Genomic DNA, 144179 nt, shown 5'->3' with positions numbered 1-144179 from the left:
ACAAACCCGGAGAGTCGGGCACAAAACTCCTAGACAGAGCATCCGCCTTCACATTTTTAGAGCCCGCAAGGTACGAAATCACAAAGTCAAAACGGGCAAAAAACAGCGACCAACGAGCCTGTCTAGGATTCAACCGCTTGGCAGACTCGAGATAAGTCAAGTTCTTATGATCAGTCAAGACCACCACGCGATGCTTAGCTCCTTCAAGCCAATGACGCCACTCCTCGAATGCCCACTTCATGGCCAGCAACTCTCGATTGCCCACATCATAATTTCGCTCAGCAGGCGAAAACTTCCTGGAAAAGAAGGCGCATGGTTTCATCACCGAGCAATCAGAACTTCTCTGCGACAAAACAGCCCCTGCTCCAATCTCAGAAGCATCAACCTCGACCTGGAACGGAAGCGAAACATCTGGTTGACAAAACACAGGGGCAGAAGAAAAACGACGCTTCAACTCTTGAAAAGCTTCCACAGCAGCAGAAGACCAATTGACCACATCAGCACCCTTCTTGGTCAAATCGGTCAATGGTTTAGCAATACTAGAAAAATTGCAGATGAAGCGACGATAAAAATTAGCAAAGCCCAGGAACTTTTGCAGACTTTTCAGAGATGTCGGCTGAGTCCAATCATGGATGGCTTGGACCTTAACAGGGTCCATCTCGATAGTAGAAGGGGAAAAGATGAACCCCAAAAATGAAACCTTCTGAACACCAAAGAGACACTTTGATCCCTTCACAAACAAAGAATTAGCACGCAGGACCTGAAACACCGTTCTGACCTGCTTCACATGAGACTCCCAATCATCCGAGAAGATCAAAATGTCATCCAAGTACACAATCAGGAATTTATCTAGGTACTCTCGGATGATGTCATGCATAAAGGACTGAAACACTGATGGAGCATTGGCAAGTCCGAATGGCATTACTAGGTACTCAAAATGGCCCTCGGGCGTATTAAATGCAGTTTTCCATTCATCGCCTCGCTTAATACGCACAAGATTATACGCACCACGAAGATCTATCTTGGTGAACCAACTAGCCCCCTTAATCCGAGCAAACAAATCAGATAACAATGGCAAGGGGTACTGAAATTTAACCGTGATCTTATTTAGAAGGCGGTAATCTATACAAGGTCTCAGTGAACCATCCTTCTTGGCTACAAAAAAGAACCCTGCTCCTACTGGCGACGATGACGGGCGAATATGCCCCTTCTCCAAGGACTCCTTCACATAACTCCGCATAGCGGCGTGCTCAGGCACAGATAAATTAAACAGTCGACCTTTTGGGAATTTACTACCAGGAATCAAATTGATAGCACAATCACAATCCCTATGCGGAGGTAGGGTATCGGACTTGGGCTCATCAAATACATCCCGGTAATCAGACAAGAACTCTGGAACCTCAGAAGGGGTGGATGACGAAATAGTCAGAAATGGAACATCACCATGTACCCCCTGACAACCCCAGCTGGACACAGACATGGATTTCCAATTTAATACTGGATTATGGACTTGTAGCCATGGCAACCCAAACACGACCACATCATGCAGATTATGCAACACCAGAAAGCGAATAACCTCCTGATGTGCAGGAGCCATGCACATGGTCAGCTGGGTCCAGTACTGAGGCTTATTCTTGGCCAAAGGCGTAGCATCAATTCCTCTCAATGGAATAGGACACTGTAAGGGCTCCAAGAAAAACCCACAACGCCTAGCATACTCCAAGTCCATCAAATTCAGGGCAGCGCCTGAATCCACAAATGCCATGACAGAATATGATGACAAAGAGCAGATCAAGGTAACGGACAGAAGAAATTTTGACTGTACCGTACCAATGGTGGCAGACCTAGCGAACCGCTTAGTGCGCTTAGGACAATCAGATATAGCATGAGTGGAATCACCACAGTAGAAACACAGCCCATTCAGACGTCTGTGTTCTTGCCGTTCAACTCTGGTCAAAGTCCTATCGCACTGCATAGGCTCAGGTTTAAGCTCAGGTAATACCGCCAAATGGTGCACAGATTTACGCTCACGCAAACGTCGACCGATCTGAATGGCCAAAGACAGACTCATTCAGACCAGCAGGCATAGGAAATCCCACCATGACATCCTTAAGGGCTTCAGAGAGACCTTTTCTGAAAATAGCTGCAAGCGCACCTTCATTCCATTGAGTGAGTACGGACCACTTTCTAAATTTCTGACAATATACCTCTATCTCATCCTGACCCTGACACAGAGCCAGCAAATTTTTCTCTGCCTGATCCACTGAATTAGGTTCATCGTACAGCAATCCGAGCGCCAGGAAAAACGCATCGATATTACTTAATGCAGGATCTCCTGACGCAAGAGAAAATGCCCAGTCCTGAGGGTCGCCACGTAAAAAAGAAATAATGATCCTAACTTGTTGAACTGGGTCATCAGAGGAGCGAGGTTTCAAAGCCAGAAATAGTTTACAATTATTTTTGAAACTCAGAAATTTAGTTCTATCTCCAAAAAACAAATCAGGAATAGGAATTCTCGGTTCTAACATAGAATTCTGAACCACAAAGTCTTGAATACTTTGTACTCTTGCCGTGAGCTGATCCACACATGAAGACAGACCTTTAATGTCCATCGCTACACCTGTGTCCTGAACCACCCAAATGTCTAGGGGAAAAAAAAAGGCAAAACACAGTGCAGAGAAAAAAAAAATGGTCTCAGAACTTCTTTTTTCCCTCTATTGAGAATCATTAGTACTTTTGGCCTCCAGTACTGTTATGATAAGATAATTCAGTACCACAATGGACATAGAGGTCAGAGCACATACAGTGACCTGACAATAACCCAAAAACATAGAACGAGCTCTGAGACGTGGGAACTCTGCTGACCGCAATCCCTAATCCTCTCCAACCACACTAGAGGCAGCCGTGGATTGCGCCTAAAGCTCCCTATGCAACTCGGCACAGCCTGAGAAACTAGCTAGCCTGAAGATAGAAAATAAGCCTACCTTGCCTCAGAGAAATACCCCAATGGAAAAGGCAGCCCCCACATATAATGACTGTGAGTTAAGATGAAAAGACAAACGTAGAGATGAAAGATTTAGCAAAGTGAGGCCCAACTTTCTGAACAGAGCGAGGATAGGAAAGGTAACTTTGCGGTCAGCACAAAACCCTACAAAAACCACGCAAAGGGGGCAAAAAGACCCTCCGTACCGAACTAACGGCACGGAGGTACACCCTCTGCGTCCCCGAGCTTCCAGCAAGCAGGAAAAAACAAATAGACAAGCTGGACAGAAAAAACAGCAAACAAAATAGCAAAGCAGAACTTAGCTATGCAGAGCAGCAGGCCACAGGAACGATCCAGGAGGAAACAGGTCCAATACTAGAACATTGACTGGAGGCCAGGATCAAAGCACCAAGTGGAGTTAAATAGAGCAGCACCCAACGACTTCACCACATAACCTGAGGAAGGAAACTCAGAAGCCGCAGTACCACTTTCCTCCACCAACGGAAGCTCACAGAGAGAATCAGCCGAAGTACCACTTGTGACCACAGGAGGGAGCTCTGCCACAGAATTCACAACATCACCCTGTGTGAAAGAAGCGAACCCTGTTGCGTCACAGGGCCACAGTACCGCACGTAACAAAACTAACAATTAAATAGCACTAGAGTGCAAACTGTGCCGTACTGGCGGACGCCACTAACCACCCAGACTTGGGCTAAAGAAGCGCTCTATTGGCGCGTGATGCCATACTGGCGGTCACAGCAGTAGACGCTGTTTCGTGTGTTAACGCTGTGAGTTCAGCCGGGCGCTAGATTGCTACACCTTACGCGAAGTCATACACAAGGGAACGACTTGCACTCATCAACACACGATTACAATTTTATACTAGCGCATGGCCGTGCGGCCATGCAAACCTTTTATAGCTGCAGTATGTACAAGACCTTCCTAGAAGGACCAATGAGAGGCTGCCACAGAAGTTGAGCACCTTCAGGACCTTCCTGGAGGACCAACGGGATCTGCTGCAGTATCTGAGCATGTGACCCTCGATCTCCAACGGGAGATCTTGCCCTGGGCATGCTCAGAAGGGGAAAAGCAGGACTTAGTCCCAAAAGTGTCTGCTCACCGCTGCCCAGCACTGGCTTCAATGGCAGAAGCAAGAAAAGCAGCAGTAACCCTCTGCACAGAGTGAGAATGAGCAAGACGCTGGGACCGACGTCTCCGCTGAGCAGACTCCACTGCGGCTGGAGAAGAATGGGAGACCGCAGCAGACATGGGTCGAGATTCCACCTGTGCAGCGGCGAGAACTCGACTCCTAATATATATATATATATATATATATATATATATATATATACACATATATATACACACACACACACACACTGTGTGTATATATATATATATATATATACACACAAACACACAGTTATGCTCAAAAGTTTACATACCCAGCTGAATTTTTGCTTTCCTGGCCTTTTTCAGAGAATATGAATGATAAAACCAAAACTTTCTCCACTCATGGTTAGTGGTTGGGTGACAGCATTTATTGTCAAACTACTGTGCTTTCTATTTTTTAAAACATAACGAAAACTCAAAACATCCAAATGACCCTGATCAAAAGTTCACATGCCCCATTTCTTAATCTCTTAACCTCCAAGGGTGGTTTGCATGTTATTGACCAGGACGATTTTTACAATTCTGACCACTGTCCCTTTATGCGGTTATAACTCTGGAACGCTTGCATGGATCCCGGTGATTCTGACATTGCTTTCTTGTGAAATATTGTACTTCATTATAGTGGTAAAATTTCCTCGATATTAACAACAATAAAAAGAAACTGCGGCAGCACTCACCGATCTTTGTGTGGTCCAAGTCCTTTATTTGAGACAATTAAAACGACAGCATTTTCACAGCTCAGGGGAGTAGAAACAAAAGGGAGGTGAGCAGGGATTGACGATGGCCGTTTCGCGCCAACAACAGCACTTCCGTGGTTTTGTGTATTGCACGTGAGATACTTTGTGGCATTTGCACAGTAATGGCTTTCTTCTGGCGACTCGACCATGACGCTTTCCCCTATGTCAGGTGTTGTGAATTCTGTGGCTGAATTCACTCCTGTGGTCACAAGTGGTACTGCAGCTTCTGAGCTTCCTCCCTCAGGTGTTCTGGTGAGCTCGTTAACTGCTTCATTACTTAACTCCGCCTGATGCTGCTATCCTTGCTCCTTGTCAATGTTTCAGTGTTGGATCTGAGCTTCTCCTGATTGTTCCTGTGACCTGCTGCTCTGTATAGCTAAGTGCTTTTTGCTTTTTTGTTGCTTTTTTTCTGTCCAGCTTGTCTTTTGTTTTGCTGGAAGCTCTGAGACGCAAAGGGTGTACCGCCGTGCCGTTAGTTCGGCACGGTGGGTTTTTTTTGCCCCCTTTGCGTGGTTTTGCTTTAGGGTTTTTTGTAGACTGCAAAGTTCGCTTTACTGTCCTCGCTCTGTCCTAGAATATCGGGCCCCACTTTGCTGAATCTATTTCATCCCTACGTTTTGTCTTTTCATCTTACTCACAGTCATTATATGTGGGGGGCTGCCTTTTCCTTTGGGGAATTTCTCTGGGGCAAGTCAGGCCTATTTTTCTATCTTCAGGCTAGCTAGTTTCTTAGGCTGTGCCGAGTTGCCTAGGTAGTTGTTAGGCGCAATCCACAGCCGCTTTTAGTTGTGTTTAGGATAGGATCAGGTGTGCAGTCTACAGAGTTTCCACGTCTCAGAGCTCGTTCTTGTATTTTTGGGTATTTGTCAGATCACTGTGTGCGCTCTGATCGCTAAGCACACTGTGTTTCTGGATTGCCTTCATAACACCTGTCATTAGCAAACATAACAGTCAGGTCCTTTTTTGGGATCAGTTCCTTGCATCTGGCCTAATTCTTCTTTGCAGTGATTATGTTACTTACCTGTCCTGGCTTTAGTGCCGGCTTTGTTCGCTTTCCTATGGCCGACACCCTCCGTACTAAACTGCTTTAGGTGTAACTATGGTGACCCTAAAAAAAAGACCTTGATGATATCATAGGTGCTAGGGCCGGCTCAGGCAGCTGTTTGCCTCTTCAGTATTCAGATAGTAGAGCTCTTTGCTATTGTGCTTTTCTGGAGTTCAGCCACACTTCCCACTTAATTTTGCTCAGTCCAAGAGGCTAAATATAATTTCCATTGCCCCAGAATGCAATTATACATCCTACTATTATTACTAAGTTCAGTTCTGCTAACCTGACGCAGTTCGCACTCTCAACTTTGCTATTAAAGTACTTGATAACGATCGTCTCTGCTATTCTCGGTGTTGTTCACAACTAACCACAACCCCCGCTTGCCAGGAAATACTCACCGACACCCAGCTCCAGCGATGTCTCCTCTCAGCGCCGGCAGCAGGCCCTGTGTGAGCGGTCACATGGTCCCACTCATTACAGTGAGGAATATGCGCATATTCCTCACTGTAATGAGCGGGACCACGTGACCGCTCACACAGCACAGGCTGCAGCTGCTCAGAGGAGACATTGCTGGAGCTGGGTGTCGGTGAGTATTTCCTGGCAAGCGGGGAGGGCGCACAGGGGAAGGGAGGCGGGGGGAGACGCACAAACTTTATTTTTAAGGGAAAAGAAAAAAAAAGACGTTTCATTCCTTCTCTCCAGCGAACGCTGCTGGGAAGAAGGGATGAATACCGGCTTCAGCACCACACGCGGGGGGGACAGCGCTTACTGTAGCGCTGTCTCTCCTGCGGGCGGTACGTGCACACGGAGGAGAGTGCACACTGTTCTCCGTGTGCACGTGTGCGGGACGCTTTGCGGACCGTGCTGCCGGAGAAAAACGGACATGTCTCCGTGTTTTTAACACGGACACACGGTCCGTGAAAACACGGAGACATGTGCATAGACCCATTCATTTGAATGGGTCTACGTGTGTCAGTGTCTCCGGTACGTGAGAAAACTGTCACCTCACGTACCGGAGCCACTGACGTGTGAAACCGGCCTTAGTGGTATTTCTTAACTTCAGTCATATCTGTGTTCTCAGATGCAGTTGCATTAACCAGTGAAGCAGGGAACCATCAGATCCCTACTCCACCTATCAGTGTATGTTAGGCCTCTTTTCCACTTGAGAGAAAAAAAAAAACGGTCCGTAATCTGGACCGAAAAAAAGGGATGAAAAGTATGCGTTTGTCATGCGAGTTCAATGCGATTTTTTAATCGCACCATCCGTTTTACATCCGTATGCAATCCGTTTTTTTTCTCTGCAACTATTTTTATACAGTCATTTACAGTGTTATATGCCACAGAATGGTAAGGTATCCATAAAAAACGGATGGAATACGGATGGTCCGTATTCCATGCGTTTTTTTCTCGCACCCATTGACTTGCATTGGCGAGTCTCGTCCGAGACCCGCAGCAGTCCGATTTCAGCTGAGAAAAAAAAAAAAAAAAAAATATCGCAAATGGAACGTCACCTATTGAATAACATTGGTCAGAGTGCAATCCGATTTATCATCGGATTGCACTCGTCCGTTTTTCTCGCAAGTGGAAAAGAGGCCTTAGACTGAAGACACTGCCAGGGCCTTTATGTCATGTGACATTCACAGTTCACTTAACTAGTAGTGGAGGCAATGAGTACAATACACAGGAAGGCCGGAGTTACACTAGCGTAGAATATGGACAAGTGCTATGCCAGAAAACATTGCATAGCACTCGGACCAGTGTTAATCTATGGGGAAGTTCACATCACATTTTTTTTCTCGGGCGTATTATACTTGCAAATGAAATCGCAGCATGCTGCAATTGTATGTGTATATCGGCCGAGTCTTGCTAATACAAGTCTATGGGTGTGAGAAAAAAAAAAACGGACACGACACGGACCATCCGTGTGACTTGAATGAAATACGCACACATTTTCCTCATTTCAGCCTATTGAGCCATTAAATTAATTGGGCAAAGTCAGTGAGAAATGTAAAGCCTTATGGATGTCATACAGATACATAGATGCGAGGAAATCCCATCATCGTATTGCAAACGGATTACACACTGATGTCCATATGGAGAACACTTGTGCGACTCTCTGCTGAGAGAATAGGACCGATTTTTCATACGTTAAGTGTGACACCGGCTGAAAGGTGTGTATACATACTGTGGGGGCATTGAACTATGTATGTGTGACAGAAGGGCAGGATACATAAAACGGTGCATGTGGGAGACACATTGGGGACATCATACTGTGTGGTGGGAATCATACAGTGTATAGGTGGTCTACAGGGGCATCATTCTGTGTGTGGTGGGGATCATAAAATGTATGGGTGGTCTGTAGGGGCATCATACTGTGTGGTGGGGATAAACAGTGTATGGGTGGTCTGTAGGGGCATCATACTGTCTGTGGTGGGGATCATACAGTGTATGGATGGTCTGTAGGGGCATCATACTGTGTAGCAGGGATCATACAGTGTATAGCATAGCTCCCAACCGTCCCTCATACTGCGGGACTGTCCCAATTACCCTATACCCTGCAGTCCCTCACGGGACTCTACTTCTCCCGCACAGCCAGCAGGAGAAGTGTGTATATATATATATATATATATATATATATATATATATATATATATATATATATACATATACATACCTTTATATACTACAGCAGTTGTGGAGTGGAGCCAGTAGATAGTGGTGTTGTCTGAGTGCATGCAGAGCTCGCAGAGCTGGGCTACATTGCAATGTGCAGGATCTGTGAGGCAGCAGTGTGGGCAGCGACAGGTGGTGAAATCTTTCCCTGCATTGTAAGCAGAGCTGCTGGGACACATCTACAGCCCCGACTGTACACTGGCATCGTCATGTGGGGTCATTATACTGTAAGCAGCATCATGTGTGGCCATTATACTGTACACAGCATGATGTAGGGCCATTATACAGTATGGAGCACTGTGTGGCCACTATACAGTATTGAGCATCATGTGTGGCCATTATACAGTATGGAGCATAATGTGTGGCCATTATACAGTATGGAGCATCATGTGTGGCCATTATACAGTATGGAGCATCATGTGTGGCCATTATGTAGTATGGAGCACTGTGTGGCCATTATACAGTATGGAGCATCATGTGTGGCCATTATACAGTATGGAGCACTGTGTGGCCATTATATAGCATGGAGCACTGTGAGGCCATTATAAAGTATTGAGCATCATGTGTGGCCCTTATACAGTATGGAGCACTGTGTGGCCATTATACAGTATTGAGCATCATGTGGGGCCATTATACGGTATGGAGCACTGTCTGGCCATTATACAGTATGGAGCATCATGTGTGGCCTTTATACAATATGGAGCATCATGTAGAGCCATTATACTGTACGCAGCATCATGGGGGCCATTATACAGTATGGAGCATCATGTGTGGCCATTATACAATACGGAGCATCATGTAGGGCCATTATACTGTATGCACATCATGTGAAGCCATTATACAGTATAGAGCCCTGTGTGGCCATTATACAGTATGAAGCATCATGTGTGGCCATTATACAATACGGAGCATCATGTAGGGCCATTATACTGTATGCAGTATTATGGGGGCCATTATACAGTATGGAACATCATGTGTGGCCATTATACAGTATGGAGCATCATGTGTGGCCATTATACAGTATGGAGCACTGTGTGGCCATTATACAGCATGAAGTACTATGTGTGGCCATTATATAGTATGGAGCATCATGTGTGGCCATTATACGGTATGGAACATCATGTGTGGCAATTATACAGTATGGAGCACTGTGTGGCCATTATATAGTATGGAGCATCATGTGTGGCCATTATATAGTATGGAGCACTGTGTGGCCATTATACAGTATTAAGCATCCTGTGGGGCCATTATACGGTATGGAGCACTGTCTGGACATTATACAGTACTAGATTGTGGCCCGATTCTAACGCATCGGGTATTCTAGAATATGCATGTCCCCGTAGTATATGGACAATGATGATTCCAGAATTCGCGGCAGACTGTGTCCGTCGCTGATTGGCCGAGGCAACCTTTATGACATCATCGTCGCCATGGCAACCATTATGACATCTACGTCGATACTGTGCCCGTCGCTGAATCAGAAACGTGAGAAGTCTACGTCCTTTATGACATCATCGTCGCTGCGCCCGTTGCTGATTGGTCGAGGCCTGGCGGCCTCGACCAATCAGAGAGCCGGGATTTCCAGGACAGACAGACAGACAGACAGACAGACGGAAAAACCATTAGACAATTATATATATAGATGGAGCATCATGTGTGGCCATTATACAATATGGAGCATCATGTAGAGCCATTATACTGTACGCAGCATCATGGGGGCCATTACACAGTATGGAGCACTGTGTGGCCATTATACAGTATGGAGCATCATGTGTGGCCATTATACAGTATAGAGCACTGTCTGGCCATTATACAGCATGGAGCATCATGTGTGGCCATTATACAATATGGAGCATCATGTAGAGCCATTATACTGTACGCAGCATCATGGGGGCCATTATACAATATGGAGCACTGTGTGGCCATTATACAGTATAGAGCACTATGTGTGGCCATTATACAGTATGGAGCATCATGTGTGGCTAAATGTCACGGGGCGCCTAGGTAGGCAAAGCTAATAACCCGGGCCCCTGCGATATCCCTCAGACTAGGAAAACCCTGTCTGTCCTTCTCCCAGAGATTACACTGATGGTGTGCTTGTCTGGGCCGCCAGGCCTGACCCCAACTCCTGTTTCAGTACTAATCTGAAACCTCCACCCAGTGATAATTCCTCACACCAACCCCTACAGAAAGAACAGACAGGGAAAACCAAAAAACGCACCACGCCGCAAACACACTCAGGAAAACACTATAATGTGCACAGGGCAAAACAAAACACAACTAGGAAGGAGAAATATGACAAAGAATCATACACCACCAGATATGATATTTGCACTCCAAGACCACCACTCCGAACCGAGATCACCAGGTACAAGACACAAGCTTTAATCGGCGACGCCCAAAGTTCAGAAGAACTATTTAAAGGCCGTGGGTGTGACCCAGCCTCCAATCCGAGTACCAGCTAGATTAACCCCGGACAACCTAGATAAAATTTAGCCGGCGCCACTGAGTGCATAATGGACGAATGCAGAATTACCGCTGTCTGTCGGACGCCCTAGTGTGAATAGCGTCCGACATGACAGTACCCCACCTTCTACGAGGGACCCCAGGGCCCTCACGACTTATAGGACCAGGCTTGTCCGGATGGCGACGGTGAAACATACTGACCAGCCAGTCCGCATGAATGTCCGAGGCTGGTACCCAAGAACTCTCCTCAGGCCCATAACCCCGCCAGTGCATCAGGTATTGTTAAGTGCGGCGCACTACTCGAGAATCAACCACCTTGGAAACTTCAAATTCTAAATTGCCATCCACCAAAACTGAAGGTGGCATCGGCGCCGCGTCCACGGAACCCACCACCTTTTTTAATAAAGACCTGTGGAACACATTGTGAATCTTATATACCGTAGGGAGCTCCAAACGGTAGGCTACCGGGTTAATGATGGCAGTGACCCTGAACGGACCAATAAACCTTGGACCCAATTTAAGGGATGGTATTTTGAGTCTTATGTTTTTTTGTGGACAACCACACCCAGTCGCCCACACTCAGGTCCAGACCTGGCACACGTCTACTGTCAGCCACACGTTTGTACCTTGCCCCCACGCTCAACAGGCGCGGTTTCTCTCCTCCAGACTGTTGACAGTTGTGCTCCTAACTGGTCCTCCTCCGGGACGTCGGAAGAGCCCCCCTGACTCAAAGTACAAAATTGAGGATGGTGCCCGTAAACACAAAAAAACGGAGACTCCCCAGAAGATTCCTGTTGGTGATTATTTATGGCAAACTCAGCCAAAGGTAGGAACGTCGACAACTCCTCCTGGTTGTCAGAAACAAAGCAGCGTAAGTACTGCTCCAAATTTTGGTTCATCCACTCGGTCTGGCCATTTGACTGAGGATGAAACGCCGAAGAATGTGACAACTTGATCCCCAGCCATGAGCAAAATGCTTTCCAAAATTTTGCCACAAACTGAGAACCCCTATCAGACGCGATGTCAGACGGGACCCCATGAAGTCTGACCACCTCCTGCACAAATACCTGAGCCAGAGTCTTAGCGTTAGGCAACGAAGGTAAGGACACAAAGTGCGACATCTTTGAGAACCGATCAACAATCACCAAGATGACCGTGTTCCCAGCTGAGGAGGGCAAGTCTGTGATAAAATCCATGGAGATCTCCGTCCACGGCCTACTGGGTACCTCGAGAGGAAGTAGTGTGCCAGCAGGACGGGAGCGGGGCGTCTTAGCCCTAGCGCACGTGGTGCATGCTGACACGTACGAGACCACGTCCTGTCGGATTTTGGGCCACCAAAACTGACGTGACACCAACTCCAAAGTACCCCTAACCCCTGGGTGGCCAGCCAGGACAGCATCATGATGCTCCGCCAATACCTTTAGGCGAAGATGGAGTGGTACAAACGATTTGTTAATGGGAAGCTCAGGTGGTACTTCCTCCTGAGCCTCGGCAATCTCAGCCTCAACCTCGGCTGTGAGAGCCGAGACCACTACACCCTTTTGGAGGATGGGTACGGGTTCTTCCCGAGGTTCTCCCCCCGGAAAACACCTGGACAAAGCATCTGCTTTAGTGTTCTTAGACCCAGGTCGGTAAGTAACAAATAAGTTGAACCGCGAGAAAAACAATGCCCAGCGAGCCTGCCTGGAGGACAGACGCTTGGCAGACTCCAAATATACCGGATTACTCACCGGTAATGCTCTTTTATAGAGCCCACGACAGCACCCACGAGAGAGGGGATCCGCCCCTAGGAACAGGAAACCTACAGAGAAACAAAAGGGGCGGCCCCCCCTCGCTCCTCAGTTGTTTTACAGAGAATAGGAGGAACCGCCGCTAGGTTTTAGTTAATAGGTTCAGATATATATATATATATATATATAGATATATACATACATACATATACATACATACATACATACAGGTCCTTCTCAAAAAATTAGCATATAGTGTTAAATTTCATTATTTACCATAATGTAATGATTACAATTAAACTTTCATATATTATAGATTCATTATCCACCAACTGAAATTTGTCAGGTCTTTTATTCTTTTAATACTGATGATTTTGGCATACAACTCCTGATAACCCAAAAAACCTGTCTCAATAAATTAGCATATCAAGAAAAGGTTCTCTAAACGACCTATTACCCTAATCTTCTGAATCAACTAATTAACTCTAAACACATGCAAAAGATACCTGAGGCTTTTATAAACTCCCTGCCTGGTTCATTACTCAAAACCCCCATCATGGGTAAGTCTAGCGACCTGACAGATGTCAAGAAGGCCATCATTGACACCCTCAAGCAAGAGGGTAAGACCCAGAAAGAAATTTCTCAACAAATAGGCTGTTCCCAGAGTGCTGTATCAAGGCACCTCAATGGTAAGCCTGTTGGAAGGAAACAATGCGGCAGAAAACGCTGTACAACGAGAAGAGGAGACCGGACCCTGAGGAAGATTGTGGAGAAGGACCGATTCCAGACCTTGGGGAACCTGAGGAAGCAGTGGACTGAGTCTGGTGTGGAAACATCCAGAGCCACCGTGCACAGGCGTGTGCAGGAAATGGGCTACAGGTGCCGCATTCCCCAGGTAAAGCCACTTTTGAGCTACAGAGAAGCAGCACTGGACTGTTGCTAAGTGGTCCCAAGTACTTTTTTCTGATGAAAGCAAATTTTGCATGTCATTCGGAAATCAAGGTGCCAGAGTCTGGAGGAAGACTGGGGAGAAGGAAATGCCAAAATGCCTGAAGTCCAGTGTCAAGTACCCACAGTCAGTGATGGTGTGGGGTGCCATGTCAGCTGCTGGTGTTGGTCCACTGTGTTTCATCAAGGGCAGGGTCAATGCAGCTAGCTATCAGGAGATTTTGGAGCACTTCATGCTTCCATCGGCTGAAATGCTTTATGGAGATGAAGATTTCATTTTTCAGCACGACCTGGCACCTGCTCACAGTGCCAAAACCACTGGTAAATGGTTTACTGACCATGGTATTACTGTGCTCAATTGGCCTGCCAACTCTCCTGACCTGAACCCCATAGAGAATCTGTGGGATATTGTGAAGAGAAAGTTGAGAGACGCAAGACCCAACACTCTGGATGAGCTTAAGGCCGCTATTGAAGCATCCTGGGCCTCTATAACATCTCAGCAGTGTCACAGGCTGATTGCCTCCATGCCACGCCGCATTGAAGCAGTCATTTCTGCCAAAGGATTCCCGACCAAGTATTGAGTGCATAACTGAACATTATTATTTGATGGTTTTTTTGTTTGCTATTAAAAAACACTTTTATTTGATTGGATGGGTGAAATATGCTAATTTATTGAGACAGATTTTTTGGGTTATCAGGAGTTGTATGCCAAAATCATCAGTATTAAAACAATAAAAGACCTGACAAATTTCAGTTGGTGGATAATGAATCTATAATATATGAAAGTTTAATTGTAATCATTACATTATGGTAAATAATGAAATTTAACACTATATGCTAATTTTTTGAGAAGGACCTGTATATATATATATATATATATATATATATATTATATATACATACATACACACACACACACATATTTACAACCTTACACTATATTTTTCTAATATTTACACCTCACCAAAAAGCACCACGTGCAACTATATAAAGCAAAGGGAGGGATGTGAATGGGTGCTGTCGTGGGCTCTATAAAAGAGCATTACCGGTGAGTAATCCGGTATTTTCTATTCGCCACGACAGCACCCACGAGAGATTTACAGAGACTATAGATTGGGGTTTCGGTTCTTGACTCAGTTAACCCACCCAAAGGTTAGATCGGAAGCAGCAGATAGGCACTATAGATTAGACCTATAAAAGGTACCAGGCGAAGCCCAAGTTGCGGCCTTACATATAAAGTCTATTGGCACGTTTGCCCTTTCTGCCCAGGAAGTCGATAAGGCCCTTGTAGAATGCGCCCCCACATGCATTGGAGGATCTCTTCCTTTGGCTCTATATGCCAAGATTATGGCTTCTCTGATCCAGCGAGATAACGTGCTTTTCGTGACTCTGCATCCCTTGGTTTTACCCTGGAAAGACACAAAGAGAGCCCTACTCTTCCTCCAGTCCCTAGGTCTCTCTAAATAGGCCAGAATAGTCCTCTTTACATCTAGGGTATGAAGTCTTACTTCCTCTGGAGTTGAATGGTCTTTATAAAAAGTAGGCAACAGGATCTCCTGGGATCTATGAAAACTAGTGGCTACCTTAGGCAGATAACATGGGTCTGTTTTCAAAACTATTCTATCAGGTGTTACCGATAGGAATGGAGGATCTATTGACAAGGCCTGTAGGTCGCTCACTCTTCTAGCCGATACCAATGCTACTAATAATATTGCTTTTAACGAGATGTTCTTTAAAGGGACACTGTCACCTGAATTTGGAGGGAACAATCTTCAGCCATGGAGGCGGGGTTTGGGGGTTTTTGATTCACCCTTTCCTTACCCGCTGGCTGCATGCTGGCTGCAATATTGGATTGAAGTTCATTCTCTGTCCTCCATAGTACACGCCTGCGCTGTGCAAGATTGCCTTGTGCAGGCATGTACTACGGAGGACAGAGAATGAACTTCAATCCAATATTGCAGCCAGCATGCAGCCAGCGGGTAAGGAAAGGGTGAATCAAACACCCCAAAACCCCGCTTCCATGGCTGAAGATTGTTCCCTCCAAATTCAGGTGACAGTGTCCCTTTAATGAGGCTGCATGAATAGGCTCAAACGGGCTTTGTGTCAATGCATCCAGGACCAAAGCTAGATCCCACTGGGGCACCTGTGGTATATTTATTGGTTTCAACCGTTCACATGCAGATATAAACCGGGATATCCATCTATCATCTGCGACATCATAACTGAAGAGGGCCCCTAACGCCGAAACTTGAACTTTCAACGTATTAACCGAAAGTCCCAATTCTAGTCCTATTTGCAAAAACTCTAGTATTGAAAATATAGGCCACTTCTGAAAAAATTTGTGTAGTATGAAACTCAAGAAATTTTTTCCAGACTCTAACATAAATTTTGGTAGTAGAAGGCTTTCTACTCTTCATGAGGGTTTCTATCAACCCACTAGAAAACCCCCTCCTACTTAGTAACTGCCTCTCAAATTCCAGACAGTTAAGTTCATGCCTTTCACCTGAGGATGGAAAAACGGACCCTGAGACAGCAGGTCCTTGGTCTGAGGCAGAATCCAAGGGTCTGTAATTGACATGGCTCTGAGCCATGAAAACCATGGCCTTTTGGGCCAAAAGGGGGCTATCAATAGAACTTTCGCCCCTTCCTCTCTTATATTTCTTATCACCATGGGCAATAGATTCCATGGAGGAAATGCGTATGCCAGGTCGAATGTCCATGGTACTTGAAGGGAATCAAATATGTCTGGATTGTCTAGTCTGCATAGGGAGGCAAACATTCTGACCTGACGGTTGGACCTTGTTGAAAACAAGTCTATTTGAGGCATGCCCCATCGGGCTGTTATCAACTTGAAAATCCTCCTGTTGAGCATCCATTCTCCCTGATGAAGAGTGTGATGGCTGAGGAAATCGGCCTGAAAGTTGTCTATGCCTCTTATGTGTACCACTGACAGGGACAACAGATGATTTTCGGCTAACACTCTGATGTGTGATGCCACCTCCATGAGAGTGTCCGACCGTGTACCTCCTTGACGGTTTAGATAGGCGACCGCAGAGGTGTTGTCGGAGAGGACCCTTGTGTGAGAGCCTCGCAGCTGAGGAAGAAAGTGGAGCAGGGAATAATATATAGCTCTTAATTCTTTAACATTAGAAGAATTATTATACTCTGATCTGGACCAGAGACCCTGAACCATCTGATCCCGAAAATGGGCTCCCCAACCTTCAGGACTAGCATCCGTGGTAACTATATTTGAAGGAGTGATAACCCATAGGACTCCTTTTGACAGATTTTCCCAATCCAACCACCATGTAAGGGAGTGTACCACTTCTGACGGTAAAAAAAAAAAAAAAAAAAACAACTATCTGATCTAAACGTCCCTGATTTTTAGCGCTCTCTTGTAATACAAATCTTTGCAGCTGCCTGGTATGGAACTGTGCCCACTCAACTGCAGGAATACAAGAAGCCAAAGACCCTAGCAGTGACATGGCACTTCTTAAAGACATACTACGCCTATTAATTGCTAAGCTCACTTTATCAATTATGGAGGTTTTTTTTTTATTATCTATAAAAGGCACAGATGATTGGCCTCGGGAAGACCAAAACATCCAACACCGCGGAGACACCATCACGTGTTTCTCAACGCAGTGATTCCAGAACACTGCCCCCATCCCTTATGGGAAATATGCAGATGCATGTAAAGAAGCTGCGGAGACACCATCACGTGTTTCTCGACGCAAGCAGTGAATAGCCAGGCCTTTCCCCGGGAAGGAACAACCACGGGAAGGGCAGCATCCTATGAAGGAAAGCCACCTATGCCAAGCATGGTATCCATCCACAGACAGCTGTTTCAGGGTTTTTGCCCCTCATCAGTGTGGAGTAGGAATCTGGCTATTAGGAGCAGTGCCTAGTAAAAAGGCTATAAAGGCACAGATGATTGGCCTCGGGGAGACCAAAACATCCAACACCGCGGAGACACCATCACGTGTTTCTCAACGCAGTGATTCCAGAACACTGCCCCCATCTCTTATGGGAAATATGCAGATGCATGTAAAGAAGCTGCGGAGACACCATCACGTGTTTCTCGACGCAAGCAGTGAATAGCCAGGCCTTTCCCCGGGAAGGAACAACCACGGGAAGGGCAGCATCCTATGAAGGAAAGCCACCTATGCCAAGCATGGTATCCATCCACAGACAGCTGTTTCGGGGTTTTTGCCCCTCATCAGTGTGGAGTAGGAATCTGGCTATTAGGAGCAGTGCCTCAGCTGTCTGTGGATACCATGCTTGGCATAGGTGGCTTTCCTTCATGCTGCCCTTCCCGTGGTTGTTCCTTCCCGGGGAAAGGCCTGGCTATTCACTGCTTGCGTCGAGAAACACGTGATGGTGTCTCTGCAGCTTCTTTACATGCATTTTTTTATTATCTGGCAGCCAACATACTTGATTAACCGAATCTAAAAGGAGACCAAGGAACTTCTGACATGTAACAGGACGAAGTCTGGATTTTTCCCAATTAATAATCCATCCCAGTGATTGTAAAGAAAATACTACTTCCTCTAATCTTTGCTCACACTGTAATAATAATAATAATAATAATAATTTTTATTTATATCGCGCCAACATATTCCGCAGCGCTTTACAAATTATAGAGGGGACTTGTACAGACAATAGACATTACAGCATAACAGAAATACAGTTCAAAACAGATACCAGGAGGAATGAGGGCCCTGCTCGCAAGCTTACAAACTATGAGGAAAAGGGGAGACACGAGAGGTGGATGGTAACAATTGCTTTAGTTATTCGGACCGGCCATAGTGTAAGGCTCGGGTGTTCATGTAAAGCTGCATGAACCAGTTAACTGCCTAAGTATGTAGCAGTACAGACACAGAGGGCTAATAACTGCATAAAGTGAATGAGAACATGATGCGAGGAACCGGATTGTTTTTTTTGTTTGTTTTTTTTTATAGATAGGCCACACAGGGATCGTTAGGTTAATGCATTGAGGCGGTAGGCCAGTCTGAACAAATGAATTTTTAGGGTATGCTTAAAACTGTGGGGATTGGTGATTAATCGTATTAACCTAGGTAGTGCATTCCAAAGAATCGGCGCAGCACGTGTAAAGTCTTGGAGACGGAAGTGGGAGGTTCTGATTATTGAGGATGCTAACCTGAGGTCATTAGCGGAGGGCACGGGTAGGGTGGTAGACTGAGACCAGAGAGGAGATGTAGGGTGGTGCAGAGCCATGGAGTGCTTTGTGGATGAGGGTAGTAGTTTTGTACTGGATTCTGGAGTGGATGGGTAGCCAGTGTAATGACTGGCACAAGGTAGAGGCATCGGTGTAACGGTTGGTGAGGAATATGATCCTGGCAGCAGCATTCAGGACAGATTGGAGCGGGGAAAGTTTGGTAAGAGGGAGGCCGATTAGTAGAGAGTTACAATAGTCCAGACGAGAATGAATAAGTGAAACAGTAAGAGTTTTTGCAGAGTCGAAAGTAAGAAAAGGGCGAATTCTAGAAATGTTTTTGAGATGCAGGTAAGAAGAGCGAGCCAGTGATCGGATGTAGGGGGTGAATGAAAGGTCAGAATCAAGGATGACCCCAAGGCAGCGGGCATGTTGCTTTGGAGTAATGGTGGAACCGCACACGCAGATGGCAATGTCAGGCAAAGGTAGGTTAGTAGAGGGAGAGAACACGAGGAGTTCAGTTTTTGACAGGTTTAGTTTCAGATAGAGGGAGGACATGATGTTAGAGACAGCGGTAAGACAATCACTGGTGTTTTCTAAAAAGGTCGGCGTGACAACAGGAGAAGAGGTGTATAATTGGGTGCCGTCAGCATAGAGATGGTACTGGAAACCAAATCTACTGATTGTTTGTCCAATAGGGGCAGTATACAACGAGAAGAGGAGGGGGCCTAGGACTGATCCTTGAGGAACCCCAACAGTAAGGGGAAGGTGAGAGGAGGAGGAACCAGCAAAACATACAGTGAAGGATCGGTCAGAGAGATAGGAGGAGAACCAGGAGAGAACGGTGTCCTTGAGGCCGATGGAGCGGAGCATAGTGAGGAGGAGCTGATGATCCACAGTATCGAATGCTGCAGAGAGATCCAAGAGAAGTAGCATGGAGTAGTGACCATTAGATTTAGCTGTTAGTAGGTCATTAGAGACTTTAGTGAGGGCAGTTTCAGTAGAGTGTAAAGAGCGGAAGCCAGATTGAAGAGGGTCGAGAAGAGAGTTATCTGAGAGATAGCGGGTAAGACGGGAGTGGACCAGGCGTTCGAGGAGTTTAGAGATGAAGGGAAGATTAGAGACAGGTCTATAATTAGCAGCACAGTTTTGATCACTGTAGGGAGTCTTTCCCCACTATTAGAAGATCATCTAGATATGGGATGACTAGTGTGTCTTTAAATCGCAAAAATGACATTACCTCCAACAATAATTTAGTGAACACCCTTGGAGCCATTGATAGGCCAAAGGACATTGCCCTGTATTGTAGATGACAAACTTGACCATCCATTACAACTGCTACCCTAAGAAACTGCTGGTGTAACTGGAGTATAGGCAGATGGTAGTAAGCATCCTTAAGATCCAGTACCACCATGAAACAGTTGGGAAATAAATTTTTAATGGCTGACCGAATGGACTCCATTTTAAAGGCTTTAGGTCTTATGAAGGTGTTCAACTTCCTCAAATTTAATATAGTCCTAAAGGACCCATCAGGCTTTGTGATTAGAAATAAGGGAGAATAAAAGCCCTTTCCCATTTCAGATGATGGAACTTTTATTAGAACTCGTTTGGACAAAAGAGATTTGATTTCAGTCTCCAGTGCCTGTTGCTGTAGCCTGGATTTTAGGGAGGTGAGAAGAAAAGAATCCGGAGGTGTCCGGATGAAGTCTAAGGTGAGACCTGACGAAATTAAATTTAAGGCCCATGTATTAGCCGTTATTTCCTTCCACTGTTCAACAAACTGTAGTAGTCTACCACCCACCGGTGGAATAGGGTTCTCGGAACTTATCCGATGGTCTGAAGGGACGATTATTGAACAAATTGCCCTTCTGCCTGAATTCCCTGTTACTCCAGCGGTCTTTAAAGCCTCCTTTCCTTCCAAATGGCGGCTTCCTGAACGCCCTTCTGTAGGAAGGAATAAAGGGATTAGGAAACCCCTTTTTCCTTTCGCCCGCCTTAGTATGTCATCCAGGACAGCTCCAAAGAGGTATTCACCCTGGCAGGGTATGGCACACAACTTAGACCTGGATTGGGCATCTCCCTTCCAGTTCTTTAGCCATAATGCCCGACGAGCCGTATTAGAGAAGTTAGCTGATCTAGCCGCTAGGCGGAGAGTCTATTGAGGCATCGGATATATACGCTGCAGCCCCCTTAATCAATGGAATAGAGGCTCTTAACTTCTCTCTGGAAACGCCACTTCTGATGTTTTGATCTAGTTGTTCCAGCCAGACCAACATGGATCTACTAGTACATGTGGCTGAGATTGCTGGTTTAAATGCCGTAACACAGGCTTCCCATGATTTTTTGAGAAGCGCATCAGATTTTCTGTCCATTGGGTCGGACAAAGAACCCGCATCCTCTACTGGCAAAGAGGAACGGCGAGCGGTAGATGCTACAGCTGCATCAACTTTCGGTACTTTAGCCCAGGTGGCCAAATCCTCGTCATCAAAGGGGTAGCGTCTTTTACAGGACACTGGCACAAACCCCTTCTGACCTTTTCCCCATTCTTTCTTGACAAGGTCTTTTATAGCCTGGTTTACTGGAAACACATGGCCTTTCCATTGAGAAAGGCCCGCGAACATCACCTCCTGCTGAGTCTGAGGTTCTTTTGATTCTGAAACCCCCATAGTACTCCTTACTGCTTTAACCAGGTTATTTATGCCATCAGTAGGAAAGCAGACATAGTCCTCTTCATCTGATGAACCCGATAAATGAGAGACATCTGACTCGACCTCCCCACTCTCTGCCGATGTGTCAGCTTTAGGCAAGGATACTCTGTTAACTCTCCTCTCAATATTTACGGATGGACCGCTTCCTAATTTCTGAAGCTCCTCCCGAATCATAAGACGTATTTCATTCATTTTAACTGACTCTTCCTGCCGCAGGGTGTCCTCTATACAAGCCTGACACAGTTTTTTACTATATGAGTCAGGCAAGGGCTCGGTACAAACTGCACACTGCTTGTGCTTGGTCTTCCCAGTCCTCTTCGCCTATGAAACATAAGGAGGGGAGACCCATAAGCGACCATGAGGCTAAATAAACACTCACCCTGAAGCATCCTTATATACCGGGCCTCGGCTCTTTTGCTCGGCCTGGGGTGTGCCACGGGACGACCTCCTTCCTGACTTGTCAGTGGAGTCGCTCACTTTTGATAGTCCACTGCTTCTCTTTCTAACATTGTCACTGGGTGCCAGTAACTCCTCCACAGGGCGCTCACAGACTTCCTCATAAGGCGACATGCTGACGCACCTTGTGCACAGCTGAGCTGTAATTTATAGCGCCGGAGGCACACACCCTTTCCCCCTTTTTTTTTTTTACCTGCGCAAAGACCTTGCTTCAGCAGCGTAAGGGGAAGACAGAACCGCCTAGAGGAAACCAATATCGCGGTTCCCCCGGAAATGGAACGCCGACCTCAGAGGTTCAGGGAACTACATCCGGGAACCGCCTGTACTGCGCATGCGCCGGCGTCCCTGCGGCCTGCCGGCAGAAGCGCTACACCGCACCATGCGCCATCATACCTGAGGGACTGGGGAAAGCTCCACATCAACCGGAGGCCACCGCTACCTGACCTAGGTCCGGGTCGGACCAGGTACATGCCGCTCCTTCGGCCGTCCCATACAACGATGTCCCAGCAGGGAGATCGTTGCTAAACTTCAGGCCTCACAGCAGAAGAGGAGGGGAGCCAGCAGGAACCCCCGACTGTCTACCCGCTCTGGAGCCCCTGCCGCTCAACAGAGACGCACAGGCGGCATCCAGGCGAGTTCTCCTCTTCTTTAGCAACTCCATGGAGCCTTCTCTGTGGGTTCCCATCCAGGAACAGGAAACCAACTGAGGAGCGAGGGAGGGCCGCCCCTTTTATTTCTCTGTAGGTTTCCTGTTCCTAGGGGCGGATCCCCTCTCTCGTGGGTGCTGTCGTGGCGAATAGAAAAAAGCAAATTCTTATGGTCGGTAATAACAGTAACCTGGTGAACCGACCCCTCCAAAAAGTGTCGCCATTCCTCAAAGGCCAACTTGATAGCCAACAATTCCCTGTTGCCGATATCGTAGTTACGTTCGGCGGGCGACAGTTTCTTGGAGAAATAGGCGCAAGGACGCAACTCGCTCAAGGATGAGCACCGCCCCCACACCAACCTCAGACGCATCGACTTCCACGGTAAATGGTCTCGATACGTCCGGCTGCACCAGAATGGGGGCCGAAGCAAAACTGTTCTTAAGAAATTCAAATGCGCACAGCAGCCTTAGGCCAGACGGAGAAATTGGTACCCTTTTTCGTCATGTCAGTAAGCGGTTTAGCAATGGTAGAAAAATCTTTGATAAATTTACTATAGTAGTTAGAAAACCCAAGGAACCGCTGAAGCGCTTTTAGGTTATCAGGCCGTTCCCAACGCAGCACCGCTTGCGGCGTCCATTTTAAACCCAGAAGCGGACACAATATAACCCAAGAAAGGCAACTCCTGAACCGAAAATACACATTTCTCAAGTTTTGCATAAAGCTTATTCTCTCTGAGAAGCTGTAACACCTGCCTGACATGCTCTAAATGAGTATCACGGTCGCAAGCATATGAGAATGTCATCAAGGTAAATAACGAATTTCCCCAAAACATGCGAGAACACATCATTTATGAAATGTTGAAATACTGCAGGCGCGTTTGTCAACCCAAATGGTGTTAGGGCTAGCGGAACGCACCAAATAATAAGACAGAGAGTATGGTGCGTTCGCAGCCCGGGGTCCACCGTGCAGAGATGTAACCTGCTGCCAAGTAATGACGGACTATATGGCGGTACTCATAAGTATACACACGTGGGTTAAACTTCACCCAGCGTGAAGGAAGCGATCCTGTTGCGTCACAGGACCGCGGTACCGCACAGAGCGCGAGCAAGTAGTCAGCGAACTCAACCCCAACTAGGATTGAAGTCCGATTAGACCCTTGCTGGCACAACACCGCAACTGGGTGTGTAAGGAAACTCAATAACAATTTTAAGGCACAAGAGTGCATGCGGTGCCGCACAGACGAACGCCACTAACCACCCAGGCTTGGGTAAGGAAAGCACAGAGAAAGTGCACGGCGCCGTACTGGCGGTCACAGCAACTGGACGCTGTAATGTGTGATTAGTGCTGTAGGCTAAGTCGGGCGCTAGATAGCAACCATACACCTTCCGCGAGCAGACATTCAATAGGGTAGGGGTATCCAAGGACGACTTGCACTCACAACATACACACATTAACAATTGTACACTAGCGCATGGCCGTGCGGTCATGTGCAGTTTATATAGTTGCAGCACAGGAAGTGGCCACAGAAACTTTGCCCTTCCAAGACCTGCCAAGAGGACCAATGGAATGTGCTGCAGAGCCTGAGCACATGACCCTCGATCTCCAACGGGAGATCTTGCCCTGGGCATGCTCAGTGTGTGCAGACAAGGACTTAGTCCCAGAGAAGTCCGCTCGCTGCTGACCAGCACTGGCTTTAGTGGCAGAAGCTGAAAAAGCAGCAGTAACTCTCTGTACAGAGTGAGACTGAGCAAGACGCTGGGACCGACGTCCTTGCTGAGCAGACTCCACTGCGGCTGGATGAGAATGGGAGACTGCAGCGGAGATGGCTCGAGATTCCCCCTGTGCAGAAGCGGGAACTCGAGACCTAACAAATGGCATCACCAAATTTTCAAAATGACCCTCTGGAGTATTAAAAGCCGTCTTCCACTCATCACCTTGACGGACTCTTATGAGGTTGTACGCCCCCCCTGAGGTCAAGCTTGATAAACCACTTAGCACCTACCACCTGGTTGAACAAATCAGGTATCAGTGGCATAGGGTATGGATCACGAACCGTAATCTGGTTGAAATCCAGACACGGGCGTAGTCCGCCATCTTTCTTCTTAACGAAGAAGAACCCCGCTGCCACCGGCGAGGACGAAGGCCTGATGTGCCCTTTGCTCAAACTTTCAGCAATGTAGTCCTTTAACGCTTGCCTCTCAGGACCAAATATTAAACATCCTTGCTTTTGGCAATTTGCCCCCTGGTTTAAACCTGATAGTATAGTCATAGGGGCAATGTGGTGGCAATTCAGAGCAACCCTTCTCTGAAAACACATCCGCGAAATCCAGCAGTGACTCAGGAATGCTAGGAGTCACAGCAGACACACATGTGGCCAGGCAATTCTCCTGGCAGAATTCGCTCCACTGAATTATGTCCTGAGTTTTCCAGTCAATCACCGGGTTGTGCATAGATAACCATGGAAATCCCAAAACCATTTGTGCAGGAAGATTCCTGAGTACCTTACATGTAACCTGCTCGAAATGTAGAACCCCAATGTGGAGTTTCACCTCAGCCACAAACTCAGTAATCTCCCCCTGTGGGAGAGGAGCAGCATTGATGGTAACCACCCGGATAGGATGAGGCAGTTTTTCGATCCTGAAACCGGCCGTGCACGCAAACTCCTCATCAATGAGATTTAGTGGCAGAACCACTATCCACAAAAACAGTGATTGGCAACTCTCTGCCAGCGATCATAACTTTGACAGGGAGCATACATTGAGAAACCACCATGGAGGATATGCATAAGCTCAAACTGGCCTCCTCCACACCCTCTGAGCTTAGTAGTTTTCCGCTGTTGCGCTTTTCTTAGATAGCAGACGACAAGTATTTACATAATGACCAGTTTTACCACAGCAAAAACAGGCTCCCTGCTTCCCGATGGAAGTCTCGTACATCAGAAAGGCTTTTTAACCCTTCCTGAAACCCCATGAATAAACTGACTCCGCAGCGCGGGATAATTCCATTGTGTGTCAACCGCCCAGCGGCGAAATTCAGAACAGTAATACTCCGCCATACGCTCCCCCTGGCGGATAGTGCGAATTTTAGATTCTGCTAGAGCCATTCTGTCAGGATCATCATAAATGAGTCCAAGAGCAGAAAAAAAACTCTCCACTGAGTTAAATGCAGCTGAATCAGATGGTAACGAAAACGCTCATGCTTGGGGGTCTCCGTTGAGTAATGACAACACCAGGCCCACACGCTGAGCCTCATTACATGATGAGATCGGGCGCATACAAAAATAAAGTTTGCAAGTTTCACGAAAAGTAACAAATTTACTGCGTTCCCCAGCAAACCTTTCAGGTAAAGGAAACTTAGGCTCAGCAACTCTCCCTGCAGATTCAGCTTGCACATTAGCTACTGCTAGACCCTGTTGTTGAACTGCCCCCTTCAACTCAGTGACCTGTAGGGACAGCGCCTCCAACTGGCGGGTTATGGAAGTCATGGGATCCATGGCATCCAAAATTTATTTTGGGCTGATTATAATGTCACGGGGCGCCTAGGTAGGCAAAGCTAATAACCCGGGCCCCTGCGATATCCCTCAGACTAGGGAAACCCTGTCTGTCCCTCTCCCAGAGATTACACTGATGGTGTGCTTGTCTGGGCCAGCAGGCCTGACCCTAACTCCTGTTTCAGTACTAATCTGAAACCTCCACCCTCCACCCAGTGATAATTCCTCACACCAACCAAAAACGCACCACGCCGCAAACACACTCAGGAAAACACTATAATGTGCACAAGGCAAAACAAAACACAACTAGGAAGGAGAAAAATTACAAAGGATCATACACCACCAGATATGATATTTGCACTCAAAGACCACCATTCCGAACCGAGTTCACCAGGTACAAGACACAAGCTATAATCAGCGACGCCCAAAGTTCAGAAGAACTATTTAAAGGCCGTGGGCGTGACCCAGCCTCCAATCCAAGTACCAGCTAGATTAACCCCGGACAACCTAGATAAAATCTAGCCGGCGCCACTGAGCGCATAGTGGATGAATGCAGAATTACCGCTGTCTGTCGGACGCCCTAGTGTGAATAGCGTCCGACATGACACTATTATACAGTATGGAGCATCATGTAGGGCTATTATACTGTACACAGCATCATATACAGTATGGAGCACTGTGTGGCCATTATACAGTATTGAGCATCATGTGTGGCCATACACAGTATGATGCCCCTACAGACCACCCATACACTGTATGATCCCCACCACACACAGTATGATGCCCCTACAGACCACCCATGCACTGTATGATCCCCACCACACACAGTATGATGCCCCTACAGACCACCTATGCACTGTATGGTCCCCCCACACACAGTATGATGCCCCTACAGACCACCCATGCACTGTATGATCCCCACCACACACAGGATGATGCCTCTACAGACCACCCATACACTGTATGATCCCACCACACACAGTATGATGCCCCTACAGACCACCCATACACTGTATGATCCCCCCCATACACAGTACGATGCCCCTACAGACCACCCATACACTGTATGATCCCCCACACACAGTACGATGCCCCTACAAACCACCCATACACTGTATTATCCCCCCACACACAGTATGATGCCCCTACAGACCACCCATACACTGTATGATCTCCCACACACACAGTATGATGCCCCTACAGACCATCCATACACTGTATGATCCCCCACACACACAGTATGATGCCCCTACAGACCACCCATGCACTGTATGATCCCCCCACACACAGTATGATGCCCCTACAGACCATCCATACACTCTATGATCCCCCCACACACAGTATAATGCCCCTACAGACCACCCATACACTGTATGATCCCCCCACACACAGTATGATGCCCCTACAGACCACCCATACACTGTATGATCTCCCACACACACAGTATGATGCCCCTACAGACCACCCATACACTGATCCCCATCACACACAGTATGATGCCCCTACAGACCATCCATACACTCTATGATCCCCCCACACACAGTATAATGCCCCTACAGACCACCCATACACTGTATTATCCCCCCACACACAGTATGATGCCCCTACAGACCACCCATACACTGTATGATCTCCCACACACACAGTATGATGCCCCTACAGACCACCCATACACTGTATGATCCCCCCCACATACAGTATGATGCCCCTACAGACCAACCATACACTGTATGATCCCCCCACACACAGTATGATGCCCCTACAGACCACCCATACACTGTATGATCCCCCCCACATACAGTATGATGCCCCTACAGACCAACCATACACTGTATGATCCCCCCACATACAGTATGATGCCCCTACAGACCACCCATACACTGTATGATCCCCCCCACATACAGTATGATGCCCCTACAGACCAACCATACACTGTATGATCCCCCCACATACAGTATGATGCCCCTACAGACCATCCATACACTGTATGATCCCCCCACACACAGTATGATGCCCCTACAGACCAACCATACACTGTATGATCCCCCCACACACAGTATGATGCCCCTACAGACCACCCATACACTGTATGATCCCCCCCACATACAGTATGATGCCCCTACAGACCAACCATACACTGTATGATCCCCCCACATACAGTATGATGCCCCTACAGACCACCCATACACTGTATGATCCCCCCCACATACAGTATGATGCCCCTACAGACCAACCATACACTGTATGATCCCCCCACATACAGTATGATGCCTCTACAGACCACCCATACACTGTATTATCCCCCCACACACAGTATGATGCCCCTACAGACCACCCATACACTGTATGATCCCCCCACACACAGTATGATGCCCCTACAGACCACCCATACACTGTATTATCCCCCCACACACAGTATGATGCCTCTACAGACCACCCATACACTGTATTATCCCCCCACACACAGTATGATGCCTCTACAGACCACCCATACACTGTATTATCCCCCCACACACAGTATGATGCCCCTACAGACCACCCATACACTGTATGATCCCCCCACACAGTATGATGCCCCTACAGACCACCCATACACTGTATTATCCCCCCACACACAGTATGATGCCTCTACAGACCACCCATACACTGTATTATCCCCCCACACACAGTATGATGCCCCTACAGACCACCCATACACTGTATTATCCCCCCACACACAGTATGATGCCTCTACAGACCACCCATACACTGTATTATCCCCCCACACACAGTATGATGCCCCTACAGACCACCCATACACTGTATGATCTCCCACACACAATAATAAAACATATGACAGAGCTGACAGGTGAAATCACCCTGAACGTTCTGCCTATGAAGAAGACATTGCTTTGGTCTTCAGGAAAATGGCCACCAGCTACCAGTCGCGCCGTCTATCAGATATACCGCGGTAAAGCTCTAGCGCTGGGAACTAAACATGCGTGTGACGTCATCAGAAAGTGCGGGAACAGTTACCAAGGAGACGACGGTTGAATGATGGAGACGGAAGAAGCCGCTGCGAGAGCCTTGCAGGTGAGCTACAAGGAATTCTCCATAATGGGAAGTCTAGAAGGCGTAGGATTACCGTCTGTAGGGCATGTGGGGCAGATCTGAGCACCACACACTGCTCCGTGAGGTTACGTAGGGGAATCGCCCACAACACTGGGGGTCAGAAGGATGAGGCCATTATAGAGCAGAACGTGAACTGAAGAAGGAATGAATATTATTTCTCACCAGTCAGTGAAAACGCCAGAGATATGGGACACAGGATGAGAAGTCTGATTATACTGCCTCCTTGTGGCTGTGTGGGGAATGGGACAGTGCTAGGGAAAGCAGTGCTGGGACTCCGTGCTGGTCACCTTCATTATCAGGCTCAGTGAGGTAACAAATGCCAGGCCTGGATTCATAATGCCCGCTGGGCTGGCGGCTCTGAGCTACAAAATGGGCCGCCGGCCCTTTAAATCTTCTGCACAGGCCCTGGTGCGCGCACCCTCGCGACTGCGACCCTTGTCAGTGTGGGCAAGCAGAGAGCGCACGCACCAGAGCCTGTGCTGCAGTTTGAAAAGCCCGCCCCTGCGGTGCGCACAGAACGCCTGCCTGAGCCTAACTCTGACTCTGGCCAGTACCAGCGTTGGAGAACAGGGCTCTCCTCACCGGCGCTGTGCAGGTAAGTAGGCGCAGCCTGGTGTGTCCGGTGCCTGATGTCAGCACTGTGCATCTAAACTTGTACAATGCCGGCGGCCGTGTCCCTGTATGACAGTGTGTGGCTGTGCGCATTTGTAGGACTCGCCTCACCAGTGCCCCCGGCCAGCAGGAGAGAGAGGATGAGTACAGGGAGGCAGAGGCAGGAGCTCCCTGATAATCCCCTAGTGAGGAGCAGGACCAGGCTCACCTCTTGGTATGTTCATGCGGGGTCCCCACTGTCTGCAGCCGCTCTGAGGCACAGTCTGATTTATAGCAGCTTCACGCAGATCAGGTCACTGGTGTCAGTGGGATAAACAAAAAGAACCTAGCACTCAACTTGATGCTCAAAGTGAAGGATTTATTGTAGTACCAAATAAACGTTTCGGTCCACCACACGGACCTTCATCAGTAACTACATGTGAAAATAATAATACAAATAAATAACAAAACCAAAATATAAATAAATAAAGTATTTACATAACATAATGAGATTTAGAACAACGGCATCGATATCATATGTACAGGTCTATAGATACAGCGAAAAAAATCGCCAGAGAGAACCATGTTGAATATCGAGGCACTATCATGTTCCATATACCGGAGTAGGAAGTACAAAGGAAAGTTAAAGAAAACCGTGTGACACGTACCGTACTGAACTCTAAGTAGGGTCAAAGAGACCAAGGTGACTAGGCACACGTGTAAAGCAGCGTCTAAAGGGTACAATAGATAGTATAAAAATAGTGCCCTATCGGTGGAGTGTAAAGAAAACATAACTTGCGTCATACCTAATACCAGAGCTCCGTAGGGAAATCTATGTGGGACCAAATACTGGGGGCAAAAAGAGGGATAAGAAAGGTGAGCCTCCTTTAGGTCTATGAGAAAGGTGCCATGCTCCGCTGTAGAAAGGGGTTACCTGTTCCGGGTGAATAGAGCTGTGCCATGAGCTAGACGCGGTGTCCACCGCTGGTCTAGTCGGATGAAGGAAAGACCGCTCTATAAAGGCAAGAGGAGGGGCTAATGGACCAATAAGAACGCGTGCGGCGAAACCGGAAGTGCGTCACGTTGCCATGACAAGGCGGTAGCGCTGAGAGGCAGCGGTGTTGGTGAGCCGCATTATAGGTCCGGCGGAAATGACGGTCTAGTGTTACAGTCCAGCAGAAACACAGTCATAGAGAAGGAGGTTCCGCCTGACGTAAGAGGATGAAGAAGTTCCCACAGACAGGGGGAGGCGGTGCCTAAAGGAGAGCCAGTGTCGGGTGGAGGATCTCCTTAGTGTCTGTCTGCGCTGAGTAGAGCCGAGGATGGAGGAACAGGGTAAAGAACGTAAACATATTCCAATGTGCTAGATGGGTGACATGAGCGGACCTCAATACAGCCGATTCTAATAATAAAGGAAAAAGAGAGATAATTAGTAACCAGGCATACAAATACATACCGATAAATATGCATATATCTATGCGCATTATAACCATGTTTGGCGCAAACTTAGAACCAGGGAGTCAAACACTTAGGATGGTGGTATGGCAGAAAATAGTATAGAGGGGGAGACCCAACACTGGTATCTGCCCAGTTAAACATATATTACACATAGGTATACTAAAAGTAAAAGGGAAAACCACATAGTCTTACAGAAATGACACTAAATCATACTCTCTATTGAGGCCCAATGGATGAAGGGTCTCCAATGTATGGATCCAAAAGGCCTCCCTACGTTTTAGACGGCCCACTCGGTCCCCACCCTGTCTGTTGGGGGGGATGTGCTCAATGACTTGGAACTGTAGTTGTGAAACACTATGGCCTTGATTGCTGAAATGTGACGGGATGGGTAATAGAAGATTCTTACACCGTATCGTGGATTTGTGTTTTGAGATGCGATCACGTATGGAATGCGTGGTTTCTCCCACGTAGAGGAGTCCACATGGGCATTTGATCAGATATATAACCCATGATGAGGCACACGTGAAGTACCCTGGGATACGGAATGTTTTGCCTGAACGAGGATGGTGAAAGGAAGAACCCTTAAGGATATTGTGGCACTGCGCGCAGTTGAGGCATGGGAAAGTACCCGTACGGGGATTTTGTAGAAATTGTTGGCGAGGTGATGCTTTACAAGAACCCACGTCTGCCCTCACGAGAGAATCTTTGAGGTTCAGCGGGCGTTTAAAACTAGGGAGAAACGGATTTTGGAACTCGGGTACCTGAGGATAAGTTTTAGATAGTAGATGCCAATTCTGACGGATAGACCTGTGCAAGATGTACGCGAATGGATGGTAAGTGTGTATAAATGGCATTCTATAGGTGGCTCTGTACGGTCGTGGGGGAGAAGGTAAGGCAGCCTGTTGTAGTACCGATGTTGGGTAGCCCCGTTCGGAAAACTTAGTAGACATTTCCTGAAGACGAAGAGGCCTAAGGTCTCCGTCTGTTACAATTTTGGACACCCGCTGAAACTGAGACTTGGGTACCGATTTCTTTGTAGCGGGAGGGTGGAAGCTTGTAAAATGTAACAGGCTATTCCGATCCGTGCTTTTAGTATACAAATCGGTGGAGATGGAGCCGTCTGACTGGAGAATAACCATTGTGTCCAGGAAGTTTATCCGTGTGCCATCATGGGACATTGTAAAAGAAATGCCCGGCCAGGCTGTATTGAGCCAGCCGAAGAAAGAGGCGAGGGACTCCAACGTGCCCCCCCATATGCAAAAAACATCATCAATATAACGTTTCCATAGTCATTGAGCACATCCCCCCCCAACAGACGGGGTGGGGACCGAGTGGGCTGTCTAAAACGTAGGGAGGCCTTTTGGATCCATACATTGGAGACCCTTCATCCATTGGGCCTCAATAGAGAGTATGATTTAGTGTCATTTCTGTAAGACTATGTGGTTTTCCCTTTTACTTTTAGTATACCTATGTGTAATACATGTTTAACTGGGCAGATACCAGTGTTGGGTCTCCCCCTCTATACTATTTTCTGCCATACCACCATCCTAAGTGTTTGACTCCCTGGTTCTAAGTTTGCGCCAAACATGGTTATAATGCGCATAGATATATGCATATTTATCGGTATGTATTTGTATGCCTGGTTACTAATTATCTCTCTTTTTCCTTTATTATTAGAATCGGCTGTATTGAGGTCCGCTCATGTCACCCATCTAGCACATTGGAATATGTTTACGTTCTTTACCCTGTTCCTCCATCCTCGGCTCTACTCAGCGCAGACACTAAGGAGATCCTCCACCCGACACTGGCTCTCCTTTAGGCACCGCCTCCCCCTGTCTGTGGGAACTTCTTCATCCTCTTACGTCAGGCGGAACCTCCTTCTCTATGACTGTGTTTCTGCTGGACTGTAACACTAGACCGTCATTTCCGCCGGACCTATAATGCGGCTCACCAACACCGCTGCCTCTCAGCGCTACCGCGTTGTCATGGCAACGTGACGCACTTCCGGTTTCGCCGCACGCGTTCTTATTGGTCCATTAGCCCCTCCTCTTGCCTTTATAGAGCGGTCTTTCCTTCATCCGACTAGACCAGCGGTGGACACCGCGTCTAGCTCATGGCACAGCTCTATTCACCCGGAACAGGTAACCCCTTTCTACAGCGGAGCATGGCACCTTTCTCATAGACCTAAAGGAGGCTCACCTTTCTTATCCCTCTTTTTGCCCCCAGTATTTGGTCCCACATAGATTTCCCTACGGAGCTCTGGTATTAGGTATGACGCAAGTTATGTTTTCTTTACACTCCACCGATAGGGCACTATTTTTATACTATCTATTGTACCCTTTAGACGCTGCTTTACACGTGTGCCTAGTCACCTTGGTCTCTTTGACCCTACTTAGAGTTCAGTACGGTACGTGTCACACGGTTTTCTTTAACTTTCCTTTGTACTTCCTACTCCGGTATATGGAACATGATAGTGCCTCGATATTCAACATGGTTCTCTCTGGCGATTTTTTTTCGCTGTATCTATAGACCTGTACATATGATATCGATGCCGTTGTTCTAAATCTCATTATGTTATGTAAATACTTTATTTATTTATATTTTTATTTTGGTTTTGTTATTTATTTGTATTATTATTTTCACATGTAGTTACTGATGAAGGTCCGTGTGGTGGACCGAAACGTTTATTTGGTACTACAATAAATCCTTCACTTTGAGCATCAAGTTGAGTGCTAGGTTCTTTTTGTTTATTACACTAAGGTGTGGGAACCTACCTTAGCACCATCCTCTCAGTAGTGCACACGGTTTTTTCTACTACGTGTTTTTTCTACCTGGTGTCAGTGGGGTCATTGGCTCCAGCGTCAGCCGATCTTTATGTAAGGTCCGTCTGTAGCAATAACTCAGTGAGGGTCACTTAGAGACTGTCATGAGCCGCCCCTGCACCCCAGAGGAGAGTGTGTGTGTGAGCGCTGCGTGTGTGTGTGTGTGAGCTGCGTGTGTATGAGCTGCATGCTTGTGTGATGTTGTGTGAGCTGCGTGTGTGTGTGTGTGAGCTGCATGCTTGTGTGATGTTGTGTGAGCTGCGTGTGTGTGTGAGCTGCATGCTTGTGTGATGTTGTGTGAGCTGTGTGTGTGAGCTGCGCGTGTGCTGCGCGTGACCTGCGCGTGTGCTGCGCGTGACCTGCGCGTGTGCGTGTGAGCTGCATGCTTGTGTGGTGTGAGAGCTGTGTGCGTGTGAGAGCTGTGTGCGTGTGAGAGCTGTGTGCGTGATGCTGCTGCACGTGTGCGGGATGCTGCGTGTGTGTTTATGATGCTACACGTGCGTCTCATCAAACCCTGAATGAACAGCACCAGTATTGGATCTTGATGAATTACGGCAACAGTAGCTGCTGTCTGGCCTTAAAGAGGTTGTCCACTATTCGAACAACTCCATCTGAATTCCTAGATTCCCCCAGAACAATAATGTCATCTATAGTCCCCTACATTGCTGGTGCCATTCCACCAGTGTCGGCACTGGATCTCCCGGGTATCATGTGACATTGTTATGTCACGTAATCCCTGTAGACAATCATCGCTGGCTGTGCTTTCCTCTCCTATGGACATAATTGATAATTGATTTGAGGAAGTGAAAGGGCAGCTACAGCTCTTCCTCTTCCTATGTCTGACTTGTCCTCTGGAGAGGAGAGCACAGCCAACGCTGATTGTCCACAGGAATTACGTAACAATATCCCGTGATACCCGGGAGATCCATTGCTGACACTGCTGGAGCTGCGCAGCATTGGAGGTGACTATAGGTGATATTATTTATTATTATACTGGGGGAAACATAGGGATTCGGAAGGGGTTACACCTGTAAAGGGAATTTGTCGTGTCAAAAATGCTATTAACCTGCAGATATGGGTGTAATCTACAGGTTAATAGCATTGTAAAGGTGCCCTGCTGCATGGAGGAAATTAACTTTATTTCTCCCATTTTCAGTTATAGAGGCGTGCCTTTAGTCACCGCTCAGTACATAGTGAGCAGTGGCTGTAACCGTGCACCATCACTGACTGAAACCCTGCTCAGTACATATTGAGCAGCGGCTTTAACCGTGCACCATCTCTGACTGACAGCCGGCTCAGTACATAGTGAGCGGTGGCTGTAACCGTGCACCATCTCTGACTGACAGCCTGCTCAGTGCATAGTGAGTGGTGGCGGTAACCGTGCACCATCTCTGACTGACAGCCGGCTCAGTACATAGTGAGCGACGGCTGTAACCGTGCACCATCACTGACTGACAGCCGACTCTCTACTGATGCACTGCTGAGCCGGTTGTCAGTCCGTTCCGGCGGTTATATATTGAATGGGGGCTATGTATTGAGTGGTGACTGAAGGCGCAGCGGCTGCTCCTGTATAGCTGAAAACTGAAGGCCTCTGGGATGAATATAGTTCAAATTAACCCTATCCATATCTGTAGGGTTAATAGCATGTGACCAGTTCGCTTTAAAATGGTTGTGCCCCCAATGTGTCGACTAAAATACAAGTGTACTTGCTTCAGGACCAGCGCAGATGTCTTGACATTGTTTATGGCACAAGAGCCGCCCTTTATCAACGTCCTTTGATCGTCTGCAGCCAGGGCCGGACTGGGACTAAAACTCTGCCCTGGCATTTGAAGTTACACAGGCCCACTTGTCACATGGTGACTGTATAATATCTTTGTACACTTGCAGGTTACAAGTGAGGAGAGTGTAACACGACTATATAACATATCACAGCTGTATCCAGCATTACAGCTCGGTCCTATTTATGGCTTTTAGTTGCAGTACCAAGAAAAGCCGCTACTTTACCTACATAACTGGATCTCGTAGATAATGAAGGGATGAGACGACCAAAGGCTAAGGAACCTCATTCTGATGCTCCATAAACTTTGCCTACAGCCACTATTGGTTCTGCTGCGCAGCACGAGACCCGGTGACTTTGAAGAGCGGAGACATCAGTATCTCAGTAACGTCACCGCTCTTCAGGTATTCCGGGTTTTGCGCTGAGCTCGGCGACTGTGAAGAGCGGTATTGTTACTACGGTCACTTCTCTTCAGAGTCGCTGGATCTCGCCAGGTCTGGGCTAGTACTGGGGGTGTCTGATGGACACCTCTCCATTACTTACACCAGGGATTGAGAGCAGCTGACATTACACAGCTAAGGCTACTTTCACACTAGCGTTATCTGCAATCCGTCACAATGCGTCGTTTTGCAGAAAAAACGCATCCTGCAAAAGTGCTTGCAGGATGCGTTTTTTCCCCATAGACTTGTATTAACGACGCATTGCGACAGATTGCCACACGTCGCATCCGTCGTGCGACGGATGCGTCGTGCTTTGGCGGACCGTCGGGAGCAAAAAACGCTACATGTAACGTTTTTTGCTCCTGATGGACCGCTTTTTCCGACCGCGCATGCGCGGCCGGAACTCCGCCCCCACCTCCCCGCACCTCACAATGGGGCAGCGGATGCGCCGGAGAAATACATCCACTGCACCCATTGTGCAGTGCGTCAAACGCTAGCGTCGGAATCTCTGCCCGACACATTGCGACGGGGAGATTCTGACGCTAGTGTGAAAGTAGCCTAACATCAACCTTAAAAATCATTACACATACCAGAATTAAATGCTCTGGCGGCTGGGAAAAGCAGTAGAGTTAGCACCTGGGAATAGCGCTAACTACAACTGTCATCATCCTTGCCTCATCTCCTAGTGAAACATTTCTTCTGTATTTACATGCGCTGATCTCAGGCCACTAAACGAGTGTGATCGACAATACTGAAGTCGTTCGCTTGGTTCCCGGCCTCTTTACACCAACTGAGAAAGAATGAAGTGAACAGAACAATCACAATTAGATCAATCTGTCCCCATACAGTATGATGTTATCAGCAGCACCTCTACAGTTTACATCGGCGATGTGCTGTTGAGAACAAGGATTTCTGTTCCCACATAAACAATCCAATCACTCGATGAATAGGTCGCATTGTGCTTGTATAGTATAATACACCCCATAGTCCTCCATATATTATAATGTGCACCTCAGTCCTCCATATAGTATAATACACTCCATAGTCCTCCATAAAGTATAATACACTCCTCATAGTCCTCCATATATTAAAATACACTGCAATTCCTCCATATAGTATAATACACTCCTCAGTCCTCCTAGTAGTATAATACATTCCTCATAGTGCTCCATATAGTATAATGCCCCGCCATTGTCATCCATGTAGTACAATTCACTTCCCATAGTATAATGCACTCCATAGTTCTTCATATAGTATAATGTATTCCCCATAGTCCTCGATACAGTATAATACAGCCCACATATAGTATAATGCAGCCACCCCACAGAATATATTGTAGCCCCCTGAGTATAATGTAACCCCCCCCAGAGAATATAATGCAGCGCCCTCATATAGTATAGTGCAGCCCCTGCATATATTATATATGGTAGCCCCCTCAAAGAGAATAATGCAGCCCCTCCATAGAATGTAATGCAGCCAGCCCCCATAGAATGTAATGCAGCCAGCCCCCATAGAATGTAATGCAGCCAGCCCCCATAGAATGTAATGCAGCCAGCCCCCATAGAATGTAATGCAGCCAGCCCCCATAGAATGTAATGCAGCCAGCCCCCATAGAATGTAATGCTGCCAGCCCCCCATAGCATGTAATGCAGCACAGCCCCCATAATCTTTATTTTTATATAGCGCTGACATATTCCGCAGCGCTTTACAGTCTGCACACATTATCATCACTGTCCCCGATGGGGCTCACAATCTAAATTCCCTGTCAGTATGTCTTTGGAATGTGGGAGGAAACAGGAGTGCCCGGAGGAAATCCACGCAAACACGGAGAGAACATACAAACTCTTTGCAGATGTTGTCCTTGGTGGGGTTTGAACCCAGGACTCCAGCGCTGCAAGGCTGTAGTGCTATCCACTGCGCCACCGTGCCGCCCACCATAGCATGTAATGCAGCACAGCCCCCATAGCATGTAATGCAGCACAGCCCCCATAGCATGTAATGCAGCACAACCCCCATAGCATGTAATGCAGCACAGCCCCCATAGCATGTAATGCAGCACAGCCCCCATAGCATGTAATGCAGCACAGCCCCCATAGCATGTAATGCAGCGCAGCCCCCATAGCATGTAATGGAGCGCAGCCCCCATAGCATGTAATGCAGCGCAGCCCCCATAGCATGTAATGCAGCGCAGCCCCCATAGCATGTAATGCAGCGCAGCCCCCATAGCATGTACTGCAGCGCAGCCCCCATAGCATGTAATGCAGCGCAGCCCCCATAGCATGTAATGCAGCGCAGCCCCCATAGCATGTAATGCAGCGCAGCCCCCATAGCATGTAATGCAGCGCAGCCCCCATAGCATGTAATGCAGCGCAGCCCCCATAGCATGTAATGCAGCGCAGCCCCCATAGCATGTAATGCAGCGCAGCCCCCATAGCATGTAATGCAGCGCAGCCCCCATAGCATGTAATGCAGCGCAGCCCCCATAGCATGTAATGCAGCGCAGCCCCCATAGCATGTAATGCAGCGCAGCCCCCATAGCATGTAATGCAGCGCAGCCCCCATAGCATGTAATGCAGCACCCCCAATAGCCCCACAATCCAGTTATCACTCAGTGATATATTTAAAAAACAAAACAAAAAAACATTCACCTCACCTCGTGCCCCGCGCTGCTCCCGGCTCTGGTCTCAGCATCTGCAGTCTGCCCGCCCGACATACATCAGGTGCGCGATGATTTGACGTCATCGCGCACCCACAGTGTCAGCGCGAGGCAGAGCGGTGAATGATGAGAGAGACGCTCTCTCCTCCATCATTGCATTCAACTGTACCGGCCTCATAGACGCCGGTATAGTTGAATGCGGCGGCGCTGGCAGGGTGGGGGGAGGGTCGGCGCTGGCGAGCAGCCCGCGAATGTCACCGGCTCTTCTGACATTTGCCAGAACTGCCCGTTGGCCAGTCCAGCCCTGTCTGCAGCACTTATGTCACAAAAACAATTTCATGAGATTGCTGGGGGCCACAGCGCTCGTAGCGGAGGAGTCATCAGACTAGGAGCATTCAAAAGGGGCTGTCTTCTAGTGGACAATCCCTATAATGTGGATACAAAACGTTTTGTCTGATCAGTGTTGTATTTTTAGTATGGTCTACAGTGTTGTAATAGTCTGTAGCCGTCTGTATTGAACTGTTGTCTATTCACACTATGGCCACTGCAGGTTTACATGTTTCAAGGTGATTGGTGTAACAAGTAAAGCAAAAGTTGGCACAACCTGCCAGTGTTCTACGATTTGGGTGAGAACATTCATTGTATGTGGGCTGGTGAATTTTTTTGTGCCCGGGCTGCTTTTTGTCCCGGTCCAGCCCTGCTTTAAAAGTCTGGTGATCAATATCAGACTGATGGGGGTCCGACACCCCCACTGATCATGTGGTGTAAACTTTGTCACTATTGAACAGAGTTGCTCTGCACGTACAGACTAGCAGCTGCTCTGCGGTACTCGGCAGCGGCCACCACACTTTGACGCTCCATGCTTACGTTCTGTTTGGATCGCCTCATACTGCAGGCTTTGTAGTAGTGGTGAGAGGGACCTAAGATGCCGCAAGTTTCCTTCAGCAGGAGGCCGGTGACAATCTAGTTACACCTGACACAGATCATAGGTGGTGGTGCCTATTTCTCAGTGCCAACAACGCCCTTTCTGGTCTCTTAAAGGCATACATCCGGGGTTTTCTGGTCCGCCGGAAGCTGCAGTGGGTGCATCAGGAATATTTAGAGGTGGTGCGAGAGATAGAAGGAGAAGACATTGCCCTCAACCCAGGAAATTGCCTCCTATCCATCCCACAGTTTATTACATTGGTGAGTATTAATATTTTTATCTGAATTTATTCCTGCTTTATTTGGTTTCATTTTTAATTCTCAATTTTTAACCCCAGGATAGAACAAGCAAACCAAGTCGTGGTGAGCAGAAAAGGAAGGATGACCCTATTGAAACTCTAGACACAACAGACGACATCTCTTTTATTATTCAGAAAACTAAATCAGAAAGGAAAGACAGCTTTCCAGATACTGTTAGCCCAAAAATTCACAACTATGTTACCCAGACTGATGCTCCAGTACGAGAGTCCTGCTATATAGAGACTGATGCTCCAGTACAAGAGGCCAGCCATACAGGGACTGATGCTCCAGTACGAGAGGCCAGCCATACAGAGACTGATGCTCCAGTACAAGAGGCCAGCCATACAGGGACTGATGCTCCAGTACGAGAGGCCAGCCATACAGAGACTGATACTCCAGTACGAGAAAGCAGCCATACAGGGACTAATGCTCCAGTACGAGAGGCCAGCCATACAGAGACTGATGCTCCAGTACGAGAGGCCAGCCATACAGGGACTGATGCTCCAGTACGAGAGGCCAGCCATACAGGGACTGATGCTCCAGTACGAGAGGCCAGACATACAGATCACATAGAAAGGGAGGACTCTGCTCAGCTGGAAATGTGGCATGAAAATGAGGTCTTGCTAAGGACATCTAAATGTGATATGGGGCGCTCTTTACCTTATTCTGACACTATAATGAGCTCCTTTCAATGTCCGGAGCAGAGAACAGACTGTTCATCATGGAGTGAAGAAAATGTGAATCTAGGTAAGAAGGAATAGCTCAAGATTTGTTTTTGTCTGAAAGATAAAACTGATCATCATTTGCAATCCATCCATATGTATGGACACAAATGAAGGTGTTTTCGGACTATAAGACGCACTGGACCATAAGACGCACCCCAAATTTTCAGAAGGAAAATAGGGGGAAAAAAATGTGTCAAATGGGGGTCTGTCTTACACTCCGAATTCAGCTTACCGGGGAGGGGTTTCGGCACAGGTGGAGGAGTGGTCACAGGGGTTGTTCGGTGGTCCAGGCTGGTGCGGTGGCCTCCGGGAAATCCCATCCCAGGCTGGTGTGGTGGTGCTGCTCTGTGGTGTGGCGGGGCTCCGCCTACATTTTGCAACAGGAGCTCTGGGGCGGCGGTGGCCTGTTGGGTGGCGTTGGTGGTGGTCTGTGGGGAGACAGTGGTCTATGGGATGAGGGTGGCGGTGGTCGGTGGGGCGGCGGGCTTCTCCAGCATTTCATGAATGCCCGGAGACCTGTGCAAATCCATTCCTGCAATGCGGTAGCCTCTGTGGGCAGCGCATGCTCAGATTCATGCAAATGCATACATAAACACTTATACTTATACACAACAAATCTGAGAAACGCACAGGAGCAACCTCCAATCTAGAGCACAAAAAAGTTCTTTCTTTCTTCAGGGTTGAGAAAACCACTCAAGGTAAAAGGGGGGGATGGTAGCTGTGTCTTCCTCTAAGGGCTGTACATCAGATACATAAGTTGGGCATTACTGGTAGAAACTATATGTGACAATGTCTGAATATATTGTATTATTATTTAGCCGGGTGTGTTGTTTTAACTCAGCATATCTTTTACATTTTTTTGTACTTTATTCTAGAGATTACCACTAAGACTGCAAATGAACTAAGAAAGCTCAGAAGTCATTTAGCGATGGAGATGTTATGGGTGCAACAAGCAATCGCCAGTAGAAAGAATGTAAGTAGCTAATTTGTTCTGCAGAGTGCTTCCAGTAAGGCCATGTTCACACAGTGCGTTTTTTACTGCGGAACCGCAGCGGTTTTGCCGCTGTTTTCCATGCAGGGTACATAACAATGTAACCCTATGGAAAACAGTCACTGCTGTGCACATGATCCGTAATTTCGTTTAAAAAGCCGCGCAGAATAGCTGCGGCAAAAAAGAAGGAGCATGTCACTTCTTTTTCCTGAACCGCAGCGGTTCTGCACCCATAGACCTCCATTGTGAGGTCAAAATCGCAGTAAAACCCGCAGATCAAAAATATATCTGCGGGTTTTACTGCGATTTGATGTGCAGAACCGCTGCAGCAGGAAGTGCGGGGGAGCGGGCGGAAGTGCGTGGGCGGAGTGTGGCTGCCCCCCCGTGCTCCGATGCCCCCCCCCCCGTGCTCCGATGCCCCCCCCCCCCCGTGCCCTAATCTCCCCCCCTTATACTTACCCGGCGTCCCGGTGTCCGTCCGGCCGTCTTCTCCCTGGGCGCCGCCATCTTGCAAAATGGCGGGCGCATGCGCAGTGCGCCCGCCGAATCTGCCGGCCGGCAGATTCGCTCCAAAGTGCATTTTGATCACTGAGATATAACCTATCTCAGTGATCAAAATAAAAAAATAGTAAATGACACCCCCCCCACTTTGTCACCCCCATTGGTAGGGACAATAAAAAAATTAAGAATTTTTTTTTTTTTTTTTTCACTAAGGTTAGAATAGGGGTAGGGTTAGGGGTAGGGTTAGGGTATTTTCAGCCATTTTAGCCCTAAAAAGCTTCCTAGGAAACACACAGTCTCTGCATAGAAAACTGCATAAAAAAAGGATCAAAAAACGCATCAAAAAACGCATCAAAAAACGCATCAAAAAAGGACAAAAAAAGGACCAAAAAAAGGACCTGCGTTTTCTGCCAAGAGCTGCAGTTTTTTAAAAAAACTGTCCTGAAAAAAAAAAGGATGGAAATCCTGAACGTGTGAACATACCCTTATACTGTTGTCCTGTATCTACTTAGTTTTCTATTAAGCTCTATTATGTAAACTTGGGTCATATGTCGTGTCTCTGCCAATGATGTGGACCGCATGCCTGTCATTATGATCCTACTGTGAAAGCAAGCGTTGAGCTGCCCAGCTATGTATAGCACAAACCATCAGACAGTCGCACCCCTGGACAAAATTACTGTTATTGTGAACAGTTAAACAAGTTGAAGATTAAATGATCTCTTAAAAGGCCTAAAGTTAAGGATGGCACATTTCCTTTGTATTTTAGGCAATATATATATATGTATATATATATATATATATATATATATATATATATATATATATATATATATATATATATATATATATATACATATATACATATATACATATATATATACATATATATATACATATATATATATATATATATATATATATATATATATATACAGTGGGGGAAAAAAGTATTTAGTCAGTCAGCAATAGTGCAAGTTCCACCACTTAAGATGAGAGGCGTCTGTAATTTACATCATAGATAGACCTCAACTATGGGAGACAAACTGAGAAAAAAAAATGTTAAAAAAAACAGACAATGTGATTTTCTGGATTTTTTTTTCTCAGTTTGTCTCCCATAGTTGAGGTCTATCTATGATGTAAATTACAGACGCCTCTCATCTTTTTAAGTGGTGGAACTTGCACTATTGCTGACTGACTAAATACTTTTTTGCCCAACAGTATATATATATATACTAGATTGTGGCCCGATTCTAACGCATCGGGTATTCTAGATTATGCATGTCCCCGTAGTATATGGACAATGATGATTCCAGAATTCGCGGCAGACTGTGCCCGTCGCTGATTGGTCGAGGCAACCTTTATGACATCATCGTCGCCATGGCAACCATTATGACATCTACGTCGATACTGTGCCCATCGCTGAATCAGAAACGTGGGATTTTTACGTCCTTTATGACATCATCGTTGCTGTGCCCGTTGCTGATTGGTCGAGGCCTGGCGGCCTCGACCAATCAGAGATGCGGGATGTCTACGTCCTTTATGACATCATCGTCGCTGTGCCCGTCTCTGATTGGTCGAGGCCAATCAGAGACGCGGGATTTCTACGTCGATACTGTGCCCGTCGCTGATTGGTCGAGGCCTTTATGACATCATCGTCGCTGTGCCCGTCTCTGATTGGTCGAGACCAATCAGAGACGCGGGATTTCTACGTCGATACTGTGCCCGTCGCTGATTGGTCGAGGCCTTTATGACATCATCGTCGCTGTGCCCGTCTCTGATTGGTCGAGACCAATCAGAGACGCGGGATTTCTACGTCGATACTGTGCCCGTCGCTGATTGGTCGAGGCCTGGCGACCTCGACCAATCAGAGACGCGGGATTTCCTGGACAGACAGACAGACAGACAGACGGAAAAACCCTTAGACAATTATGTATATAGATGTGCCATCATTAACCTTAGGCCTTTTAGAGATCATTCTATCTTCTACTTGCTTAACTGTTCACGATAAGACAGTAATTTTGACCAGGGGTGTCCAAACTTTTACATGGCACTGTATGTGTGTGTACCAGTCTGTCACTGTATACCTGCTTACTGTAATCGATATCTATAACCCTGTATGTAGCCCCTTTCTCATGTACAGCACCATGGAATTAATGGTGCTATATAAATTAATAATAATAATAATAATATACCCGTATATACTCGAGTATAAGCCGACCCCCCTAATTTTGCCACAAAAAACTGGGAAAACTTATTGACTCGAGTATAAGCCTAGGGTGGAAAATGCAGCAGCTACCGGTGAATTTCAAAAATAAAAATAGATCATTCTTGCCCCATAGCTGTGCCATATAGTGCTCTGCACCGTTCATTATTGCCCCATAGCTGTGCCATATAGTGCTCTGCACCGTTCATATTTCCCCATAGCTGTGCCATATAGTGCTCTGCACCGTTCATATTTCCCCATAGCTGTGCCATATAGTGCTCTGCACCGTTCATTATTGCCCCATAGCTGTGCCATATAGTGCTCTGCACCGTTCATTATTGCCCCATAGTTCTGCCATATAGTGCTCTGCACCGTTCATATTGCCCCATAGCTCTGCCATATAGTGCTCTGCACTGTTCATATTGCTCCATAGCTCTGCCATTTAGTGCTCTGCACCGTTCATATTTCCCCATAGCTGTGCCATATAGTGCTCTGCACCGTTCATATTTCCCCATAGCTGTGCCATATAGTGCTCTGCACCGTTCATATTGCCCCATAGCTCTGCCATATAGTGCTCTGCACCGTTCATATTTCCCCATAGCTGTGCCATATAGTGCCCTGCACCGTTCATATTTCCCCATAGCTGCCATATAGTGCTCTGCACCGTTCATATTTCCCCATAGCTGTGCCATATAGTGCTCTGCACCGTTCATATTTCCCCATAGCTGTGCCATATAGTGCTCTGCACCGTTCATATTGCCCCATAGCTGTGCCATATAGTGCTCTGCACCGTTCGTATTTCCCCATAGCTGTGCCATATAGTGCTCTGCACCGTTCGTATTTCCCCATAGCTGTGCCACATAGTGCTCTGCACCGTTCATATTGCCCCATAGCTCTGCCATATAGTGCTCTGCACCGTTCATATTTCCCCATAGCTGTGCCATATAGTGCCCTGCACCGTTCATATTTCCCCATAGCTGCCATATAGTGCTCTGCACCATTCATATTTCCCCATAGCTGTGCCATATAGTGCCCTGCACCGTTCATATTTCCCCATAGCTGTGCCATATAGTGCTCTGCACCGTTCATATTGCCCCATAGCTGTGCCATATAGTGCTCTGCACCGTTCATTATTGCCCCATAGCTGTGCCATATAGTGCTCTGCACCGTTCATATTTCCCCATAGCTGTGCCCCATATAGTGCCCTGCACCGTTCATATTGCCCCATAGCTCTGCCATGTAGTGCTCTGCACCGTTCATATTTCCCCATAGCTGTGCCATATAGTGCTCTGCACCGTTCATATTTCCCCATAGCTGTGCCCCATATAGTGCTCTGCACCGTTCATATTTCCCCATAGATGCTCCACATATATCTGTGCCATTGCTGCTGCTGCTGCAATAAAAAAAAAAAAAAAGCCATACTCACCTCTCTTGCTTGCAGCTCCCAGCGTCCGGTCTCGGCGTCTCTCTCCGCTCTGACTGATCAGGCAGAGGGCGCCGCGCACACTATATGCGTCATCGCGCCCTCTGACTTGAACAGTCAGTGCAGATAGACGCCGGGAAGATGGAGCGGCGCCCGGCGGGTGGAACGTGGACAGGTGAATATGCGATACTTACCTGCTCCCGGCGTCCGGCTCCTTCTCCCGCACAGCTGGTCTTCGGTGCCGCAGCTTCTTCCTCTATCAGCGGTCACCGGCACCGCTGATTAGAGAAATGAATAGGCGGCTCCACCCCTATGGGAGGTGGAGCCGCCTATTCATTTCTCTAATGAGCGGTCCCACGTGACCGCTGAACAGTGGAAGAACTGCAGCACCGAAGACCATGGGACAGGCGGGGAGCGCCAGGATCGCTGGAAGCAGGTAAGTATGCCTCAGCGCCCTCACCCACTCACCCGCCGACCCTGCCACCCACCTTGACTCGAGTATAAGCCGAGAGGGGCACTTTCAGCCCAAAAATTATATATATATATATATTTTTTTTTTCATAATGCCTACTCTTTTACAGTAAGTACCTTTTTCTGTAGGTGATGCAATGACCTTTTTTTGTTTTTTCTCCACAGTATCTTATGGTAAGACAGAAGTTGGGAGCCTGTGATTGATTTTGTGTGATTTCAGAAATTAGTTTGATGCCAGATATGTACCAGGAATTTGACGCTTCAAGACCTTTGTTATAATATTTTGATGGATCATCCTCTATCGTGTCCTTGACTATATTTTTGAGGATGGTCACTGCTGCCTTTTTTGTTGTTGAAATAACAATGGACATTTGACATATTTAATAATGGTTGTTGCCAAATATAAGTAATAAACCTAATTTATTGTTCATGTCTGTTTCTAAAGCCTTTTCAGTATTTAAAAAAGCATCACACGGAATAAGTTCAGTTTATTTTGTGTATAAGAGACTTTAACCCCTTCCTGACATGCGCCGTATATATACGGCACCACGGCAGATGCGTTCCCTCAAACTGCCGTGTATATACGGCCTCACACTGAGCATCGCTTTGATCGAGTGCAAGTGTCAGCTCTACATGAGAGCGGACACCCTGCAGAGACACCCACAGTCCTTGCTAGCACCGAGTGCGGGCTTTTAACCCTTGTGATGCTGCTGTGAGAGCGACATCGTGGGGCATTGCAGAGGGAGGGAGCTCCCTCTGTGCTCCCATCAGCACAACGTGATGCAATCATGTTATGCTGATAGTCTCTATGGGGACCCTGGGCCGAAAGATGGCCACAGGGTCACCCAGGGACGGTGGCCTATCAGCTCATGCTCAAAGCATGAGCTGACAAGCCTCCTCCCTGCATTTTAGACGCTTCTCTAATGCTCTGCAGTGCTGAACCATTGCAGACTACAATGCAAAAAAGTAAATAAAAATGTTACAAATATTTTAAAAAAATCACAAAATAAAGAAAACATATTTAATCCAATAAATACATTTATTTTTGTAAAAAAAAAAATAGTACACATATTTGGTATCACCAAGTCCGGAACGACCCGACCTATAAAACTGTCTCACTAGTTAACACCTTTAGTGAACAACATTAAAAAAAAGAGGCAAAAAACTATGCTTTGTCATCATACTGCTGAACAGAAAGTGGAATAAAACGCAATAAAAAAGACCAATATAAATAAAAATAAGCGCCAAAACATAAAAAAACAATATAAATGTGGTATCACTATAATTGTACTGACCCGAAGAATAAAGCTGCCTTATCAATTTTACAACATGCTGAATGTCATTAAAAAAATAATAATTCCCGGATTGCTGGTGTTTGTTCATTCTAGTTCTGAAAAATTTGTATAGAAAGTGATCAAAAAATGTTATGTGCCCCAAAAATGGTACCGATAATATGGAAAAATTATCGCTATCAAAAAACCGCAATCCAAAAACTAGCTTTTGCAATAAAAAGCGTCTTTTAGTCTGACAGCAAATAAGGGAGAGAAGAGACCAAACAAATGATGGTGTGCACACCTAACACAAAGTAATCATAAAATCAGGTAAATTTTATTAAAGATTCTCAACACACACCAAAATTGGGTTAAAATCACTTAAAAACACATGACAACATAAGACAAATCACACCCCTGCTCAAAAAATAACCATATGGGACAACAAGTAAATTAATAGAGCTCCACAAATCAATAGGTCGGGCAAAAACATAAATAAACCCTAGTGCACAGGAATAGTATGTACGGATCAGAGACACTAGATAATAATATAGTTACATAGTTATTAAGGTTGAAGGAAGACTATAAGTCCATCTAGTTCAACCCATAGCCTAACCTAACATGCCCTAACATGTTGATCCAGAGGAAGGCAAAAAAAAACCCATGTGGCAAATAGTAAGCTCCACTTTGGGGAAAAAATTCCTTCCCGACTCCACATACGGCAATCAGACGCCCTATCAAGGAATCTAGTATATATACCCTGTAACATTATACTTTTCCAGAAATGTATCCAGTCCCCTCTTAAATTTAAGTAATGAATCACTCATTACAACATCATATGGCAGAGAGTTCCATAGTCTCACTGCTCTTACAGTAAAGAATCCGCGTCTGTTATTATGCTTAAACCTTCTTTCCTCCAGACGTAGAGGATGCCCCCTTGTCCCTGTCTCAGGTCTATGATTAAAAAGATCATCAGAAAGGTCTTTGTACTCTCCCCACATATATTTATACATTAAAATAAGATCACCCCTTAGTCTTCGTTTTTCCAAACTAAATAGCCCCAAGTGTAATAATCTATCTTGGTATTGCAGACCCCCAGTCCTCTAATAACCTTGGTCGCTCTTCTCTGCACCCGCTCTAGTTCAGCTATGTCTTTCTTATACACCGGAGACCAGAACTGTGCACAGTATTCTAAGTGTGGTCAAACTAGTGACTTGTATAGAGGTAAATTATGTTCTCCTCATGAGCATCTATGTCTCTTTTAATGCACTAATACTCCTAAAAACATATGAACCATGTAAAGAGTGGCAATTCTGATCAGCCAGAAAATGAGATTCTCCCCCTAGCCATGTATGTAAAATGTTGTATAGTGCATATGCAAGATAATCAGCATGGCTAAAGAGTAACCGATAAATAGACCAGGAACCTGATATGAGATCAGCTGCATAAAGTGACCAGTGGACATTTAGCGGCAAGACATGAATACAAGGAATCAAGATAAAAAGCAAAGATCAGGTGCTGGCTTGCACAGAAATGTGAGGCAAGAGCGAGGGATAAAGCCCTTCTAAAGGTAACCACCTGACCGGTTTAGAGGGAGCTCATGTGAGTAGCTGATAAGGGGCATGCAGTCCTCATGGCGAGAGGTGTGGGAAGACCCCACGCATATCGCTGCTCAGAAGCAGCTTCGTCAGGGGAAGTGTGTTGATAGAATCAGGAGAGGGCATATACAGCTCTGGCAAAAATTAAGAGACCACCAAATCAAAACCCTGTCATGGGCAACCCAATCTCCAGACCTGAGCCCCATTGAAAACCTCTGAAATGTAATCAAGAGGATGATGGATAGTCACTAGCCATCAAACAAAGAAGAACTGATGAATTCCACGCCTCAACATGTCTGATTATCCACCACCTTCGGATCCTTCAGACGGAACCTGAAAACTCATCTCTTCAGGAAGACCTACAGCCTGCAATAACCATTCTGCTGCCTCACCACCACCCGAGCTGCCGCCTCTCCACCACCCGAGCTGCCGCCTCACCACCACCCGAGCTGCCGCCTCACCACCACCAGAATATCCAAAAGGAAGAACATGGCCTATCTACATGACACTTCCAAAAAACCATGAAAATCCAACATATGCGAACAAGGAAGCAATGGTCATGAATCTCACACAAAAACTCTTTATTATATATAATAATTCTCTTTAACCACAATAGTATAAAAAAGTAGTATAAAAAATGGAGATGCACATGCAAAACCACAGTAAGTGCAGGTACGATAACACATCTAGTTACAACTCTTAAACTTGCATACATGGGAAAAATGCATATATTGGACTATTGCACATACTTTTTGAGGACAACTGTACCAGATTCATGGCTAATAATGAAATATATAAGCCACCTTAGTGATTACTAGTAGGGACCAGAACAGTGCTTTACGCTCTATTTTCAAATGCCAGTGCATACTAGTATAGTTCTGACTACGCCCTATCAAACAGTCCTCACAATAGTAGCCATACAATCTCACTAAAAAGTGCTGCTGCATCTATATATATAATTGTCTAAGGGTTTTTCCGTCTGTCTTTCTGTCTGTCTGTCTGTCTTTCTGTCTGTCTGTCTGTCCTGGAAATCCCGGCTCTCTGATTGGTCGAGGCCGCCAGGCCTCGACCAATCAGAGACCGGCACAGCATCGACGTAGAAATCCCACGTCTCTGATTGGTCGAGGCCGCCAGGCGTCGACCAATCAGCGATGGGCACAGCGACGATGATGTCATAAAGGACGTAGACATCCCGCGTCTCTGATTGGTCGAGGCCGCCAGGCCTCGACCAATCAGCAACGGGCACAGCGACGATGATGTCATAAAGGACGTAAAAATCCCACGTTTCTGATTCAGCGATGGGCACAGTATCGACGTAGATGTCATAATGGTTGCCATGGCGACGATGATGTCATAAAGGTCGCCTCGACTAATCAGCGACGGGCACAGTCTGCCGCGAATTCTGGAATCATCATTGTCCATATACTACGGGGACATGCATATTCTAGAATACCCGATGCGTTAGAATCGGGCCACAATCTAGTATACAATACATGTCTAAGCCTGACTCCATGTTGCATCCAAATAGTAATGAATAAAGGTGATACGTGACCTGTACGTGCTGTGATGAGCCCCAACGCGCGTTTCGCATTAGCTTCGTCCGGGGGTTGCTAGTGTTAATGTCAAAATGTGGGGTTTTTATAGTCCTACCTTCATTGGTGGGTGCGGCGTGGTGATGGTGCTCTCCTCGCTGAGCCGAGTTCCGGCGCATGCGCAGGTCGGCGTCTCCGTCCCTGTTCCACTTCCCCGTCTGACGCGTCAAGACGGGGGGCGGAGCCAGCAACGTAACAGACGCGTTGCAAAGGGCAGCGCGGGGACTCAGACAGCGGTGGAGCGCACTCACCGCAATGTGATCTGCGGATGGTAACCGTTATGGAGAACTACTAAAAGGGGAGAATTCCAAGAGGTAAGTATAGGAAGACTAGGGGAATCTTTAACAAATAAAGAACGCTGAAGTGCACTGTGTTGTTATGTATAACGTTACTAGGGAATGGATGGAAAGGCAGTGCGCCATCTACAGGTCACATATCACCCCACCCTAAGCCACACAAACCATGGTTTGCTTGGTCATAAGGAGGCAGCTTTAGACATATAGATATATACATGAATGACCTAGCATACGGCGGTGAATATTAATTACTAATACTAAAAAATATTAATTATTTAAAAACCTTGTGCATACTGGTGCAAATGTGAACAGGGTCCTATATGTGAAACCCCATATTATGAATAAATAGAATAATGTAAAAAACATTTTAAACATATATAACATACCGTATATAAATATATAGTGACAAAGATGCTAAATAGCATCAGACTTATACGTCCCCATAGTCCTCTTTTTCTTCATTATTTTAGATCTTCACTTCTCTGTTTCTCCCTCAATGGAGGAATTTTTCGTGCATAACACATAGGGTGTAGACGAGTAGTCCCTCTCCGGTTCGATAGTACCTCTTTCACAGATATCACTAATCAAACCACCAACCAGGCAATCATCCATCGAAAAAAAACTAAATATAAACTGAAACAAATACATGTTAAAACAAAGCATAAAATACAAAGAATATACCACCACCAGAGCTGCAGCACCCTTGACCTTCTGTCTCTTCCCCATTATCTCGTACAATGTAAATCTGCAAGGACAGGGTTCTCTCCCCTCTGTACCAGTCTGTCATTGTAAATTTGTTTACTGTAAACTATATAACTCTGTATGTAACCCCTTTCTCATGTACAGCACCATGGAATTAATGGTGCTATATAAATAAATAATAACTGCTTACATTTTTGCGCCAGAAGCAGTGTGAAAGACTGGTGGAAAGCATGCCAAGACGCAAGAAAGCTGTGATTAAAAATCATGGTTATTCCACAAAATATTGATTTCTGAACTCTTCCTGAGTTAAAACATTAGTATTGTTTGTTTCTAAATGATTATGAACTTGTTTTATTTGCATTATTTGAGGTCTGAAACCACTGGGTTATTTTTTTTTATTCTGACCATTTTTCTTTGTGAGAAAAAAATATAAAATTTATTGGTTGGAAATTCAGACATGTTGTCAGAAGTTTATAGAATAAGAGAACAATTTATATTTTACTCCGAAAGAGAATAAAGAGAAAAATCAGACAAACTGAACATTTTGCAACGGTCTCTTGATTTTTGCCAGAGCTTTATATATATATATACTAGATGGTGGCCCGATTCTAACGCATCGGGTATTCTAGAATATGCATGTCCACGTAGTATATTGCCCAGCGACGTAGTATATTGCCCAGCCACGTAGTATATTGCCCAGCCACGTAGTATATTGCCCAGCCATGTAGTATATTGCCCAGCCACGTAGTATATTGCCCAGCCACGTAGTATATTGCCCAGTCACGTAGTATATTGCCCAGCCACGTAGTATATTGCCCAGCGACGTAGTATATTGCCCAGCCACGTAGTATATTGCCCAGCCATGTAGTATATTGCCCAGTCACGTAGTATATTGCCCAGCCACGTAGTATATTGCCCAGCCACGTAGTATATTGCCCAGCGTCGTAGTATATTGCCCAGCCACATAGTATATAGCAGAGCCACGTAGTATATTGCCCAGCACAGAGGCACGTAGTATAGAGACTTAAAAAAAAAACAAAAAAAAACATATACTCACCTATAGCCCGTTGAAGTCCTGCTATACTTACCCTTCCACCGCCTTTCTCGCTCCTCTCCACGCTCCTGGGATCGCTCCATTGCAAGCAGCAGCTTGTGGTCCCGTCCCAGGGCTGGTGTGAGCAGGACCTATGATGACCGACCGTGACGTCACGGCAGGTCCTTGTCCCACACCAGCCCTGGGACAGGAGCGGAACGTGCCGCTTGCAATGGAGCGGTGCTGGGAGCGTGGAGAGGAGCAAGAAAGGCGGCGGAGGGTGAGTATAGCAGGTTTTTTTTTTAAATTTTTAACATGACATATTTTTACTATTGATGCCGCATAGGCAGCATCAATAGTAAAAGGTTGGGGACACAGGGTTAATAGCGGCGGTAACGGAATGCGTTACCGCCGGCATTAACCCTGTGTTAGCGGTGACCGGAGGGGAGTATGGAGCGTGCGGGGAGCGGAGCGCCGGGGACACAGTGCGGGGAGTGGAGCGGCGGGGACAGTGACTGCGGGGAGCAAGCGCCGGCCACTGACTGCGGGGAGTATGGAGCGCCCATTTTCTTCCGGACTGTGCCCATCGCTGATTGGTCGTGGCTGTTTTGCGGCGACCAATCAGCGACTTGGATTCCCATGATAAACAAAGGCCAGGACCAATGAATATCCATGACAGAAGGACAGACAGACAGACGGAAGTACCCCTTAGACAATTATGTATATAGATACCAGTCAATCACATATAGATCATTTACTGGTGTGGGATCAGGGGCGGACACAGACAGCTTGGGGCCCCTGTGCAGGAAATGTGTTTGGGCCCCCCCTTCTTTAAAGGCGACAAAGCTAATATATATATATATATATACACTGTAGAATATGCCCATGTATAATAAACACCTGTGTCTACTGCATATGTGACATAGTATACATTAATGTATAAGGGTATGGTTCCACGGTCAGGAATCGGCAGCGCTTTGGATGCAGCACATGTCCGCTCGGTCCAAAGCGCTGCCGGCTTTTGTACGAGTGATGCTTCCGCATGTGTTCATTGAACACATGCGGAATCACCGCATCCTATACATTGGAATTTGATATTTATCTTGTGGAGACTGAGCGTCTCCGCAAGATAAATAGACATGCTACGGTCTAGAAAGATGTGCCGCATGTCCGTCTCTGCAGGGAAGCTGCGGGTGCCGCTGCATACATAGTGGACATTGGATTCCTTGAAATCTCATGCACTATGCTGTAACATCAGGAGCTGCGGACTGGATGCTGCGGATGTACACAGCGTCCAATCCGCAGAGTTTACTGACAGTGGAAACATACCCTTATATGTGTGTTTAATGCAACAGATACAGTATATGTGAAAAGTCTTCACTGGGGGATGGGCTCAGGGGTCAGTCCCAGCCTGGATCTGATACTGCAGTGATGACTGGAGTCCCGTCAGAGAATAGACCCAGTGATTTAGTGACTGTGTTCCTGAGCTCTGAACTCTCTGGTCCCTGCTGTGTGTGGATGAAAATCCTGCACTGACCAGAGAACACAAAGCTCCGGGGGTCACAGTCAGTAAATCACTGCTTCTAGTCTCTGACTGCTGCCCCTGTCTCCCCTCTTTACTCTGCAAACAATCCGTCACATTCACATTCAGACCGTTCTTTACCTCCTGTTCAGGGGGTGATTGAGGTCCTGCACAGCTGCAGCTTCATTCCAGGCATGAGTGTGCAGAAGCCAGTGTGCGGCAGCTTCCTGTCTCGCACAGCCGCAGCGCGGAATGATGATGTCATTCAGCTGAGCCGCTGCTGTCTGTGTGAGAAAGGAAGCAGGAAGCATCCATTCCCTGCAGATCCGTTGCCATTTTCTCTTGCAGGCAGCGGAGCTGCAGGGATTGACTTGACCCCGGAGTTTTAGAAAAAAAAAAAAAAACTAGCAGCGCAAATTCACTTACTATAGAGTCTGCCGTCCTCTCTTCTGCCGCCTGATAGTCAAATCGCCTAATGGTAGCAGCGTCCCTGGCCGCCCTGCAGGGGCCCCCCAGAGCCTCCGGGCCCCGGTGCAGCTGCACCGGTTGAACCGGCGGTATGTCCGCCCATGTGTGGGATGCGAGGCTCCATTTACTAAAGTGGTAGATTAAGCTAATGTTGCAAAGGATGTGGTCCGGAATTAAATAAAGATGTGCCCCCTAGTGTATATGAACATCGGAGTGTCCGGCGGTAGACACCAGAAGTAAGTGTCGGGTTGGTGTAAAGTGCGCGCACGCACATCCAAAACCCCGGACTAGAAATGGGGAAGTAGAATTGCGCATGCGTGAATAAATGCTCGCTATGAGCAAAAAATATGTGGCGCACACACGTGCAAAATGAAACCAAAATAGAATCTAATGAATATGCACTGAGGGAAGGGGGATAAAGCTCCAGGACAATATGACAATATCCCCATTGCATAGGATCAAAGGAGAGGCCGGCCACAAACATAAGCAGGTATCAGAATGGACATAGAGTGAGCAAATAAGCCACAGTGTGTCCAGCAGATAATACTGCAAAATAAAAGAAGTACAAGCACTTGACACATAATGATATCTCTGTTATGTATACACTCAGTTATGACTGGGCAAACATGAGAGACAGGAGTGACAAAAAAAAACCCTATAAAAAAAATGTCCTTTCCCTTTTTCCTTCCCCTTCTCTCTATAAAGGATAAATAATAATAATAAGGAAATGTATAATAAATGAAAAATTGTATTGGTGAAAAAGTAATAATGACAATGAAGAAAAGTAATAAATAAAATAAAAAAATAATGAAAGATTGAAACCCATGTACACAGCCTGCATGGGCTCCAAAGTGACCTCCAAGTTGCTCACAGGATATGATTGCTGAAAAGAAAAGTTATATAAATTTGTTTTATTCAGTTGTTGTTATCATAGTGAGACATCAGATTATGAAAGGTAATAAATATTAATCAGAACCCAGCAAAGGGAAAGGCCCTTAGGGGGTAAAACAGAACCAGGCGTCCAGTACATATTTACTATATAATTGTCTAAGGGTCACTTCCGTCTTTCTGTCTGTCGGTAACGGAAATCCCAAGTCGCTGATTAGTCTCGGCAAAACAGCCACGACCAATCAGAGACGGGCATAGTCCTGCGGCAAAATGGCCGCTCCTTACTCCCCGCAGTCAGTGCCGCTCCATACTCCCCTCCAGTCAGCGCTCACACAGGGTTAATGGCAGCGTTAACGGACCGCGTTATGCCGCGGTGTAACACACTCCGTTAACGCTGCTATTAACCCTGTGTGACCAACTTTTTACTATTGATGCTGCCTATGCAGCATCAATAGTAAAAAGATCTAATGTTAAAAATAATAATAAAAAATAGTTATATATACTCACCAACCGTCGGCCCCTCGGATCCAGAAAAGGCCTTTCCTGCTCCTCGCGACGCTCCGTTGACCGCTCCATGCATTGCGATCTCGCGAGATGATGACGTAGCTGTCTCGCGAGACCGCTACGTCATCATCTCGTGGGACCGCAATGCACTCTTGGGACCGGAGCACGCGAAGAGCATCGGTAAACGCTTCGCCTGGATCCGGGGGCCAACGGAAGGTGAGTATATAACTATTTTTTATTTTAATTCTTTTTTAAACAGGGATATGATGCCCACATTGCTATATACTACGTGGGCAGTGCAATATACTACGTGGGCAGTGCAATATACTATGTGGCTGTGCTATATACTATGTGGCTGTGCTATATACTACGTGACTGTGCTATATACTATGTGGGCTGTGCTATATACTATGTGGGCTGTGCTATATACTACGTGGCTGTGCAAAATACTACGTGGGCTATGATATATACTACATGGGCTGTGATATATACTACGTGGCTGTGTTATACACTACATGGGCTGTTATATACTACGTGGGCTGGGTTATATACTACGTGGGCTGTGCTATATACTACGTGGGCTGTGCTATATACTACGTGGGCTGTGTTATACACTACGTGGGCTGTTATATACTACGTGGGCTGTGTTATACACTACGTGGGCTGTGTTATACACTACGTGGGCTGTGTTATACACTACGTGGGCTGTGTTATATACTGCGTTTGTGGGCTGTTATATACTACGTGAGCTGTGTTATATGCTGCGTGGGCTGTTATAAACTACGTGGTTGTGTTATATGCTATGTGGGCTGTGTTATATACTACGTGGCTGTGCAATAAACTACGTGGCTGTGCTATGTACTACATGGCTGTGCTATGTACTACGTGGGCTGTGCTATTTACTACGTGGGTTGTTATATACAACGTGGTTGTGCTATATACTACGCGGCCGGCTGCGAACAATCAGCGACAGGTGCAGTCCGGCCGCGAATTGGCGCGAGATTTGAACCACGCTTCGCTAATTGGTCGCGGTTGGCCGAATCCTGTGTATTCAATGCATTATTCTAAAATCTTCATAAATAAACTACATACATATTCTAGAATACCCGATGCGTTAGAATCGGGCTACCATCTAGAGAAGTAGAATTTTTTCATGACTCTGGATGGGCTGGTTCTGGCTCCATCCTGGTCAGGTCTGGGTTAAATTAGTCCGCCTCTCTTTGGTTCTGGAGCGGCTATTTAATGCTGGTAGTTCCTGGGTTCTGAGTCAGTTATACTTCCGTCTACTCGGTTTGAGATAGCTGACCCAGGTTATTCATCTGTAATTGTTGTGCCTCTGCCTTGCTGTGTATGACCCAGTTTGTTCCCTGACTACTGCCCCTGTTTTCTGCTTGGTACTTCTCTGTCTGTCCTGGCTTTCTGACCCCTTGGCTTGTCTCTGACTAATCTGCTAGTTCAGGTCCTGTGTGCACTGCGTGCCTCATTCCTCTCCCTGCGCTCCCGCCAGCACCCCTTAGGCTGCCTCTCTACGACACCAAGCAGCGTCATTACAATAATATCTTGGTGTAGAAAGAGAAACACATTGTCCAACCAAAATAGGAACATGGAATTGTATGTCATAAGAACTACTGGATCCATAGTGCCCAGGGAAATAAATAAGGGAAATCGGATGTCCAGATAATACGTAAAAGAATAATAATAATAACAACGGTCTCATGAAGGGCTTCAGATCACGGTTTCAAGTGCAATCCCCAAGAGCTAGGCTACGCATCCCATGTATTTGCAAATGTGAAGTCCAAATGGAGGGAAAGGTATACTGCCCGAGCTAGTAACCAGCTGAGGCCATTTTGGTCACTGCATACATGGTACCCGGGTAAATATAAATGCTTGGATATGCAGAGGATGGAAGATGGCAATGTTGAAAGTGTTGCTCGATGTGAATATCCATATCACAGCCAAGCAGAAAAAAAAGCTATAAATCTAGTATCGCTGTAATTGCACGATCTGAAGAATTAAGTAGTCTAATCACTTATACCGCACGAGGAACGGTGTGAAAAATACAACAAATTATTCACATGCTGTTGATTTTTTTCACTCTGCCTCCCAAAGATCGCAGTTAGGCTCGGCTCACATTTATCCTGTGCTTTATATTGAGCGCTTACGCCGAGGTTTCCATGTATATCTCTGAAATACGTGATTCAGACGGAACCTCGGGCGTAAGATTCCCTTTAATGAGGCAGATCGAGGCACTGTGGACGCTGTCCGGCCTATGATCGGACCATGTGTGTCCGTCTTTTAAGCATGCATAAAAGCGCAGTCGACCACAGTTTTGTGCACCTCTCAAAAAAAGGACATCGCTGAGACTGAGTACATAGTAACTCTGCTGCTCCACTATGGTGAATGGATCCCTCGGGGGTCTTATCTGAACCTCATCACTCAGAGATTTAGATGTAAACCCTGATGTTAGTGCTCAGTTTAGAGTGCCCGATAAAGGTGATCCTAAATGTTATGTAAAATGTTAACTACAAAAGATTCAAATCAAGCCACAAAAAAGCAAGTACCCACTCAGATCCGTCATCTGTCAATGGAAATATAGGGGCTTCCACGTTACTAGTAGCACACAGCTCTGGAAAAGCACTATGGCTCCATGCCCCCAAAAGAAATTCAACAAATTTTACACTCCCAAATGCCCCTTCCCTTCTGAGTCCCACAGTGTACCTAAACCATATTTAGCGTCCAAATGTTTGGCATTTCTGTAGCAATGACAGCCCTCCTAATTTACAGGTGCATGTCTCCAGAAGCATGAGCTGGGCACTACCACATACTGGTGACTGCAACGTACTGGTGACTGCAACGTACGGGCAACACTATGGCAGTTTGCAATTTTTACTCAGCAACATCCACTGCTGCTTGTTTTTGGAAAACACCCATGGAGTCAAAATTATCACTACACCTGTAGATAAATTCCCAAAGAGGTATAATTTCCAAAATAGGGAGGGGAGATTCTGCTCTTCTTGCAATTAGCGGCTCTGTATATGGAGTCTGCAAACTATTCTAGCAAAATCTGCGCTCCAGTAGGAAAATAGCGCTCCATCCCTCTTGAGTCTCCGTGTATAGCTAAGCAATACTGTACATGCACATTTGGGATATTTCCACATTCAGCAGAAATTGTGGGACAAATTTTGGTTCCATTTTTACCCATCTCCTGGTGTGAAAATATAAAATCTGGGGCTAAAACAAAATTTTGGTGGTAAAAATGTAATTTTTTCCTCAGTGCCCAATGGTATAAAATTCTATGACACACCTGCGGTGTCAATATGATCACTGCAGAACCATAGATGAAATCACTGAGTGGTGTAGTTTATAATATGGGGTCACTTATGGGGGGTTCTGCTATTCTGGAACCTCAGGGGCTTTACCAATATCACATGGCACACTCAAACCAGTCCAGCAAAATCTGAACTTCAATATGGCACTCCTTCCATTCTGTGCTTTGCACTGTGCCACAAAAGTAGTTTTCAGCCACATATGGGCAGTGTTCTCAGGAGAAATTGCAAACAAATTGTTGGGTTAATTTTTTCCTGTTTATTTGTGAAAATAAAAAATGTGAAGCTAATAAACCTTTTTGTGGGGAAAAAGTGATTTTTTTCATTTTCACGGCTCAACATAATAACCGTCTGTGAAGCACCTGGGGGTTCAAGGTGCTCACCACACATTTAGATACGTTTCCTGAGGTGTCTACTTTCCAAAACGTGGTCACTTGTGGTGGGTTTCCACGTTAGGCACATCAGGCACTCTCCAAGTTCGGCATGGCGTCCGCTAATGATTCCAGCAAATTTTGCATTCAAAAAGTCAAATGGCGCTCTTTTGAGCCCTGCAGTGCGCCAAAACAGTAGTTTTCCCACACATGGGGTATCGGCATACTCAGGAGGAATTGCACAACAACCAAATTTTGGGGTCCTTTTTTCCTGTAACCCTTGTGAAATAAGTAAATTTTTTATAAAAAATAAGTTAAATGTTCATTTTGTTTCCTTCCACATTCCATTAATTCCTGTAAAGCGCCTGAAGGAATAGTAATCTTGAATGTGGTTTTGAACACATTGAGGGGTCCAGTTTTTAGAATGGTGTCACTTTTGTGTATTTTTTGTCATATAGACCCCTCAAATTCACTTCAAATGTGATGTGGTCCCTAAAAAAATGGTTTTGTAAATTGTTTTTGAAAAATGAGAAATTGCTGGTCAACTTTTAACCCTGATAACTTCCTAACAAAAAAAATAATGTTTCAAAAATTGTGCTGATGTAAAGTAGACATGTGGAAGTGTTATTTATTAACTATTTTGTGTCACATAACTCTCTGATTTAAGGGCATAAAAATTAAAAGATTGAAAATTGCCACATTTTTAACATTTTGCCAAATTTCCGATATTATCTCAAATAAACACAAGTCATATCAAACAAATTTTAACACTATCATGAAGTACAATATGTCACATGAAAACAATCTCAGAATCAGTGGGATGCGTTGCAGCGTTATAACCTCATAAAGACACTTATCAGAATAGTAAAATTTGGCCTGGTCAGGGAAGTGAAAACAGGCTTCGGGGTGTAGTTCTTAACACCACACGTTTAGCAACGTGTATTTTGTACAATACCCATAGGTTTGAGTATGAAAAATAATAAAAAGCATGTGTTTTAGGTATATGCAAGACCGGTTTCTGTTTGGTTTTAATGAGAATCTTATGAATTAAGGAACAAAGGTAGTGCTCAAAGTCAGTCTTGGCGGCAATCAGTGGCCCTCCATGTATTGGCTCTGCATTCTTTACAAGCCCAGTCGCTGCCACACTTGCCCAGTCCATACCTTGGGCATTCTCCTATTAAACCTATTTGGGCATTAGGCACCTTGCCAGCCTGGTATTATAATACTTTTTTTGTTAAATCAGGCTTTGCCACTATGCTCCCTTAATGTCAAAGATGCAGAGTAGCCAGATGTCACAAACAATTATTCATCTTAAAATATACTTTTTACCTCCGGTACCCAGGTCCCGCTTGAATGCATAGGACAGGAGCCATCACCATGGCTGCACTGCCAGCTTGAGGTCCAACCATCGGAGGTGACAAGTCATCCATAGAGGGCGGGCAGATGACATAGTGCGCCACATAATTCTTCCAGCAATCCTGGACTGCGCACGTCGTGACAGGGAGTCCACAGATCATCGGCACATCTTTTCTTTAAAGGTCCGGTGTCCCTCCTCCCTGACATGACACCCGAGGAAGTGTGGATGCAACGTGCGTCGGGGATGAGGGACGGAGGACAGATCCTTTACTACTGTAAGTTTGCACAGCATGAACAGCTTTGTCAGTACCTACCCTGTTTTCATTTTCATGTTGATTTGCACTACATTTATTACTGCATCTGCCAGACATACAACACTTGGGGCTCCATGCTCCTAGCTGTCTGTCTCTATTAGTGATGAGCAAGTATACTTGTTACTTGGGTTTCCCCGAGCATGCTCGGGTGATCTCCGAGTATTTGTTAGTGCTTGGAGATTTAGTTTTCGTTGCCGCCACAGCTGCATGATTTGCGTCTGCTAGATATGCTGCAAACATGTGGGAATTCTCTAACAAACTGGCAACCCCACATGTATTCAAGCTGTCTAGCAGTCGTAAATCATGCAGCTGCGCGGACGACGAAAACTAAATCTCCGAGCACATCCAAATACTCGGACACCACCTGAGCATGCTTGGGGAAACCCGAGTAACTAGTATACTTGCTCATCACTAGTCTCTATACAAATAGGTACCTTAAATTGGTTTACAGATTCACTATATGATGACATAAATAAAACTTGTTTTTAGAATATGCCCTGATACCTATATTCAGCTAGATTTGTTTGTACTTGTGATGCAGTGACCACTGTGGCAGCTAGGGGGCGCTGTGTGTGCTCTTTGGGATGTGCATGGAGGCATATCTATTGTGATAATGGTGGTGAAACAGTGACTGGCAGAATTGTGAGTGACCGATATGTGTCGCAGAGGGAGTCTGCGTGGTAAGTCTGATGCAATGTTGTTGTTCTGGGACCTGTTGTGAGTTCTGTTGTCGGGCTCCCTCCTGTGGTCATGAATGGTACTTCGGCTGGTTCTGTCCATGGACTTTCTCTGGTGGCTGTGGGTGTTTATGAGTTTCCTTCCTCAGGTGACGAGGTTAATTCGTTAGCTGGCTGCTCTATTTAACTCCACTTAGATCTTTGCTCCAGGCCACCTGTCAATGTTCCAGTATTGGTCTAGTTCACTCCTGGATCGTTCTTGTGACCTGTCTTCCCAGCAGAAGCTAAGTGACTGCTTGTTTTTCTCTGGTTTGCTATTTTTCTGTCCAGCTTGCTATTTCGATTGTTCTTGCTTGCTGGAAGCTCTGGGACGCAGAGGGAGCGCCTCCGCACCGTGAGTCGGTGCGGAGGGTCTTTTTGCGCCCTCTGCGTGGTCTTTTTGTAGGTTTTTGTGCTGACCGCAAAGTAACCTTTCCTATCCTCGGTCTGTTCAGTAAGTCGTTCCTCACTTTGCTAAATCTATTTAATCTCTGTGTTTGTATTTTCATCTTTACTCACAGTCATTATATGTGGGGGGCTGCCTTTTCCTTTGGGGAATTTCTCTGAGGCAAGGTAGGCTTTATTTTTCTATCTTCAGGGCTAGCTAGTTTCTTAGGCTGTGCCGAGTTGCATAGGGAGCGTTAGGCGCAATCCACGGCTATTTCTAGTGTGGTTGATAGGATTAGGGATTGCGGTCAGCAGAGTTCCCACGTCCCAGAGCTCGTCCTATATTATCAGTAACTATCAGGTCATTCCGTGTGCTCTTATCCACCAGGTCCATTATTGTCCTGACCACCAGGTCATAACAGTACAGGTGGCCCAAAGTACTAATGCATCTCAATAGAGGGATAAGAGAAGTTCTGAGACCATTTTTTTTTCTTTGTACTGTGTTTTGTCTCTCTTTTCCCCTTTACATCTGGGTGGTTCAGAACACAGGTGTAGACATGGACATTCAAGGTCTGTCCTCTTTGATGGATAATCTCACTATAAGTGTACAAAACATTCAAGATTTTGTGGTTCAGAATCCGATGTCAGAGCCTAGGATTCCAATTCCTGATTTGTTTTTTGGTGATAGATCTAAGTTCTTGAATTTCAAAAATAATTGTAAATTGTTTCTTGCCTTGAAACCTCGCTCCTCAGGTGACCCTGTTCAACAAGTAAAGATCATTATTTCTTTGTTACGCGGTGACCCTCAAGACTGGGCATTTTCCCTTGCGCCAGAAGATCCGGCATTGTGTGATGTTGATGCGTTTTTCCTGGCGCTTGGATTGCTTTATGACGAACCTAATTCAGTGGATCAGGCAGAGAAAATCTTGCTGGCTCTGTGTCAGGGTCAGGATGAAGCGGAGATATATTGTCAGAAGTTTAGAAAGTGGTCTGTGCTCACTCAGTGGAATGAATGTGCCCTGGCAGCAATCTTCAAAAAGGGTCTCTCTGAAGCCCTTAAGGATGTCATGGTGTGATTTCCCATGCCTGCTGGTCTGAATGAGTCTATGTCTTTGGCCATTCAGATCGATCGACGCTTGCGTGAGCGTAAAGCTGTGCACCATTTGGCGGTACTATCTGAGCATGGACCTGAGCCTATGCAGTGTGATGGGACTTTGACCAGAGCTGAACGGCAAGAGCACAGACGTCGGAATGGGCTATGTTTTTACTGTGGTGATGCCACTCATGCTATCTCCAATTGTCCTAAGCGCACTAAGCGGTTCGCTAGGTCTGACACCATTGGTACTGTACAGTCTAAATTTCTATTGTCCGTTACTCTGATTTGTTCTTTGTCATCCTATTCTGTTATGGCATTTGTGGATTCAGGCGCTGCCCTGAATTTGATGGACTTGGAGTATGCTAGGCGCTGTGGTTTTTTCTTGGAGCCCTTGCAGTATCCTATTCCATTGAGAGGAATTGATGCTACGCCTTTGGCCAAGAATAAGCCTCAGTACTGGACCCAATTGACCATGTGCATGGCTCCTGCACATCAGGAGGATATCCGCTTTCTGGTGTTGCATAATCTGCATGATGTGGTCGTTTTGGGGTTGCCATGGCTACAGGTTCATAATCCAGTATTGGACTGGAAATCTATGTCTGTGTCCAGCTGGGGTTGCCAGGGGGTACATGGTGATGTTCCATTTTTGTCTATTTCGTATTCCACGCCTTCTGAAGTTCCAGAGTTTTTGTTGGATTATCGGGATCTATTTGATGAGCCCAAAGCCAGTGCCCTACCTCCTCATAGGGATTGCGATTGTGCAATTAATTTGATTCCTGGTAGTAAGTTTCCTAAGGGCCGATTGTTCAATTTATCTGTGCCAGAACACGCCGCTATGCGGAGTTATATAAAGGAATCCTTGGAGAAGGGTCATATTCGCCCGTCGTCATCACCATTGGGAGCAGGGTTCTTTTTTGTGGCCAAGAAGGATGGTTCTTTGAGACCTTGTATTGATTACTGCCTTCTCAATAAAATTACAGTCAAATTTCAGTATCCTTTGCCGTTGCTGTCTGATTTGTTTGCTCGCATTAAAGGGGCTAGTTGGTTCACCAAGATAGATCTTCGAGGGGCGTATAATCTTGTGCGTATTAAACAAGGCGATGAATGGAAAACAGCATTTAATACGCCCGAGGGCCATTTTGAGTACCTGGTTATGCCATTCGGGCTTTCCAATGCTCCATCAGTATTTCAGTCCTTTATGCATGACATCTTCCGAGAGTACCTGGATAAACTCCTGATTGTATATTTGGATGACATTTTGGTCTTTTCGGATGATTGGGAGTCTCATGTGAAGCAGGTCAGAATGGTGTTCCAGGTCCTTCGTGCGAATTCCTTGTTTGTGAAGGGGTCAAAGTGTCTCTTTGGAGTTCAGAAGGTTTCATTTTTGGGGTTCATTTTTTCCCCTTCTACTATCGAGATGGACCCTGTTAAAGTCCAAGCCATTTACGATTGGACTCAGCCGACATCTGTGAAGAGCCTGCAAAAGTTCCTGGGCTTTGCTAATTTTTATCGGCGCTTCATTGCTAATTTTTCTAGTGTTGCTAAACCGTTGACTGATTTGACCAAGAAGGGTGCTGATGTGGTCAATTGGTCTTCTGCAGCTGTAGAGGCTTTTCAGGAGTTGAAGCGTCGTTTTTCTTCTGCCCCTGTGCTGTGCCAGCCAGATGTTTCGCTCCCGTTTCAGGTTGAGGTTGATGCTTCTGAGATTGGAGCAGGGGCTGTTTTGTCGCAAAGAAGTTCTGATGGCTCGGTGATGAAGCCATGTGCTTTCTTTTCTAGAAAGTTTTCACCTGCTGAGCGCAATTATGATGTTGGTAATCGAGAGTGGTTGGCCATGAAGTGGGCATTCGAGGAGTGGCGTCATTGGCTTCAAGCAGCCAAGCATCGCGTGGTGGTCTTGACAGATCACAAGAATTTGACTTATCTTGAATCTGCCAAACGGTTGAATCCGAGACAGGCTCGATGGTCGTTATTTTTCTCCCGTTTTGATTTTGTGGTTTCGTACCTTCCGGGCTCGAAAAATGTGAAGGCTGATGCCCTGTCAAGGAGTTTTGTGCCTGACTCTCCGGGTGTTCCTGAGCCGGCGGGTATTCTCAAAGAGGGGGTAATTTTGTCTGCCATCTCCCCTGATTTGCGGCGGGTGCTGCAAAAATTTCAGGCTGATAGACCTGACCGTTGCCCAGCAGAGAAACTGTTTGTCCCTAATAGATGGACTAGTAGAGTTATCTCTGAGATTCATTGTTCAGTGTTGGTTGGGCATCCTGGAATCTTTGGTACCAGAGATTTGGTGGCTAGATCCTTTTGGTGGCCGTCTTTGTCACGGGATGTGCGTTCTTTTGTGCAGTCCTGTGGGACTTGTGCTCGGGCTAAGCCCTGCTGTTCTCGTGCCAGTGGGTTGCTTTTGCCCTTGCCGGTCCCGAAGAGGCCCTGGACGCATATTTCTATGGATTTTATTTCGGATCTCCCCGTCTCTCAAAAGATGTCAGTCATTTGGGTGGTTTGTGATCGCTTTTCTAAGATGGTCCATTTGGTACCTGTTGTGAATTCTGTGGCTGAATTCACTCCTGTGGTCACAAGTGGTACTGCAGCTTCTGAGCTTCCTCCCTCAGGTGTTCTGGTGAGCTCGTTAACTGCTTCATTACTTAACTCCGCCTGATTCTGCTATCCTTGCTCCTTGTCAATGTTTCAGTGTTGGATCTGAGCTTCTCCTGATTGTTCCTGTGACCTGCTGCTCTGTATAGCTAAGTGCTTTTTGCTTTTTTGTTGCTTTTTTTCTGTCCAGCTTGTCTTTTGTTTTGCTGGAAGCTCTGAGACGCAACGGGTGTACCGCCGTGCCGTTAGTTCGGCACGGTGGGTTTTTATTGCCCCCTTTGCGTGGTTTTGCTTTAGGGTTTTTTGTAGACTGCAAAGTTCGCTTTACTGTCCTCTCTCTGTCCTAGAATATCGGGCCCCACTTTGCTGAATCTATTTCATCCCTACGTTTTGTCTTTTCATCTTACTCACAGTCATTATATGTGGGGGGCTGCCTTTTCCTTTGGGGAATTTCTCTGGGGCAAGTCAGGCCTATTTTTCTATCTTCAGGCTAGCTAGTTTCTTAGGCTGTGCCGAGTTGCCTAGGTAGTTGTTAGGCGCAATCCACAGCCGCTTTTAGTTGTGTTTAGGATAGGATCAGGTGTGCAGTCTACAGAGTTTCCACGTCTCAGAGCTCGTTCTTGTATTTTTGGGTATTTGTCAGATCACTGTGTGCGCTCAAATCGCTAAGCACACTGTGTTTCTGGATTGCCTTCATAACACCTGTCATTAGCAAACATAACAGGTACCCTTGTCTAAATTGCCTTCCTCCTCTGATTTGGTGCCACTATTTTTCCAGCATGTGGTTCGTTTACATGGTATCCCAGAGAACATCGTTTCTGACAGAGGTTCCCAGTTTGTTTCGAGGTTTTGGCGATCTTTTTGTGCTAGGATGGGCATTGATTTGTCTTTTTCCTCGGCTTTCCATCCTCAGACAAATGGCCAAACCGAACGAACTAATCAGACTTTGGAAACATATCTGAGATGCTTTGTTTCTGCTGATCAGGATGATTGGGTGTCCTTTTTGCCGTTGGCTGAGTTCGCCCTTAATAATCGGGCCAGCTCGGCTACTTTGGTTTCGCCGTTTTTCTGCAATTCTGGTTTCCATCTGCGTTTCTCTTCAGGGCAGGTTGAGTCTTCGGACTGTCATGGTGTAGATACTGTGGTGGATAGGTTGCAGCAGATTTACTCATGTGGTGGACAATTTGACATTGTCCCAGGAGAAGGCTCAACGTTTCGCTAACCGCCGGCGTTGTGTGGGTCCCCGACTTCGTGTTGGGGATTTGGTTTGGTTGTCGTCTCGTTATGTTCCTATGAAGGTTTCCTCTCCTAAGTTTAAGCCTCATTTCATTGGTCCGTATAAGATTTCTGAGGTTATCAATCCTGTGTCATTTCGTTTGGCCCTTCCTGCTTCTTTTGCCATCCATAATGTGTTCCATAGGTCATTGTTGCGGAGATACGTGGCACCTGTGGTTCCATTCATTGATCCTCCTGCCCCGGTGTTGGTTGAGGGGGAGTTGGAGTATGTGGTGGAGAAGATTTTGGATTCTCGTATTTCGAGACGGAAACTCCAGTACCTGGTCAAGTGGAAGGGTTATGGTCAGGAAGATAATTCCTGGGTTTTTGCCTCTGATGTTCATGCTGCCGATCTGGTTCGTGCCTTTCATTTGGCTCGTCCTGGTCGGCCTGGGGGCTCTGGTGAGGGTTCGGTGACCCCTCCTCAAGGGGGGGGGGTACTGTTGTGAGTTCTGTTGTCGGGTTCCCTCCTGTGGTCATGAATGGTACTTCGGCTGGTTCTGTCCATGGACTTTCTCCGGTGGCTGTACGTGTTTATGAGTTTCCTTCCTCAGGTGACGAGGTTAATTCGTTAGCTGGCTGCTCTATTTAACTCCACTTAGATCTTTGCTCCAGGCCACCTGTCAATGTTCCAGTATTGGTCTAGTTCACTCCTGGATCATTCTTGTGACCTGTCTTCCCAGCAGAAGCTAAGTGACTGCTTGTTTTTCTCTGGTTTGCTATTTTTCTGTCCAGCTTGCTATTTCGATTGTTCTTGCTTGCTGGAAGCTCTGGGACGCAGAGGGAGCGCCTCCGCACCGTGAGTCAGTGCGGAGGGTCTTTTTGCGCCCTCTGCGTGGTCTTTTTGTAGGTTTTTGTGCTGACCGCAAAGTAACCTTTCCTATCCTCGGTCTGTTCAGTAAGTCGGGCCTCACTTTGCTAAATCTATTTAATCTCTGTGTTTGTATTTTCATCTTTACTCACAGTCATTATATGTGGGGGCTGCCTTTTCCTTTGGGGAATTTCTCTGAGGCAAGGTAGGCTTTATTTTTCTATCTTCAGGGCTAGCTAGTTTCTTAGGCTGTGCCGAGTTGCATAGGGAGCGTTAGGCGCAATCCACGGCTATTTCTAGTGTGGTTGATAGGATTAGGGATTGCGGTCAGCAGAGTTCCCACGTCCCAGAGCTCGTCCTATATTATCAGTAACTATCAGGTCATTCCGTGTGCTCTTATCCACCAGGTCCATTATTGTCCTGACCACCAGGTCATAACAGGGACCTGTAGTCCCTCAAGAGTGTGTATATGTATGGTGTAGTTGTAAGGGAGACTTTCTAGGCTAGTTGTGTGAGATGGGCGGGACAAACTAGCCACACATCCACACTCCCATCCAGGGGAGTGGTTAAGGGTATATAATGTGACCAGGGTGTGGGTCACATGTTCCTGTGTGGTTCCAGTGGAAGGTCCTGGAGAGCCTATGTGCTGGATCTCCTGGGAGTAGGAATCCTGAAGAGCACATGGTGGGGCTTTGGACCTGGTGGCCTGGGGAGTTGGACAGAGGTCCTGAATAGCACCTGGACAGGTCACATACTTGTGTGTTGGGAGGCCCTGGGAGTAGGACCGGATCCCTGAATAGCACACTGAACAACCTGTGTTGGATTTCCTGGGAGTAGGAGTCCTGAAGAGCACATGGTGGGGCTTTGGACATGCTAGTGACCTGGGGTGTTGGACTACATCCTGAATAGCACCTTGACAGGTCATATGCCTGGGGTATTGGACTGATGTCCTGAATAGCACCTGGACAGGTTATATGCCTGGGGTGTTGGACAAGGTCCTGAATAGTACCTGGACAGGTCATATGCCTGGGGTGTTGGACGAGGTCCTGAATAGCACCTGGACAGGTCACATGTGCGGTTCATGTGAGGAGGAGATGCCAGTGTGTTGGATTTCCTGGGAGTAGGAATCCTGAATAGCACACTGGGCAACCTGTGTTGGATGACCTGGGAGTAGGTTTCCTGAAGAGCTCATGCTGGTGTGTTGGGAGGTCCTGGGAGTAGGACCGGATCCCTGAATAGCGCACAGAAAGACTATGATTCTGGATGGTCTATGTGGAGGAAGCTACCGTCCTTCGGTGGGTCTGGACTGACTAAAATATGCCGCCCAGGCAAGTTGGTGATCCCTGTGAGGCAGCTTTCCCGGAGGAGTGGACTGACAAGGAGTCAGCAGGTGGAGCAGGAGCTTCCGTCAGGTACCTATACAGACTGTTGGTGCTTGTGATGTTCCATGAACTGTGTGGTCTTCCACGGTGACTGAATGGAGTGAGGTTCGGCGTGTTTAGAGACCACGACCCAGTGTCATACGCGCTGTATGTGACTTGGGACATGGGGGAAGAGTACGGCGTACAGACACCCATGGTAACTGGGCGAAGTGTGAGGTCCAGCATGTTTATTGTACGTGAAACAAAGCCGTAAATGAAGTGTTTAAGACAAAGCTGCAAGTTAATATCACCAGTTGGTGCCTATTGTGTTTGATGAAATGTATAATGTGAACTGTGCACAACCCGGTTTATGACACTTTAATAAACCGTATAGACTGTGTTTAAGCGAAAAATCGTGCCTGACTACGTTAATCCCGTGTCAATCTGGCTGACAACATAAATTGCATATTTTGAACAAACTCTACAGGACTAAAAGGGTATTTTGGTACATTGCAATTTACTGGACTGTATGCACAATTACAATCTTACATAACTTTACATAATAGGATCTGTACCAGAAAGCGTTCCTCACACGAGGCATGTATTTTTAGTTATTGTTAAGTGTCTCATTTGCTTATTCTGATAAAATAAAGTCTATTTTTTGATGAATAATTGTTTGCGTTCATATCTGGCTACTCTGCATCTTTGATATTAAGGGAGCATAGTGGCACAGCCTGAATTAAAATTGTCTTAGAGACACAATTCCGTGACATGGATCACAGCCTTTGATTTAATAATTTTTATTTGGTGATGCATATTAGTAATGTCATTGTACAAAAATACCTGCAGGAGCGATCAGTTCTCATCTCAAACCACACACTTGTCTAAACCTTAACTTTTCATGGTGATTTGTAAAAGCTTGGTAAGCTTGTGTAGCTCTTGTATAAGAGGCGTGGCGGCTGTAACCCAGCACCCTCCTCTCCAACACTTGTAACCAGTAATTGTCACCTGGCAACAGCAAAGAGTCACAGCAACCAAATGATCGACAGGGGCGTGCAGATCAGCGTGCGAACTGTGCGTCCTTTGTGTGCGATTACTTCTGTCAGATATCCCTTGTAACCTGGCAATGTAAAGACCTACCGGAGAACATTTTTTGTTTTTGGTTTTTATGTTGTCCAATTCTGTCTTTATTTTTGTTTCAAAATGAGCTCCCCTTTGGGGGTACAGCTGGTTCCGCATGGCAAAAATGTGCTTGTATTTCGAAATGGTGACCCTTTTCACCATGGGCGCCGTATGGTTGTGAACGAGAAGCAGTTTATTACATTTGAAGCTTTCTTAAATGAGGTGACAACCTGTATTCAAGCCCCGACTGCCGTACGTAGCATATACACTCCTCGCAATGGCCACCGCGTGACAGAACTCAGCGACCTACTTAATAGGGGTCAATATGTTGCCGCAGGAACGGAAAAGTTCAGAAAACTCGAGTGAGTATGAAAATTTATATTAAATTTTGTGTGTACCTTAGGTTTTTATGCCTATGAAGGGGTTTTTAATTTTATAGAACCTAAACGTTACAACATATAGGTGAACATCCTTATGTATCAATAATTATTTCTCATAAACTTATTAGCCCTTTATTCCAGGGCTCAGTACATGTGAAAACGGTGCAAATAATAGATTTTACAATGCATAACATATGCAGCTATATATATAGCAATATAAGTATATAATATGTAGAAAACAAGTACATTAAGCATGACTAAAAAATGACAGACTGTATTCGGTAAGTGTTCCCTTCATGCCTTTAAAGTGTATTCTGGGGTATGGGGAGGACTTAGATAAGTGGTCCCCAACCTGTGGCTCATGGTGCCATGAATTGTGGCATGCGGCTGTATGCAAACTTGTTGCATTTGCTTCAGGTCTTGCAAACAGGTATGGAGCACCATCAAAATGGTGAATACTGGTCTTAGGGGTTCAGAGATAATTTAAGTATGATAAGCTGGAGACAGGTTTACCTTTTGTCTTATTACTCTCTCTCATTTCCATTTGTTTCTTCCCTTCCCAGAACCATAGTTTTTTTTATTTTCCTGTCCACATATACGTTTGAGAGCTTGTTTTTTTGCGGGATGAGTTATACTTTTGAATAACACAATTCATTTTACCATATAGTGTACTCGAATACGGAAATAAAATTCTCAAGTTGAAATTGCATTGAAATTGCAAAAAACAAAAATAGTTTTTCTTGAGTTTCTGCAATAATGCAAAAAATGCTGTAAGCAGTGTAGTACAACGGGGTTGGTGGGCTTTTATTTGGGTTTGTGGCTTGCCACCGGGCCTCTGGCACTCGGTATGGTTTCATCCGTAGCCTTACCCGGGTCTCGGTGACAATGTCATGTTGTATCAGAGAGGTCCGCCCTGGCAGTTCTGAGAATACGTCCGTATTCCACTGCACCAGAGCCTGAGCCTCCCGCCGCTGCTGTTTGGGGAGAGAATAATTTATTTTAACCTGACCCCTGCTGTGTCCTTGGCCGATGCCAGAGGAATCCCCGTTGGTACACCTTCCAGGCTTGTAGCAGGTTGACATGGTATAGTTGCTGGGGTTTCATTTTTTCAGGTTGATACACTCTATAATTCACTTCTCCTACCTTCCCCCGTATCTCATATGGCCCTTGCCATTTGGCCATGGGCACTAGTACCAACACCCGGTCCCGTCCCCTTCTTTAAAGGTCCTGACCGTGGCTCTCTTATTGTACGTGTGGCTCTGCACGGCCTGAGCATCCATTAGATGCTCTTTTACTATGGGCTGTACTGCCGCAATCCGGTCCTGCATGGTCGCCACGTGCTCGATTACACTCCGATGCTGGGTTAGCTCCTGTTCCCATGTTTCCTTAGCTACATTGAGCAGTCTCCTCGGATGTCTGTCATACAACAGCTCAAACGGGGAAAAACCTGTGGACGCCTGTGGTACCTCACGGCAGCGAACGTCAGGGCAATAACATGTCCCAATCCCTCCCATCCTTGGTGACCACCTTTTTGAGCATGGCTTTGAGGGTCTTATTAAACCTCTCCACCAACTCGTCGATTTGTGGGAGGTACTCCGACGTACGTAGCTGTTTCATCTGGAGCAGCTAACATAGCTCCCTGGTCACCTTGGACATAAAAGGAGTCCCCTGATCTGTAAGGGTCTCCTTTGGTAGCCAAGGAGACAAAACGTGGCAAATAGCTCGCGGGATATTAGTTTGGCTGATGTGTGGCGGAGAGGTATCACCTCTGGGTACTGGGTGGCATAGTCAACTATGACCAAAATATGTTGATGGCCACTGGCGGATTTGACTATGGGACCTACCAGATCCATTGCGATCAGCTCAAATGGCACCTCTATGATGGGCAGAGGTATCAATGGTAGTTCACGGTGGGTGAGAATAGTTGGCACTCCGGACAGGTGTCACAGTACATCTGGACCTCCAGGCCAAAAAAAAAGCTCGCTGCAGAATGTGCTCCTGCGTCTTTTTGGGCCCCAATTGCCCTCCTAGCTTGTGGGTGTGAGCCATATCGAGCACCACCCAATGGCAGGATTGGGGCACCACCAGCTGTTCCACCACCTCATCACGGACTTTATCCACCCGGTACAACAACTCCTAGTGGATAGCCATGCGAGGAAAAACTGTCTCAGCACCTGGTTGCTGAGCTATTACATTAATTTCCATCACCCTTTCTCGTGCCCGGGCCAGAGTGGGATCCTGGAGCTGAGCTGTCCTGAACTTACCAGGGGACACCTTCAGCTCTGGGACCTCTACTGCCAATACCTCTAGGGAAGCCTATCGGGGTTACACTCTGTCCCTATGTTGGTGACCCCTACGGCAGGTATCCCTGACTCGGGATCTTCGGGTTCCGTGCCCATAATAACATTTACCTTGGGAGGGGGTCTAATAAATATAATGAATATCTTTTTCCCCATTAAAGATAATAAAAAGATAAAAACAAAAATACACATGTGGTATTTCAGCATCCAGAAAAGTCCATTCTAACAAAATATAAAAATATTTAAACAGAGAAAATTAAAAACGGCAAAATATTGCAATCCAGAAATAGTTTTTTGGGAATTGTTTTTACAACATACATTGTGTGGTAAAAATGACCAAACAATATGATTCTCCTCATCAGTACAATTATGATGACACCAAAGTTGTACAGTTTTTTTTTTTTTTCATTAATATTATTATTATTATTTTAGTATTGAAAAAAATCAGAAACGTATTTTTTTTTTGTTATTGTGTTGACATTTTCCGAGATCAGTAACGTTTTCATTTTTTAGTCGATAGAGCTCTGTGAGAGCTTTTTTTTGTTGTTGGACAATACAATATTTTTATTAATACCATTTGGGATAGAAAAGTCATTCTGGTCGCTGTTGTGAGGCAGTGTCCGGTGTTATATGCGAGGGTTGTTATGTGTCCCCCAGAATGTGCAAAGAAGCATATGGAGGCCGTGGGAGTGCATTGCAGTCACAGGCATAGCTGTGATTGCAATGCAGAGTAGAAGTAAGTGTTGATCTTGGGCAAGCTATTTGTCCAAGGCAGATTTAAGAAAACCTGCCCTAGGTTTTTATTTTTGAAACACACTACAGCATGGTAGTGGGGCAGTCCGTTACCTCCCCGGCTGTGGGTTTCCATGTGGCCGAGGGCCACAGGTTCTTTTGTAAGACCCCCTGCAGCAGAGGGATGGGTGTGTCAGTTTTGTTCTTGCAATCAAGAAGAGCAGAAGGCTCTGCAGAGCTCAACCTGTGTGAGGCAACACAGGACCAAGCAGAGCCAAAAGGCCTGGCACCCTCAGTGTACACGACAGTGCAGTCACCCGTGGCAACAAGTCACGGACTGTCCTTGTTTTCCCGTCTGCGATCCGGAGGATACAGCGTGCTGTGCACTGTGTGAGTTTAGACATTAAACACATTTTGCTGTGAACTTTCCCTGTGGTCACTGTCTGTAACACTGCACCAACCCCACTGCACTACATATGGTTGGAGAATGCGGGCAGTGTGAACTGAGGCATACCCCAAAGTGTGCTGCATGTTAGTAATTAAGCCAGCAATGCTACAGCTTAAGCCTGCTGACAGTATGGAGGAGCTTTTGAAGCTGTTGGTCCTTGCTCAGTACGGCAACATGAGCAGCAACAGCAGCAGGAGATACATAATCAGCAACAGCAGCAGATAAATAACCTGTTGATGCAGCAGACCGCGGCTATGCGAGAGGCGGCCCCACCAGCAACCTCAAGCCATTCGGAGGCTCGGAAAAAAGTTCAGTCAGCCTTAAGGAAGATGAGTCCTGAGGACAATATGGAGGCCTTTCTCACCTTGTTTGAACGCACAGCAGAGTGGGAGATCTTGTCAATGACCCAGTGGGCTGAAGTTGTGGCCCCCTTCCTGACAGGAGATGCCCAGAAGGCCTACCTGGACCTCAGTCGGGACAATGCCCTGGACTATGGGAACATGAAAGGTGAGATCCTTGCCCGAGTGGGGGTTAATAAATATGTTCGGGTACACTCGCCGAGTATCTCCATATACGCTCAGCTCGTCTGCACCACAACTACAGGTACCACCAGCAGCGAGCCTCAACTGTGCCAGAGGTTACTTTTTGCACACCGTGTGGAGAAATCAAACATGTGGGAGTGGTGGAGACCCTTCCATATGGGACTGTCTTGGGAAGAGACTTGCCACTATTCTAGTCCCTGTGGGAGACCAGGGTTAACCCATGCTGACTCACTGTTAATGCCGCTATCAGAGTTTCAAAGAGAAAAAAAAAAAAAAAAACTCCAAGTAAATGTGGCGCTAAGCACCTACGGATTTTTTGAATTCATCCACTTCAAGTGAAAAATGTTAAAAAATTCATTTATTTTCTCAAAATAAAATATATTTGTAAATTTTTTTAAAAAACAGTACAACGCGTTTCGGCTGCTATTTTTACAGTGCAGCCTTCATCAGGTAGTAAAAAAACAAAAAGAACAAACAATACAATAAGCACTATAAAAAAATTTTTATTTTTATAGTGCTTATTGTATTGTTTGTTCTTTTTGTTTTTTTACTACCTGATGAAGGCTGCACTGTAAAAATAGCAGCCGAAACGCGTTGTACTGTTTTTTAAAAAAAATGTACAAATATATTTTATTTTGAGAAAATAAATGAATTTTTTAACATTTTTCACTTGAAGTGGATGAATTCAAAAAATCCGTAGGTGCTTAGCGCCACATTTACTTGGAGTTTTTTTTTTTTCTCTTTGAAATTGCCACCTATGTGGATCTGAAGCAGGATCAACACATAGTTCTCCAAAGTGAGCTGCACACCTTATTGGATTATACAACATACGAAGAAGAGTTGCCTAAAGAATTGATTCCTTGAGAATCTCAACGTGCATTTCTTACCGATAGAAGGTGAGCATAACTACAAATAAAAGAAATGTTTTTAACTTGTTGGTAAAAACGTATTACGCTCAGAGGAAGCGCCGCACTTGTCTCTTTTTTTTTTTTTTCCACTCTTTCCCTAAACCAGGGTATTTCTAAAGGCTATCAGAGTTTGACAGTTGTTTGACAGAGGTTAACAGTCATGGGTCGTGGCTGTTAGAGGCAGGTACTGGCTGTAGCATGCAGACCCATGAGTCCGCTCCATACACCTGCTACTGACTTGGCTGTGCATGTATGGCAGATGTCAGTATGGGATTAAGAAATATTTTCAGTATGCAGGGACTTTTTTTGCATACAGGGCAGCGAGGGGGCTTGTGTTGTCTGTATTTTTATAAAATATTTAAAGAGATCCTGATAACTGATGCATGCTACATTGGGGTTAAACCATAAAATTGCTAAATTGATTGGCAGAGCAGAGAAGTTGACTAACTGGACAGCAGAGTTGAGGGTGGGTTAGAGGGGCACAAGGGTCTTAGATGGGAGGCCACAGGGAAGGATTTTACAGTAGTATGATGCACGCACTTGTAGTTTTATTGACTTGAGAAGGCAAATTTTGAGAAATATTTTGAAAAGTTAGTGTTGGCAGAAGGTGGTAAGGTCTCGAATGTGTGGTTTAAAAGACTATAATGTCAAATTTTACTATGAGGTGGTGGACTTGTGAGACAGAAGGAAACATGGAACCATTAACAACAATTGATAGATCTGGTGGGAGAATATGATGGAAATATAATGTATTGGTTTTCTTCATGTTCCATTTTAAATAGCAGGGGAAGAAGGAACTGGATACAGCTGATAGATACTCTGGAATTATGGATGTATTAATGCAGTATATTATCCATATTAATGACTTACCATAAATTACTGTACTTCTCTAATCTTGTGTATTTCACGTATAATAGTTACCTTCACACAGAAGTTAAGCCTCTTGTGACCACACACAGCAAGGACATCCATCAGGTAAAATCAGATAAGTATTTTCAGGAATATTGTTTTTATGTTTTCTTACTGCTTAGAGATTTAGAACTTCTGATTTTATTAGGAAACAAAAAAAATAATTTTCCAATTTCTAGCCCACAATGTATACCATATATATGGACTTCTACCTTTCACTGGTGAAATTTAGGTCCTATCTTCCTAACTTTTTGTGATTTTATTTTTCTTGAATTAAAATTCCACTCCAAGTATATGGTCTCTGAATGTTTCATTCTTGCCGCTACTAAACTTTATTATAGACTTAGCAGATTGAGTGCTGAAAAACATAGAACAAATTGCCCATATGAAGCAATAAAATAATAAATAAAAACCATAACAAGAATGTAGTCAATGTCCAAACTTTTGCATACATTTTTTTTGTTTTTGGTGCATCCCTGCGGTTTGGTAAGATTTTCCTACAATCAAATGTCTATGGGGCCTGGCACATGGTCCATAACCGTCTGTCATTGGGGAAAAAAAAAGTATTTAATTTTGCAATTTTTCCTGCTGTGTTGAAATAATATGCATCTTTGGCTACACATGAGTTGTAGTGACATCTGTTGGTCAATGAAAAATTAATCTGACTGATGTTAACATCTTTGGCCTGTTAGGAGTCACTGTTGACCTGACTTTAATTTTTTTTCTTCACATGGATAGCATGCTGTCCAATAGTAAATACACTCACTATTAAATACAGATTTGAAATTGCAACACCAAGAAGGAAAAGTTGTGGATTATGGAAATCACAGGATCAGTAGACATGTTAATAATCTGCAAATGATGAAACAATGGAAACAAAATTTTCAAAAGTCCATTATTCAGTATCGCATATGAGCGCAATGTACAGAAAGACATGCACTTACACAAACTGGTATGCTATTTTTGTGCACTTTGGCACACAAATCATCAAGATCTGCTGCTGGCAGCTCCCTTTGCGATTGCCCATAAATGATGCCCCAGATGTGCTCGATGGGAAGACAAGTCCAGAGACACTACAGGTCAGGGTAGCACATTTAGGCAATGCAGGCTTCTTGCAGTAGCACCAGCAACATGCAGCTTTCACTGTTGTGTTGAAAATCGGCTCCTGGGACACTTTGCAGAAGTGGCTTTACCATTGGTTCCATGATCAAATCAATGTAACATGGAAACTAGAGGGGTCCGGCTACCCTACATTATGCCACTCCATATCATAATCCCGGGAGGTGTGACCGGTGTGAGGCTTCCTCATGAAGGCTTCTTCGTGGTGTTACCTACATGGTCCTGTCTGATTAGAAGAATGGAGTGTAGTGATCCACTCTATACTACAAGTGACATTAAATGTCACATGTCAAGCCTAAGGCTTCAAACAGTGTCTACACGAATCACCAGAAGGCATTTGCTGGAATGGGTCTATCCTCTTCACAATCAGTCCTACCTTTGGACACAATAATAGACAGATGTTGGTTTGGAGACAACTTGGACAACGCCATGAAGAGCCCTTCACAGGGGAATGTGAAAGTATCCCAGGAGCCGTTTTTCAACATGATAACACCAAGACATATATTGCTGGTAGTATTGTTAGAAATCTGCGTGTTCTAGATGTGCTACCATGGCCTGCAGTGTTTGCAGACATGTCTACCATCAAGCACATAGTGCAAGCTTAAATAGTGATGAACAGTGATGGCCATACAATGTATACAACATACACCTACTTGTTACACATAGTATTGTTTTCTGTTCTCTGAACCATTTGTACTTTCTTGGCAAAAATTCCCAGAATTTTCCAGTATCTCAAACACTTCCTCTATATATGAACTTTCTTCCCTCTTTGCTAGCTGTTCTCACTGTACATACCAGGACTGGTTTTCCTCTACTTTGATGAGTCAAAAAGTTCAGAAGGGAGAGGTATGTGAATTGGGTCGACAGGAAGGGTGTTTAACTGGTGTCATAGTGTTCAGAGGTGAATAAATGAAGCATTCAGGAAGGGCATGCACAAAACATACTAAAATATAATTAATTCTGGCAGAGATATATTCCCACCCTAAACTTTGTTTCCTTAGATCTATCGCAAGCTAAAAGTCCCTGGCCGCTGGAGGGAGGAATCTCACCTTCCCTGCATAATTCAGTGAGTACATTAACAAAGTTGGAAGCATTAATATTGGCATATTTTAAAGGAAACTTTTCATGTTGGAAATGCAATACTATCTCCTAGTACAAAAAGTTGATCAGACATAGTTTTATGGATTATGAAACTTTATATACATGCTCATATAGGGAAGGCCATCAATCATTAACCCTTTAACAACCGCCGATACGCCCTTTCACAGAGTCAGTTAAGGGGCCTTAATCCTCAGTGCCACTTTTCCACATCTCTGCAGATTAAGTGTATAACACCCCCCAGTGGGCTAGAATCCTACAGGTGGCAGCATCGGCCCGACCGGTTTTGCAACTGATTGGGGTCGAATAACCCATAAATGCTGCTGTCAATTTTGAAATCGACATCTAGGTAGTTAAAAGGGGTTAAAATACCCCCTTTGACACCATTGGCTCTATCATAATTTTGGGTGCTGATAGTTGTTGCCATAGCACCCCAATGTCAATTGATGACTTCAGGGTACAGTGGCCTGTTAGACCCAGCTATAAGTAGGGTCTTACAGGTTTTGTCAGTGAAGAACTAACAGGTCTCAGGCACTGCACTGTGGTACATGTGTACTGCAATGCATGAAACGAGTAGTCAAAGTGAAACATTTTCATGACCCACAGTGTGACTAAGTGAAAAAGTCAAAAAAGTTAAACAAACTGTAAAAAAGTAAAAGCCATTTTGCCACTAAAAACGCAGTCTTTGCGTTTAAAGGGACTCTGTCACCCCCTCCAGTTTAAAGGGACTCTGTCTGCCCCACCTTGCCCGGCTGACACCTAGCTTTCCTATGAAAAGGTCTTGCCTGTGGACTATTCTGAATGCCTTTTCCAATCTCGTAATTTTCTGCACCTGATTGTCCAGCATACGACATGTTTACACCTCACTAAATGGCCAAACTCCCCACACGGGGCCGTGGTATCGACACTTGGCGCAAGCACCCGTGAGAGTGCTGTTTGTCTGAAGAGGTGGGTGTGCCCGCTTTTGGTTGACGGCACTGCCACTGGGTCCCTCCTAGTACAATAAAGTGTCTCTGGCGGTGGTGGTGCGCACCCAACGTCAGACACACCGTTGTAATATGAGGGGCCCTGGGCCTGTACCGCCGGCCACAAGACAGTTCCCCCCCCCCCAGATCAAACAGTGCTCTACCACTTGCAAAATTATCTCACAGCTCCACCAATGTTTAGTCTATGCGCTGACATCCTTCAATGCCTGCCACTGACAATACCATTGTATTGACATTTTTGTTATGTTAGGCCTTCGAAGCCTGTCTGCGGTCACTCCTTCCACTATGCCTCCACTGACCACACCACTGCTGCCCGTGTACCCCTGGAACCAATTTAAAATTGCCTACAGCCATGTGTTATTATTTTAGGCCTTCGATGCCTGTCTGCGGTCACTCCTTACAATATGCCTCCACTGACCACACCACTGCTGCCCGTGTACCCCTGGAACCAATTTAAAATTGCCTACAGCTATGTGTTATTATTTTAGGCCTTCGATGCCTGTCTGCGGTCACTCCTTCCACTAGGCCTCCACTGACCACACCACTGCTGCCCGTATACCCCTGGAACCAATTTAAAATTGCCTACAGCCAGCCCAATTTTTTTATTTTAGGCCTTCGATGCCTGTCTGCGGTCCGTTCTTTCTACTACTACTACACTGACCAGGCCACTGCTGCCCGTGTTCCCCTGGAACCAATTTAAAATTGCCTACAGCCATGTGTTATTATTTTAGGCCTTCGATGCCTGTCTGCGGTCACTCCTTACAATATGCCTCCACTGACCACACCACTGCTGCCCGTGTACCCCTGGAACCAATTTAAAATTGCCTATAGCCAGCCCAATTTTTTTATTTTAGGCCTTCGATGCCTGTCTGCGGTCCGTTCTTTCTACTACTACTACACTGACCAGGCCACTGCTGCCCGTGTACCCCTGGAACCAATTTAAAATTGCCTACAGCCATGTGTTATTATTTTAGGCCTTCGATGCCTGTCTGCGGTCACTCCTTCCACTAGGCCTCCACTGACCACACCACTGCTGCCCGTGTACCCCTGGAACCAATTTAAAATTGCCTACAGCCAGCCCAATTTTTTTATTTTAGGCCTTCGATGCCTGTCTGCGGTCACTCCTTCCACTAGGCCTCCACTGACCACACCACTGCTGCCCGTGTACCCCTGGAACCAATTTAAAATTGCCTACAGCCATGTGTTATTATTTTAGGCCTTCAATGCCTGTCTGCGATCACTCCTTCCACTAGGCCTCCACTGACCACACCACTGCTGCCCGTGTACCCCTGGAACCAATTTAAAATTGCCTACAGCCAGCCCAATTTTTTTATTTTAGGCCTTCGATGCCTGTCTGCGGTCACTCCTTCCACTAGGCCTCCACTGACCACACCACTGCTGCCCGTGTACCCCTGGAACCAATTTTACAGTGTCTACAGCCTAATTTTGTTATGCTAGGCCTACTACGCCTGTCTGCGCTCCCTCCTTCCAATACTCGTCCACTGACCACACCACTGCTGCCCGTGGACCCCTGGAACCTATTTTTAATTGCATAGAGCATCCTTTTTTTAATAGTAGGCGTACAAAGTCTGTCTGCGGTCCACTATTGAAATAGTCCTCCACTGCCCAGAGCACTGCTGCTTGTGTACCCCTGTAACTTTTTTAAGCTGCAGTGAGCCACATTTTTGGGTTAGTCCTACTACCTGTGTCTGTCTGCGCCACTCAATTCAGCTGTGTTCCTTTGAAAAAAGCTGAGCGTCAATAGTCTTGTTTTCAGCCTCTAGGAATTTTAAAACTGCATTGGGGGTACAACTTTGGTAGGGCCTACTAACGGTGTCTGCCTACCCAAGGTGTGCCCCAGGTTTCCTCGCCATTGCTTCGATCTTAATGCTCTCGTTTAGTAGTTGTTGGAAACTACACTGCATTAGGCCTACAAATTGGGTATGGGGTGTAGAGAGATGGTGTGTTCCACTCCAAGGTGTTCTCCAGGTTGCCTTTCCTGAGCTTCGATCTTCCGGCTCTCGTTTAGTAGTTGTTGGAAACTACGCTGCATTAGGCCTACAAATTGGGTATGGGGTGTAGAGAGATGGTGTGTTCCACTCCAAGGTGTTCCCCAGGTTTCGTCCACATTGCTTCGGTCTTCCGACTCTCGTTTAGTAGTTGTAGAAAACTACACTGCATTAGGCCTACAAATTGGGTATGGGGTGTAGAGAGATGGTGTGTTCCACTCCAAGGTGTTCTCCAGGTTGCCTTTCCTGAGCTTCGATCTTCCGGCTCTCGTTTAGTAGTTGTTGGAAACTACGCTGCATTAGGCCTACAAATTGGGTATGGGGTGTAGAGAGATGGTGTGTTCCACTCCAAGGTGTTCTCCAGGTTGCCTTTCCTGAGCTTCGATCTTCCGGCTCTCGTTTAGTAGTTGTTGGAAACTACGCTGCATTAGGCCTACAAATTGGGTATGGGGTGTAGAGAGATGGTGTGTTCCACTCCAAGGTGTTCCCCAGGTTTCGTCCACATTGCTTCGGTCTTCCGACTCTCGTTTAGTAGTTGTAGAAAACTACACTGCATTAGGCCTACAAATTGGGTATGGGGTGTAGAGAGATGGTGTGTTCCACTCCAAGGTGTTCTCCAGGTTGCCTTTCCTGAGCTTCGATCTTCCGGCTCTCGTTTAGTAGTTGTTGGAAACTACGCTGCATTAGGCCTACAAATTGGGTATGGGGTGTAGAGAGATGGTGTGTTCCACTCCAAGGTGTTCCCCAGGTTTCCTCGCCAATGCTTCGATCTTCATGCTCTCGTTTAGTAGTTGTTGGAAACTACGCTGCATTAGACCTACAAATTGGGTATGGGGTGTAGAGAGATGGTGTGTTCCACTCCAAGGTGTTCTCCAGGTTGCCTTTCCTGAGCTTCGATCTTCCGGCTCTCGTTTAGTAGTTGTTGGAAACTACGCTGCATTAGGCCTACAAATTGGGTATGGGGTGTAGAGAGATGGTGTGTTCCACTCCAAGGTGTTTCCCAGGTTTCGTCCACATTGCTTCGGTCTTCCGACTCTCGTTTAGTAGTTGTAGAAAACTACACTGCATTAGGCCTACAAATTGGGTATGGGGTGTAGAGAGATGGTGTGTTCCACTCCAAGGTGTTCTCCAGGTTGCCTTTCCTGAGCTTCGATCTTCCGGCTCTCGTTTAGTAGTTGTTGGAAACTACGCTGCATTAGGCCTACAAATTGGGTATGGGGTGTAGAGAGATGGTGTGTTCCACTCCAAGGTGTTCTCCAGGTTGCCTTTCCTGAGCTTCGATCTTCCGGCTCTCGTTTAGTAGTTCTTGGAAACTACACTGCATTAGGCCTACAAATTGGGTATGGGGTGTAGAGAGATGGTGTGTTCCACTCCAAGGTGTTCTCCAGGTTGCCTTTCCTGAGCTTCAATCTTCCGGCTCTCGTTTAGTAGTTCTTGGAAACTACACTGCATTAGGCCTACAAATTGGGTATGGGGTGTAGAGAGATGGTGTGTTCCACTCCAAGGTGTTCCCCAGGTTTCCTCGCCAATGCTTCGATCTTCATGCTCTCGTTTAGTAGTTGTTGGAAACTACACTGCATTAGGCCTACAAATTGGGTATGGGGTGTAGAGAGATGGTGTGTTCCACTTCAAGGTGTTCTCCAGGTTGCCTTTCCTGAGCTTCGATCTTCCGGCTCTCGTTTAGTAGTTCTTGGAAACTACACTGCATTAGGCCTACAAATTGGGTATGGGGTGTAGAGAGATGGTGTGTTCCACTCCAAGGTGTTCTCCAGGTTGCCTTTCCTGAGCTTCCATCTTCCGGCTCTCGTTTAGTAGTTCTTGGAAACTACACTGCATTAGGCCTACAAATTGGGTATGGGGTGTAGAGAGATGGTGTGTTCCACTCCAAGGTGTTCTCCAGGTTGCCTTTCCTGAGCTTCGATCTTCCGGCTCTCGTTTAGTAGTTCTTGGAAACTACACTGCATTAGGCCTACAAATTGGTTATGGGGTGTAGAGAGATGGTGTGTTCCACTCCAAGGTGTTCTCCAGGTTGCCTTTCCTGAGCTTCGATCTTCCGGCTCTCGTTTAGTAGTTCTTGGAAACTACACTGCATTAGGCCTACAAATTGGGTATGGGGTGTAGAGAGATGGTGTGTTCCACTCCAAGGTGTTCTCCAGGTTGCCTTTCCTGAGCTTCGATCTTCCGGCTCTCGTTTAGTAGTTGTTGGAAACTACACTGCATTAGGCCTACAAATTGGGTATGGGGTGTAGAGAGATGGTGTGTTCCACTCCAAGGTGTTCCCCAGGTTTCCTCACCAATGCTTCAATCTTCATGCTCTCGTTTAGTAGTTGTTGGAAACTACACTGCATTAGGCCTACAAATTGGGTATGGGGTGTAGAGAGATGGTGTGTTCCACTCCAAGGTGTTCTCCAGGTTGCCTTTCCTGAGCTTCGATCTTCCGGCTCTCGTTTAGTAGTTGTTTGGAAACTACGCTGCATTAGGCCTACAAATTGGGTATGGGATGTAGAGAGATGGTGTGTTACACTCCAAGGTGTTCTCCAGGTTGCCTTTCCTGAACTTCTATCTTCAGGCTCTCATTAAATTGTGGTTAAACGGAACAACTGCATTTGGCGTACTAGTTGGTTTGGGGCCTACTATCGGTGTCTGCCACTCCTTGCTGTTCTCCTGGTTTCCTGTCCTGAAATTCCATTTTCAGGCTCTCGTTAAGTAGTTGTTAATGTTAGACTGCATTTGGCCTACTAGTTGGGTTGGGGCCTACTATCGGTGTCTGCCACTCCTTGCTGTTCTCCTCCACTGAACAAAGCTGTGCCGCCTGTTTACTACGGTTGCCAATTTTGAACTGCATTTCGACTACTTACTGATTTGGGCCTACTCTCTGTGTCAGCCTCTCATTCCAGTTGTCCTCCACTGCAATGCCCCCTGGTTAGTCCTGTGTTACCAATTTTGAACTGCATTTAGCCCACTTTATTCTTTGGGCCTATATCTGTGTTTCCTCCTCATCCTGCCCATTGCCCAGCCAGTGATAGATGAGTCTGCTGGTACATTGACCCATAACGCAAAATTCCCCGTGCACGCTACACAGCAAGATTGTGACCCTGCTGAAAGTCAGGTTCCTCTTCCCGCATACCATACCACCTTACACGGGGACAAAGAGGAAGGTGCAGATGAAAGTGCAGGTTCCTTCATCAGGTGGGGGGAGGAATACTAGTTGGCGACGTCACTGACACAGGGCCTCTCATAGTACGCAAAAGTGTTGCTGCCGGTGGGAGGCGCCCCCGCCATGCAAACACACCGCTGTACTTTGAGGGGCCCTGTGCCAGTGCCAATGCCAACGAGTGGGCCCCCCCTGCTTGCTCAGGATCACAGCACTTGCAAAGTTGAAATACTTACCTCTCCCTGCTCCACTGCCGTGACGTGGTCCAGATTTCCTGGGCCCACTAATTACTTGAACCAGCCCTACCCCCCACAACTTTAGCCAAATGACCCCCAATTTCAAATGCCTTCCAATTATTATAAGGTAAATTACGATTGAAGCTTCTTTAACAAGAATGGATGTTTTTGCCATTAAAATGGGCAGTGTAGGTGTTTTCCTGGCCTCCACTCACTGCCGACTATGCTCCCCCATTGACTTGCATTGGGTTTCGTGTTTCGGGCGATACCCGACTTTTCGCGATAATCGGCCGATTCCACTCGACTCGACTTCTAAGATAGTCGGGTTTCGCGAAACACGGCTCGACTCTAAAAAGGTCAAGGTCGCTCAACCCTAGTGGACGCCATGTCACGTTTGGAGAGCCCCTGGTGTGCCTAAACAGTGGAAACACCTCACAAGTAACCCCATTTTGGAAACCACACCCCTCAAATAATGTATCTAGATGTGTGGTGAATCCCATGTGCTTCACAAAATATAACATAGAGCCCTGAAAATAAAATAAATCAAATTTTTCCCATAAAAATTGTCTTTTAGCCTCATTTTTTTTATTTTCACAAAGGTAACAGAAGAAATTGGACCCCAAAATTTGTTGTGCAATGGCTCTTGAGTACGCAGATAACACCATATGTGGGAAAAACTACTGTTTGGGTGCACGGCATGGCTCAGAAAAGGAGTGATGTTTCATAACAGACTTTGATGGAATAGTCTGCAGGTGTCATGTCGCTCCTAGAGTGCCACTGATGTGCCTAAACAGTTGAAACCCCCACAAGTGACCCCATTTTGTAAACTAGACCCCTCAAGGAATTTATCTAGATGTGTGGTGAGCACCTTGAACCCACAGGTGCTTCACTGAATTTTACAACGTTGAACTGTCAAAATTTTAAAAAATACACAGTATTCTTCCAACTAAAATGTTGTTTTATCCACAATTTTTTTCATTTTCACAAAGATATTAGGAGAAAATGGACCCCAAATATTTTGCGCAGGTTCTCCTAAGTACCCCGATACCCCATATGTGGATGAAAACTACTTTTGAAGCACAGAGAAAAGTTCAGAAAGGAAGAAGCACCATGCTGGAGTTCAGATTTTGCTGGAATGGTTTGAGGGTGCTATGTCACATTGACAGAGCCCCTGAGGTGCCATAACAGCACAAACCCCCCATATGTCACCTCATTTTACAAACTTCACCCCCATGAATTAATCTAGGGGATCAGTGAACATGTTGACACCATATGTGCCTCACAGAATTTGATACCATTGGGCAGTGAAGAAATAATAATTACATTTTTATCACTAAAATGTTGTTTTAGCCAAAAGTTTTCCAAGTTTTAAATTTTTCTAAGGGCTAATAGGAGAAATTGCACAACAAACTGACAGGTCAGTTTTTTCCTGAGTACACCAGTACCCTACATGTGATCAGGAAATACATTTCAGGCTCAGAAGTGAAAGAGCGCCATAGTATAGTGCAGATTTTAATGTTATGGTATGAGGCTGCCATGACTCACTGGGAGAGCCCCTGAGGCGCCAGAACAGCAGAACAACAAGGAGAGAAAAAGATCCAACAGCCGGGGCAATAAGAATGTATTAAAACATGACTTTTAATAGCAACAAAAAATGTAAGAGCAAAAAAACATGTACAATCCAAAAAATAAAATTGAATGGAAAAGAAAAGGGGAGAGGGGGCCCAGATCTAAGCGTTTTGTGTTCATTGGCTCTTAGTCCTTACGCTAGAACAGCAGAGCCCCCCATATGTGACCCCATTTTACAAACTACACCTCTCAATGAATTCATCTAGTGGTGCAGCGATCATATTCACAGAATTTTAAATAATTACATTTTTACCACAAATATTTTGTATTAGCCCCAGATTTTATATTTTCACACAGGAAAATGAGTAAAAATGGCACCAAAATTTGTCACACAATTTCTTCTAAATGTAGAAAAACCCCATATGTGGCTGTACAATACTGCTTAGCCATACGGCGAGACTCGGGAGGGACGAAGAGCTATTTGCCTCCTGGATTACAGATTTTCCTAGAATAGTTTGCAAACTATTTCTAATATACAGATTAGATATTAGACAAAACCTTTTGGCAGTGAGGGTGATCAATGAGTGGAACAGGCTGCCACAAGAGGTTGTAAGTTCTCCTTCAATGGAAGTCTTAAAACAAAGGCTGGACAGATATCTGTCTGAGGCCAGTCTCACACGTCCAGATAATTCCGGTACCGGAAAAATCGGTACCGGAATTATCCGTGTCCGTGTGCTTACGCTGAACATCAGCGTCCATAGGGGTGGAGCCCCATATTCATCACTGTAATGGGCGGCACCACGTGACCGCTCATACAGGAGAAGCTGCGGCGAGGACAGGAAGCAGCGCCAGCGAGGGAGCCGGGTAAGTATTTTATTAACACCGGGGGGCGGGGGGGGGGGGGCGCACAGGGGGTGGGAGGGGGTTAGGGACAGGAATCTTTTTTTTAAACACCAAAAAAAAAAAAAAAGTTTTCATATCTTCTCTCCAGCGAATGATGCTGGATAGAAGAAATGGTTAGCGGCTTCAGCACCACGCGGGGGGACAGCGCTTACAGTAGCGCTGTCTCCTGCACGGCACACGGACTGCACATGGACAACATCCGTGTGCGGTACGTGTTTTACACGGACCCATTGACTTTAATGGCTCCGTGTAATACGTGTGCTCCCACAAACACTGACATGTCTCTGTGTTTTCAAAACGGACACACGGTCCGTGAAAACACACGCTGACATGTGCAGAGACACATTGATTTTAATGTGTCTACGTGAGTCAGTGTCTCCGGTACGTGAGGAAACTGTCACCACACGTACCGGAGCCACTGACGTGTGAAACCGGCCTGAGAAGGTTTAGTGAATCCTGTATTGAGCAGGGGGTTGAACACTATGACCTTTGAGGTCCCTTCCAACTCTAACATTTTATTATTCTATGACTCCTTATACAGAGCCCCTAAATGCTAGAAGAGCGGAATACACCCTTCAAGTGACCTCATTTTGGAAATGATACTCCTTTGGGAATTTATCTACAGGTGTAGTGATGATTCGACTCCATGGGTGTTTTCCAGAAACAAGCAGCAGCTATTGTAGTGCCCAGTACATTATGCCCATCTCATACTTCTGGAGATAAGTAGTACCTGTAAATTAGGCTAGCTATCTTTGTTACAGAAATGCCAAACATGTGGATGTTAAATGCGGCTTAGGCCCACCATCACCGTGGGGCTCAAGAGGGAGAGGGACATTTGGATTTGGGAGAGCAGAATTTGCAGTATTTCTTTTTTGGGGAAAGGAGCCATTTTGCTTTTACAGAGCCTCTGCATTACCAGTAACGTGGAAGCCCCCAATATTTCTGTTAAGAAATGTTGAACCTTAGTGTGGGCTTACTTTTTTGTGGATTGATTTGAAGGTTTTGTTGGAAACATTTTACATAATGTTTGTCATCACATTTATCCATTTATCCGGCGCTCTACGCTGAGCATTTACATTGAGGTTTCCATCTAAATCTCTGAATGACGCGATTCAGATGAAACCCCTGAGGGATCCATTCACTATAATGAAGCAGCAGAAATACTCTGAACTGCTTCTGTCCTCAGTCCATCAATGTTCTTATTTTCAGGAGTGCACAAAACTGTGGTTGACCTTGCTTTTATGCACTTCTAAAAAGACGGACACCGCCAGATTATAGGACAGACAGTGTCCACAATGTCTCCATCTGCCTCATTATAGGGAATCTTTTGTCAGGGGTTCCATCTGGATCGCCTATTTCAGAGATTTATATGGAAATCCCGGTGTAAGCGCTCAGTGGAGAGCGCAGTGCGCAGGATAAATGAGAGCTGAGCCTTATTGGGAGGCAGAATTAACAAATCAGCAGGAGGTGAAGAATTTGTTTTATTTATTTTTTTATCTGTGATTAGATAACTTTATTTTTCAGGTTGGTGTAATAAGAGAGATAACAGATTTATTTTTTTTCTGTTTGGCTGCTATCACACAGTAAAAATCAATTTTATTGCAAAAACTTACATCGCCATATTTTGAGTGCCATAATTTTCCTTTATTTCTACCAACAGTCATGTGAGGGCTTGTTTTTTTGCAGGATGAGTTGATGTTTTTATTGGTATCATTTTCGGGCACATAACTTTTTTGATCGCTTTCTGTTGTGATTTTTGGGAGGCAGAATGAACAAAAACCAGCAATTCAGGAATTGCTTTTTTTTTAATGCCATTCCACGTTTGGTAAAATTCTTTGGCTTTATTTTTTGGGTCAGTATGATTACAGCTATACCAAATTTATATATATATATATATATATATATATATATATATATATATATATATATATAGCTTTATTCTGATTTTTCCACTGATGGAGCTGTATGGTGGCTTGTTTTTTTTTGGACAAGATTGTTTTCATCGATACCATGTTACATTGTTCTTTTTTTTTTTTTGAAAATCTGTTTTTAAGAATTTCCAATATAATGCAAAACATACAAAATATACATTTCCAAAGTTAATAATACAGTAATGTGATAATATGACAATATGATATTGTATCCCTTATCCCCCCCACCCCAACCTAAACCAAAACATTAACCTCCATACTCTGCGTACACTTAATCATAAAAGTACCTCATGAAATTGGTGAGTTACCACCTATCCGTTGTAATAAATACCATTGGGTATTTTCAAACTGTGCCCTCAATTTCTCCCTAGTTTCCAAAGACATTGTTCTTTTTTATCACGTTTTATTTCACTTTTTGTTCAGAGGTATGGTGATAAAGCAATGTTTTTTGCAATGTTTTTATTTTTTTTTAGCAGTATTCATTGTAGGGCTTAACTAGTGTGACAGTTTTATGGGGCGAGTCGTTCTAGATGCGGCAATACCAAACTTGTATTTTTCCTTTTTTATTTTTACATAAAAATGCAAATTTATGGGTACAATATATATTATTATTTTGTGGGGGTTTTTTTTTTAATATTTTTACAATTTTTTTTTTCTTTTTTACTTTCATTTTCATGTGCCTGATTGCTCTTCTAAACCATTGCAATGCACGGGCTGTCTGTCATACCTTAGTGACCCGGATGTCGTCATGATGACCTTGGGTCACAATTAGAATGATCGGGCCTTCGCGATGACATCGCGGGAATGCCGATTGGAGGAGAGAGGGAGCTCTCCCTCCCTGCCTTCTAACTGTTGTGATCGTCATCGTTCGCAGCAAAAGTTGAAATTGTCGGGATCCGTGTGGGCACTGCTCCTTGCAGTGAGAGCCGGGTGTCGGCTATGATGTTCGCCATGACATACCCAGTACGTCCAAGGTCGGTAAGCCATTCCCTTCCCTGACATATAGGGTACGTCCAAGGTCGAGAAGGGCTTAATTCCTGTGTAGCACCTGAAGGGCTGAACATTTTTCTAACAACAGTTTAGAAGTATTTGAGGGGTGTGGTTTTTAAAAATGGTATCACTTTTAGGGAGTTTCCAATATATAGGCCCTTCAAAGGCCATTTAAATATGAATACATCCTTAACGAAACAGACTTTAAATTTCTTGAAAAAAAAAAAAAGAAAAATTGCTGCTAAACATTTAACCCTTCTAACATCCTAACAAATAAAATTACTTTTGAAAAATGATACAGATGTAAAATAGACATATGGGAAATGTTATTTGTTAACTATTTTGTACTGCCTGACTAATTGGTTTAAGGATATAAAACATAACAGTTTGCGAAGTGCTAATATTTCAAACTTTTCACCAAAATTAGAATATTTTCATGAATAAACGCAAAACAATTCGAGCTAAATGTACCATTATCATAAAGTACAATGTGTTATGAAAAAAACATCTCAGAATCAGTGGGATCCATTGACATGTTTCAGAATTATTACCATATAAACTGACACTGGTCACAGTTCAAAAACTGGGCTCAGTAATTAAGGATAAAATTATCTCTGTCAATAATGGGCTATATTAGACTGTCCAATAGATTTGAGTTGTCATACTGTGACGGTCTTCGGTAGGGAAGGGGGGACTCAAACAGTTCCTGGAACCCTAACTATCCTTGTCCCAAGGGTACTCTTGAGGGTAGCCCTGATCTGCCCCATCCCCCACCCCATGAGGCTTAGGACAGAAATGTTAGGTAAACAAATGCAAAACAAGGATAACAAAAAACTACGACTAATCAACTATAGGGAGAAGGATAGGGACAGGGAAGAATAAACTAAATGGGAACAAGGACAAGGAGATAAACAGACACGCACTACAGAAAACCACAGATCACTACTACAGCAACTCTACTCTAACCACTTAGCTTTAGCACACAGGAAGACAAAACTTTCACCGGCAGGGACAAGAAGGTCTGGCCAGTTTTATAGGAAGAGGCAATGACCAGATCAGAAGCAGCTGAAATGGAGCTGCATGTTTCTGATCAGCATAGAAAGGATCGTTAACCTCTTCACCACCAGAGGAGACTAAATCTATTATATATGGGACACAAATCACACCATCTCTAAAGAAGACCTGCGATTCACTACCTGATGTGACCGTCTAACTTCAGTTCTTCCAGGGGGACATGATACCCTGGTGACATGAGTTCACAGTGTCAAGGGATTTAAGTCAATAAATTAGAAGTTTTGCTTATTTTTTCCCACATAACTATACAATTCTGCTCAGCTCCTCTTACTCTATAGCTTGATAACTACACATGCTCAACTTGCCACGTCAAAAGAGTTATCCACTACTCAGACAATGCATTCTCAATCTGTATGTTATCCTTCACTTACACTCACCTCTGGTTATGGCACTGTTCCAGTGGTGTTGGCAATGGCTCTCCCCATGATCTCACACATTCCCTGCAGCCACTCTCCATGCCTTTGGACAAATCAAATACATCTGGAAGAAGTGAGAGCCAATACTGACACAACTGGAAAGGCGCCGGCACCGGAGATCAATATAAGTGTCTTTTTTTTTCTGGGGGCAGACAAATTGAGAAGGGGTTGTCCAAGTGGTGGACAGCCCCTTTATGGAACAATCCAGTAATCATAGGTGCAATGTATAATTAAATGTGGCATTACAATGGATATGTATTAAGTCTGTGAGATGAAGGTATATTTATATTAACATATTAATCTTATGGAATATTCATATTAATGTATGTATATGTGTGATCTGTCACAACTGGGCTGCTTATTGGAGCTTCAATAATATCAATGTTTTATCAGCAGAAGATTATCACTAGAGGACAAGTTGTTTCATGCCATGTAGTCCTCCTGCTCTGCGTTACCATGCTGCAATCACTGATTGGCAGCTTTTTGTGTAGACTGTACATTTGTAGAAAAGTTACCGTAATTACTGGTGTGGGCGGGTTATACAGAGCTCAGCATTCAGAGAACTGCTAGATCTGCAGCAGAGAAAACAGGGATTTTATCAAAATGACAGTATGCAGACTAGCAAGTGACATATCACTGAAATCGGGGTCTCTATTCCCCACATCATGCTGCTCTTAGAGTATAGCAAAAGCCTGGTGACAGATTTCATTTACCGTATATACTCGAGTATAAGCCGAGATTTTCAGCCCATTTATGGGGGCTAAAAGTCCCCCTCTCGGCTTATACTCGAGTCATACCCAGGGGTCAGCAGGGGAGGGGGAGCGGGGGCTGTCTAATTATACTCACCTGCTCCTGGCGCAGCCCCTGAACGTCTTTTCCCCAGCGCTGGCAGCTTCTTCCTGTACTGTACATGGTACCGCTCATTACAGTAATGAATATGTGGCTCCACCTTCCATAAGGGTGGAGCCGCATATTCATTACTGTAATGAGCGGTAAAGGTGACCGCTCAGTACAGGAAGAATCTGCAGCGCCGGGGAAGCAGGGACTGCACAGCGCCAGGAGCAGGTGAGTATAACGGGGAGGGGGAGCGCTGCACGATATTTGCCTCTCCTCGTTCCGGCGCCGCTCTGTCTTCAGCGTCTTCTGCAGTGACGCTCAGGTCAGAGGGCACGGTGACGTGGCTAGTGCACGCCCTCTGCCTGAACGTCAGTGCAGAAGACGCTGAAGATGGAGCAGCGCCGGAACGAAGTCAGGTGAGTATTGAAAGTGCCGGGGGCCTGAGCGACAGAGAGGGGAGTAGGTTTTTTTTATCGCAGCAACAGCAAATGGGGCAAATGTCTGTATGGAGCATCTTATGGGGCCATAACGTTTGTGCAGCACTATAATGGGGCAAGTGTCTGTATAGAGCATCTTATGGGGCCATAACGTTTGTGCAGCACTATAATGGGGCAAGTGTCTGTATAGAGCATCTTATGAGGCCATAACGTTTGTGCAGCAATATAATGGGGCAAGTGTCTGTATCGAACATCTTATGGGGCCATAACCTTTGTGCAGCACTATAATGGGGCAAGTGTCTGTATCGAACATCTTATGGGGCCATAACGTTTGTGCAGCACTATAATGGGGCAAGTGTCTGTATAGAGCATCTTACGGGGCCATAACGTTTGTGCAGCATTATAATGGGGCAAGTGTCTGTATAGAGTATCTTATGGGGCCATAATGTTTGTGCAGCACTATAATGGGGCAAGTGTGTGTATAGAGCATCTTATGAGGCCATAACGTTTGTGCAGCATTATAATGGGGCAAGTGTCTGTATAGAACATCTTATGGGGCCATAACGTTTGTGCAGCACTATAATGGGGCAAGTGTCTGTATAGAGCATCTTATGAGGCCATAACGTTTGTGCGGCACTATAATGGGGCAAGTGTCTGTATAGAACATCTTATGGGGCCATAACATTTGTGCAGCACTATAATGGGGCAAGTGTTTGTATAGAGCATCTTATGGGGCCATAATGTTTGTGCAGCACTATAATGGGGCAAGTGTCTGTATAGAACATCTTATGGGGCCATAACGTTTGTGCAGCACTATAATGGGGCAAGTGTCTCTATAGAGCATCTTATGAGGCCATAACGTTTGTGCAGCACTATAATGGGGCAAGTGTCTGTATAGAACATCTTATGGGGCCATAACGTTTGTGCAGCACTATAATGGGGCAAGTGTCTGTATAGAGCATCTTATGGGGCCATAATGTTTGTGCAGCACTATAATGGGGCAAGTGTCTGTATAGAGCATCTTATAGGGCCATAACGTTTGTGCAGCACTATAATGGGGCAAGTGTCTGTATAGAGCATCTTATGGGGCCATAACGTTTGTGCAGCACTATATGGGGAAAGTGTCTGTATAGAGCATCTTATGGGGCCATAATGTTTGTGCAGCATTATAATGGGGCAAGTGTCTGTATAGAGCATCTTATGGGGCCATAACGTTTGTGCAGCATTATAATGGGGCAAGTGTCTGTATAGAGTATCTTATGGGGCCATAATGTTTATGCAGCATTATAATGGGGCAAGTGTCTGTATAGAGCATCTTATGGGGCCATAACGTTTGTGCAGCATTATAATGGGGCAAGTGTCTGTATAGAGTATCTTATGGGGCCATAATGTTTATGCAGCATTATAATGGGGCAAGTGTCTGTATAGAGCATCTTATGGGGCCATAACGTTTGTGCAGCACTATATGGGGCAAATATCTTTATGGAGCATCTTATGGGGCCATAATCAACATTTGGCAGCATTATATTGAGCAAATGTGTTTATGGAGCATCTTATGGGGCCATTATTAACCTTTATGCAGGATTATATGGGGCACATTTTAATATGGAGCATCTTATGGGGCCCATCATAAACTTTATGGAGCATTATATGGGGCTCCTGATTCAATATGGATATTCATAAACACTTAACCTACTGATGTCTCAATTAATTTTACTTTTATTGGTATCTATTTTTATTTTTGACATTTGCCGGTAGCTGCTGCATTTCCCACCCTAGGCTTATACTCGAGTCATTAAGTTTTCCCAGTTTTTTGTTGCAAAATTAGGGGGGTCGGCTTATACTCGAGTATATATGGTAATAGCTTATAAATGCAATACATTGTGATAACTATCTTTTAGCTTTCATCTGGGAGCACTAAATGCAATGGATATTATGGTAACTGGACATTTGCTCCTTTTTTCAGTATATTTCGAAATGGCGATCTTATGACCCCACCTATTCGAATTCTTATACCTCCTAGTATCCTGAGAGAGTGGGAGCTGGTGTTAACATTGCTTACGGAAAAAGCCAACTTATATAATGGAGCTGTAAGAAAGTAAGTGAAGATTGTAGGCATAGTAACGGAACATGTCCTCCTATGTTCAGCCTGATGCCTGGACGTGATGCATTAATACTCTGCTTCTTCAGGCTCTGCACTTTAGATGGTGTTTCCATCTCATGTGGATCTGAACTGGTGTCTGGAGAATATTATGTTGCTATTGGATCAGAGAAATATAAATGTCTTCCATATGAGGAACTTCTAAGCCCACCCGGAAGAAACAAGTACAGACATTTAGTTATTATATTTTATCATTTTACTAACACTCCGCTTCCTCTAATCCATCTGTTTTGCATTATTTAGAATATTTAATTTGCACTCATGTCATGTCTACTTTAGGAATAGGCCTGGTGTCAAGCGCAGGATTCCTAAGGTTGGGGTAAGCGAAAAGTACAATATGTCAGCTAATCAAATAAAGCTTTGCTTTTGTCATATACAGGTGCTTCTCACAAAATTAGAATATCATCAAAAAGTTAATTTATTTCAGTTCTTCAGTACAAAAAGTGAAACTCATATATTATATAGAGTCATTACAAATAGAGTAATGTATTTCAAGTGTTTATTTCTGATAATGTTGATGATTATGGCTTACAGCCAATGAAAACCAGATGCCATTATCTCAGTATATTAGAATACTTTATAAGACCAGCTTAAAAAAATTATTTTAACATCCGAAATGTTGGCGTACTGAAATGTATGTTCAGTAAATGCACTCAATACTTGGTCTGAACTCCTTTTGCATCAATTACTGCATCAATGCAGCGTGGCATGGAGGCGATCAGTCTGTAGCACTGCTGAGGTGTTAGGCTAGGTTCATATTGCGTTAATGTGACCGCGCTAACGGCCAGCGTTGCACGGCGAAATTAACGCTGTGCAACGCGTCCGTTAGCGCGCCCATTAACAGCAATGCGGACGCGCATCACTAGCGCGTGCCATTTTCGGCACGCGCTAGCGATGTGCCGGTGTTTTGTGGCGTGCCGCGGACACTGCTTGCAGCGTCCGCGGCGCGCCCGAGGTCCGTTCCCCGCTCTCACAGATCGGAGATCTGCGAGAGCGGGGACGTTTAACGCGACCCCATAAAACAACATTGCGTTAGCGCAATCTGCTAGCGCTAGGCGCTAAACGGATTGCTCTAATGCAATATGAACTAAGCCCAGGTTACTTTGATAGCAGCCTTCAGCTCGTCTGCATTGTTGGGTCTGGTGTCTCATCTTCCTCTTGACAATATCCCATAGATTCTCTAAGGGGTTAAGGTCAGACAAGTTTGCTGGCCAATCAAGCACAGTGATACTGTTGTTTTTAAGCCAGGTATTGGTACTTTTGGCAGTGTGGACAATTTTGTGAGATACACCTGTAGATTATAGTAAGTACCATAAAATCATGTCTCCGACACATCTGTTAAAGTAAAGTTAAAGTGGTCGAACCCTTTTGTATGCACCATTTCAATTTTATATGTCATTTTAAGAGCAGTTTCTCTCTTCTTACCGAGATGGGCAAGGTCTATAGTGTATCACAAGATGGAATCAGTGACTCTGCTTTGAATAACTCTCCAACCCAGGTACAGCTGTCTTACAAATTAATTTGTATTGTAAAAATAATTTCTCCATAAATCTATACATTAAGGATATGGACACTTTCAGAAATTTTTTTTAAATTCTTAAAGAGGACTTGTCACCAGGACAAACGGTACAAAATGTTTAATGAAACCAAATTACTATTCTTGTCTCTTACATTCCCCAGGAAGACAATCGTAGGATCTATTCCACAGGTGCAGAACCAAATTTTTCCAGCGTCAAACACACTGATGGGGAGAATTCTGTCTTTTATGCAAAACCTGTTAGAGTGCGACCATCTCAAAGGCAAAAGACTAATCAGATGGAAACCAAAGGTACTTTCATGTCAAACTAGTTTTTTTTCTGAAGCTTTATTGAAATATGTATATTGATAACATTTTAGGGATGATTTATCTTAAAGGGAACCTGTCAGCAGGATTGTGCACAGTAACCTACAGACAGTGTCAGGTTGGCGCATTTATACTGATGACAATGATACCTGGAACGAATAAAAGAGAGAAAATAGCATATGGACGGCACTGCCCCAACTAAATCCATAATCTTCAGGAAAGCCGGTACTAAAAAGCTATATCATGTCAGCAACAGCCATGGCGAAAAAGATATCGGATGCAAAACAATAAATAACATATGTGTCCCAGGTAGCAAAAGAAAAAAGCAGGATGCACTCACCAATCTTCAAAGTAGCAAATTTTATTGAGTCTTCACAATTAAAACTTCATGGCTGGGGGAGAAGAAAAGGAGCTCGTGCGAGCAGGGGAGACAACGGCCGTTTCGCGCGGTCCTTGCGCTTCAACGGGTCTGCAGCCTGCTTTTTTCTTTTGCTACCTGGGACACAATGATACCTGGGTTGATGAAATCCGTCTTGTGGTTGTTGTTTAATCTGTATCTTCAGATTTGAGGTAATAATATGCTCGTGCTGCGGGGCGGCCTGTGGGGGGTCTTCATGTGGTGCTCTGATTTGGTATTCATGTGTATGGCTTCTGACAGGTCACTGATCCCTCAGTGACCTGTCCCCTAGTTTATATAATGAATATTATATATACATAATGAGAAAAAACCTTTCTGCAGGTAGGCGCGGGCCGTGGCACCTGTGCTGCAGCATAATTGCCAAAAAAATAAATCCATGTGAAAATAGCACCCGCCGCGCCTGCGCAGTAGCAGCTATCGGTGTATATAGAGGTGATCCGATAGCTGCTACTACGCAGGCACTGGCGGGGCCATCTTGCTAGAGAAAAAGAAAAATTCCTCCTCCAAGATGATGCCGCCGGCATATAAACTAGGGGGCAGGTCACTGAAGGATCAGTGACATGTCAGCAATCTGCATTATCAATACCTAATCAGAGCACCACGTGAAGACCCCTCACAGGCCGCCCCGGAGCACGAGCATATCATTAGCTGAAAATAAAGATTAAACAACAACCACAAGACGGATTTCATCAACCAAGGTGTCATTTTAATCAGTGTAACGGCGCCGACCTGACAGTGTGTGTAGGCTACTGTGCAATATCCTGCTGACAGGTTTCCTTTAAATGACCTTTTAAAGTGTTTTTTTTTTTGCTTTGCTTGAGACTGTATTGCCATTATTTTTGCAAAACCAATCAAGCTGTTGCACAATGTTTGATAGATTTTGGTATGTCATTAAATAAAATAGACCTATACACAGCTAACCATGCCCCTCTCCCACCCACATTTTGAACGACATGAAATAGGAAAGAGTTGCAATTCCATTTGCAAAACAAGGAGTCACAATATTTGCTACAAGGCATAAAAATCTTGATAAATTGTCCCTTGTGCTGTAATGGGTTGCTCAATTCACACCTGCATTAACACTAAGGCTATGTTCACACTTAACCTAAAATTTGGTAACAATTGCACAGACAGAACCACCCCATATGTTACTGGTGTATTTCACCCTACTTCATTTACTAAGCAATGAATAAGGTAAAAACCACAATGAAAATCTGCATAATAATGAAAATGCGATATACACTGTTCAAAAAATAAAGGGAACTCTAAAATCCCACATCCTAGATATCACTGAATGAAATATTCCAGTTGTAAATCTTTATTCATTACATAGTGGAATGTGTTGAGAACAATAAAGCCTAAAAATTATCATCGTAAATCACAACTAATATCCCACGGAGGTCTGCAGTTGGAATGATGCCCAAAAACAAAGTGGAAAATGAAGTTACAGGCTGATCCAATTTCAGTGGAAATGCCTCAAGACAAGGAAATGATGCTCAGTAGTGTGTGTGGCCTCCACGTGCCTGTATGACCCCCCTACAACGCCTGGGCACGCTCCAGATGATGTGGCGGATGGTCTCCTGAGGGATCTCGTCCCAGACCTGGATTAAAGCATTCACTAACTCCTGGACAGTCTGTGGTGCAACGTGACGTTGGTGGATGGTGCGAGACATGATGTCCCAGATGTGTTCAATCGGATTCAGGTCTGGGGAACGAGCGGGCCAGTCCATAGCTTCAATGCCTTCATCTTGCAGGAACTGCTGACACACTCCAGCCACATGAGGTCTGGTACTGTCCTGCATTAGGAGGAACCCAGGGCCAACCCCACCAGCCTATCGTCTCACAAGGGGTCTGAGGATCTCATCTCGGTACCTAATGGCAGTCAGGCTACCTCTGGCGAGCACATGGAGGGCTGTGCAGACCTCCAAAGAAATGCCACCCTACACCATTACTGACCCACTGCCAAACCGGTCATGCTGAAGGATGTTGCAGGCAGCAGATCGCTCTCCATGGCGTCTCCAGACCTGCTTTCATCTGTGAAGAGCACAGGGCGCCAGTGGTGAATTTGCCAATCCTGGTGTTCTGTGGCAAATGCCAAGCATCCTGCACGGTGTTGGGCTGTGAGCACAACCCCTATCTGTGGACGTCGGGCACTCAGACCATCCTTATGGAGTCGGTTTCTAACCTTTTGTGCAGACACATGCATATTTGTGGCCTGCTGGAGGTCATTTTGCAGGGCTCCTCTTGTTCCTCCTTGCACAAAGGCTGAGGTAGCAGTCCTGCTGCTGGGTTGTTGCCCTCCTACGGCCCCCTCCACATCTCCTGGTGTACTGTCCTGTCTCCTGTACTATTAGCAATTGGATATAAATATAAAACTTAACCTTTACTAGGTATGTATAAAAATCAATTCACGTACAACACATAAAAAACAGGAGGAAGGGAAGGACCCTTGTGCAATTCTGAACCCTAACCAACACAGAAAAGGGAAAGGATAGAAATACAAAAAATTACTGACAGTGCTAAGTGGTCACTATTCCTTTGACCATATGTGCTTAGCTAATAGCTCATTCTAGTGGTAAATGCCATACTAGATACAATAGACATGCCAAACTTTCAGTACAGATAATAGGTATAACAGCCAATACTCTTGTAAATATATGGAGATGCATATGCCTATCAATTAGCCATATAGAAATAATGAGATACTCTTATGTGGTTTATAAGTACAGTGGGGCAAAAAAGTATTTAGTCAGTCAGCAATAGTGCAAGTTCCATCACTTAAAAAGATGAGAGGCGTCTGTAATTTACATCATAGGTAGACCTCAACTATGGGAGACAAACTGAGAAAAAAAAATCCAGAAAATCACATTGTCTGTTTTTTTTAACATTTTATTTGCATATTATGGTGGAAAATAAGTCTTTGGTCAGAAACAAAATATCATCTCAATACTTTGTAATATATCCTTTGTTGGCAATGACAGAGGTCAAACGTTTCTTGTAAGTCTTCACAAGGTTGCCACACACTGTTGTTGGTATGTTGGCCCATTCCTCCATGCAGATCTCCTCTAGAGCAGTGATGTTTTTGGCTTTTCGCTTGGCAACACGGACTTTCAACTCCCTCCAAAGGTTTTCTATAGGGTTGAGATCTGGAGACTGGCTAGGCCACTCCAGGACCTTGAAATGCTTCTTACGAAGCCACTCCTTCGTTGCCCTGGCGGTGTGCTTTGGATCATTGTCATGTTGAAAGACCCAGCCACGTTTCATCTTCAATGCCCTTGCTGATGGAAGGAGGTTTGCACTCAAAATCTCACGATACATGGCCCCATTCATTCTTTCATGTACCCGGATCAGTCGTCCTGGCCCCTTTGCAGAGAAACAGCCCCAAAGCATGATGTTTCCACCACCATGCTTTACAGTAGGTATGGTGTTTGATGGATGCAACTCAGTATTCTTTTTCCTCCAAACACGACAAGTTGTGTTTCTACCAAACAGTTCCAGTTTGGTTTCATCAGACCATAGGACATTCTCCCAAAACTCCTCTGGATCATCCAAATGCTCTCTAGCAAACTTCAGACGGGCCCGGACATGTACTGGCTTAAGCAGTGGGACACGTCTGGCACTGCAGGATCTGAGTCCATGGTGGCGTAGTGTGTTACTTATGGTAGGCCTTGTTACATTGGTCCCAGCTCTCTGCAGTTCATTCACTAGGTCCCCCCGCGTGGTTCTGGGATTTTTGCTTACCGTTCTTGTGATCATTCTGACCCCACGGGGTGGGATTTTGCGTGGAGCCCCAGATCGAGGGAGATTATCAGTGGTTTTGTATGTCTTCCATTTTCTAATTATTGCTCCCACTGTTGATTTCTTCACTCCAAGCTGGTTGGCTATTGCAGATTCAGTCTTCCCAGCCTGGTGCAGGGCTACAATTTTGTTTCTGGTGTCCTTTGACAGCTCTTTGGTCTTCACCATAGTGGAGTTTGGAGTCAGACTGTTTGAGGGTGTGCACAGGTGTCTTTTTATACTGATAACAAGTTTAAACAGGTGCCATTACTATAGGTAATGAGTGGAGGAAAGAGGAGACTCTTAAAGAAGAAGTTACAGGTCTGTGAGAGCCAGAAATCTTGATTGTTTGTTTCTGACCAAATACTTATTTTCCACCATAATATGCAAATAAAATGTTAAAAAAACAGACAATGTGATTTTCTGGTTTTTTTTTTCTCAGTTTGTCTCCCATAGTTGAGGTCTACCTATGATGTGAATTACAGACGCCTCTCATCTTTTTAAGTGGTGGAACTTGCACTATTGCTGACTGACTAAATACTTTTTTGCCCCACTGTATATCCCCGGTATGCCATCTCTTTCTACCGTGGATTATTTATCCAACATGTGTATCCATAGTCACTTGTAATGGCTATTAAAAACCCCAATTATTGGTTAATGTGTCAAATCCATATACTTACAACCAATGAGAAGTTACTAGTTCAGCATGCCTTATTGATTAGCCACTGTCAATAGATATAGCAGCAAAAAGGAGGCTTATCAATCAAATCATGACCGTAAACATGCATCTATATATAGAGAGCTGGGATTATGCTGCCCCATAAACCTTTGTCATGAGCATCCCCTTTAATCATTATAGTGCGGTCATTATATTCTTGCATCAAGCTCTGTTTTCATCAGGCGCCAGCATGTGCAAATCTGCGTTATTTATAAAGCCCATCAATATGGGTAGATCTCACCCGAAGTTGGAGAGAATCATTTTATCTCTCAAGAGGGTAAGAAAGCCTCCATTGGACCTGGCATCTCCCGATGCGTTTCATCCGCTAGCACTCATCAGGGGAGTGTGACAACCTTGGGTGGCCGCTTTACAGGTCTCCCCACTTCTGTGGTTTAAAAGCGCTGAACCCGGAGGCGCGTCCGCGAGGCTCCTCTCCTAGCGTGCGACGCGCTTCCGGTGCTTTAGAACGTACTTCCGGTATTATGGAGCGCTTGTCCGGACTGTGGAACGCTGGGTGCTATGGAGATGAAACGCAAGCGTTCCCCCCCCCCCCAAAACCATGTGCCACACCGGAGCACTAGCTATGTAAGCTCCATACCTACAAATCAGGATACATTCATACCTGATAAATGTGAGACCCCTTCAGAGCCGATCACATATTGTGCTACATACATTACAGAACATATCTAAGTGTGTATAATAGACATGACTATTAAGCACAGCACTTCAGAGGACAGACAAATCTCTTTCAATAATGTAATGTCACTGTAGATGTAAATTAATGAGAGACAAGATTGGAGATTCCTTGACCAGACTGGACCATCCCTTGAGAGGAGGCACAACGGTAGGGAAAGAGGAGGAGTCAAAGATGAATGAGGCAAAATGTAATTTGTAATTTAGGAAATACCCTTTAGTGCAGATATATATGTTATTACTAAACGGAATACGGGACACCACCAAAACCCCAATCATAGAATGAAAGAAGAGTCGCCCAATTGTGCCCTATGGAGGATCAGCTACACTCCTGGTCCCTGCCTAATGTGCAGGTTGGCACCCTAAAGAAACCTGCGCATACGGCGCCCCCACTCAACGTGGGATGTCCCTATCTGGCTGTCCCTATTATCCCTATATTAGGATAGAAAGGTTGTCTCCTGGTAGCGTCTCCAGCCTCTGGACACTACGCTGACAGACACAGCAAACCTTCTTGCCACAGCTCGCATTGATGTGCCATCCTGGATGGGCTGAACTACCTGAGCCACTTGTGTGGGTTGTAGAGTCCGTCTCATGCTACCACGAGTGTGAAAGCACAACCAACATTCAAAAGTGACCAAAACATCAGCCAGAACGCATTGGTACTGAGATGTGGTCTGTGGTCCCCACCTGCAGAGCCAATCCTTTATTGAGTGTGTCTTGATAATTGCCAATAATTTCCATCTGTTGTCTATTCCATTTGCACAACAGCATGTGACATTTATTGTCAATCAGTGTTGCTTCCTAAGTGGACAGTTTGATTTCACAGAAGTTTGATTTACTTGGAGTTATATTCTGTTGTTTAAGTGTTCCCTTTATTTTTTTGAGCAGTGTATGTAAAAATGTAAAACCTGCATCATAATTTCATCTTCCTGTGGTTATTTTTCCAACATGTGACTAGGATTTTAAAAACAGCAACAAGCATTTACTTGTATTGTACTGTAAAGTACTGCGGACTTGCGGTGCGGAATCTGCGCCACAGATCTGCGAAGTGTGAAGTTGGCCTAATTTCTCCTTCGCCTCATTGGGGGACACAGGACTGTGGTGTATGCTTCTGCCGCCAGGAGGCTGACACTAAGTAAACTTGAAAAAAAGTTAGCTCCTCCTCCATCGTATACACCCTGACACTGGCTACCAGAGACTCCAGTTTATGCTTAGTGTCTCAAGGAGGCACATCTCTGGGTCCTGGATTCTTTGGACCCAATTTTCAACATCTTTGGATTGAGGGGGCGACGGACCTTTTTGAGGGTCCGATCTCCCCAAACCATCAACGGGCAAGTACGTGCGAATTTTTTCCACGTATCCTTTTCCGCTACGTGGGATCCTTCACCGGACTTGGCCCTGACCACCCTGAGGTAGCTAGACTCCAGGCTGTACAGGTGCCTGTAGATGTCCGTGTGTTCCCCCCTGATTCCTACACCCCTGCTCAGCGGTGTTAGCTGGGGTGGTGGACGGTCCCTCTCCTTATCCTGGGGATAATTGAGATAGGGTTCCTGCACCATCATTTGTCTTCCCCCTCTCTGGAGTGCGGTGTGACAAAGAGGGGGCTCCTGGCATTACCTGCTGCTGCGTCCTCCGGGAGCGCGGTGCCTTTGTTTTGTCTTTGCTCCGGCGCTGCAGTGAGGATCCTTCTCGGGTGGTGTGAGTCGGCGCTGCAGCGTGATCCGGCGCTGTGGCGTTAGGACTGCGGCACTGCAGCGTGTTCCGGCTCTGCTACGTTGGAACTGCGGCGCTGCAGCGTGATCCGGCGCTGCAGCGTTAGGACAGCGGCGCTGCAGCGTTAAAAGCGGCGCTGCAGCGGTATAATGCGACGGTGCCGCTATCCCCCAGAGGCTTCAGGCCTTGCCTAGCCTCCTTCGGGCGTGGGGTAGCGTCCTGCCTGGAGCCTGGGACTTCCGTTCAGCGCGCTGTGAGGCCCCGCCCCCTCCGGCGCGTCACTTCCGGTTCCGGCTTCTCCTCTCTCTGAAGGGGAAAAATTGAGGCCCCGGCTTCGGGCCTGCTCCAGGCCGCAGCGTTGATTGGCGGTCCCTCCCCCCTAAGGCCTGCTGTGCACATAAGACAGCGCATTTGGGCTCCGCCTCGTGCATTCAGGATCCATCACTGTACTCGTGGGGACACAGGACTGGGGTAAGTGCTTCTCCCTCCATCTGACTGAAGCATTCTTTTTGTCCCAGTCTCTGGCTCTGGGTATAGCTTTACAGGATCACTATGTCTAGAAGGGTTAAGACTCACACGGTTCTTTTTACCGGTTGTGTAACTTGTCGTGCCCCTTTTTCCACACGCCCAAAGTAATCGCCTCTGCAAGGCCTGTGACTCTGAACGCGCCCAGGAGCCCCCCCTGCCAGTTCTCCAGTAGTCTCTCCGGCTCCGGTCCCTCAAGCAGATGCTGGGGCAGCTCCGCCGGAATGGGTCGCGTCCTTGTCGCAATCCATGGCGTCCCTTACTGAAGCGATCAAATCTCTGCAGACCCCGGCAGTCAGGGCCGGTAGTCCACCTGTCTCGGAGAGGGCCTCGGGGTCTCAGGAGCCTTCGGCCTGCAGGGGCCGCGCTCACTCTAGACAGACGCATGGAAAGCGGATTCGCACAGCGTCGCCCAGGCATTCAGGTGCCTCCGCATCCTGGAGTTCCGTATCTCATTCTCCTTCCCCTGCGGAAAGCAGGGAAGTTGAGACTGACTACGAGTCAGAAGGGTCCCTTAATTTTGAGAATCCTGGGTTTCAGGAGTCTGTAGATAGCCTAATTGAGGCTGTCAATCAGTCTTTGGGGATAGAGGATGAGCTCGCCTCATCCTCTGGTCATAAGGTCTCTTTTAAGCGGGCTAAACGGGCCCATAGGGTCTTTTCCTCTCACCCTGAGTTTGAGGACCTGATTCGACGCAACCGGGAGCACCCGGACAAGCGCTTTTCAGGGCAAAGAGCTTTGAAGGCTAGGTATCCCTTTGCTTCGGAACTTTGTAGTAAATGGGCAGAAAATCCTTCTGTAGATCCTCCAGTGTCCCGTTTAGCCTCTAGCACGTTGCTATCTCTGCTTAATGGCTCATCGATTAAGGATCCTACGGATCGTCTTATAGAGAGCTTGGCTCGTTCCGTCTTTGAGGCCTCAAGTTCGGCACTTTTTCCTTCCTTTGCGGCAACTTGGGTTGCCAGGGCTGTGATATCTTGGTCGGAGTCGTTATCAAAGGCTCTTCAAGAAGGTAATTTGTCAGCAGAATTGGCGGAAATGTCATCTCAGGTAGCACTGGCTGGTAGCTATCTGATTAACGCGTCCCTAGATGCAGCAGATTGTGCTTCTTCGGCTGCGTCTAATGCTATTGCCATCAGAAGGGCCCTTTGGTTAAGGTCCTGGCGGGCTGATTCTACCTCTAAAAAATCACTTACATCCCTACCGTATCAGGGTGGTCGTTTGTTCGGAGAGAAGCTGGATCAGCTCATTTCTGACTCCACAGGAGGGAAAAGTAAGTTTCTTCCTCAGCAGAGGGCTAGACAGCCTTTTCGTCGCCAATTTCAGGCCCGTTTTAGAGCCTTTCGCAATGTTAGATGGGCCCCAGCATCAGGCTCTCCTGCGCAGGGTCGACCCAATCAGGACCGAGATGGTCAGATCTGTTATACGGCCAGTCAGGGGGAAAGAATGCGTCCCCAGTCTACTAGATCCAGAGGATCTAGGACTCAAAGATTTTCGGCTAAGTGACTGGAGGCCTCCTCTAGGTGTCTCCAACAAAGTAGGCAGACGTCTACTTTTATTTCGCCAGGTCTGGCTTCAGGTAATCCACGACCGGTGGGTTGGAGAGCTCGTATCATCAGGGTACAAAATAGAGCTGGTTCAGCTGCCTCCTCCCCGGTTCTTCCCATCCCGTCTTCCCAGGTCCGAGTCTCTCCGTCAAAGCCTGTTCAATTCCGTAGAGTCCCTTCGTATCAGCGGTGTCATTTCTCCTGTTCCAAGGGAGGAAAGGTTTCAGGGCTTTTATTCCAATCTTTTTGTAGTGCCCAAAAAGGACGGAGCAGTGAGGCCTATCCTAGATCTCAAACTCTTAAACAGGTTTGTCCGCGTTCGTCACTTTCGGATGGAGTCTCTCCGGTCAGTCATCGCCTCTCTGGAAAAGGGAGAGTTTTTGGCCTCAGTAGACATTCAGGATGCTTATCTACATATTCCCATCTTTCCGCCTCATCAAAGATTTCTCCGGTTTGCCGTAAACAATCTACACTTTCAATTCACGGCATTACCCTTTGGGCTGGCCTCCGCTCCCAGGGTGTTCACAAAAGTCATGTCTACTGTGGTGTCCATTCTGCACTCCCGAGGTATAGTTGTCTTGCCATACCTAGACGATCTGCTGATCAAGGGACCGACTTTTCAATCTTGCAGGGAAAATGTCGGCATCACTCTGGACACCCTTTCTCGTCTAGGTTGGCTGGTAAATTTAAGGAAGTCATCCCTAAAGCCGTCTCGGAAGATCTCATTTTTAGGCATGATCTTCGACACCTCTCAAGCCCTATCAATCCTTCCCCAGGACAAGGTCCTAGCCCTTCGGCGGGAAGTGAGGAATCTTCAAACAACCGTACCTGTTGTGAATTCTGTGGCCAAGCTCCCTCCTGTGGTCATGAGTGGTACTGCGGCTGGTTCTGTCTATAAGCTTCCTTTGGTGGATGAGAGTGGTACTGCGGCTTCTGAGTTTCCTTCCTCAGGTGATGAGGTTAAGTCGCTAGGTGCTGCTCTATTTAACTCCACCTGGTGCTTTGATCCTGGCCTCCAATCAATGTTCTAGTATTGGTCTTGCTTCCTCCTGGATCGTTCCTGTGGCCTCTCTATCCTGCATAAGCTAAGTTCTGCTTATGTTATTTTTGTTTGCTATATTTTCTGTCCAGCTTGCTATATTGGTTTTTTCTTGCTTGCTGGAAGCTCTGAGACGCAGAGGGAGCACCTCCGTACCGTTAGTCGGTGCGGAGGGTCTTTTTGCCCCTCTGCGTGGTTGTTTGTAGGTTTTTGTGTTGACCGCAAAGCTATCTTTCCTATCCTCGGTCTATTCAGTAAGTCGGGCCTCACTTTGCTAAATCTATTTCATCTCTGTGTTTGTATTTCATCTTTACTCACAGTCATTATATGTGGGGGGCTGCCTTTTCCTTTGGGGAATTTCTCTGAGGCAAGGTAGGCTTATTTTTCTATCTTCAGGGCTAGTTAGTTTCTCAGGCTGTGCCGAGTTGCATAGGGAGCGTTAGGCGCAATCCACGGCTACCTCTAGTGTGGTGTGTTAGGATTAGAGATTGCGGTCAGCAAAGTTCCCACGTCTCAGAGCTCGTCCTTTGTTTTTGGTAATTGTCAGGTCACTTTGTGTGCTCTGTACTTCTATGTCCATTGTGGTTCTGAATTACCTGTTCATAACAGTACTGGAGGCCAAAAGTACTAATGCTTCTCAATAGAGGGAAAAGAGAAGTTCTGAGACCATTTTTTTTTCTTTGCACTGTGTTCTGTCTTTCTTTTCCCCTTTACATCAGGGTGGTTCAGAACACAGGTGTGGACATGGACATTCAAGGTCTGTTCTCTTTGATGAATAATCTCGCTATAAATGTACAGAATATTCAAGATTTAGTGGTTCAGAATCCTATGTTAGAACCTAAGATTCCTATTCCTGAGTTATTTTCTGGCGATAGAGCAAAGTTCTTGAATTTTAAAAATAATTGTAAACTATTTCTGGCTCTGAAACCCCGCTCCTCTGGTGACCCAGTTCAACAAGTTAAGATCATTATTTCTTTATTACGTGGCGACCTTCAAGACTGGGCAATTTTCCCTTGCGCCAGGAGATCCTGCATTATGTAATATTGATGCGCTTTTTCTGGCGCTCGGATTGCTGTACGACGAACCTAATTCAGTGGATCAGGCAGAGAAAAATTTGCTGGCTCTGTGTCAGGGTCAGGATGAGATAGGGATTTATTGTCAGAAGTTTAGAAAGTGGTCCGTGCTCACTCAATGGAATGAATGTGCGCTGGCAGCTATTTTCAGAAAGGGTCTCTCTGGAGCCCTTAAGGATGTCATGGTGGGATTTCCTATGCCTGCTGGTCTGAATGAGTCTATGTCTTTGGCCATTCAGATCGGTCGACGCTTGCGCGAGCGTAAATCTGTGCACCATTTGGCGGTATTATCTGAGCATAAACCTGAGCCTATGCAGTGCGATAGGACTTTGACCAGAGCTGAAAGGCAAGAACACAGACGTCAGAATGGGCTGTGTTTCTACTGTGGTGATTCCACTCATGCTATCTCCGATTGTCCTAAGCGCACTAAGTGGTTCGCTAGGTCTGCCACCATTGGTACGGTACAGTCGAAATTTCTTTTGTCCGTTACTTTGATCTGCTCTTTGTCTTCCTATTCTGTCATGGCATTTGTGGATTCAGGCGCTGCCCTGAATTTGATGGACTTGGAGTATGCTAGGCGCTGTGGGTTTGTCTTGGAGCCCTTGCAGTGTCCTATTCCATTGAGAGGAATTGATGCTACGCCTTTGGCCAAGAATAAGCCTCAGTATTGGACCCAGCTGACCATGTGCATGGCTCCTGCGCACCAGGAGGATATTCGCTTTCTGGTGTTGCATAATTTGCATGATGTGGTCGTGTTGGGGTTGCCATGGCTACAAGTCCATAACCCAGTATTAGATTGGAAATCTATGTCTGTGTCCAGCTGGGGTTGTCAGGGGGTACATGGTGATGTTCCATTTCTGTCTATCTCATCATCCACCCCTTCTGAGGTCCCAGAGTTCTTGTCTGATTACCGGGATGTATTCGATGAGCCCAAGTCCAATGCCCTACCTCCGCATAGGTATTGTGATTGTGCTATCGATTTGATTCCTGGTAGTAAGTTTCCTAAGGGTCGACTGTTTAATTTATCTGTACCTGAGCACGCCGCTATGCGGAGTTACGTGAAGGAGTCTTTGGAGAAGGGTCATATTCGCCCGTCATCGTCGCCATTGGGAGCGGGTTTCTTTTTTGTGGCCAAGAAGGATGGTTCGCTGAGACCTTGTATTGATTACCACCTTCTAAATAAAATTACGGTCAAATTTCAGTACCCCTTGCCGCTGCTGTCTGATTTGTTTGCTCGGATTAAGGGGGCTAGTTGGTTCACCAAGATAGATCTTCGTGGTGCGTATAATCTTGTGCGTATCAAACGGGGCGATGAATGGAAAACAGCATTTAATACGCCCGAAGGCCATTTTGAGTACCTGGTTATGCCATTCGGACTTTCTAATGCTCCATCAGTGTTTCAGTCCTTTATGCATGACATCTTCCGAGAGTACCTAGATAAATTCCTGATTGTATACTTGGATGATATTTTGGTCTTCTCGGATGATTGGGAGTCTCATGTGAAGCAGGTCAGAATGGTGTTCCAGGTCCTGCGTGCTAATTCTTTGTTTGTGAAGGAGTCAAAGTGTCTCTTTGGTGTTCAGAAGATTTCATTTTTGGGGTTCATTTTTTCTCCTTCTACTATCGAGATGGACCCTGTTAAAGTTCAGGCCATTTATGATTGGACTCAGCCAACATCTCTGAAGAGTCTGCAGAAGTTCCTGGGCTTTGCTAATTTTTATCGTCGCTTCATCGCTAATTTTTCTAGCATTGCTAAACCGTTGACTGATTTGACCAAGAATGGTGCTGATGTGGTCAATTGGTCTTCTGCTGCTGTGGAAGCTTTTCAGGAGTTGAAGCGTCGTTTTTCTTCTGCCCCTGTGTTGTGCCAACCAGATGTTTCGCTTCCGTTCCAGGTCGAGGTTGATGCTTCCGAAATTGGAGCAGGGGCTGTTTTGTCGCAGAGAAGTTCTGATTGCTCGGTGATGAAACCATGCGCCTTCTTTTCCAGGAAATTTTTGCCTGCTGAGCGAAATTATGATGTTGGCAATCGAGAGTTGCTAGCCATGAAGTGGGCATTCGAGGAGTGGCGTCATTGGCTTGAAGGAGCTAAGCATCGCGTGGTGGTCTTGACTGATCACAAAAACTTGACTTATCTCGAGTCTGCCAAACGGTTGAATCCTAGACAGGCTCGTTGGTCGCTGTTTTTCTCCCGTTTTGACTTTGTGGTTTCGTACCTTCCGGGCTCTAAAAATGTGAAGGCGGATGCCCTGTCTAGGAGTTTTGTGCCCGATTCTCCGGGTTTCTCTGAGCCGGCGGATATTCTCAAAGAGGGGGTATTTTTGTCTGCCATCTCCCCTGATTTGCGGCGGGTGCTGCAAAAATTTCAGGCTAAAAGACCTGACCGTTGCCCAGCGGAGAAACTGTTTGTCCCTGATAGGTGGACGAATAAAGTTATCTCTGAGGTTCATTGTTCGGTGTTGGCTGGTCATCCTGGAATCTTTGGTACCAGAGATTTGGTGGCTAGATCCTTTTGGTGGCCGTCTCTGTCGCGGGATGTGCGTTCTTTTGTCCAGTCCTGTGGGATTTGTGCTCGGGCTAAGCCCTGCTGTTCTCGTGCCAGTGGGTTGCTTTTGCCCTTGCCGGTCCCGAAGAGGCCTTGGACACATATCTCTATGGATTTTATTTCGGATCTCCCCGTCTCTCAAAGAATGTCGGTCATTTGGGTGGTTTGTGATAGCTTCTCTAAGATGGTCCATTTGGTGCCCTTGTCTAAATTGCCTTCCTCCTCTGATTTGGTGCCATTGTTTTTTCAGCATGTGGTTCGTTTACATGGCATTCCGGAGAACATCGTTTCTGACAGAGGTTCCCAGTTTGTTTCGAGGTTTTGGCGAGCCTTTTGTGCTAGGATGGGCATTGATTTGTCTTTTTCCTTGGCTTTCCATCCTCAGACAAATGGCCAGACTGAACGAACCAATCAGACCTTGGAAACATATCTGAGATGTTTTGTTTCTGCTCATCAGGATGATTGGGTGTCCTTTTTGCCTTTGGCTGAGTTCGCCCTTAATAATCGGGCCAGCTCGGCTACTTTGGTTTCGCCGTTTTTCTGCAATTCTGGGTTCCACCCTCGTTTCTCTTCAGGGCAGGTTGAGTCTTCGGACTGTCCTGGTGTGGATACTGTGGTGGATAGGTTGCAGCAGATTTGGACTCATGTAGTGGACAATTTGACCTTGTCCCAGGAGAAGGCTCAACGTTTCGCTAACCGCAGGCGCTGTGTGGGTCCCCGACTTCGTGTTGGGGATTTGGTTTGGTTGTCATATCGTTATATTCCTATGAAGGTTTCCTCTCCTAAATTTAAGCCTCGTTTCATTGGTCCATATAGGATTTCTGAGGTTCTTAATCCTGTGTCTTTTCGTTTGACTCTTCCGGCTTCTTTTTCCATCCATAACGTGTTCCATAGGTCATTGTTGCGGAGATACGTGGCACCTGTGGTTCCATCTATTGATCCTCCTGCTCCGGTTTTGGTTGAAGGGGAATTGGAGTATATTGTGGAGAAGATTTTGGATTCTCGTGTTTCGAGTCGGAAACTCCAGTATCTGGTTAAGTGGAAAGGTTATGGTCAGGAAGATAATTCCTGGGTCTTTGCCTCTGATGTCCATGCTGCCGATCTGGTTCGTGCCTTTCATGTGGCTTATCCTGGTCGGCCTGGGGGCTCTGGTGAGGGTTCGGTGACCCCTCCTCAAGGGGGGGGTACTGTTGTGAATTCTGTGGCCAGGCTCCCTCCTGTGGTCGTGAGTGGTACTGCGGCTGGTTCTGTCTATAAGCTTCCTTTGGTGGATGAGAGTGGTACTGCGGCTTCTGAGTTTCCTTCCTCAGGTGATGAGGTTAAGTCGTTAGGTGCTGCTCTATTTAACTCCACCTGGTGCTTTGATCCTGGCCTCCAATCAATGTTCTAGTATTGGTCTTGCTTCCTCCTGGATCGTTCCTGTGGCCTCTCTATCCTGCATAAGCTAAGTTCTGCTTATGTTATTTTTGTTTGCTATATTTTCTGTCCAGCTTGCTATATTGGTTTTTTCTTGCTTGCTGGAAGCTCTGAGACGCAGAGGGAGCACCTCCGTACCGTTAGTCGGTGCGGAGGGTCTTTTTGCCCCTCTGCGTGGTTGTTTGTAGGTTTTTGTGTTGACCGCAAAGCTATCTTTCCTATCCTCGGTCTATTCAGTAAGTCGGGCCTCACTTTGCTAAATCTATTTCATCTCTGTGTTTGTATTTCATCTTTACTCACAGTCATTATATGTGGGGGGCTGCCTTTTCCTTTGGGGAATTTCTCTGAGGCAAGGTAGGCTTATTTTTCTATCTTCAGGGCTAGTTAGTTTCTCAGGCTGTGCCGAGTTGCATAGGGAGCGTTAGGCGCAATCCACGGCTACCTCTAGTGTGGTGTGTTAGGATTAGGGATTGCGGTCAGCAGAGTTCCCACGTCTCAGAGCTCGTCCTTTGTTTTTGGTAATTGTCAGGTCACTTTGTGTGCTCTGTACTTCTATGTCCATTGTGGTTCTGAATTACCTGTTCATAACACGTACCCTCATACGATTCGGTCTGGCATGAGGGTGTTAGGAAAGATGGTTCCAACTATAGAGGCGGTTCCGTTTGCGCAGCTTCATCTTCGACCCCTCCAACAAGCAATCCTATCAGTGTGGAACAGAAATCCTCTCTCTCTCAACCGCAGATTTCGGTTGTCTCTCCAGGCTAGGCAGGCCCTCTCTTGGTGGCTAAACAGCTCATCTCTACTCAGGGGGAAGCCCTTTCCCCCAACCAATTGGCTGGTGGTTTCCACAGATGCCAGTCTCCTGGGTTGGGGAGCGGTGTTTTTTCATCACACAGCTCAGGGACGCTGGTCTCCTCGGGAATCAGATCTCCCCATCAATATCTTAGAGATTCGAGCAGTTCGACTAGCCTTGTTACATTTCCACCATCTTCTGGCAGGTCACCCTGTCCGAATTCAATCGGACAACGCCACAGCGGTAGCCTACATAAATCACCAGGGGGGCACCCGCAGCAAGGCAGCCATGCAGGAGGTAAAACAAATTCTACTCTGGGCGGAGAGAAATCACTCTGTGATCTCAGCGGTCCACATTCCGGGCGAAGAAAACTGGGCGGCAGATTTTCTAAGCCGTCAGGGTCTAGCCTCCGGGGAATGGTCTCTCCATCCCAAGGTATTTTTGCAGATATGCCATCTTTAGGGGACTCCGGACGTGGATCTAATGGCATCCAAGATGAATGCCAAGGTGCCCAGTTTTGTCTCTCGGTACCGAGACCCCCAGGCAATCGCCGTGGATGCGCTGGTACTGTCTTGGAACCAGTTTCATCTCTCTTATCTGTTCCCTCCTCTGGCACTGCTCCCGAGGGTAATCAAGAAGGTCAAATCAGAGAGAGTGCCGGCCATCCTGATCGCTCCGGATTGGCCATGACGGACCTGGTATGCAGACCTGGTACAACTTCTCGCCGGGGTTCCTTGGCGGCTCCCCGATCGGCCGGATTTTCTATCTCAAGGGCCGATCTACCACCAGAACTCAGAGGTCCTACGTTTGAGGGCCTGGCCGTTGAATCTTGGGTTTTAACTCAGGCAGGGTTTTCTCAAGAAGTGGCTGATACCATGATCAGTGCACGTAAGTCCGTCTCGGCCAGGATTTATTATCACACTTGGAAGGTGTTCCTTTCCTGGTGTAGAGAGCGCGGGCTGCCTCCTTTGCGTTTTTCCGTTCCAAATATTCTAGCCTTCCTTCAAGCAGGCCTGGATTCTGGGCTTGCTCCAAGTACCCTTAAAAGGCAGATTTCGGCTTTATCAGTCCTTTTTCAGCGCAAGATTGCTACTAATCGTCAGGTGAGGACTTTTTTCCAGGGAGTCGCTCATAAGGTCCCTCCTTATAAGACTCCTTTGGAAGCTTGGGACCTTAATCTGGTCTTAAGGGCTTTACAGAATGCTCCTTTTGAGCGAGAGATGTTTCTTTGATGTTTCTTTCTTGGAAAGTCGGATTTTTAGTGGCAATAACGTCCATAAGACGGGTTTCGGAGCTGGCAGCCCTTTCTTGTCGTTCCCCTTTTTTTGCGTTTTCATCAGGACAAGGTAGTGCTCAGACCAGCACCGTCCTTTTTGCCGAAGGTTGTTTCATCATTCCACATCAATGAAGATATTGTTCTGCCCTCTTTTTGTCCGGCACCTACGCACCGTGTAGAAAAAGCTCTCCATACGTTGGATCTGGTGAGGGCTCTGAGGAGGTACGTTTCCCGAACGGCTCCTTTTCGCCAGACAGATGCTCTGTTTGTCCTTCCGCAGGGTCGCAGGAAGGGATGCGCGGCTTCAAAATCTACCCTGGCCAGGTGGATAAGGGCGACCATTCAGGAGGCTTATCGCTCCATGGGCATGACGGTTCCGGACGGAATCAAGGCTCATTCGACTAGAGCGGTGGGGGCTTCCTGGGCCATTCGGCACCAGGCCTCAGCAGAACAGGTTTGCAAGGCTGCGACCTGGTCTAGTCTGCATACGTTTGTCAAACATTATAATGTCCATTCCCAGACCTCTGCAGATGCAAGTCTGGGTAGAAGGATTCTTCAAGCGGCAGTGGCGCATTTATAGACAACCATCATCTGGATGTCTTTTACTGGTGAGTTTTTTTTCCCAACCAGGGACTGCTTTAGGACATCCCACAGTCCTGTGTCCCCCAATGAGGCGTAGGAGAAATAGGGATTTTTGTGTTGCTCACCGTAAAATCCTTTTCTCCGAGACGCTCATTGGGGGACACAGCTCCCTCCCTGGTAGCCTTATGGCTGCTTTGGTTATATCTGATTACATTAGTCAGTAGGATCTTTTCTAGACATAAGTTTTCTGTATTTATGCTGTTATATTATTTTTTGTGTTTTGTTCTCCTACTGCTTTTTGCACCAAACTGGAGTCTCTGGTAGCCAGTGTCAGGGTGTATACGATGGAGGAGGAGCTAACTTTTTTTTCAAGTTTACTTAGTGTCAGCCTCCTGGCGGCAGAAGCATACACCCACAGTCCTGTGTCCCCCAATGAGCGTCTCGGAGAAAAGGATTTTACGGTGAGTAACACAAAAATCCCTATTTTTTTTAATAGAGGCAGATGGAATATATAAAGTCAAAGAAACCCGACGTGAATTAGATGGAGCTCAAGAAGTAAAGGAAGATGCACATACAAGAGTAGAGGTTCCTGTTGATCAGGTATAATGATATATGTATCACCATAATTGTATTATTAGAAGATCACTTTTTATTTCGTTACTAACAATCCGTTTATTATTTAACATGATGAATGTTTATATCAGAGTATGTAAAATAAAGCTTATATTTTGTAGGGCAGATCACCAAAGTGATCCGCTTAAACTGGGAAGATTCACAATATAAAGCTATTACAGTACAAGATAATTAGAGGCTTTTATTGGTCATTATCTTGCTTGCAGTTACCGTAGTTAAGAGCCCATGTAATTGGAATTCATTGCCTGGTACAAACTGTTCAGTATTTTTATGACATACTGTATGTTCTGCATTTGATGCCTGGTGATGAAATGGAATGACTGTTTTTAGTATATTGGATAATATAGAGAAGTTATTCTATGTAGAGTCACAAAACGAGGTATTTTATTTGTAGCAACTCTGATCACCCACTCTACATATGCCCAGTGTGTAATGGCTAAGAAATGTCCTTATACACGCGCTCCACAAATTGCATGGCTAGCAGACCTCACTAAATGTTATTGAGTGCACCTTTGTATTATTTTACCTATGCTCCAAGCAGAAAGACAACAAGCATTACCCACTGCACCTCGAAATTGTTTAAAATAAGGCACAAACAACAAACACTGTTTTTTATTAGAAAACCCCCAAAACAACAGCAAACATTAAAAAAGTTCCACTGCTTCCAATAGGTGGCGCTAGAGGTCTAGTCCTGTTTCTCTCTGACGAGACAATTTGCATATTAAATTTCCCAGAAGAGCTTGCATGGCTTATAAGTCTCCTCACTCTGACATGCCAAGCCTAGCTTGTCACTCTCCACAAGGAAAAACGTTACTCCTTAAATACCATTAAAAAAGTACAAAAGTGTGCTGAGTCCTCAGCCATGGTTGGGTCATCAACCTACCACAAATTGTATTTGATTGAATGCACAAAGCTGACATACAGTTAAGTCCATATATATTCGGACAGAGACAACATTTTTCTAATTTTGGTTATAGACATTACCACAATGAATTTTTTTTTTTAACCAATAAATGTTTATTGAAATTTTGCATGTTAAACAACACATCAGTAAACTTCGGAGGGGGAGGGAGGGAGAAAGGGGTGATCGGGGGGGGTTGGGGGGGGTTATGGGGATGAGGGAAAAGGTCCAATGCATAAAATTTAAAGACCACAATATGATCAATACAAAATACACAGATACAGTGTCAGATGAAGCAAAATAAAAAAAGGGAGGAATTAGAGAAGCATACGATTTAAATGAGGGTGAGAGCAGACTGAGATATATATGCCGAGGACACCCAGGGATCCCACCACGAGAGGACCCTAGTTCTCCTCGACAGATCCTGAGCCATGATAATCTCATAGCAGAAGTGTGAGTCAATCCTGGCGATCAGTTCGGCTCTGGAGGGGAGATCTGAGGATTTCCAATGCTTCGCTATACATTGTCTAGCGGCAACTAAGATATTTGAGATTAAGGGCCGGAGAGGGGAAGGAAGATCCATGAGGGAAATACCTAGAACAGCTAGTTGACCGCTCAGCGCAAGGGGGAGACGGGTCAGATCGACAATCAAAGCCTCCACCTCACGCCAAAAGACCTGAATCTGCGGGCACGACCACCAGACATGAGAGGAGGACCCCAAGGCGCCACACTTCTTCCAGCAGAGAGGGGAGGAAGACGGGAAAACCTTCGCCAGGCGAACGGGGGTAAGGTACCAATGCAGCTGAATTTTTTTCACCTGCTCCAAGTGGCCAAGACATGAAGAGAACCTGGAAGGGTGCACCATAGCAAATTGCCAATCCTCCAGGGAGGCCTCGAAACTCAGCGAGGACTCCCATGAGGTCATGAAAGGGAGCTTGTCAGTAGAACTATAGGAAATGAGGGCTTTATAGATTATGGAGATGCCATGGGGCAATATGGTGGCCGGTCTGAAGAATCTATGAGCCGGGTCCTCTGTCAGAGGCGGGGGCGCTCCGAATGACCGACATGACCTGAGAAAGCTGCGGAGCTGCAGGTATTGAAAGAAGTCAGACCCAGTAAGAGAGAATCTCCCTGAGAGGTCCTCAAACGACAGAAGGCCATTCGAGCCGAAAAGGTCTGCCACCCGGAGCACCCCGCGACCCGTCCAGGAGGAAAGAGAAATGTGCCCGATAGCATACTCCAAAGCCTGCAAAGAAACATAGTCAAACATAAACACCAGATGGGAGGTGCTGAGCAACGCCCACAGTTTAGAAGCATTCCTAATAGAACGGAGACAAGGGCCCACCAGAGGTACCTGAAGCAGCTGAAGCTCCAAGAGCAATCTAAGCGAGTTTTTGGGAGCAAAATGAGATTCAATCAGGAACCAGGGTAAGCATGAGTTCCCCTCCCACCATATTTTAAGGGGCTCAAGGATCGCCGCCCTATAGTATGACTGCACTGCAGGAGCGCCCAACCCACCCATACAATACGGTAAGGACATAATCCGACGCCTGACCCTATGAGGCTTCTTATTCCAAATAAACCGATCTACAAGAGATTGAAAAGCTGAGATAAACTTCGAGGGGATAAAAAGGGGGAGGCACCGGAAAAGATACATTATTTTGGGTAGGAATAGCATTTTCGCCGTTTGTATGCGGGCCATCCAGGAGAGCGATGCACTCGACAAATGATCCATGCCCTTTCTGACTTCCGCAAGAGTTTCTTCACAATTTGCACGAACTATGTTGTCCAGCCTAGTTATCCTTATGCCTAGGTACGTAAAGCCCAGGGGGGCCCAAATGAACGCGTATTGTGATTGAATTTGGATTTGAAGGGGGGCCGGGAGAAAAAGGGGGAAAATTGTGGATTTGGTCAGATTAAGTTTATAATATGAAACCGCCGAAAACTCAGTTAAAATGGAGGTAATCGCGTTCAGCGATGCTAACGGAGAGGCACAAGTCAGGACCACGTCGTCGGCATAGAGACCAATTTTGTGTTCAGTTCCCCCCACCCGGATTCCCCTTATGTCCGCACTCTGCCTGACCATGGCAGCCAAAGGCTCCATGACCAGAGCAAAGATGATAGGGGAGAGGGGGCAGCCCTGACGAGTACCATTCCGAATAGGAAATGTCCGAGACCTAAATCCCGCCGAACAAACCGACGCGCAGGGGTTGGAATATAATGCCATAACCGCTTTACCAATTTGCCCGGTGAGCCCAAATTTCTCCAGTGTGAGTTCAATATAACCCCAGTGTACCCTGTCGAACGCCTTTTCGGCATCAAGCGAGAGAAATACACTGGGGAGGCTCCCCCTCTCCACCACATCCAAAAGATCTATCAGGCGCCTGGTACCATCCCTGGTCTGTCTGCCAGGAACAAACCCAACCTGGTCGGGGTGGATGAGACTAGGGAGAACCGAGAACAGTCTGTTGGCCCAGATTTTTGCATAAATCTTAACGTCGCAGTTTAAAAGTGCTATCGGGCGGAAGTTCCCCGGAGATGTTGGGGGTTTCCCTTGTTTGGGGAGAGTCGCTATGGATGCCTCCAACCCCTTAGCCCTAATACTGCCCACCGACAACCAATTATTAAAAAGGCGCAAGAGATAGGGGGAGAGGACAGAGAAGAATTGAGCATAGTAAAGGAAAGAAAAACCATCAGGCCCCGGGGAGGAACCCTTATTGGCTTCTCTGACAATCTGTGAGAGTTCAGACTCGACAATGGGGGAGTTTAGGAAGGAGAGCTGCTCCTGGGTGACTGAGGGGAGATTAGCCTTCTCCAAGAACGCCAAAATTGACTCCCGCGAAGGCTGGGGAATCCCTAGGTCAGACCCGAGATCATAGAGCGAGGAATAATAAGATGCAAACTCCTCCGCGATATGAATCGGATTACACACCCGGGAACCGTCAGGCTTGAGCAAAAATGGGATCTTGGATTGAGCCTCTCTCTTCCTAACACGTCTGGCCAGAACAGCACCCGCTCGATCCCCCATTGTGTAAAATTTAGCTCTAGTTTTCCTCAGGGCCCTCTCAGCTTTATGGGAAGCAGATTGCGAACATGCATGTGCGCTTTAGAGAGGTCGGAGAGAAGCGCTGGGGTAGGAGATAATTTGTGAGCAGACTCCAGGCGACTTAATTCATCTAGGGCGGACTGGAGAGCTGCATTATACTTTCTTTTGGCCCTTGCTGCCAGCTTAATAAAGTGACCCCTAATTACCGCCTTGTGGGCAAACCAAAGGGTGTCGTCACCTATGTCAGGGGTATCATTGGAGGCAAAAAATTCCCCCAAGGCCTCCTCAATACACTGGGAGTTGGAATGGTCAGCGAGGAGATGGGGGTTGAGACGCCAGTGCAAGGGGGGCCTAATGGCCAAGGGATCTCTCAGGGTAAGGGACACCGGGGCATGGTCCGACCAGGTGATACTGCCTATATCTGCTGAAATGCAGTGAGGGAGAGCCACGTCATTCACCAGCACAAAATCAATCCTGCTGTAGGAGCCGTGCCTGGGAGACAGGAACGTGTAGTCTCTCTCGCCGCAATGCAAATATCTCCAGATATCATGTAGGTTGAAAGAATTAGTCAGGGGACCTGCTTCGCATCTTGACAGGGAAGAGGCAGAGCAGTCCAAGTCCCTAAACATTGGAGCATTGAAATCACCAGCAATCAGTTTATGACCATGTTGGATATCGTGCAAAGTTTGGAAGACCCCCTCCAGAAACTTAAGCTGCCCTACATTGGGGGCGTAGATCGAGGCAATGGTATAGGGGGCATTATTAATAAGGCATAGAACCACAATGAACCTACCCAACGGATCCGCTATGGAGCGAACCAGCTGGAAGGAGTTGGACTTGCTGAAAAAAATGGCTACTCCCGCCTTTTTTGAGGGGCCATTGGCAAAAAATTGATGCGGGTATAAACCTGACTGCATTCTGGGATTATCACATTCCAGCAGGTGTGTTTCCTGAAGACACAGGATATCATGACGGGATTTGCCCAACTGACGCCATACCACAGACCTCTTGCCCGGCGAGTTGAGACCATTAACATTAATTGAATACAGCGATATACTCATAATGAGGGCATGTAAACAGTTTTGTAAACTTCAGGACACCAATAACCTGTGTAAAAGAGTCGAGAACATGTGGCCAATAGGCTAGAGCATAAGTAGGGGGAGACCGGGAGAAGGGAATGGAAAAAAAGGGAAACCAACAAGACATACAACAAGTAAACCAGTGGACCGAGGTCCATTCAGGGATACCCTGAGTCCAAGAGGTGAGAATCAGAAAAACAGTTCACCTATGGGGCAAACAAATGCTGCGGATACTCTCGAGAGAGGAATCGACGCAGCTTAAAAAAAAAGAAAAAACCAAGTGAATCCGTGCGGGAAAATAGCCAGGAACCATTGTTGCAGTGGGCTCAGGCCACCTCCCAGTCCGGTGTAATGCGGGCCCTGAGACCTCCACCAGCTCCATGCTTAGGAAGGGTCACGGCGATCGGAGAGTCAGGAGTTGAGAGTCCCCATTTGGCGAAAGCAGTAGCTGCGTGGGACGGAGTTAGGTAGGTGGTGATTGATCCATCTTTACAGATGAGGAGCTTGGTAGGAAACCCCCAGCGGTACGGGATGCCCTTCTCTCTGAGGGTGGTAGTATAGGGGGCAAAGGCCCTCCGTAGGGCCAAAGTGCCCGGGGAGAGGTCTGGAAAGACAGAGATGCTTGCAAATCTTTCAGGAAGAGCTGGACCCTTCCTTAGGGCCTGGAGAAAATCCTCCTTCATTTCGAAGAAGTGTATGCGTGCCAGCACATCTCTCGGGATGGACGACCCTAGGCCAGACGGTTTAGGGATCCTGTGCACGCGGTCAATTATAATGTCCTTTGGAGCAAACTGCGGGAGAGCTGCGACCACAAATTCCCTGCAAAAATAGCTTCAAATCCCCTGCCAGGACAGATTCCTCAATGCCTCTAAGTTTGACGTTATTTCTCCTGGACCTATCTTCCAGGTCCAGGGCTTTAGCGTGGGTTTTAGTGGCCAGGGTTTGCAGGGTCTCATGAGCGTCCCAGAGTTCATTATGAGAAGAGACCAGCTCCGCCATCTTGCGTTCCAAACGGTCAGTGCGATTACCCAGCTCCGCCACTTCCCCTCTCAATTCAGCCAGCATAGTGCGCATATCCTCTTGGATGGAGGTTCTGAGGTCTCCAAGCAAGCCCTTGAGGAGAGAAGCAGTCACCGGACCGTCAACCGAATCAGACACTGTACCGCCTGAATGCAACGCTGCTCCGCCTAAATGCGACGCTGCTCCGCTTGGATGCGACGCCGCAGCGCCCGATTGCAACGCCTGAGCGTTGCGTTGTGAAGAGCGGGAAGGCCTGGGAGAGGGCGGCGCCATCTTGGATTCCGGCGGTGGCTGTGAGGAGGCCGCAAAGAAGTCAGGAATTCTCCTGGTAGGATCACGGGAGCCAGTTTTGGATTTCCCCATACACTCACCACCGCACCGGGGACCGGCACCGAAGTCGAGGAGGTGAGGAAGGACACCGGAGAGGTAGATATGAGCCGCTTTAAGATTCCTGGACACGGAGCTCCCACTCTGTGCGACCTACTCCATCAGCAGATAGGCCACGCCCCCACGACAATGAATTTTAAACAAAACAATTCAGATGCATTTGAAGTTCAGACTTTCAGCTTTCATTTGAGGGTATCCACATTCAAATTGGATGAAGGGTTTAGGAGTTTCAGCTCCTTAACAAGGGGCCAAAAGTAATTGGACAGATTCAATAATTTTAAATAAAATGTTCATTTTCAGTACTTGGTTGAAAACCCTTTGTTGGAAATGACTACCTGAAGTCTTGAACTCATGGACATCACCAGACACTGTGTTTCCTCCTTTTTCGATGCTCTGCCAGGCCTTCACTGCGGTGGTTTTCAGTTGCTGTTTGTTTGTGGGCCTTTCTGTCTGAAGTTTAGTCTTTAACAAGGGAAATGAATGCTCAATTGGGTTGAGAACAGGTAACTGACTTGGCCATTCAAGAATATTCCACTTCTTTGCTTTAATAAACTCCTGGGTTGCTTTGGCTTTATGTTTTGGGTCATTGTCCATCTGTAGTATGAAACGACGACCAATCAGTTTGGCTGCGTTTGGCTGGATCTGAGCACACAGTATGGCTCTGAATACCTCAGAATTCATTCGGCTGCTCCTGTCCTGTGTCACATCATCAATAAACACTAGTGACCCAGTGCCACTGGCAGCCACGCATGCCCAAGCCATCACACTGCCTCCACCGTGTTTTACAGATGATGTGGTATGCTTTGGATCATGAGCTGTACCACGCCTTCGCCATACTTTTCTCTTTCCATCATTCTGGTAGAGGTTGATCTTGGTTTCATCTGTCCAAAGAATGTTCTTCCAGAACGGTGCTGGCTTTTTTAGATGTTTTTAGCAAAGTCCAGTCTAGCCTTTTTATTCTTGATGCTTATGAGTGGCTTGCACCGTGCAGTGAACCCTCTGTATATACTTTCATGCAGTCTTCTCTATGGTAGATTTGGATATTGATACGCCGACCTTCTGGAGAGTGTTGTTCACTTGGTTGGCTGTTGTGAAGGCGTTTTTCTTCACCATGGAGATTATTCTGCGATCATCCACCACTGTTGTCTTCCGTGGGCGCCCAGGTCTTTTTGCATTGCTGAGTTCACCAGTGCTTTCTTTCTTTCTCAGGATGTACCAAACTGTAGATTTTGCCACTCCTAATATTGTAGCAATTTTTTGGATGTTTTTTTTCTGTTTTCGCAGCTTAAGGATGGCTTGTTTCACCTGCATGGAGAGCTCCTTTGACGACATGTTTACTTCACAGCAAAACCTTCCAAATGCAAGCACCACACCTCAAATCAGCTCCAGGCCTTTTATCTGCTTAATTGAGAATGACATAACGAAGGGATTGCCCACACCTGTCCATGAAATAGCCTTGGAGTCAATTGTCCAATTACTTTTCGTCCCTTTAAAAACAGGGTGGCACATGTTAAGGAGCTGAAACTCCTAAACCCTTCATCCAATTTGAATGTGGATACCCTCAAATGAAAGCTGAAAGTCTGAATTTCAACTGCATCTGAATTGTTTGGTTTAAAATTCATTATGGTAATGTCTATAACCAAAATTAGAAAAATGTTGTCTCTGTCCAAATATATATGGACTTAACTGTACATAATATTGCTAAAGAACACTGCTGTATATTGCAATAGTTACTGAAAAATTTTAAAAAAAGGGAAATAAATGAAATATGTGTATGTCACTTCATTCCAATAGTGTAGTATGAAAAAGAAAGGTCATAAATATCAAAAGAGAAAAGTAAGGAAACAAGGCTCTTAGCGATATATCAATATCGTTTTCCAATTGTTCCATGTGGGTGCATCATCCCTCATATCATCAATATCATGATCCCTAACCACTAATGTGTTTTTTCAATGCTTCTGATGGAAAAAAAAGAACAATAGTCATCACCGCCACTCCCCAACCGCTTCAAGGTTTCTCACTGGTTTCTGCTTTCTGGCTCCTCTCAACACACAGTATTTGGATGCTGCTAAGCCAAACACTGGATGATGAATGTCACAGCTGTGGCCTGGAATTTGCTGAATGGCATTACCTGTATATCGAGATGGGATTAGGAAGTAGAGACCAGCGAGGACTCGGGAGCAGCAGGGGAGTGGTGACTTATTGCTTCGTTTATTCTTGCTAACCTGAGCCTTAAAAATAATTGACAACATTGTACATTATATATATATATATATATATATATATATGCATATATATATATATACACTGTGTTCCAAATTATTATGCAAATTGGATTTAAGTGTCATAAAGGTTACATTTTTTGGTTTTCAAATAAACTTGGCCTGTTAAGATGTTTTTGATTCCAAAAGTTTTTGTCTTCTTCATGCTTCAAATTCAACAAAGGACAATTTTAAAGCTCTTTACAACCTATGAAATGTTTGGAAACTCTGTTGTGCATAATAAATTTGAACAGGGATTTTAAGTTTTATTCGTTTTGTAAAAAATACTGCTATCGTTTGCAGGTTTGCCCAATAAAATTTAATTTATGCTGTAACGGTTAATCATTTGAACATTATACTGACGCAGTTGCAGTGACCATTTAAGAAAATCTGGGAAAAATATAATTTGCATAATAATTTGGAATATGATATTATATATATATGTGTGTGTGTGTGTGTGTGTGTGTATACACACACACACACACACCTGAAAGTGTTGGCACCCTTGAAATTGTTCCTGAAAATGAAGTGTGTGATTCGTTGGATTTGTTGTTACTTTGTTTGTATTGAAACGACACAAAAAAAAACTGAAAATAAGGCAAATTGGACATAATTTCACACAAAACACCAAAAATGGTCTGGACAAAATTGTTGTCACCCTCAACTTAATATTTGATTGCATACTCTTTGCATTAAATAGCTCAAACCAATCACTTCCTATAACCATCAACAAGCTTCTTACACCTCTCAACTGGAATTTTGGACCACTCTTCTTTTGCCAATTGCTCCAACTCTCTCATATTTGAAGGGTGCCTTCTCCCAACAGCAATTTTAACATTTTTTTCCACAGGTGTTCAATGGTATTTAGATCCGGACTCATTGGTGCCCACTTCAGAACTCTCCTGTGCTTTGTTTCCATCCAGTTCTGGGGGCTTCTTAAAGAATGTTTGGGGCCATTGTCCTGCTGAAAGACCCATAATCTAGCATGCAAACCCAGCTTTCTGACACTGGGAACTACATTGCGACTCAAAATCCTTTGGTAATCTTCAGATTTCATGATGGTTAGCACCCAGTGCGAGAGGCCGCAAAACAACCCCAAAACGTCTTTGAACCTCCACTATATTTGAATATAGGTAATGTGTTCCTTTCTTTGTAGGCTTCATTCCATTTTTGTTAAATAGTAGAAGAAAATGCTTTACCAAAAAGCTCTATCTTGGTCTCATCTGTCCAGAAGAAGCGTTTGTCATGCAGCCGCAGTGCAGTACAGCGCAACCTCCACCAGGGGGAGCTTGGTAGGGAAGCCAGACTGCACACACAGAGTAACTGAACAGACGCCACCTAACGCCACCTAGTGGCGAGAGCGAGGTCAGGAAAGCCAAGTCTGAGCTCAAGACAGCTCACCAGTACAAAAGGATTTAGACAGAATGGAAAGTCAGGATGTAGCAAGGGATCAGTAAACCAGGACGGGCAAAATACGGTACAATAGGGACAAACTGAAACAGAGTCAAAAAACCAAGCCAGGAGATCAGAACCAGAGAGTCAAGCAGAACTACAGACAAACAAAGAGACACTGGGAAAGGGCAGGCAGGGGGAGATAAGAGACACAGGACAAGTCAGTGTTCACAGTAGGACAAATCAAGGGCTTCCAGAGTCAGGTTCACACGCCAAAGACAGAGCTATAGCTGACACCACCCTCAGGATACCTGGGATCTAAATAGCAAACCCGAGCCCAGAATGAGGCAGATCAAAGTTAACCCTTGACATGATCCACATAGAGAAAGAGCAGACAGGACTAAACTCCGGAACGGATCATGACAGCGTTCCCAGAAGGATTTTGACTTACTCACACAGATTTTGGCAAACTGCATATAGATTTTTTTTTGTCTCTGTGTCAGCAGTTGGGTCCTTCTGGGCCAGCTCCATAATGTTTCATTTCATTGAAATGCTGTTGGATAGTTTGCACTCACACTGATGCATCCTGGGCTCGCAGGACAGCTTGACTTTCTTTGAAACTTGATTGGGGCTGCTTATCCACCATCTGGACTATCCTGCTTTGCAACCTTTCATCAATTTTCTCTGTCATATATGTCCAGGGAGATTAAGTACAGTGCCATGGGTTGTAAACTTCTTGATTATGTAGCGCACCATGGACAAAGGAACATCCAGATCTCTGGAGATGGACTTGAAACCTTGAGATTGTTGATATTTTTCAATAATTTTTTCAGACAGTTCTCTTCTCTTTCATGTTCTCCATGCTTAGTGTGGCACACACAGACAAACATTGCAAAGAATGAGTCAATTTATCTTCTTTTTTATCTGGTTTCGGTGTGATTTTCATATTTCCCACAACTGTTACTTGCCATAGGTGAGTTTGAATGAGCATTACATGCTTGAAACAAAGTTGTTTACCCACAATTTTAGAAAAATGCCAACAATTTTGTCCTGCCCACTTTAGGGGTTTTGTGTGAAATTATGTCCAATTTGCTTTTTTCTATTTTATTGTATTGTTCCAATATACATCTCGGGGGAAAAAACGTGTATAACAAAGCATATGTAATTGCAATAATTTTCTTGGAGAAATACTTCATTTTCTGGAATAATTTCAAGGGTGCCAACACTTTCAGCCATAACCAACACATATATATACACACACACACGCGCATATTAGACAAACGGCCCACTTAGAGCAAAGAATTTTCATTACGTACTCCTCAACATTGAAAAGTCGGGAAATTATATATATATCACTAAATTGACAGATATATTAATGATATTCAAATGATGAAAAAATATTAAAACTACATTTTCCAAGCATCTCACTTTATTATCAAGTATTGGCACCATGTGCAGAAATACACACACTTACATGCCTTTGGCATGTTATCACTGAGGTTATAAAAGGGAATCTGACCCCCTGGGATGCTTTACAGCTATTAATATGGGCATACAGGTGACATAATTGTTGAAATAGTTGTACCTGTATGCCTCATAGCTGCGGTGTTTTTGTTGATAATTCATCTTTCCATCCTTTATGTTAACTAACTGAAGTAGCAGTGCCTTGCCACAGAAGAACAATGAAGCCAATGCCCATAGAAGGGTGGAAAAGGTAAGTATAATCGCGCTATTGCAGGGCGCAGGCGGGGGATTCCGGGGCCACCAATACATATCACAGGGCACTGTGACGCTGATGGGAGAAGGTGGTAGGAAAATGAACACCGGAGGCAGGAGTTTTCTTCCAGGTTCCGCATGACCCAGAGTCTGGAAGAATTAAATAACATAAAGGATTAAAAGATGATTTCTCAACAAGACTATATAAACAATTCTATCATCTGTATGCCCATATAAAAAGCTTAAAAATGTCCCAGGGGTGACAGATTTCCTTTAATGGTTCTTTGCCAAGGTGAACACACTCGGGAAAGTAAACAATGAAGATCCACTGCTGGCAGCTCAAGTTGCAAATAACATTTTTCTAAAGTGTGACAGGAGCTAATTTGCAACATGACAACACCAGCCCGCATGTTGCTGGTCTAAGGTGCTCAGGGCGGTAGCCGTGGGCGAGCAGCTGCTTCTCCACACCCTGGCCCCTCACAAATAAACAGTGTCCCTGCCCATCAATGTTGTGCTGTGTAGAATCCAGTGTTCTTACTTTCAGGCCAGAGGCCTCTGCTGCATCCACATCCTAAGGGCTCATACTCACTTGCGCGAAACTCGAATGAGTCTCGCACGGCAATACCCGGCGCTGCTGCCAGCACTCAGATCAGAGCGTGCGGCCGCGTAGTAATACATGCAGCCGCATGCTCCGCTCTTCTGTGCCAGGTGCAGTGCCGGGTATTGCCTGCGAGACTCATACAAGTTTCGTGCAAGTGATTATGAGCCCTTAGACCCAGGATCAGCCGCACACAAATCAGGGAACACCCGGTTTGTTACATCAAATTCAACTGTACTGCACAGTTCAGATACTACAGACTTTATCATGCAGTTTCGGGCACAGAGCCCTCCATTTTCAGTTTAATCAATACAGCACAATTTCAGCCTCTACTCACTTTCAGCTTGTTCAACCCCTATGCTTGATCCTCCTGTCAGCCCCAAGAATTTCCTGTCCAAGCCCCACAGTACTCTAGAGATTCGCAATGTTTCCCTCATGTATTTCCCCATCAGGCTCTGTATGGATGGGAATAAGGCACACTTCCAAGTGCCTAGTTTGGGCCATAGTCCCTGGATTTTACAGGAATGTCCTCAGGAAATTCAACCTTGTGCTGTCAGAACGCTACGTGCTTCATGCGCCTCTAGCCCACTGCCACTTGGACCTGAACTTCACACAAACCTCACATTAAACTGTCTGACTAAACCAAGAAATGCTTTTCCTTTTTGCTTGACTTACCCTGTCCCGTGCTGGGCATGTCCCAAACATTAACTGTTTCATTACTCTGTCCTGCCCAGCAGTCTGTTGCTGGGCAACTTAACCTTTCACCTATATTCTAACATCACTACCTAACTACAGTTACTATCCTCTAACAGTATGCACCTAACTTCCTATCACTGTCTAATCTGCTCTACGCTGGGTCCTAAACCCTAACCTATATTTTAACCTGTGTTTACCCTGCACTTTCTCTTATACCTGAGCTGAGGGTCCCAGAGTCACCTTAGGCATTAGCTTGCAGTATCCACACAACAGCATCAGTACTTATAACACTATGCATATTATACCTTCAATGCTTATCACAGTCTATATATTTTACATTTCACATGACACAGTAAAACTCATGACAGTATTCACACTACAATTTTTGTCTTCAGGGACAGGTATATGACAGTCCCTGTCACACCCTTAGGCCACGTTCCCACCTTCAGTATTTGGTCAGTATTTTACCCCAGGACTTGTAAGCCACAACCAGGTGTTGAACAATCAGAGGAAAAGTATAATAGAAACACATCACCACTTCTGTATTTATCACCCACTCCTGGTTTTGGCTTACAGATACTGAGGTAAAAGACTCACCAAATACTGAAGGTGGGAACGTGGCCTTACACTGGTGCAACTGTGAGCAGTCTGCGTGGTCTTAACATACTACCATGGCCTGTAGTGTCTCCGGACCTATCTCCCATCAAGCACATCTAGGACGTCATTGGTCAGCAATTGCAAGGAGAGCTGCCAACAGTGGATCTTGATAATTTCCATGCCCAAGAGCATTCAGCATGGCAAAACATTCCTCAGACAGCCATTAGTAAACTCATTGATGGCATATCACTGTGTGTAAGTGCATGTATTTCTGTGCGTGGCGCACATACTCGATAATGAATAAATCAAGATTTTTTTAAAATTTTGATTCAGTTTTTCGTAATTTGATATAATTAACATGTCTATCGATCCTGTGATTTCCATAATCCCATTCCTTTTTGGTTTGCAATTTCAGTGTTGAGGCCTTTATTATATTATTTAAACTATCATTATGCCATTTATTCAAGGGGTTGTGTGATGGAATTTGAAGTTAAAGGCTTTGTCCCATCTTTAATATTTATGGCATATCCAAAGGATTTACCATAAATGTGTGATAGATGCAGGTCTCACTGTCGAAAATTGGCTATGAAAATTGCCAAGCAATCTTATTTAAAGAGGTTGTATCAAGTTTGGTAACAGGAGATAATTTTCCGATTGCCGGGGGTACTACCGTTGGGACCCCCCAATAATCCCAATTTAACTTCCAAATTTGGTACAACCCCATTAAGTAGAATTTGTAAAAATTCAAGACATATCTGTTACAGTATAATACAAAATTGCATAATTCTTTTGATGTTTGGTCTTGACCATAGAGAGAAGCCGAGATTGTGCCTGAAGAAAATATTCATGTGAAAAAAGGAACACAGCCCAAATAGGTAAGTGCAACAAGTACACACTAAAGACAGTTTGGAATGTATGTGACATGTAATATTCCTGTGTTTTCTTTAGGCAAAATAAATCTCAAGACCAGTGATATTTACTATGGTCGACCCACAGAAGCAAGAAAGACACACCTTACCCCTGTAATAAGGATATATTCTCTGTTTATACATTTTTATGAGCTCTTCAACTTACCGTATATAGCTGGTTCATCAAACAATATTCCGTTTTCACTATGTTGTGAGGAAAGAAAAAAATTGGAGTAATTTATCCACTATAATTTCAGTTTCAAGAGTTTTCTGCAACCATTTTTTGGGCTAAATAATAATATAATAAAACCAACTGTATCCGATGCTGTTACACAATAAAACAAGAGGTTGTATACGTTCTACTGGTATAATAATCATTGCCAGGTGCCATTTTTGGGGGGCATGGAAGTTTTATATTTTTTTTCTTTTTCTAGAATTACAAGACTTAAAGGAAACCAGTCATGTGAAATAACGCTGTCAACCTGAAGATATGGGGTTAATCTGCACCTTAATAGCATTCTGACACTGTTTGGCGCCCACCCTGAGATCCCCACTGCCAGGAACAAATAAACTTCATTCTCCCCTGTAGGCTCGCTCTGTCAGTCACAGGAGCTCTGTGCGTAGTGAGTGGCGTCTGTAACTGCACCCCTGCACTGACAGCAGGCTCAAAATTAAGGCCGGCTGTGAGTCAGTGTCGGGCGCGGTTACAGCTGCCCCTCTCTATGCACAGAGCTGTTACTGAAACCATGCCGGCTGCACACCTATGACTGTCATCCGAATGCTGAGACACCATCACGTGTTTCTCAACTCAAGCAATAAATAGCCAGGTCTTTCACCAGGCACTGCTCCTAATAGCCAGTTTCCTACTCCACACTGATGAGGGGCAAATACCCCTAAACTGCTGTCTGTGGATGGATACCATGTTTTGGCATAGTTGGTTTTCCTTTTTGGATGCTGCCCTTCCCGTGGTTGTTCCTTCCCGGTGAAAGACCTGGCTATTCATTGCTTGCGTTGAGAAACACGTGATGGTGTCTCCGCGGCTTTTCTACATGCATTTGCATATTTCCCATAAGGGATGGGAGCAGTGTTCTGGATCACTGCGTTGAGAAACACGTGATGGTGTCTCCGCGGTGTTGGATGTTTTGATCTCCCCGAGGACATTCATCCTTATGTTTATATGGCATCCGAATGCTGCCAGGGGAATAAAGTTAATTTTCTCCTGGCACTGGGGCTCTCAGTCGGAAATCTATTTCTATATCTGCAGGTTAATGGCATTATTTCACATGACAGGCTCCCTTAAAAGGGAACCTGACAGCTGGTTCATGCTTCCCGATCCATGGGCAGTATATATTAGACACTATATGGCCTCACTTTAATAGACACTGGAAAAATCTCTACTAATCTTCTACTGTAGCATCTGTGTTGACGACTATGTGAAATGTCTCTTAACTGTAGGGAAACCAATATTTACATAGTAACATAGTTAGTAAGGCCGAAAAAAGACATTTGTCCATCCAGTTCAGCCTATTTCTGAGAGGAAGCTGGGGTTGACTGTCACAACGGGTTCCAGTACAGGTGGTTGTTGTTGTAGCAGCTTGCCTGATCCTGAGAGGCCCACACATAAGAGCTTATCGTTAAACCTAGGTGTGCAGGGCTAACCTCATTTAGGAGTTGTTAAAACTTTATTATAAAGATCCGAGTGAACTATGGAAAAGAAAAAAATCTAATTCAGATCCATATCACATTGACGCCATAACTGACAAAGTAGATCAAGATCTTTCTTATAATGATCTTTGTTATCTAATCTAACACCAGTTAAGAGTCTAAAAAATGTTTTAATGTGGCGTTTATAAAGCCTGGGGATTAACCACTTAATGACCAAGCCAAAGGTTTCAAATCTGACGTGTTACTTAATGTGTCAATAACACTGGAATGTTTCAATATATCCCAGTGATTTTGAATGCCTTTTTTTACTTTATGACAGTGGTAAATTAGCTTGATTTGTTTCACGTTTACTTATGAAATTTTACAAAAATTTAAAAAAATTTGCTAATTTTAAAACTTTGAAGGTGTATATACTGTACATTTAATTCAGATAGTCATACCATAAAAATGGTTAATAAATAACATTTACCTTATGTCTACCTTACATCAGCACCACTTGTCAAATGTCCATTTATTTTACTAGGATTTTAAATGGTTTACAAATTTACCAATTTTTTCAAGGAAATTACAAAACTTAAAGGGGTTGTCCACTACTAGGACAACCCCTTGTTGATCTGAATACTTGCCGCTCTTAATATAAAAAGACCTAAATTCACGTACTATGCTCACGCCGTTCCAGTACTGTTGAGGTAGAGGAGAAGACGGGGCTTTGGGTACTGACAAGGCACCGGGTCTGTAACTGCTGGGGCCGGGCCTAATGTTGCAGGAGAGAAGGAGATTGAGGATGGAACAGACCCTTGACCTGTGTAGAGGGGCGTAGTGAGTCAGGGGAGTATAAGAAGGTTTGCACAGGAAAAGAGGAGGCTTCCCACCAGAGGGAGGACTTGGGGAGGATCGGCACTGGGCTGCGGGCAGAGATAGGCCGCACGGCAGCGATTACGGTCGGGTGAAGCAAAGACTCTCAAATCTAATCGGGCGTGCTGAGGAACATACACCGAGTGGAAATTACTTTTTGCTGTGCTGCAGCATAACGGACTAGGGGCTCAGCGAAGATAAAACTTTCTCATTTTTCTGATTAGTGCAGTTTCTAATGGCCGGACCTAAGTGATCACCTATTCTGTGCAGCCCATGGATCCGTGATAACTTGTTTTAACCAAAGAACCCCATTAATATAAACTACCATAATTATACATCCCAGTTATAGGGGCGCACAGTAGATGTACAGAAGCCCCTGTGTTTTACGGCCGATACTCCACTATAATGGGGATAACGACTGACAGATATTTGCATATAGCTGTAGGGTGGGCCCCTAGAGTCCATTCCACTGGTGGGCCCCAGACACCCCAGTCTGACCCTGGGTTCAGCTTCCTTGTCAGGACACATAGCACTGGAGTTCCACTCTCCAAGCCTGCCGAACAAAGAATGCCTCAGAAGGCAGACTATTTAAACCCCACGGTCTGGGGTGGAGATAAGGTGGACAACCTCTCACCTGCTATATGGTTGTCAACAAAAACCCAGCCCTTAAAATGGAAGATTAACCCCTCTCAATACATAGTTTTCTGGAGCAAACTTCTGGGTTTGTAATCACTGAAGCTAATAGCCTCAGTGAAACGTATCTCCACTCCAGCACTTTGCCAGTGACTGTGTTACAGGAGTTAAAGAGGAAGACACAATGATTTGTTCACTAGTGATGAGCATGCTCGAGAAATCTCGAGTAACGAGTATATTCGCTCATCACTACTGTTAACCATCTATATGCCACTGCCTGACAGCTGCTGCATTTTCACCCATCGGGGGGATGCTATTCAGTTATATCTCAAGTCAGGAAAAAGGAGTATTAGTGGTCATTAATGGGTTAAACTCTGCACTTACAGTAGGTCAAAATAGTTTGGACAATTATTTCCTCAGTTTAGTGTTAGGCATGGTCCACCCTCATGATTTTGTGATAATAAAAAACGTGTTACTGTTTTTGGACAATTGGATTAAAAAAGTATTGGCGCAATTGCCTTTGACAAAAGTGCATGGCTAATGTGGGTTTCTAGCTACAACACCTGGACAAACTGAGGCCTACTGGCCACATCTGGCCTTTTGGCTGTTCATTCAGATAGTTTAAAGGGACTCTGTCACCTCAATTTGGCAGGATATTAAAATGAGTTGTTGCCGGTCAGATGGGCGGCGTATCCTCATAATTTCTCCACCCCGTCCGTCCCTTATTTCCGCAATATGCGAGCGCCATAGTTGGCGCATGCTCCTGCAGTCTTCGGTGGCACACACGCAGTATGCTTTGCCCTACTTCGGGCAAAACCGAAAACATTACTGCGCATGCGCCCACATACTATGTCCCGGAACACAGTAAAATACTTCCAAAACATAGTGCGCGAGCGCATGCGCCGTAATGCTTTCCGGCTTTGCTTGCAAAACTATGGCGCACGCATACTCTTATGCACTAAACTATTGCGGAAAAAAGGGACGGACGGGGTGGAGAAATTACGAGGATTGCGATTAGACAGATGCATGAGCTGAATGGTGGAACAGGCTCCATGTTCCACCATTCTGTTAAAGGGACTCTGTCACCTCAATTTGGCGGGATATTAAAATGAGTTGTTACCGGTCAGATGGGCGGTGTAACCTCGTAATTTCTCCACCCCGTCCGTCCCTTTTTTCCGCAATAGTTTAGTGCATAAGAGTATGCGTGCGCCATAGTTTTGCAAGCAAAGCCGGAAAGCATTACGGCGCATGCGCTCGCGCACTATGTTTTGGAAGTATTTTACTGTGTTCCGGGACATAGTATGTGGGCGCATGCGCAGTAATGTTTTCGGTTTTGCCCGAAGTAGGGCAAAGCATACTGCGTGTGTGCCACCGAAGACTGCAGGAGCATGCGCCAACTATGGCGCTCGCATATTGCGGAAATAAGGGACGGACGGGGTGGAGAAATTACGAGGTTACACCGCCCATCTGACCGGTAACAACTCATTTTAATATCCCGCCAAATTGAGGTGACAGAGTCCCTTTAACAGAATGGTGGAACATGGAGCCTGTTCCACCATTCAGCTCATGCATCTGTCTAATCGCAGCAGGCATAATATTGTTACTAAATCACGCCTGCTGTGTGGAGCCTCAGTCCACATGTTGCACAGAGTGGAGCAGCGCATTAGGAAAACAAGGCTAGATATTTATCTTATTATTTTCAGCTGGTACTTCAAAGGGAAACCTGTGGGGACCATCATTCTGTGATGGATCATACTATAGTGGACTGTGGGAACCTCATATTATTTGGAGGCATCATACGGTGTGTGAGAAGGGGAGTGTGGTGGCCTTCATACTGTGTTGTTCGTAGGGCTGTAGGGTATCTTAATTTGTGTGGGGAGGGCTGTTAGAGACATCATACTGTGTGTGGGGGGGGGACTGAGGAGACATTATTGTGTGGGGAATCCTACTGTGTGGGAGCCATCAAGTTTTGTGTGTGCATCAAACTGTGTGTGTGACTTACCTCCTTCACCTCCGAGCCTGTTTTCACCTACAATTCTGACCACTGTCACTTTATAAGGTAATAACTCTGAAATGCTTCAACGTATCCTACTTATTCTGACAGTTTTCTTGTGTCATATTGTACTTCTTGACAGTGGTAAAATTTATTTGATATGACTTGCGTTTATTTGTGAAAAAAATGAAATGTGAAAATTTTGAAAATTTCAAACTCTCCATTCTTATGTCTTAAGTCACAGAGATATGTCCCATAAAATAGTTAATACTGTAAGTATCATTTCCCACATGTCTACTTTACATCAGCACAATTTTTGAAACTTTTTTTTTGTTAGGAAGTTATAAGGTTTAAAGTTGACCAGCGATTTCTATTTTTTAAAAACAAAATTCACAAAACCATTTTTTTTGGAGACTGCATCACATTTGAAGTGACTTTGAGGGATCTATGTGACAGAAAATACCAAAAAGTTACACTATTCTAAAAACTGAACCCTTCCAGGTGCTCAAAACCACATTCAAGAAGTTTATTAACCCTTCAGGTGCTTCATGAGGTTTACCTTACTTATTTTCACAAGGCTAACAGGAGAAATTGGTCCACAATTGGTTGTGCAATTTCTCCTGAGTACACTGATACCCCATATGTGGGGAAAAACGCTGTTTGGGCGCACAGCAGGGCTCAAAAGGGAAGGAGCATTGTTTGACTTTTTTTTAACGCAAAATTGGTTGGAATTGAGAGAGAGTACCATATTGCGCTTGGAGAGCCCCTGTTGTGCCTAAACAGTGGAAACTTCTACAAGTGACCGCATTTTGGAAACTAGAACCCTAAGGAAATTATATAAAGCTGCTTCAAATAAAATTATAATGTTGAGTTGTGAAAATAAAAAAATATTTTTTTTTCCACAAAAATTGTTTTAGGCCCTTTTTTTTCATTTTCACAAAGGTAACAGGAGAAAATGGACCCCAAAATCTATTGTGCAATTTCTCCTGAGTACGCTGATAGACCATATGTGGAGGAAAACCACTGTTTGGGCGCATGGCATATGGGTTGTGTAGTGTACGTCAGGTTGGCATATGTGAGTCATGTTACTCAGACATAAATTAGTCCATGGATGAGTGGTAGACTCTGAAACAGTCTTTCATACACAGATCACATTTGTCAGGGCAAGTGTCACACTGATAAATGATGTCCTTTTGTATCCCCCTTCTGTAACACACTTTGCACCTTTTTTGCGACCTTCCTCTCTTTCCCGTTTGAAGGACCTTACCGGGAAATGTTGCCTTGGTACAACACAGACACTTTCAGTTCCAGAAGTACTGGGGCCCGCTCCTTCCTGAATGCCAAATATTAGGGCATTGATCACTACTTTCTGGAACTGAAGGAAGGTCCCTGTCTGGTCTGCACATGTGAAAGCACAAAGCATTGACAATTGCCATCTGTACGATGTGCACAGCCAGAAGAGTGGGATGCTGGTATAAAAGTTATCTACATAGAGTTGATAACCTTGATCCAGCAGTTGGTGCACCAAATCCCACACAATTTTCCCACTCTCCCAGGACAGGAAGGCATTCAGGAAGTTGAATCCGGGTGTTCTTCTGTTCATAAACCCTACATCTGTTGGCGTACCCTGAGGTACTCTCACTCAGTTTGTAGAGAGTAATTCCATACCTGGCCCTCTTACTGGGCAGGTATTGCCAGAAACTTGAGCCTCTCCATGAAATTTATTAAGGACTCATCCATGCAGATGTCCCTTTGTAGGTTGTACACCTTAGCAAACTTGTTGATGAAGTGCTAAATTACCAGCTCAACTTTGAAAAGTTGGTCAAAGTTAGGATCATCTCACGGAGGACACCGTGCATTATCACTGTTATGCAAGAATTTGTGAATGGTCTCAAAGTGTGTCCGTGCCATAGCCATGCGGAACACTGGAGTGTTATACATAACGTCAGCACAATATTGCTTAATTTCTGGCTTCTTCACTAGAACCAGACCCCAAAACGTCATAATTTCTACTGTGTATATAGGACTCCAGTGGGCAAATGATGAAGTTGGATTTTGGGATAAAAATTGTTGTACATACAAATTTGTCTGCGACACCATAAGATTTACTAAATCCTCAGAGAAAAAGACTTTGAAAAAATCAATTTCTGTAAGGCCAGTGGTGTCAAATTGGACTCCTGAAAAAAATAGGCAGGAAAAAAAATTCTTGCCAAAAACGAGCATGGGTGGTAGTCAGTGGTATGCATCTGACCAGCGGCTCAGCGGCTTTAGGACGCACACACAAAGTGTTAGAAAGGAGGGGGAGGGTTATTTTTAGTGGAAAACAGCGTGCATGAGTGCGAACTAGTGATTTGCATCACTTATCAATGCTTGGCTGCAGGATGCACGGAAAAGAACAAAATTGCCAAAAATTGAGAGATCAAGTACTGATCAGCACTCGGCGGCAGAAGAAGTGGGTGGGGAAAGGGGGTGGTTGGGTGAATAAGGAAAGATCAGGCAAGTATCATGGAGTAATCAGTAACTCTCCTTTCTTCAGCAAAATCAGAAGCAGCAGTGATGCACAGGTTTCTATGGCACCACAAGGCCTGGCACGGCGCACAGAGCGACACAGTGAGTGCCCTGTACTTCCTCATTCTAGCTGTGGATTGGTGCAGGGCAATCATTGCCAGGTCACTCTGCATCTGTGCGCTCTGATTGGAGCGATCTATGTCATCTTTGATCACACCAATCCTAGCTGGCCCTGGTGTTGCTAGGCTCTGATCATAGCCAGGACATCAGTGGTTCCGGGGAGATGAGAGAGAGAAAGAAAGAGAAAGAGAGATTTTTCCCAAGGTTGGAAAATGCTTCCAGGCATGCTAAAATATAAAAACAGGATCCGTCACTAGTGTTGAGCGATACCTTCCGATATCGGAAAGTATCGGTATCGGTTTGGATCGGCCGATATTCAAAAAATATCGGATATCGCCGATACCGATACCCGATCCCAATGCAAGTCAATGGGACCAAAATATCGGAATTAAAATAAACCCTTTCTTTCCTTGTAGGTTCATTCTACATGAAGGAAAACAACTAAGAATAATGCCGGATGTATTTGGGGAGGTGGCGGAGACATTAAAGTCATAGAGGTTTATCCCAATCAAATAGAATAGCATGTTTTTTGTTTTTTTTTAAGACGTTCGGAGTGACAAAGATATTGACTATGTAAATTTTTTTTTTATTTTGTCAGATATTGATGTTTCACTATTCCACGCCCTTCCCCTTCTTTTTTTTCTTTTTTTTTTTCTTTTCCCACACTTTCATCTTCATCATCATCAGCATCTTTGACATCAACTTCTTCACCTTATTCATCTTCTTCTTCATCTTCTACCTATTTTTTTTTTTTTATTACATTCTTCATATTCATTTTATTCAACTATTATTATTCTTCTTATTCTACATATTCTTTTTATTCCACTGTTATTATTCTTCCTATTCTACTTCTTCATCATATTCTCATTTGTGACAGGCATTCCCGTAGTTGTTATCTATAAAAGTTTGAAGATTACACCATCCGTTCTGCCAGTCACAAAAGTTACATTTGTCCGCGTTCAGTTTGGCCTGCAGCATCAGGCTTTATCCAGGGGCACCACGAGGAGGAACGGACTCACCCCCATACACTGCTTAGTCTTCTTCTGCATATAATTTAGATAATATCTTTTGCTCTGATATTAAGTCTTATGCTTAATGTTCTTCTGCTCTTTGTTCTGCAGCCTCTTGTTCTTCTGCTTCTCGGTCTTCCATGTTGTCGTCTCCAGGGTCGTCGTCTCCAGTGTCGTCATCTCCGCCGTCGTCGTCTCCGCCGTCGTCGTCGTCGTCATCGGGGTGGTCTTCCGTGTCGTCGTCATCGTGGTGGTCTTCCGGGTCGTCGACGTTAGGGTCTTCAACTTGGAAATGTAGCAGAAGGTACAAGAAGGCTGAGAAAATGCCAAGAACCAGCTGATGGAACTGGAACTCGGATGGCTACCCGAAGGTTCAAGAGCCTATGGAACTACCGAGGACCAGCTGACGTTACTGGAACCCGGTTACTAAGCAGGAGGTACCCGTGCTAAAAAGCACTACCAAGGACCGCCTGACGTTGACGGAACTCGGATACCCAGAAGGAGGCACCTAAGCCAAAGGCTCTGCCCGGAACCAGCTGACGTTACTGGAACCAGGATGGGGAGCAGAAGGTACAAGAGCAAAAGACACTGCCGAGAACCAGCTGACGGTACTGGAACCCGGATGGGTAGCCGAAGGTCCAAGAGCCAATGGAACTACCGAGGACCAGCTGACGTTACTGGAACCCGGTTACTAAGCAGGAGGTACCCGTGCCTGAAAGCACTACCAAGGACCACCTGACGTTGGTGGAACTTGGATACCCAGAAGGAGGCACCTAAGCCAAAGGCTCTGCCCGGAACCAGCTGACGGTACTGGAACCAGGATGGGGAGCAGAAGGTACAAGAGCAAAAGACACTGCCGAGAACCAGCTGACGGTGCTGGAACCAGGTGGTGGACCCGAAGGCCCACAGGAGAGGAGAGAACAGCTAGGCCGCGAGGCAGCCGCAGTTACCGAACCCCAACAGTCCTACAGGGGGAGCTGGGCCTACTGGCACTACATAACCAGCCTTGACTACCAGTTCACGCAGCCCACATAGGAAGCTCCTAAACTGGAGGCACCCTGGAGTTGGCTAACCCGACCGCACCACGACGAGGCAAGCATAGGTGTCTCAGTGAGCTTGACACAACCCGGAAACAGCTGACGGTGCTGAAACCAGGCTTGGCACGAGGGAGTACCTGTGACAAAAACACTGCCGAGAACCAGCTGGCGGTGCTGGAACCCGGATGCGTTGCCCCAGTGTGCAAGAGCCAATGGCACGACCGAGGACCAGCTGACGGTGCTGGAACCCGGTTACTAAGCTGTAGGTGCCCGCGCTTAAAAGCACTACCAAGGACCGCCTGGCGTTGGCGGAACTCGGATACCCAGGAGGAGGCACCTAAGCCAAAGGCTCGGCCCGGAACCAGCTGACGGTGCTGGAACCAGGTGGTGGACCCGAAGGTCCACAGGAGAGGAGAGAACAGCTAGGCCGCGAGGCAGCCGCAGTTACCGAACCCCAACAGTCCTACAGGGGGAGCTGGGCCTACTGGCACTACAGAACCAGCCTTGACTACCAGTTCACGCAGCCCACATAGGAAGCTCCTAAACTGGAGGCACCCTGGAGTTGGCTAACCCGACCGCACCACGACGAGGCAAGCATAGGTGTCTCAGTGAGCTTGACACAACCCGGAAACAGCTGACGGTGCTGAAACCAGGCTTGGCACGAGGGAGTACCTGTGACAAAAACACTGCCGAGAACCAGCTGGCGGTGCTGGAACCCGGATGCGTTGCCCCAGTGTGCAAGAGCCAATGGCACGACCGAGGACCAGCTGACGGTGCTGGAACCCGGTTACTAAGCTGTAGGTGCCCGCGCTTAAAAGCACTACCAAGGACCGCCTGGCGTTGGCGGAACTCGGATACCCAGGAGGAGGCACCTAAGCCAAAGGCTCGGCCCGGAACCAGCTGACGGTGCTGGAACCAGGTGGTGGACCCGAAGGTCCACAGGAGAGGAGAGAACAGCTAGGCCGCGAGGCAGCCGCAGTTACCGAACCCCAACAGTCCTACAGGGGGAGCTGGGCCTACTGGCACTACAGAACCAGCCTTGACTACCAGTTCACGCAGCCCACATAGGAAGCTCCTAAACTGGAGGCACCCTGGAGTTGGCTAACCCGACCGCACCACGACGAGGCAAGCATAGGTGTCTCAGTGAGCTTGACACAACCCGGAAACAGCTGACGGTGCTGAAACCAGGCTTGGCACGAGGGAGTACCTGTGACAAAAACACTGCCGAGAACCAGCTGGCGGTGCTGGAACCCGGATGCGTTGCCCCAGTGTGCAAGAGCCAATGGCACGACCGAGGACCAGCTGACGGTGCTGGAACCCGGTTACTAAGCTGTAGGTGCCCGCGCTTAAAAGCACTACCAAGGACCGCCTGGCGTTGGCGGAACTCGGATACCCAGGAGGAGGCACCTAAGCCAAAGGCTCGGCCCGAAACCAGCTGACGGTGCTGGAACCAGGTGGTGGACCCCAAGGCCCACAGGAGAGGAGAGAACAGCTAGGCCGCGAGGCAGCCGCAGTTACCGAACCCCAACAGTCCTACAGGGGGAGCTGGGCCTACTGGCACTACAGAACCAGCCTTGACTACCAGTTCACGCAGCCCACATAGGAAGCTCCTAAACTGGAGGCACCCTGGAGTTGGCTAACCCGACCGCACCACGACGAGGCAAGCATAGGTGTCTCAGTGAGCTTGACACAACCCGGAAACAGCTGACGGTGCTGAAACCAGGCTTGGCACGAGGGAGTACCTGTGACAAGAACACTGCCGAGAACCAGCTGGCGGTGCTGGAACCCGGATGCGTTGCCCCAGTGTGCAAGAGCCAATGGCACGACCGAGGACCAGCTGACGGTGCTGGAACCCGGTTACTAAGCTGTAGGTGCCCGCGCTTAAAAGCACTACCAAGGACCGCCTGGCGTTGGCGGAACTCGGATACCCAGGAGGAGGCACCTAAGCCAAAGGCTCGGCCCGGAACCAGCTGACGGTGCTGGAACCAGGTGGTGGACCCGAAGGTCCACAGGAGAGGAGAGAACAGCTAGGCCGCGAGGCAGCCGCAGTTACCGAACCCCAACAGTCCTACAGGGGGAGCTGGGCCTACTGGCACTACAGAACCAGCCTTGACTACCAGTTCACGCAGCCCACATAGGAAGCTCCTAAACTGGAGGCACCCTGGAGTTGGCTAACCCGACCGCACCACGACGAGGCAAGCATAGGTGTCTCAGTGAGCTTGACACAACCCGGAAACAGCTGACGGTGCTGAAACCAGGCTTGGCACGAGGGAGTACCTGTGACAAAAACACTGCCGAGAACCAGCTGGCGGTGCTGGAACCCGGATGCGTTGCCCCAGTGTGCAAGAGCCAATGGCACGACCGAGGACCAGCTGACGGTGCTGGAACCCGGTTACTAAGCTGTAGGTGCCCGCGCTTAAAAGCACTACCAAGGACCGCCTGGCGTTGGCGGAACTCGGATACCCAGGAGGAGGCACCTAAGCCAAAGGCTCGGCCCGGAACCAGCTGACGGTGCTGGAACCAGGTGGTGGACCCGAAGGTCCACAGGAGAGGAGAGAACAGCTAGGCCGCGAGGCAGCCGCAGTTACCGAACCCCAACAGTCCTACAGGGGGAGCTGGGCCTACTGGCACTACAGAACCAGCCTTGACTACCAGTTCACGCAGCCCACATAGGAAGCTCCTAAACTGGAGGCACCCTGGAGTTGGCTAACCCGACCGCACCACGACGAGGCAAGCATAGGTGTCTCAGTGAGCTTGACACAACCCGGAAACAGCTGACGGTGCTGAAACCAGGCTTG

The 144179-nt window shown here is 45.8% G+C and overlaps 1 protein-coding gene across 1 annotated transcript; it reads left to right on the top strand.

The window, feature by feature from the left end:
• The first annotated feature begins 29141 nt into the window (after window positions 1-29141).
• Window positions 29142-131919, top strand: DCDC2B (doublecortin domain containing 2B). Its single transcript, XM_069759814.1, has 12 exons — window positions 29142-29185; window positions 29278-29307; window positions 77457-77514; window positions 79569-79633; window positions 96174-96305; window positions 96398-96532; window positions 96648-96687; window positions 97798-97866; window positions 98049-98196; window positions 116823-116926; window positions 131465-131527; window positions 131601-131919. Exons 1-11 carry the CDS (start codon window positions 29142-29144, stop codon window positions 131525-131527), a joined length of 888 nt encoding a protein of 295 aa, XP_069615915.1. The 3' UTR covers window positions 131601-131919.
• The last annotated feature ends 12260 nt before the right edge of the window (window positions 131920-144179 follow it).

Source organism: Ranitomeya imitator, chromosome 3 (genome assembly GCF_032444005.1).
Source record: "Ranitomeya imitator isolate aRanImi1 chromosome 3, aRanImi1.pri, whole genome shotgun sequence".
NCBI classification, from domain to species: Eukaryota; Metazoa; Chordata; class Amphibia; order Anura; family Dendrobatidae; genus Ranitomeya; species Ranitomeya imitator.
This window is presented reverse-complemented; position numbering and strand designations above follow the sequence as displayed.

What these genes read in the sequence shown, in the direction of transcription:
- DCDC2B (XM_069759814.1), top strand. Translation starts at nt 29,142, where the DNA reads ATGGCCACCAGCTACCAGTCGCGCCGTCTATCAGATATACCGCG. An exon ending in CGTCTATCAGATATACCGCG is followed by an intron (nt 29,186 to 29,277) that starts GTAAAGCTCTAG and finishes TGAATGATGGAG; the next exon opens with ACGGAAGAAGCCGCTGCGAG. An exon ending in TATAATGGAGCTGTAAGAAA is followed by an intron (nt 96,306 to 96,397) that starts GTAAGTGAAGAT and finishes CTGCTTCTTCAG; the next exon opens with GCTCTGCACTTTAGATGGTG.